The following is a 144,179-nucleotide window of genomic DNA, read 5'->3' as shown; positions in this document are numbered from 1 at the left end:
CAAACAGAAGTCCTTTCCACATATACTTTTAAAGCTCTGACCACATCCAGACTTATTGACAAAGATGGAGAAGAGGACCCAGGAGAGGACTCTTCTTCCTTAAAAGCTGGAACCACTATTTCTTGATTCATATGGAAACTTGAAACCACCTTTGGCAAAAAAGACGTAATTGTCCTGAGGACCGCTCTGTCCACATGAAAAAACTCTACAAGATAAGGCTCCTAATTCAGATACTCTTCTAGCTGAAGCGATGGCTAAGAGAAAAACAACTTTCCATGTCGCAAATCTGATGTCAGCTGATTCCAGTGGCTCGAAATGAGGATGTTGTAGAACATTCAGAACTAAATTTAAATCCCATGGGGCCAACGGAGGAGTATGGGGAGGCTGCACATGCAGAACCCCCTGAAGAAAAGTACGAATATCTGACATGGAGGCCAAGCAGTGTTGAAAGAAAATAGACAGTGCAGAGACCTGAACTTTCAGGGAGCTTAATCTAAGACCCTTCTCTAAACCATCATGGGGAAATGCCAGAAACCGAGTTAAACTAAAAGACACAGGATCATGACTATTACTTTCACACCATTGTATGTAAATCTTCCATATTCTATGGTAAATCTTTGCTGATACTGGTTTTCATCAGGGTATCCACTACGCTAGATGAGAAACCTCTGGAGCTCCAGAGTTTGGCTTCAATAGCCACGCCATTAAAGCCAAACGAGTTAAGTCCAGATAATGAAATGGACCTTGAATTAGCAGATCGGATCTGAGGGGAACAGCCCAACCCTGACCTTCTGCCATCTTCAAGATGTCTAAACCAAACTCGTCTTGGTCAATTTGGTGCTACTAGAATTACTGGATGCACTCCTATTCTTACTCTTCGCAGTACTCATGAAATCATCGGAATTGGGGGAAAAAGATATCCTAGTTTGAAATCCCAATTCATTGACATTACATCTACTGCTACTGCTAAAGGATCTCTGGTTCTTGCGCAAAATCTTGGAACCTGATGGTTGTATCTCGATGCCATCAAATCCAGATCTGGAAGACCCCACCTTTGAACTAGTTGTTGAAACACCTGTTGATGTAGAGACCATTCCCCTGGAAGGATTGCATGCCTGCTCAGATAATCCGCTTCCGAGTTTTCCACTCCTGGAATGAAGACTGCGGATATCGCTGGAACCCAGATCTCTGCCCAAGACAAGATCTGTTCCCCCACATGCATTGCTCCTGCACTTTTTGTTCCTCCCTGACGATTTGCATATGCCACTGCCGTGGCATTGTCCGACTGTAGACGGACCGGTTTTCCTTGAAGGAAGGATTGCACTCCTTGAAGGCCCAGTAACATGGCTCGTAATTTCAGAATGTTGATTGGAAGAAGAGTCTCCCTGCTGGACCAAAGTCCTTGTAGTCGGATATGGAGAACTACTGCTCCCCATCCTTGCAGACTTGCATCTGTAGTCACTATGACCCAGTTTAATAGAACAAAGGATCTGCCTATCCTTAGATGATCCTGAACAAGCCACCAACCCAGAGAATCGTGAATTTTTTTGGAAAGATGAATTCTCTGAGATTCCAGATGTGGGTGTGATCCTGAACACTGACACAAAAGATTCCACTGGAAGGCCAGAGAGTGGAATCGACAGTAGGGAAGAGTTTCGTATGCTGACACCATTAATCCTAGAATCCGCATGCCCAATTTCATTGAATGGCGAGGATGGTTCAGGAGTAGCTGAACAGAGTTCTGAATTGAGCAAATCTTTTGCTCTGGAAGAAAAATCTTTTTGAAGAGACGTGTCCATCAAAAGTCCCAGGAAGACCATTCTCTGAGAGGGCTGTAGATGAGACATTTGATAATTGATTATCCATCCGTGTCGTTGCAGAAAAGTCAGGGACAAGGTAAGATGTTGAGATAGGAGCTGATACGATGGAGCCTTTATTAGCAAATTGGCCAGATATGGGATTACGTTTATTCCTTGAGCACGTAACCCCGCCGCCATTACTGACATAATTTCTTTGAAAACCCTGGGAGCCGTGGAAAGACAGAAGGGAAGAGCTTGAAATTGAAAATGAGAGCTCCCTATCGAAAAATGAAGAAGAGACTGATATCCCTTCCAAATAGGGACATGTAGGTATGCATCTTGAATACCAATCGATGCAAGAAACTCCAGAGGTTCCAAATCGTTTATCACCGAGCCAACTGATTCCATACGGAATTTGGTTACCCGAAGGTGAAGATTTCGATTTTTGAGGTTCGGAATCGGCGAAACAAACCGTCTTGTTTTGGAACCAAGAATATGTTTGAGTAAAACCCCTTGCCTCTTTGACTTTCCGGAACCTTACAAATAACGCTGGTGGAAAGAAGAGAAGCGATCGATTGTAACATCGCATTTCTCTTGATGCAATCTGGAGGCAACTGAGTCTGGAAAAAACATTGTGGGGTAGGGCCAATAATGTCTAGGAAATAACCTCTGGAAATTATTCCCAATATCCAAATATCCTTGGTGGAAGCTGTCCACTGATGTTTGAATAATTGAAGTCGATCCCCCATCCCCGCAGCCGCTAGGAGAGGGGGAATCACTTCATGCGGAAGGCTTATCTGATGTCTTGGATGATGGACGCCTCTTAGAGTAAGAACCCCTTCCTTTCTGAGATTGACCTCTAAGAGCGATTGGCTTACCCCTTATGGAGGACTGTCCTCTTGAAATTGAGCTACCATGAAAGGGCTGCCGAAAGGAACTGAAGCGTGGAATTCTGGGTTTAGAAGAAGTAACTGGTAGGAAAGTACTTTTACCTCCAGTAGTCTGACTGATCATATCATCTAATTCAGAACCGAATAGGATGGACCCTGAAAAAGGTAATGCCTCCAAAGATCTTTTAGATTCCAAGTCCGCATTCCATGAACGAAGCCAAAGCGTTCTTCTAGCTGCCACTGCTGACGCAGAGACCGTGGAAGAAATTGAAGCCGCATTCTGGGCTGCCTCATAGAGATAACCAGAAGCCTCTTTAAAATGAAGGGCTAAAGGAAGGAATTCTGTATCCTGTAAACCTGTTACTAATTGGTCAGCCCCGGACTCCATAGCTCTAGCCACCCACGCGGATGCAAATAAGGGTCTAAAAGAAGAGCCTGCCCCAAGAAAAATATTTTTTAGGAACCCTTCTAATCCTGGAGAACCGCTGCGCCTGGAACTTGCAAGGTGGTATGACGTGCCAGCCTAGCCACCGGAGTATCTACCTTGGGTAGCTGTTCCCAGCAAGATACATCCTGTTCCTCTTGAGGATAAAGCATAGCATATCTACGAGGGACTGAAAACTTCTTATCTGGATGTTTCCAGGCAGATTCAGCAATTTCCGTAAGTTCAGGGGAAGTAAGAAAGCAAATAGTTTTAGGTCTACTGCGCTTAAATAAACCCTGGAAGGGAAGAACTAAATCCTCTTGAATGCGATCAAGGGTCTAACGCACCGCTAACACCAAATCCTGAATCCCCTGGTTTCTGGAATTTTCATCCCAGTCACCTAATTGTACAGAATCTGAATCCACTCCTACCTCGCCTTCCTCTCCAGATAAACCGCCAGAATCGGAAAGTAACAAAGGATGAGAATGGCGAGGGCGCTTTGCTCTGGGAGATAAACGTGTAGAAGAGTCTAAGAAACTATTCAATCGGTCCAAACGCTTAACCAAGGCGGATGACCATGCGGGTTCAGATTGAGATGTAGAGGGCTGTACCTGAGACAAGTCATGCACCAAACCACCTGAGGTCCCAGTCTTAATTATTTCGCTAGAATTTGCAGAAGCAGAGCCAGATTACAGTGGAATTTGTCTCTGCCTGTCTATTGATAAGCTGGGTGAGCATAGAAACAGACTGCGCCAAAGAGGAAACCCATACTGGTTCCTCCACCACGGCGGAATGGCCACCCCGGGTCTGCTCGCCCTGTGCTCCCGAATCACACTTTGCACACACAGCCCCTTTGTCCACTTGTCCTACTGCTAGTTTAGCAGAACATTTAGAACAAGAAAAATATTTAACGCTGACACTCTTTCCTTTGTCAGACATTTTATATATATATAATTCCTCTCACAAATTAAATATAAATTTCCTGTGCTCTCTTTTTTATTTCTTTTTTTTTTTTTAAGAAAAAAATAGCTTTTAGCAAATATATTTAACTTGTGCACGCTAAAAAAAATTTCCCTCCTCGGGATCTTCCACTGAGCAGCCGGCAGTCTTAAACTACCTCCGGCTGTCTTCTTTGTCATAAATAAAACCTCGGACAGCTCAGTCCTGTGAGCATATATTGTGCCTCTCCTATTGCTCACTCTGGACTCCTTCCGTATCCACAACACCTCCTGCGGCTATAGAGAACCAAGCCCCCCCCCCTCCACCTCAGCGGGGGACTTGGTATCTCCCAACCTGTCCGGTCTTCAGACGGAGTGCAACACTCTGCCTTATGGCAGTGTCGGACCCGCCAGGACAGAGTGATGACAGGCGCGTAGCGCTGTCACCGCTCACTAAATACCACACAAATCGTGTAGTTTCTTTTTTTTAAAAAAAAAACCTTCTTTCTTCTTAAAGGAACGGAACTTTGTTCCATTATAAATATCTATGAGGAAAAAAATGTTAATAACATTAAAACCTCACCTACACTCATTTGAAAACTAATAAAAAATAATAAAATCTAACACTAATCAGCAGGTACTGCTAAGCAGTACCAAACGCAGCCCAACTCCTTGGGCACTTAGACATAACTGAGGAGGATGGGATTGCAGAGGGGAGTAGTCAGCAGAAAGTTTAGTTCTTAACTGTTTAAGTGCCAACTCCAATGCCCTCAGATAACCCCAAGGTAGCAGTGTCCCCCAGAATGGATGATGGAGAAAATTCAATAAAGGAGCACAAGGTGTCTAGTTCTGATATAGGGAGGAATAGTCCCAGTGATAGGAGATTAAGTGTCCGGGAAACATTTTGCGCCAAAAGGCACTCCGGTCATGAATAGCAGAGTAAGCCGAGAAATAAGTCTCTTTTTCTTGTAAGCTCACGGACTTCAAGTTGGTTAGTTCTCAAGTCCTTTAGTGGCAGTGCAAGACTGAAAAACTGCCTGGCACCTCGGATAGGAGCAGTTAGAAAATGATGCTGTGCGGAGCACTCAGACAGTGCTTGTGGCCATCTTCACACTTTCTTAATAAACATGTATAGAGTATAGTAGGAGGTAGACTAGCCTCTCGGACTGCATGAAAATGGCAGCCTCTAATAAACAGGGACAGTTGTTATCAATATAATATGGTTTAGTGACCTCCATCACTTAGCGCATCACTGCTATCAAAGTTCTATAGTCAACTTTTAACTTTGCTCAGAGCATCTGCAGTGGCCTGAAAGATGAGTTGTGCTGTAATGTAAAAAGCTGCTGCACGGGGAAGAGAAAAAAAGAGGTATTCTTTACTCAACACTTCTTTCCGCTTTGAGGGATTGTTTCGAGAAATGTAAAAATGTTGACAGGTATGCTTTCTATAGATGACCCTAAGCTGTCTGCTTGCCTGCAAAAGTACAATTAGATACTGAAGCTGGAAAGCTTCTTAACGTGGTATTTTCAGTTGTTCAAGACCAGAAAAGCAGTAGCAATTTGATGGTACTTGAGCAACCATCAACACTTTTACACATAATACTGCTTTGCCCTGATGAAATTTTTACTTCCTTACAGCCATAGGTTTATCCAAGTGCTGATTTATTGTGCAAAACAGGCACAAAATGAACGAAAGTAAGGTGGAAAAGAAATCATCATCTTCATTCATACCTTTGGCCTTTTTTTCTGTACCTGTGGAAGTTGTTGAACCCATGCAGCTAGGGGTTTACCATCTTTCTCCGGAAGAAAAATCTTGAAGACATTCCCTGGGCCTCTGTCTATACTGTGGTAACAAGGGCCAACTTTTGTCGTTCCTGCCCTAACAAGGCGGGAAAAGATCCGGCCTACTGGATGTGGGAGAGGTCCATCTAGGTCTGCAGATCATCTCTTCCAAAAATGTGTTGTTCCCACTCCTTTGGCTCCCTTTCTACTGCCATTTCTATTTTTCTGGATAGCGGTGCTGTAGGCAACTTCCTGGACATTGGATTAGCCAATTCCTTGGTTATCCTATATGTGAAGATCAAGTCAGCAATCAAGTCTGTGGTCTGGATGGATGTCCTTTGCCTTGTGGCAAGATATCTCCCATTACTCCATCTCTCAAACTTATGGTGGGAACCCTCCATTCAGAGTTTCTGTCTTTCTTTCTGATCAGCTGCCCCTTGGGTCATCCCTGTCGTGCCTGAGGATCTGTCTGCCTAACTCCAGAGACACCACCCAAACCCGGTGGTGTCTCTGGAGTTAGGCTGGTGACTAGATACACAAAGCTGGGTGGCCTGATTATGTTCCATTGCATGTAAATGGAAGAACTGGTGCAGGTGGTGATATACTTGCAGAGGAGACCAGGCAGGAACTGGATTACTGAAACCGGAATGGAACCAGAATGCTGGAACTGGAACAGAACCAGCATGGAGGGACCGTAATGCTGGAACCGGAATGCTGGAACTGGAATAGAACCGAAATGCTTGAGCTGGAATGGAACCGGATAGCAGACTGCACAGTCTGAGCTGGAACAATGGAAAGGATTGCAGACTTCTGGAAACCAGGTTGGCATTTCAAATTACAATGTTGCACTGACAACAGGTAAGGGCTCCAGGAAGTCCTTTTATAGTAGTTGTTGATTGCATATTGGAGACTGTGGTCAGCTGGGTAGAGGCAGCACTATGAGTTGCTGAGATGGATCATGTGACTATATCCAAGATGGCAGCTCCCAGGAACTGGTTTTGGATGGAAACCTGGAGTGGAAGCTGCTATCCCGATTGGCTGAGAGGAATTATGTGATCGAATCCAAGATGGCAGCACCCATACCCTGATTCTGGAGGGATCTCTGGAGTGGACACAGACTAGGCAGCATCTTGGAGAGGGATCTGAAACCAGCAGAGCCTAAACACCGCAGGGACAGCTTGGAAAAACAGCGGAGAGGTAACTGACAGGAACTTAGAGCCTGGTGTGTGAAAATCCCTTACTCCAATACTCTCATTGATTGGTAGAAGGGAGAGATCATTCACTGAAGTCCACCCTGCTCATTGGCTTGTCTGACTCTCTGGATCCTGCAGCCTTTGTCTGAACAGCTTCCCTTGCCTTATTGCGAGATTCATGATGTCTTTTCTGAAAAAGCTGCTGACTCCTTACCTCCTCATCAAAACTATGATTGTGCCATAAAACTCATTTCAGGTTCCAAGTTGCCCAAGGGGAGATTGCATTCACTTTCAGTCCCTGAAAATAAGACTATGGTGAAGTATGTGTAGGAAAATCTACAAAGGCCTTCTATGTCCCCAGCCGGAGCCAGATTCTTTTTTGTGTTCAAGAAGGTTGGGAGCCTTCTATCACGCATAGACTTCCGAGGTCTAAATAAGATCACCATTAAAACACTATCCCCTCCCTCTTGGTTCTTTTCGACCAATTCAAGGGAGCTACAATCTACACAATCGTGGGGCTTACAACCTTATCCGCAAAAGAAAGGGCGACGAGTGGAAGACCACCATAAACGCACTCTCTGGCCATTACGAATAACTGGTCATGCACTTCGGCCTCTGTAATGCACCCGCTGTCTTTCAGGATCTGATCAGTGATGTTCTTCGTGACTTTCTGGGCAAGTTCATTGTTGTACACCTGGATGATATTCTGACCTAATTCTAAGTCCCTGGCTCAACACCATCTCCAAGTCAAGGAGGTACCCCTAAGACTTTGTGAACATCACCTCTTTGATTTTAAAAAAGTGAACTTGAGGTCGAGAAGGTCTCCTTTCTGGGTTATGTTTCTTTTGCTGGGTTCTCCATAGATCCTAGACAGGGGTGGGCTAGCAACCTTTAGCCCAGGGAGATAGACTAGACTCAGCAGCCTAATTTAAATAAAATAAATGCAGGTGGCCCAGTGACCCAACCCAAGATAGCCTAGTATGGGACCGTCCTGAGTTGGCAGATGCCCCCCTGCTCCCCAGGCCAGCCTGCCCCTGACGTTAGAAAAGTCCAAGCCATCCTGGACTGGGTGCGCCAAAAAATTTGAATGCCATCCAAAGATGTTTTGGCCTTTTCTAAATAATATAGAACATTTATTCATTCATCTTCTTACTTGGTAGCTCCGATTACGGCCAGAACCCATTAAGGGACTGACACCGCCCATTGGACTCCGGATGCAAAAGCCTCCTTCAAGGCTCTTAAATTAGCTTTAATATCTGCTCTTGCTTGAGACATCATAACCCTGATTTACCTTTTGTGGTCGAAGTGGACACCTCCAATGTTGGTGCGGGTTCCGTATTGTCCCAGAAGAACCCCCCCCCCCCCCCGACCATAGACTGCATCCTTGTGCATATTTGGAGGGTGTTAGTGTCTGGGTTAGATTTCTGTTGCAATTCTAGTATTTCTAGTAGAGATGCTCACTGACCCCCGTGTTTTGGTTTTGGATCTGGATTACTGTCGGGTTTTGGTTTTGGTTTTGCCAAACCGCCCTTGCGTGTTTTGGTTTTGTTTTGCAATTTTGTTTAAAAATCAATGTTTTTGGGCATAAAATAACCTAATTTAGTGCTCCACCTGTTTCTTGGATAAGTAAGGTAATTCTAAAGCTAATAAATTAGGAAGAAAACAGTTTAATCCCTGGTAGGCCGTCCTTAATTCTGCACACAAACCTGGTTGTCTTCCTCTTCATCTTAGCCTATTGGCAATGCAGCCATCGTCTTTGGGTGCAGGGCCAGACTGGCCATCTGGCACTTCTGGCAAATGCCAGAAGGGCCGATGGTCAGATGGGCCGGTCCCGCATGTCCGCACGGAGAGTCAGTGACTGCACCCTATGTGAGTAATCACATGGGATGGCACCACGTGACAGGTGCCGTCCAATGTGTAGTGGAGCAGCGTAGAAGAACATTGCTAAAGGACGTTCATGACACTTAAGAGGAGGAAGAATTTTTCGTAGAAACATGTGAGCATGTTGTGGTGTGAAGGTGATTTGATGCTGCAGAAACAAACACGGTGGCTCTGAGGTATGTGAAGAAAATTCACCTTTCTTACCCTGCTCGCTGGTACGAAATGTGATCCGTTTTAGTTTTTATATATTTTTTATTTATTTTTATCCCGGTCTCTGATGTTCTCCTTTCCCATCCTTTGGGTTTTTTTTTCCCCTCACCCTTGTTCGTTTTTTTACCTGTAAGGACCCCTCCCATACTCAGCCTGCCTGCTCTCCACTGCAGAAAGTAACTCGGGCAGTGAAAGCGTTAATTTCTTCTTTTTTTTTTTGTTCCAGATGACAAGTGTTGGAAAAGTAGTTACGTTTTTTGAATGGCTGTTAATAAAATTAGATTATTATGCAAACTGTCATTTTGAACTGTTGTACAATTATACAGAAAAAACTAGAATTACAAAACACTTTTTAAAAACATTAACAGTCTGGCTGTGTGGCTATAGTGTGTGTGTTTGTGGCTATAGTGTGTGTGTGGCTATATAGTGTGTGTCTGTGTGGCTTGAGTGTGTGGCTGTAGTGTGTGTGTGGCCCAATGTTCATATAGTGTGCATGTGTGTGTGCGTGCAGTATTTTAATATGTGAGGGAAGGTAGGATCTTAATATAGTGTGGGAAGTAGGCTATTTAATGGTGGAGTGTATGTGGGGGCTAATTATTTAAGGTAAGGTGAAGGAACCTTTAATTTAATGCTGGGTGGTTTAGGGCTATCAATTGAATATGGGACTGATTTTGGGGAGGAGGGCTTTTTATTAAATGTGAATATGAATTATTGCCGGGGATGGTTGTGGAAAATGGCTATATCTATTCAACTTTAATGCTGTTTAATTTATTGCTGGGACTGTTTGGAGGGAGGGAAATGTGTTTTAAGTAAATGGATATAGTGTTAATTTAATGTTGAGGCTGGTTGGAGGGAAATAGGTCTACTTATTAAATGTGAATGTTATTCTAGGGACTGGAGGGAGGCCTAATTATAAAATGTGAGTACTATTGTTTTAACACCGGGGCTAGTTGGAGTCTTCTAAATCTCATGCACCCTTTTTTTTTTTTCGAAATAGGACATCCAATATTCCAGGATCAAGACAAGAATGAACTGAGCTAAAGAAACCAGCTGCTACAAGTGGTGACGGTGACAAGAACAGGTAGGAGAGAGCAGGATAGTCTGCCAACTGTCCTAAATCTGGTGGGGCAGTCTTGAATTTAGGTGACTGCAAGGACAGTTGGGAGGTATGTTCCACTTCACAACGTACTGCTTGTGAAGGCAGAGCTGTGTGCTTCTAACAGTAGTGTACACAGTATTGCCTGTGTATTTGTCTTAAATGATAACCATGTTACATAATAGGGGCCATTCTGTCTTAAATACCCTGGGCCCCCTGAGCCTTAATCCAGCTGTGGTTAGGGGAAGGGAACTGATAGCTGCTCCCGGTCCCTGGATAGGACACAGCCTGCAGAGCAAGCCGAGGAGCTCTAAGTCTCACAAGATTTGGTAATCTCGTGAGACAAAGAGCTTCCCTGCTCACTCTACAGCAAGTTCCCACCCTGATTGATGTCAGCAGCATCAGAGCATAGATAAGTACAGTGGGCTGGGGGTGTCATAATGTGCCTGGGAGAATGGCGTGATGTGGCTGGGAGGGCGTGATAAATATAATGTTTTATTATAATGTATGTATCAATGTCCACACCCACAACACAATATGGTCATGCCCTTTTCGGCACCGCCCCTATGCAGCAGCACATAGTTTCTTTCCTACTGGAACCGAGGTGGGCCTGTGTATTTTAAATTCCAGGGCTCTTTTTTAGTCCCAGTCCGGCCCTGTTTGGGTGTATATTATACCCTACACTTATAGTTAAATATATAAAGAAATGGACAAAGGCAGTTTAGTCTCAGTCTCTATAGCCCCCCCCCCTCCACTTGTAGTTAAATAGAAAAAAAGCAGCCTGCATAGACTGAACAATATAAAAAATAAATGGACCAAGGTAGTTTGGTGGCTGTCTATGCCCCCCCCCCCCCCGCACCCCCCACTTGTAGTTGAATAGAAAAAAAGCAGCCCGCATAGACTGTAGAATTAGAATATAAAAATAAATGTACCAAGGTAGTTTGGTGGCTGTCTATGCCCCCTCCCCCCCAGCCCTCCACTTGTAGCTGAATAGAAAAAAAGCAGCCTGCATAGACTGTAGAATTAGAATATAAAAATAAATGGAAAAAGACAGTTTGGTATCTGTCTGCCTACCACCTCTCAACTAGGAGTAAAATAGACGACTATTCAGGTGTTATAGAGTCTAGAATATAAATAGAAATTGAGAAAGGCAGTTCGGTATCTGTCTGCATCATAATCATCAACATCATCATTAGTGCCCTCGTCGCCTACACAAATCTCCCCCTCATCCTCTTCTAATTCCAAAGTGGCATCCTCAATTGGTGTATCACCGGCTACACTCGGGCTGTTAAGGCACAGAACTGCTGAAAGGACCCTTCTTTATGGGTACACTGTCACTAACAGAATGCTCACGATTAGACATACCACTGGTGGATGGACTCTCCACAGGGATTGGTGTCATTTCTGATTCAGAGCATACATTATCCTCTAATGCCTTACAGTTTTCTTGCAGCTCGGCTTTGACGCATAACAGTAGTTGTGCACCACTTTTAGACTCCAAATTACTTGGTCTTGCTTGGTCACGAGTGACCGTGCAAGAAAAAGGCTCAGTAACATTTTTTGATCTGCCACTAATAGAGAAAGGCAAAGGCCTCATTCTTTCTTTGCCACTGCGTGTGTAGAATGGCATGTTGGCAATTTTTTTTTATCGGCACTTAACTTTTCCTCAGTTACACTTCTTTTTCGCTTCAACACAGTAAAAATTTTTGGGGTGTGTGTTTCTTTCCCTGATTGAAAAAGACTATGTACTTTTACATCACCTTTCCCAGATGATGTACTGGGAACACTACCATCAGAACTGGTGACAGAACCGGGTTGCTGATTCTGCTCATATGTGGACTGCTTTGAATCCATTTTAATGAGGCCAAAGCACTTTTAGTGCCAAAATTGTATTAGATAGATACTGCTGAGAAATATGACTTTTGACAGCCAGAAAAATTACAGTAAAACACTGTGGAATATGGGACACCCCAAAAGCACTTGGAGTGATAAAAATTGTTTTTTATACTGCTGACAAATATGACTTTTGACAGCCAGAAAAATTACAGTAAAACACTGGGGAATATGGGACACCCCAAATGCACTTGTAGTGCTAAAAATTGTTTTTTAGACTGCTGACAAATAGGACTTTTGACAGCCAGAACAATTAATGCAAAAGAATGGGGAACACCTCTAAAGCACTTGGAGTGCTAAATATTTTTTTTTTAAACTGCTGACAAATAGGACTTTTGACAGCCAGAAAAATTAATGCAAAAGAATGGGAAACACCCCAAAAGCACTTGGAGTGCTAAATATTTTTTTTTAGACTGCTGACAAATAGGACTTTTGACAGCCAGAAAAATTAATGCAAAAGATCGGGGAACACCCCAAAATCACTTGGAGTGCCAGAAATTGAACAAAAACCCTCCTCTATCCTCCTCTTACTGCTGTAACAACTGGTATTAAGATTAGAATGGTATTGAATAGAAACAATGTCCAATTACTGCTCTTTCCCTATGCTGATATAGCCTGTGTGACCTAACCCTACTTTCTCCCTCTGTCAAATGGAGATGGATTGTTGTGGAGGCTGGTATTTATGCTTTTCAAATCTCGCGAGAACCGAGTTTAGAAATACGAATACGTCACAATGACGTTTTGCGTCGATTTCGATTCCGAACGGGCAGGAGAGTACCGAGCGTGCTCGGCTCGGTACTCGGATAGGCTGAATTCGGATGAATTCGGATCTCGGGGGAACCAAGCCCGCCCATCTCTAATTTCTAGTGAGTTGGTCAACTGCATTGTTTTAGCCAGCAGTGGTAGTCAGCATATCAATGCTGACTACCCCGACAACACTTACCCCGACAACACTTACCTCGACATGTTCACAACGAACATCTCCTTCCCAACGCACTATCAATGACGACTGTTGTCAAATGCGACTTCAACCAATCGCGATATATAGGAAGAAGCCAGCGGCACTTAATGATGTCACTGAAAAATGCAACGGTATAATCGCTGCTAAGGAAGTAATGTAAGTATACGGCAATGTACAATGTAGAAGCCTTTGTAAACTACATTTAACATCGCTGCATACTTACATTACCCCCTTTACAGCAGCGATAATATCACTGCGTTTCTCACTGATGTCATTAAGTTCTGCCGGCTTCTTTCTACATTGCGAATGGTTGAAGTCACATTTCAAAACAGTCGTCATTGATAGTGCATCGGGAAGGAGACGTTCGTTGTGAAGATGTCGGGATAAGTTTTGTTGGGGTAGTCAGCATCAATATGCTGTACCCAACCCTTAGCCAGTCTTTTAGATTTGGATGCTAGGGCGATGAGGTGTCCTCTGCTGTGTGGGTGTCCCAGAGAGTCACTGGAGAAATATCTGACTGTCAATTGTTTCAAAATACTCAGGAGTGATTTTAATTGTGTGACAGTGCTTATGTCATGAAGTATGAAGTAAGGATTCATTGATATTTCAAGTTGCTTTGGAGGGCCTAAGGGCTAAGGATAAAAGGTTCGCTGACATAGGATCGTGGTCTTACTAAGTTATTGGATAGATTTAAATATTGGTAAGTTTTATGGTGAGAGGATCATGTCAATTCTGGAGTAGGTATTATGGATGGAGGAAAAGAAGATGTAAACCCTGACTAGGGAGTCAGAGATTCCTCATCAATCATTTAGGTTATGAAGTATTAGAAACTCCCATCAGGCCTTAGAGCTCAGGGTTTCTTTCAGATTGGATGGTGCATCTGGGTCAGCTAACATGGAATTTAGTTTTTTGAAGAATTTGTGTTGATCAAAATTTGGTGCTTAAATGTTTACAAGGGTGCAGGGAACATTATTTAAATTACCTATTAGAATCAAAAATCTACCATCCTTGTCCTTGTGAGAATCAATGTGGTCAAAGGTGAGGTGGCAGGTAAAGAGAATTGATATTTGCAGTTTCTTCTGTTTGAAATCATAGACATGATAGGTCAACTTTTAAGATCGAAGTTCAGGGTGGAGGTGTTTAATAAAGTGGGTCTCTTGACGGAAAGCCAGGTCACCCTTCAGAGATTTGAGAGAGATCCCTTAGATTGTACGCTCCTTTGAGCAGGGTCTTCTCTCCTCCTGTCTTCACCACTTTTAACTCTGCTCGCCAGCTATCTAGCCTTACTCCTTGAGGACCCTCTTCCCCCATCCCCTCTCGCTTCCTCCTCTTCCCCGGAGGGTCTCCCTCTCATCCGTGCCCACCCTCCTTGGTGCCGTTGTTGGCTGACCTTCCCCCGCCCCTCTAGCTGTGCCTTGAGCTCACTGAGTTACTGTGATTATTGTTTACTGTTTTGTGCCGTCTCTCCTCGTATTGTTATTTCGTTTGTCCCTGTACGGCGCCGCGGACACCTAGTGGCGCCTTATAAATAAAAATTAATAATAATAATAATAATTTAGTATGTTTTTGGGGAAAGTTGAGTCTTTTCTAATTATGTGAAATGATATGTAAAGTCATGAGAAGATCAGTAAAGGGGGATCCACAAATCAAAACTGGATCAAAACTTGAAGGCCATAGAGGCCAGGTAAATGGGAGTTGGGTGATGGCCAGCAGGTAGGAAAGAGAAGGGCGGGGACAAGGGGGAGAGAGGAGAGGATACAAAGTTAAACATTTATCACTTGCGTATAATGCTTGCTGGGAATCTCCAGCAGAAAGCTTGGGGCTCTGTGGGGATGCATGAGTATGTGAGCATCAGAAAGATATGATCAAAGAAGGGGAGGTGGGGGTGGTGGAAAAAAAGTGTGAGAAAATGGCCATATATGTGCATTAGACCTGGGGTGAGGGGTAAAGGCATATTAGCGAACTAACAGTAACAGTGACAAAACACCAGTGAATATGTACTTTTTCTTCTCATGTTCCCTCTAGAGTGCCTGGTCTAGCACAGATTTTGACTATCTGTATTTAGATAGTGTTCTTTTCATTCCACAAAGCATGTCTCTGCTCAGTCCCATACTGTGCATGAATATCAGCCTTAACATCAGTAATATATGTCATTGTGTTATGTTATCTATCACACTGTAAGTGAGGATTTTCATGTTAGCCCTAGAGTTTCCTTTTGTTTAATTATACCAAAGGATTAAGTCTATGTGTATTCTAGCCATATATCAATAAAAGGATTTTTATACTTACATCAAATCCACTTCTCTGGCATGATCTGCATCCTATCTGCCAGAAACTATGTCGGACATGTGTGTGTGTGTGTGTGTGTGTATGTATACGTGTATACGTATATATATATATATATGTATGTATGTATGTATGTACAAGTTAACCCGTGCATGATACTCATGCATTCTAGTCAAATCAAGCTACTTAAGGTGTTAAAAAGGTTCTTGTCATGCATTTGAGGCTAGGCCAGGCCTCCTCAGGGAAAGAGCGTTACTTCGCGACGTAAGCGCCCTTTTTTAACGTGGTTTTGTCCACATGTCACCACCTCATCATTCTTCTCCATCACCTCATCCTTCATCTTCATCGCCACATCCTTAATCTCCATCGTCTTACTGTTCTAAAACCTCTCGATACACAACGTTTCTGCTAAACACCTTATCGCTGTGCTCAATCAGTCTTCCTTGAAGGGCAGTATTCATAACCTGCACTTTCACATAACTGCTTCTCCGTACTCGTGAAAATGCGACATACAATTGTCCATGACCAAACACAGGCTCTGGTAAATAAATACCCACACGGTCAAGAGTTTGAGCCCTCAACTGGTAAATTTAGCCTTTACTACCCCTCCCACGGGGGGAAGGGGGGATGATGGAAGTTAACTGACTTCACTATTATAATTTTTTTGTCAAATAATGCCAGTATACCAAATTTCAGGTCAATTGGATGAGCCCTTTCTGAGAAAATATTTTTTTCCACACACACACACACACACACATACTAACACACGCCGCTAGGCTTATATATATTAGATCCTGTCTGTAGCACTCTCTACCAAAGGGGCCGCTGTGGTACTGAGACTGCTCTCTTACCTGCCAGAGCTAGGCTTGTCACTCCAGGATGATCAGTGTCGGACCGGGGCATGAAGGGCCCACGGGGAGACTGCAACGCTAGGGGCCCGCCAGAGGGGGTGTGGCCAGCCATCTTAGACACAAGACCAGACACTGGAGGGGGAGTGGTCAGCCCACGAAGAACAGCTAGCACCATAGTGTAGTATATAAAGAATGCAGTGTGTATGTAAAGAGTACACAGTCTTGACCTGCCCCTTAGATTGGGCAGAACAGTCACCAAAAATCAGGATTGTTCCACTAGACTCAGAACATTTGACAGACTTTCCTACCTGTTCTTGTCACTTTCACCACTGTGACTGCTGGTTTCTTTAGTTGCGGCTTGTCTGGATCCTGGAATGTTGGGGGTCCTATTTGGATTTTTTTTTTTTTAAATTCCAAACCAGCCCTGGCGTTAAATCAATAGAACCCACAATTAATACTTAGGCCTTTCTCCAGCCCCAACATTAAAGTAATAGTATTCCCATTAATAAATAAACCTATTTCCCTCCCTCCAGACAGCCACAACAATAAATTAATAGTATTTACGTATAATAAATATTCCCACAACTGTCACTACCATTAAATAATTCATAACCACTAAAGTATGACAAGAGCTGGAATAAGGCTCTTGGGGGGGGCCTAGGGCACTTAAAACAGGGGGGTTATCATATTAGATACATTTTAGACAAATACACAAGCAAAGCTGTGTGCACTACTGTTAGTTGCACGCAGCTCTGCTTTCACGAGCAGTACAGTGTGAAGTGGGACATACCTCCTTGTTGTCGGATTAAATCCTGACTAAACAAGACTGTCACCCAAATTCAGGACTGCCCCAACACATTCAGGACAGTTGGCAGACTATCCTGATCTCTCCTACCTGTTCTTGTCACTTTTACCACCAGTGGCTGCTAGTTTGTTTAGATCAGTTGCTGCTTGTCTGGATCCTGGAATGTTGGAGGCCCTATTTGTAAAAAATAATGGGTACATGAAATGTAGAAAACTCCAACCATTACCGGCATTAAATCAATAGCATCCACATTTAATAAGTAGGCCTCCCTCCAGCCCCAACATTAAAATAATAGTATTCACATTTGATAAATATTTCCCTCCCTTCAAGCCCCAGCAATAAATTAATAGCATTTACGTTTAATATATATAACCATTTCTTATAATCATTCCAGCATTAAATAATTCATATTCAAATTTAATAAATAGCCCTCCTTTCCAAACTCATCCACACATTCAATTAATTGCCCCAAACAACCCCAGCATTAAATTATCCATATGCCCCCCCTTGATAAATATTTCCCTCCCTTCAAGCCCCAGCAATAAATTAATAGCATTTACGTTTAATAAATATAACCATTTCTTATAATCATTCCAGCATTAAATAATTCATATTCAAATTTAATAAATAGCCCTCCTTTCCAAACTCATCCACACATTCAATTAATTGCCCCAAACAACCCCAGCATTAAATTATCCATATGCCCCCCCTTGCCATCACACTCACATTACATAGCCACATGCCCCCTGCCATCACATCCACACATTACATAGCCACATGCCCCCCTGCCTTCACATCCACACATTACATAGCCACATGCCCCCCTGCCATCACATCCACACATTACATAGCCATATGCCCCCCTGCCATCACACACACACACACACACACACACACACACACACACACATTACATAGTCACATGCCCCCCTGCCACCCTGCATCACACACACACATTACATAGCCACATATCCCCTGCCATCACATCCACACATTACATAGCCATATGTCCCCCTGCCATCACACACACACACACACACATTATATAGCCATATGTCCCCCTGCCCTCACACATTACATTTAGAGGCCCCTCTACACAAACATTACATTACATTTAGAGGCCCCTATAGACAAATATTACATTACATTTAGAGGCCCCCTACACACAAATATTACATTACATTTACACACACTTACCTTCCAGCCGCACTTCTCAGCACAAATGGGACGGCACCTGTCATGTGGTGCGCGTCCCATGTGACCTGTGCAGCCACACATAGAGGAGGGAGGTATCGCATTCACAGCTACTAGGGGGAAGATGGCTGGTCCCAGGAAAGGGGCCAGCCACCAACTATACTACGCGGCCAGCATTTCGGGCTGGTGCCTATGGACACCTCATTAGGCCATCGTCCTACCAGGAAAACTATGGCCAATCCTCCCCTGCTCCCAACCCAGACAAAGCTGGAAAGAAGTTTGTCAAGTGCTTTAATTTTAAGTAGGCATAAGGCCCAGACATCAGGATACCCATGCTTATCATCCCCTTTACTGACTACCACGTGGATAGAAGGGTTGTCCTTTTAACTGTGACAGAGTCACTGGTTTGAATGGCAGGTATTCATGCCCCAGGCTGTCTGACTTGCATGCTTTTAAACCCAGGGAGATTGCTATGTATAGGAAGCAGCATCCAAAAGGGTGTTTTCGGCTTCAGGAAAAGCTGTTAAAAGGGGTTAAAATCCTGTTAATAAATATGCCCATTTGTCTAATGCAGGATATATGTATGATACCTTCCTGCTTTAGGCTTTTGTTAAATTATCACTTTATGTAAAAATGCCTAAACCATGCGAGGAAAAGCAGTTTCTGCATGATTTAGGGCTTGATAAGTAGGCCCTATGGCCCCATACTGTCCTCATGTGACGGTTTCAATGAGGGAGCTTCACCACACAGCGAGCACTGTCACTTGGACAATTCACAAATTAACAGGCGCAGCTGCTGCAGAGGGAGAAGAACTGTGATTGGTTACAGCATAGTTGCCATTTGTTCTATAGCAGTGGTGACGGAGTGCTGAGGAGGCATCAGAGGTAATTAGTACTGAGGGTATAGTGTGCTGGTGGCAAATGAGCCTTTATGCTGGTGGACATAGTGCAAAGTTCTATTACAACCTCCAACACTTTAATTGCAGATAACACATCCTGCTCCTCTTGCTGAATGGTGCAAAATTGCCAATGACTCCAGCACATTGAAGTCTGCAATAGTACAGAAAACAAACAGCAGACATGATGCGCTCATTGAAATTAAACAAAAAGCTCACATCTGAGCTGCTTATTTTCCTACAAAATGAATAAAATGCATGGTGTAACATACACCACTTCGATAGAAGCTGGTCCCTGAAATGTTACACTATGCACTTTGGAGGATAATACACAAGCTCAAATGTTCACCCCCAGGCACGCAGGAGGGGAGGGGGTTCCAGGCTGCCTAGAACCCCCCTCCCTCAAGGCTGGAGATAGATTAATAGTCTGTTTGACAGACTAATCTCTCCCCTGGGACCAGCCAGTTAATTTAATGCCACCGCGGATCATATAGATCTGCTCCTCCCCTCCCGATCTTTAAATAAAACTACCAACTCAGCCCTCCATTTTGTTAAAATCACCTGCTGAACTCAGCACTCCGTTTTGCTTAAATCAGCTGCTGAACTCAGCCCTCTATTTTGTTAAAATCACCTGATGAACTCCGCCCTCCATTTTACTAAAATCACCTGCTTAAAGGTTTGCCTGGGGTCCAGTTACATTATGCTGTGGCTGCAGATGTCCCCTGCAATAAGGGTTTGCAGCTCCTTATGATACTAATGCTTTGAGATTTGTTAAATCAGTTACCTGGTAATCACAGCATGTTGGATTCACTAAACGAACCTTGACTCCTGTTTGAAAAACTAAGAGATGTCATTGCTTATCCCACTTGGATTCTCCTGCGGATATGTCATTTGTGATAACGCCACCAATATTGTGAGAGCATTACAGCATTACAGCTGGTACAATTCCATCGCATTCCCTGTTTTGCTCACAAAATCAACTTGGTGGTACCAAGCTTTTTAAAAATTACAGTGACATACAGGAGATGCTGTCTGTGTCCCAAAATAATATGGGTCATTTTCGGCATTCTGCAACAGCATGTAGGAGATTGCAGCAGCTGCAAGAAGAATCAAATTTGAGGGGAAATTTACTTTAGTCCAGCACAGTGGAGAATATTATCCCTGTTGCGCAATGTGCTGAAATCATTCTAAGTACTCAAATGTGAAGTGAGTTCAGACACTGTTAGCTTGACTCGTAGATCAAGTACTTTATTTGCTTTGTTAGGATCTGAGAGTTATCAACATCTTGAAATCGGATCACTACATTTTGGCAACTGTGCATGATCCTACATTTAAGAGCTATATCTTCACTTTCTTTCCAACTGACCCAGATCTTAAGAGATGCAATGAGCTCCTGGTCAGCAAGCTAACAGCTCAAGTGGTATATGACACGATGACTCATCCTCCCTCAGTTTCTTTGGTAACTGCTGCTAGGAAAAACATTTAGCTTTCCCAACACACCCAGTGGTGATGCAGATGAGTCAGCACAACATTTTGATATTTGGTCTGGTGTAAAAGAATTGCCCAAAAATCGTGACAGCTCTGTTGAAAAATGAACTACAAATTCCACGGGGAAGGCCATTACCAGCAATTACATCAAAGTACAGAGACTTCTGTAATGGTGGATTCCAACGGGGATAAATTAGTATTGTGTGAGGATGATGACAGTGTAGATTGAAGGTGCTGGGATCTAGCTGAGAGAAGGGAGCTAGCTGATGCTGGTATGCTTGTTAATATTTTGGGTAGAATGGCATTTTGGCAATTTTATGTTTTTTTACAGTAAACTTTCACCTATATTAGAGAGGTGCTTTTTTCTTTACAAAGGTACAAGCTTTTTTACATTTTTGTTTCCCTTACTTAAAATCACTATGCACTTGAACATAGGCTTTAGCACATGATGTAGAGGGATTAGTATCATTATGACTGAGACTGGAGAGTGACAAGAACAATGTGACTAACTGGAGAGTGACAAGAACATGCTACCCCTGTTTCTGCGTGACCAATTTCACTGAGACTGGAGAGTAACAAGAACAATGTTACTGAAGACTGGAGAGTGACAATAACAATGTGACCTGAGACTGGAGAGTGACAAGGACATTGCCACCCCTCCTGTTTCTGTATCAGTTATGGCAGAGCAGAATGTCACTAGAGACTTTTTTTTTTAACTATTTATTTTGAGAAATCGCAATGATATACAGATACGAGTCAACAAATTAGTACATTGCGTAAGTAGAAAAAAAACAAAACAAAACAGGAAGCAAAGCAAGACATGAATAAATAACAATGTAACAGAAAATTAAGTAATGGATATGCAAGACATCCACAGAATGCCATTGAGGAAACAGGTAAGTATACCATTTTTAATCAGGATATTCAAACATCAATAACATTTTAAAATAGTATAGAGGGGGATCAGGGAGGGGGGAGGGAGGGGGGCACTGGTCATCACCTAAAGAAAATAGATAAATAATAAAAATAAAAAGAGAACATTCTTCCCTTTATCTTATTTTTTTTTTCAATAAAAGAAGTTCAGGAGAGAGTATTACCTGGGTATTTGGGACAGGGGTAACCGCTTCAGGAGTCAGGTCCCCTATGCCCATCACTTAACAGGAAGGAGTTGGTGCAGGAGCTAAGGGGTTATAAGTAAAGCCAAGGAGCCCAAATCTGGTGGAATTTATCGTCCTTATTGTGAAGGTGGTATGTAATCTGTTCCATCCGTGCAATGAACCAAATATAGGATCGCAGAGCCCGCCATAGTGGGGGGTTCAACTTGTTTTCATGACTTAGCTACTAGGCATAGCGCAGCTGCAAGGACATGGGATGCCAATTTCGCAGACTGTCTATCATCATCAATCAGAGGGTAACAGAGAAGAAAAGACCATGGGTCTTTCCAGACGGGGCACGGAAGGAGTGAGGAGAGGAGGGCCCTAACTCGGTTCCAAAAGGAGGATATTTTAGGGCAGGACCACCAGATATGTAAGAAAGAACCCATCTGGCCACAACCCCGCCAGCATAATGGAGAACTAGAGGGGAACATTTTAATAAGTTTGTCAGGGGTGTAGTACCATCTATAGTATATTTTATAAGCGTTCTCCTTAACTAAAGTGGAAATAGAACTGGTGAAAACCTGTTCCCTTATGGTTTCCCAGCAATCCTCCTCCGGGGGGGGGGGGCCCAGGTCCCTCTCCCACTCCCTCTCATGCCTACCGCCCGAAGGTAAAAGTACATCAAGAATAAGGCTATAGATATAGGAAATCATGCCCCTACCCGAAGGTGAGGAGAGACATAAAGTTTCAAAGGGGGAAGCACAAGAGGGGGAAGGAGTCCCCCCAAGGAGAGAGCCCACAAAGTGCCGTAACTGGAAATACTCATAGAATTTAGGATAGAGACTTGGGAATTTAGAGCGCAGATCATCCCAGGAGATAAAGGCAACATGAAGTATTAGATCCCCTGCAACTCGAACACCTGCAGAGACCCAGGGACTATAGAAGGCAGAGGAGAGCCCAGGAGGAAAGGCAGGGTTACCCCAAAGAGGTAGGACAGGAAAAGAGGATATCCGGATTTTGAGATGGGGCCGGCAGGTCTCCCAGATCGTAGCTGAAAATAATAGGGTGGGGCATCGGCAAGTAAGGGGAGATCTAGCTTGTTTTGAGAGACCCCAAATACAAGAAAGAACTGGAAATTTAAGATAGGCTGATTCAATGTTGACCCACGACAATTTCGCAGGGGGTGCAAAGGAGGCTAAAAATGGCTCAGGTGAGCCGCCCAGTATTAAATTTTCAAATCCGGGAAACCCCTACCACCACTTCTGGTGGGTCTCTTTAAGACAGCCAGCTTAATCCTGGGAGACCGACCGTTCCAGACAAATCTAGAGAGACATTTTTGGAGAGATGAAAGATCCGAAAGGGGGACTCTAACAGGAAGGGTCTGAAAGAAATAAAGAAGCTTAGGAAGGAGGTTCATCTTGACAGAAATGATCCTGCCCAGCCACGAGATGATCAATGAGCGCCAGGAGAAAAGTTCTGATTTGATTTTAGCAAAGAGGCCCGGGTAGTTCTCCTGATACAGAGAGTCGTAGGAGTCGGTAACAAAAATAGCTAAGTATTTAATTTTCTTTCTTTGCCACCGAAAGTTAAAACGGGAGGTGAGTGCTAATCCCTCCAGGGAGGGGATATTAAGGAGGGCTTCCGATTTTGCAATATTAATTTTGTAACCTGAAAGGTGCCCATAATATTGTAAAATGTTGAAGAGTCCGGGAAGCGACTCCCCTGGCTGCTGGAGAGTCAACAGGACATCATCCGCAAAGAGAGAGAGCTTACTCTCTAAGTCCCCCGTTCGCACACCCCGTATATCTGGACAGGCCCGGATAGAATCAGCAAGAGGTTCTATAACGAGGGCAAAGATGAGAGGGGTCAGAGGACAACCTTGGCAGGTACCGTTGGATATAGTAATAAGGTCTGAGGGAGAGCCGTTGATCATAACTCTTGCAGTGGGTCGAGAATATAAGGCTTGAATACCAGTAAGGAGGCTACCTGAGATGCCAAACGCCGACAAGGCTCGGGACATAAAGCTCCAAGAGATCCTGTCAAAAGCCTTCTCGGCATCTAGAGAGAGAATAATAGCTGGATCCTTCCTGGTATTAATGATATGAATCAGATCAACGACTCTCCTGGTATTGTCTCTGGCCTGACGGCCCGGTATGAAGCCAACCTGATCGTAATGTACAAGGGAGGGGAGGACCGAATTTAATCTATTAGCCAAAATTTTAGCATATAATTTAACATCTGTATTGAGTAGGGAGATAGGGCGATAACTAGCGCAGTCATGAACATCTTTACTAGAGATGGGCGGGTCCGGTTCTCCGAGAACCGAACCCACCCGAACTTTGGGTATCCGAGTACCGAGCTGAGCAGCTCGGTACTCTCCCGCCCATTCCGAATCCAAATCGAGGCCGAACGTCATTGTGACGTCGTCGGATCTCGGGGCTCGGTTCTCGCGATACTTCAACTTTATAAATACACGCCTCCACAGCAATCCATCGCCATTTGACAGAGGGAGAGAGCAGGGTGTAGTCATAGGCTAATTAGAGCAGGGACAGAGAATACAATATTGTTCTTGCAATTGCTCTAACCAAAATCGCTAGTGCAGAGAGGAGGATAGAGGTTTATTATTTTTTCTTCATATTTGGCACTCCCCAGCGCTTTTGGGGTGTCCCCCATAATTGTGCATTAATATTTCTGGCTGTCAAAAGTCATATCTGGCAGCAGTATCTACTAAATAATTTGTGGCACACCTCAGTGCTTTTGGGGTGTCCTCCCTAATTGTGCATTAATATTTCTGGCTGTCAAAAGTCATATCTGTCAGCAGTATCTACTAAATAATTTGTAGCACTCCTCAGTGCTTTTGGGGTGTCCTCCCTAATTGTGCATTAATATTTCTGGCTGTCAAAAGTCATATCTGTCAGCAGTATCTACTAAATAATTTGTAGCACACCTCAGTGCTTTTGGGGTGTCCTCCCTAATTGTGCATTAATATTTCTGGCTGTCAAAAGTCATATCTGTCAGCAGTATCTACTAAATAATTTTTAGCACTCCTCAGTGTTTTTGGGGTGTCCTCCCTAATTGTGCATTAATATTTCTGGCTGTCAAAAGTCATATCTGTCAGCAGTATCTACTAAATAATTTTTAGCACTCCTCAGTGCTTTTGGGGTGTCCTCCCTAATTGTGCATTAATATTTCTGGCTGTCAAAAGTCATAACTGTCAGCAGAATCTACTAAATAATTTTTAGCACTCCTCAGTGCTTTTGGGGTGTCCTCCCTAATTGTGCATTAATATTTCTGGCTGTCAAAAGTCATATCTGTCAGCAGTATCTACTAAATAATTTGTAGCACACCTCAGTGCTTTTGGGGTGTCCTCCCTAATTGTGCATTAATATTTCTGGCTGTCAAAAGTCATATCTGTCAGCAGTATCTACTAAATAATTTTTAGCACTCCTCAGTGTTTTTGGGGTGTCCTCCCTAATTGTGCATTAATATTTCTGGCTGTCAAAAGTCATATCTGTCAGCAGTATCTACTAAATAATTTTTAGCACTCCTCAGTGCTTTTGGGGTGTCCTCCCTAATTGTGCATTAATATTTCTGGCTGTCAAAAGTCATAACTGTCAGCAGAATCTACTAAATAATTTTTAGCACTCCTCAGTGCTTTTGGGGTGTCCTCCCTAATTGTGCATTAATATTTCTGGCTGTCAAAAGTCATATCTGTCAGCAGTATCTACTAAATAATTTGTAGCACACCTCAGTGCTTTTGGGGTGTCCTCCCTAATTGTGCATTAATATTTCTGGCTGTCAAAAGTCATATCTGTCAGCAGTATCTACTAAATAATTTGTAGCACTCCTCAGTGCTTTTGGGGTGTCCTCCCTAATTGTGTATTAATATTTCTGGCTGTCAAAAGTCATATCTGTCAGCAGTATCTACTAAATAATTTGTAGCACACCTCAGTGCTTTTGGGGTGTCCTCCCTAATTGTGCATTAATATTTCTGGCTGTCAAAAGTCATATCTGTCAGCAGTATCTACTAAATAATTTTTAGTACTCCTCAGTGTTTTTGGGGTGTCCTCCCTAATTGTGCATTAATATTTCTGGCTGTCAAAAGTCATATCTGTCAGCAGTATCTACTAAATAATTTTTAGCACTCCTCAGTGCTTTTGGGGTGTCCTCCCTAATTGTGCATTAATATTTCTGGCTGTCAAAAGTCATAACTGTCAGCAGAATCTACTAAATAATTTTTAGCACTCCTCAGTGCTTTTGGGGTGTCCTCCCTAATTGTGCATTAATATTTCTGGCTGTCAAAAGTCATATCTGTCAGCAGTATCTACTAAATAATTTGTAGCACACCTCAGTGCTTTTGGGGTGTCCTCCCTAATTGTGCATTAATATTTCTGGCTGTCAAAAGTCATATCTGTCAGCAGTATCTACTAAATAATTTGTAGCACTCCTCAGTGCTTTTGGGGTGTCCTCCCTAATTGTGCATTAATATTTCTGGCTGTCAAAAGTCATATCTGTCAGCAGTATCTACTAAATAATTTGTAGCACACCTCAGTGCTTTTGGGGTGTCCTCCCTAATTGTGCATTAATATTTCTGGCTGTCAAAAGTCATATCTGTCAGCAGTATCTACTAAATAATTTTTAGCACTCCTCAGTGTTTTTGGGGTGTCCTCCCTAATTGTGCATTAATATTTCTGGCTGTCAAAAGTCATATCTGTCAGCAGTATCTACTAAATAATTTTTAGCACTCCTCAGTGCTTTTGGGGTGTCCTCCCTAATTGTGCATTAATATTTCTGGCTGTCAAAAGTCATAACTGTCAGCAGAATCTACTAAATAATTTTTAGCACTCCTCAGTGCTTTTGGGGTGTCCTCCCTAATTGTGCATTAATATTTCTGGCTGTCAAAAGTCATATCTGTCAGCAGTATCTACTAAATAATTTGTAGCACACCTCAGTGCTTTTGGGGTGTCCTCCCTAATTGTGCATTAATATTTCTGGCTGTCAAAAGTCATATCTGTCAGCAGTATCTACTAAATAATTTTTAGCACTCCTCAGTGTTTTTGGGGTGTCCTCCCTAATTGTGCATTAATATTTCTGGCTGTCAAAAGTCATATCTGTCAGCAGTATCTACTAAATAATTTTTAGCACTCCTCAGTGCTTTTGGGGTGTCCTCCCTAATTGTGCATTAATATTTCTGGCTGTCAAAAGTCATAACTGTCAGCAGAATCTACTAAATAATTTTTAGCACTCCTCAGTGCTTTTGGGGTGTCCTCCCTAATTGTGCATTAATATTTCTGGCTGTCAAAAGTCATATCTGTCAGCAGTATCTACTAAATAATTTGTAGCACACCTCAGTGCTTTTGGGGTGTCCTCCCTAATTGTGCATTAATATTTCTGGCTGTCAAAAGTCATATCTGTCAGCAGTATCTACTAAATAATTTGTAGCACTCCTCAGTGCTTTTGGGGTGTCCTCCCTAATTGTGTATTAATATTTCTGGCTGTCAAAAGTCATATCTGTCAGCAGTATCTACTAAATAATTTGTAGCACACCTCAGTGCTTTTGGGGTGTCCTCCCTAATTGTGCATTAATATTTCTGGCTGTCAAAAGTCATATCTGTCAGCAGTATCTACTAAATAATTTTTAGTACTCCTCAGTGTTTTTGGGGTGTCCTCCCTAATTGTGCATTAATATTTCTGGCTGTCAAAAGTCATATCTGTCAGCAGTATCTACTAAATAATTTTTAGCACTCCTCAGTGCTTTTGGGGTGTCCTCCCTAATTGTGCATTAATATTTCTGGCTGTCAAAAGTCATAACTGTCAGCAGAATCTACTAAATAATTTTTAGCACTCCTCAGTGCTTTTGGGGTGTCCTCCCTAATTGTGCATTAATATTTCTGGCTGTCAAAAGTCATATCTGTCAGCAGTATCTACTAAATAATTTGTAGCACACCTCAGTGCTTTTGGGGTGTCCTCCCTAATTGTGCATTAATATTTCTGGCTGTCAAAAGTCATATCTGTCAGCAGTATCTACTAAATAATTTGTAGCACTCCTCAGTGCTTTTGGGGTGTCCTCCCTAATTGTGCATTAATATTTCTGGCTGTCAAAAGTCATATCTGTCAGCAGTATCTACTAAATAATTTGTAGCACACCTCAGTGCTTTTGGGGTGTCCTCCCTAATTGTGCATTAATATTTCTGGCTGTCAAAAGTCATATCTGTCAGCAGTATCTACTAAATAATTTTTAGCACTCCTCAGTGTTTTTGGGGTGTCCTCCCTAATTGTGCATTAATATTTCTGGCTGTCAAAAGTCATAACTGTCAGCAGAATCTACTAAATAATTTTTAGCACTCCTCAGTGCTTTTGGGGTGTCCTCCCTAATTGTGCATTAATATTTCTGGCTGTCAAAAGTCATATCTGTCAGCAGTATCTACTAAATAATTTGTAGCACACCTCAGTGCTTTTGGGGTGTCCTCCCTAATTGTGCATTAATATTTCTGGCTGTCAAAAGTCATATCTGTCAGCAGTATCTACTAAATAATTTTTAGCACTCCTCAGTGCTTTTGGGGTGTCCTCCCTAATTGTGCATTAATATTTCTGGCTGTCAAAAGTCATAACTGTCAGCAGAATCTACTAAATAATTTTTAGCACTCCTCAGTGCTTTTGGGGTGTCCTCCCTAATTGTGCATTAATATTTCTGGCTGTCAAAAGTCATATCTGTCAGCAGTATCTACTAAATAATTTGTAGCACACCTCAGTGATTTTGGGGTGTCCTCCCTAATTGTGCATTAATATTTCTGGCTGTCAAAATACATATCTGTCAGCAGTATCTACTAAATAATTTGTAGCACTCCTCAGTGCTTTTGGGGTGTCCTCCCTAATTGTGCATTAATATTTCTGGCTGTCAAAAGTCATATCTGTCAGCAGTATCTACTAAATAATTTGTAGCACACCTCAGTGCTTTTGGGGTGTCCTCCCTAATTGTGCATTAATATTTCTGGCTGTCAAAAGTCATATCTGTCAGCAGTATCTACTAAATAATTTTTAGAACTCCTCAGTGTTTTTGGGGTGTCCTCCCCAATTGTGCATTAATATGTCTGGCTGTCAAAAGTCATATCTGTCAGCAGTATCTACTAAATAATTTGTAGCACTCCTCAGTGTTTTTGGGGTGTTCTCCCTAATTGTGCATTAATATTTCTGGCTGTCAAAAGTCATATCTGTCAGCAGTATCTACTAAATAATTTTTAGCACTCCTCAGTGCTTTTGGGGTGTCCTCCCTAATTGTGCATTAATATTTCTGGCTGTCAAAAGTCATAACTGTCAGCAGAATCTACTAAATAATTTTTAGCACTCCCCAGTGGTTTGCGCTCAGAATGGATTCAAAGCAGTCCACATATGATCTGAATGAGCAACCAGGTTCTGTCACCAGTCCTGATGTTAGTGTTCCCAGTACGTCATCTGGCCAAGGCGATGTCAAACAACAGAGTGTTTCCAAATTAGTGCAAAAAACAAAAACCAAAAAAAAATTTACTGTATTGAAGCGAAAAAGAAGTGTAACTGAGCAAAAGTTAAGTGACGATAAAAATAAAATTGCAAGCATGCCATTCTACACACGCAGTGGCAAAGAGAGAATGAGGCCTTCACCTTTGGGTATTAGTGGCAGATCCCAAAAAGTTACCCAGCCTACAATTGGTGCACAACTACTGTTACGCGTCAAAGCCGAGCTGCAAGATAACAGTGAGGCATTACAGGAGAATATTTGCTCTGATTCACAAATGACAACAATCCCTGTGGAGAGTCGATCCAACAGTGGGATGTCTAATCGTGAGCATTCTGCTGATGTGTGCCTTAATAGCCCGAGTGTAGTCGGTGATACCCAAATTGAGGATGCCACTTTGGAATTAGAAGAGGATGAGGGGGAGATTTGTGTAGGCGACGAGGGCGCTAATGATGATGTTAATGATTATGATGCAGACAGATACCAAATTGCCTTTCTCAATTTCTATTTATATTCTAGATTATATAACGGCTGAATAGTTTTCTATTTTACTCCTAGTGGAGAGAGGATCTGATGCAGACAGATACCAAACTGCCTTTGTCCATTTCAATTTATATTGTACAGTATATAACGGCTGAATTTATTAGTATTTTATACAAGTGGAGGGGGGCCTAGAGAGACAGAAACCAAACTGGCTTTCTCCATGTCAATTAATATTGTACAGTCTATAACGGCTGGATTTTTTGGTATTTTATACAAGTGGAGGGGGGCCTAGAGAGACAGAAACCAAACTGGCTTTCTCCATGTCAATTAATATTGTACAGTCTATAATGGCTGAATTTTTTGTTTTTTTAAAAAAGTGGAGGGGGGCCTATAGAGACAGAAAGCAAACTGTCTTTTTCCATTTCTTTACATATTTAACTATAAGTGTAGGGTGTAATATACATCCAAAGACGATGGCTGCATTGCCAATATGCATAGATGGAGAGGAAGACAATCTGTTTTGTGTGTAGAATAAATGAAGGCCTACCAACGAAGAATTAAACAGTTTTTTTGGATGATTTATTACCTCAACAATTAGATTACTTATCTCTAAAACAGTTGGAGCACTAAATTGGGTTATTTTAGGCACAAAAACATGTATTTTCCAACAAAATAGCAAAACAAAACCAAACAAAACCAAAACCAAAACACGCAATGGCGATTTTGCAAAACCAAAACACGACGGTAATCCAGATCCAAAACCGAATCCAAAACCAAAACACGGGGGTCAGTGACCATCTCTAATCTTTACCCTCTTTATGAATGACCGAGATCCAAACCTCCAAAGAATCCCTGGACCAAGAACCCCCAGTCATGATTGAGTTGAAGAGGGTGTGCAAACGAGGGACCAGAAGCCCAGCAAACCACTTATAGTAGACAGCCGTGAAGCCATCAGGCCCCGGAGCCTTTCCAGATTTCTGGGACTTTTTAGTCTGTACAATCTCCTCCTTAGTAATCTCATCCCCCAGTAGAGTACTAGCCTGTGGAGAGAGTTTTGGAAGCTTAGCAGAAGAAAGAAAAGACTCAATCAACTGCGAGTGTTGCTGGGATACCAAGGGGTCAGAGGGTTGGGGAAGGTTGTAAAGTTTGGTGTAGTACGATTGGAAGGCGGCACGTATCCGCTGAGGGTCATAGTGTAAAACCCCGTCTGAGTCCCTGATAGCCAGGAGATTCCGGGCCGCTATCTTAGCTCTGAGTTTGGTGGCCAGTAATCTATTGGCCTTATCGCCCTTTTCATAAAAGCGCTGATTGAGCCACTTCAGTTTATTAGCAACCTGGTGGGATAATAAGAGATTTAATTCACCTCGCACAGAAGCAATTTCCTGGAGAACCAAGGGATCAGGGTTCAATTTGTGACGTTGCTCTAGAGCTCTCAGCGAGTCTGTCAGTTGGATAGTTTTAGCCAGGCGAAGTCGCTTAGTCCGAGATGCCAGAGCAATAAGATGACCCCGTATTACCGCCTTATGGGCGTCCCAAAGAGTCATAGGGGAGATATCAGGGGTGTCGTTCGTCTCAAAGTATTCAGAGAGAAGAGATTGAAGGTGAGTAATAGTATCTTTATCATGTAGGAGTGACTCATTAATTCTCCAGGTTGCTTTAGGAGGACGGTGGGCAAGGCCGGTAAGTACAGCGGAAACAGGGGCATGGTCCGACCAGGTGACAGGAAAGATCTGGGAAGAGCTAAGTTTAAGAGGGAGGTCGTGGCTGAGTAGGATCATATCAATCCTAGAGTAAGTGGTAGGGGGAGAAGAGAAGAAGGTATAGTCCCTGGCCAAGGGGTCTAGTATTCTCCATGAATCATATAAGTTGTGGAGTTTCAGAAAAGCCTGTAAGGCAGCAGTGGTGTGAGCATCTCTCCTCGGGGGAGAAGAGGAGGAGACCGAGGAGCGATCTATAGTCGGAGCTAATACAGCATTGAAGTCACCAGCGACAATAAGTTCACCCTGACGAACACGCGCTAACAGAGAGCCCAATTTCTTGAAGAATTTATGCTGGCCGGTGTTGAGTGCATAGAGATTCACTAGAGTGCAGGGGAGATTATTTAGAGTGCCTATGAGAATAAGGAATCTACCTTCTTTATCCTTATGGCAGTCGTGGAGTTCAAAAATTAAGTGGCGTGCAAACAAAATTGCTACTCCTCGCTTTTTCTGCCTATGGTCACAGGCATGATATGTCAGGGGGAATTTTCGGGAACGAAGCTCGGGGTGGAGGTGGTTGACAAAATGTGTTTCTTGTAGAAATATCAGGTCTCCTTTAAGGGACTTGAGAGACGAATGGAGCTTAGCCTGTTTCTGAGGGGAGTTGAGGCCCTTGACATTATAGGAAATAAGGTTAAGGGTCATAGGTAGGTCAATGGGGAGAGCGCTAAAGACCAGAAGAGGGAAGAAATATCAGGGAGGAGAAGAAAGAAAGAAGTATACACAGGGAATGACTTGGTAGGTGACAACCAGTGAGGAGAAGGGATGGAGGACCAGGGGTTAAGGGTATAAAGGGACCGACATAGCGGACCAAAGTCCACTTGTCGCAAGTGCTGGTGAGGGAAAGGACATGATGGCTCAAGGGGACCAGCATAGAGCCCTAGGCTCTAAGGGGGGTGGTGAGCTAGGAGCAACCAGGAAACGGAGGGCCGGGGGACCAAAGAGGAGATCCCGAGTGACCAACTTAGTGTGTTTGACCTATGGAGAGGAAAGGGAGAGGGGAAAGCAGGAGGGAATTACTGAACCCTAAGGTAAAGAAGGGTAATGGGAAATCAAGGGGAAGACACATCCAAAGAAATATATTCACCAGCAGAAAACATATGATGTGAAATAGCAAGTAATTCAATAACAAGAGCTACATCCTAGTGGCCCCATGAGGAGCCACCGGATGTGGCCCGGTATAAAAGCAATATAGAGAGATTCGAATAGACAACATAACGCCCGTAAATACAGCATAGAAAAAATTAAACAAATTAAAACAAAACATCACAGTTACTTATCGGTGGCAAAGGCAGGAGCTGTAGTCTGCGCATCGTCAGAGCTTCATCACACCTAGAAGAAAAAGTAAAGAGCAACAACCCGCCTTCTCTGGAAGCAGACTAAAACAAGACAGCAGACAGTGGAAGGCATTACAGTATCCGGAGGAAACATTATAGTCTCAGTCCAGTAGAAATGAAGGACGAAGGCGGCTGAAGACGTGACTGCCTTGAAGTCTATGTCCAGTTGTAGGACTATTCCAGGCAGCTGCGAGGACCACATCGGATCCTGTAGAGGAAAGTGTGGCCGCACTTTGAAGAAGGTGCAGGAACCAGAAAATGCTGGTCAGGGGTCCGTGGATTGCGGCTTAGAATGGCGAGGGACAGTTGACCAGTCTCTACGGGGAAGCCGCTGGGCTCTCGGTGTGGAGGGTCCCGCAACATTAGGGACCTGAGAAGCTTCCGGAGGAGCATTTTGGTTTAGGCCAATCTTTCGTAGAAGGTCCCGCGCCTCGCCTAAACTTCTAGCTGATAGTTGTTGGTTCTGGTACCAAAGACAGAGACGAAATGGGAACCCCCAGCGATATCTGATGTTGTTCTCCCTGAGGATTGAAGTAACAGGCTGGAGTTCTCGCCTCCGGGATAAAGTGATGGGAGAGAGGTCTTGAAAAATTTGGAGGGTATGCCCTTCATAAGATGAAGAAGGAAGCTTTCTAGCAGCTTGTGAGACAGCTTCTTTGATCGAAAAGTAGTGAAAGCGGAGGATAACGTCTCTAGGTGCCGATTGGTCAGGTGGATGGGGTTTAAGGGCTCTGTGAGCTCTATCCAGCAAGAGTTGGTCTTCAGAGACTTCCGGAGCAAGCTGGGAGAAAAGTTTCCGTAATAGGGGTCTAGGTGTACAGGTTCAATGGACTCTGGAACGCCTTTAATTCGGAGGTTGTTTCTCCGGGCTCTATTGTCCATATCTTCTTGGCGCTCGTGGATAGTATTGAGCTCCTGGCGGACTTGAGAAAGGTCTTCAGTCGTGGATTCCTGAAATGAGATGACGTCATCCATTTTCCTTTCGATATGGTCCGTACGAGAACCCAGCGAGGACACCTCTGACCTCAGACTATGAAGAGCGTGCTGAACTTCAGCGTGGACTGATGACCGAAGCTCTTTCATTTCCTTTATCAAAGAGAGAAAGCCTTTTTTGGTAACTGGAGCAGACACATGTTCGTCAGAGTCCGAGTCCTCTTGGGAGTGAAGAGAAGCTGTTTGTTCTGTTCCAGAGACTGAGGAGGTCTTATTAGGGTAATATTGGGAGATACTCTTAGAGTGTTTTTTTTTTTATTTTTCGGCATAATTACATACAGTAGGGTCAGAGATGAAGGATTCGGGAAAGGTAGGTCAAATACAGCAATCTTCAGGATAGGAAATTCGATCAGAAAAGGCCACTCGGGAACGAGATAACAGCTACATCACAGAAGCATAACAGTAGAGGACCCCGGCCATCCGCATTAAGCCAGGCTGGAAGCTAAAACATATGTACAAACTCTTGTATGATCCTTGAGGTTTAACCGGTGACACAGGGCCCACTCACTGACCTACTAATCCTGACCAGCAGCGATCACAGCAGGTCGCGGGGGACCACTTCCGGGGGTACAACGTCCAGCAAAAGGTCGTTGCGTGGGGATGGCTGGTATAAAGCTTGAGGGCAATGAAAGCCGTCACAGGCCGGTTGATTGGGCTGCACCCCTGAAGTAATCAGGTCAGAGGAGGCCCTCAGAGAGCTCCGAGGATGGCACGGGCACTACTGACAATCTTGTATGCCCCAGCAGCTTTTGTTCCCATATACAGGGGGATATATCCAATTACCCAATTGAAATGGAACAGTATTGAAAATAACAGCAGATGTATCTTCAGTGCAGAAGAGAAAAAGGAACCAGCAGGATATTCAGTATAAAAAGATTAATATTAACAGGTTACCACTGGGTGGCACTAGAGCACTGCGCTGCTGATACTAGGAACAATCTGGTTGGGCCAATTTGATTGACAGATCCGATTGCGGTAGGACTCGTGGACATTGAGTAGGACAATCAGAAGCCTGCGTGAGAGACAGGGCAGGGTTTTTTAGTGCCCCAAGCTTCGCTGTAATGAACTACAGCGCTTCAGAGCCAATCTCTTTCAGACCCTGTACCAGCGGTGAACCGGAAGCGCGGGACCGAGACTTCCGGTTTTTCCGGCGGCGGTGGAAGAGTCTCCTCCTGAGAGCCTCAGCCAGGCGGGGGAAAGGAGTCAGGCGTAGCGGGGACCAGGTAAGGATCTGGGGGATGCAGGCAGATGCTCCGATGCGCGTGGGGAGTGGGACCTCGGGTCCAGACTCACACGGTTTGCGGCTTCCGGCGCTGCGTGTAGAAGATGAAGGACCTCGGTCAGTCTATGGCTGGTGTTGCTGGGTAGGTAGCCTCCAGGAGTCCAGGCGCGTCTGGACACTCGGCCAAGGGATAGGCCACAGCAAATCGCAGGACCAGAGTACCGCCGGCTTCCAGGGGACACAGGCCTGTCGCAGAGACCGTTCAAACCTCCAGACGTGCAGGAGGTAATAGCGCTGCTATGAACCCAGTTTTTTGGGATGTCGGAGGGTCTATGGGGCACTGGTGACCCAGGTGGGAGCCAAGTAGGGAGAAAATGCCACCAAAAATCAGTTTTTAAGGACTCTGGGACCGGAGCTCTCCTGAAGCACGTCCAAGTAGCATGGAGTCCAAGCCACGCCCCCGTCACTAGAGACTTTTAAGAACACTGTCAGCCCTATTATTTAAATTTCTGTTTCAGCACTAAACACTGCCACTTCTCCTGTTTCTGGATGAGCTATTGCACAGTAGAATGTCCCTGGATACTTGTTTGTTTTTTAACTGAAAGTTTTATTATATAAACATAAGTGACACAAACAAAAGGTAGACACTTGAATGAGACATTCAAAATACAAGTATTAACCAATGTCACTTTCAATAGTAGAAGTCTATATTACAGTAAAACAATGTAGTAATGAGCAAGGGGAGGGTGGGTGGGGCTTTGGATATTGAAGGGGTGTAGGGCAGGGAAAGGGGGAAGGGTATGGTCGTCAAGTGAAAGGAGCTAAAAGGAGCATGAGCTCCCACAGGAGGGGATGTTGTCAAATCTGTGTTATGGTATTCTGGAAAGCAATAGGCTCAATGTTATATAGGGTTGTATGGGGGAAGAGTTATTTAGAGGGAGAAAAATTGCGGGACCCTAGGAATAGAGCCAGGGGGCCCAGATTTTATGGAATTTTTCTTCTTTGCCTTGTAGTAATGAAGTGATTTTTTCCATTTTGGCAATGAACCAGACATAAGATCTTAGAGAAGAGATCTGGGGGGGCTCCGCCGGCTTCCAAAATTTAGCTATCAGGCATCTAGCGGCCGCCAGAACACGTGAAGCCAGATTCGCAGAGTGAGCATCAAGGTCCTATATAGGGTAGCAGAGCAGCAAGGTCCATGGATTCTTCCTAATAGGGTATTGGAGAAGGGAGGAGAGGAGACCCGCAACCCTGTCCCAGAAGGGGGAAATGGCAGGCAACGACCACCAAATATGCACAAGGGTGCCTCAGTGACCACAATTTCTCCAGCAATCAGGAGAAGCAGACTGATACATCTTCGGGTGTAAGATACCACCTGTAGTAAACTTTGTAAGTGTTTTCTTTGATTAATGTGGATATAGAACTAGAGGCCACATTCAATCTGATGGTCTCCCCGCAGTCCCCCTCAGGGGTGGGGGGGGGGGACCAGTCCCTCTCCCACTCCCAGAGGGCAACATTTTCTCCAGTAGGAGGTTATACAAGGAAGAAATCATGCCCCTCCGCAAGGGTGAAGAGAGGAAAAAAGATTCAAATGGGGAGGAGAGGTGAGGTGAGCTGTCCGACAGGAGAGACAGGAGGAAGTGCCGAGCCTGCAAGTATTGGAAGAAAGGCGGATGAAAGTCAGGAATTCTAGAGCAGAGAACTTCATAGGGTGTCGGCCTTCCTCGCTCAAAGAGGTTTCCTGCAAATCAGAAACCTGCTGTGGTCCATAACTGAGAAAAAGTTCAGGACATAGCCGGAGGGAAGGCGGGGTTATGCCACAGGGGTGTGATGGGAAGAGGGCAGGAAGAGACAGAAAGATGACACTTACAGGTCCGAGCAGCAAATTCCAAGGTTGGCAAACGTTTGATCAGAGTCCTCCTAATATCAGGAGGTATTCCCCAAAGACCGGAAAGGTCTGGCAAGGAGAGATAGGCAGCTTCTAAGTCTGCCCATGCATGAGAGGCGGGAGGCGCAAATGAGGAGTCTATTGAGCTAAGCTGTGCCGCCCAGTAATAAGCCTTGAGGTCGGGAAAGCTCCTGCCTCCACGGCTCATGGGTTTTTTAAGTAGAGCCAATTGGAGCCTGGGAGGCCTGCCCCGCCAAACAAATTTAGTTAAATGTCGTTGCATAGAGTATAATTCGGACAGATGTATTTTAATAGGCAATGTGATTTAAGTTTAAGAAAAAGAGCTGGACAGTTCTCCTGATATAGGGACTCGTAAGAGGTGGTAAAGTAAACCCCCAGATACTTTAATTTTTTCTTCTGCAATTTGAAGTAAAAGTGGGAGGTGAGATTGCAGCAGTCCTGGGGAGGCAGATTGAGAAACAGGGCTTCAGATTTTGTTATGTTAATTTTATACCCGGATAGCTTGCCATATCCTGTGAGGAGGCCGAACAAGTTGGGCAGAGATGTTCTTGGTTGCTGGAGCGTGAGGAGTATATCATCGGCAAAAAGAGAGAGAGCTTACTCTCTAGAGACCCCGTCTCCACCCCCCTTATATCTGGGGAGGCTTGGATAGTAGCTGCTAGTGTTTCGATGACAAGAGCGAAAATTAAAGGGGAGAGAGGGCATCCCTGGCGGGTACCATTACTAATTGGGACAGGATCGGAAGGAGAGCCATTAATCATAACCTTAGTGGAGGGGTGGGAGTATAAGGCCTGTACCCCTGAAAGGAAGTCCCCAGACAGACCAAAATGCCTGAGAGTATGGGTCATAAACTGCCAGGAGATCCTGTCAAAGGCCTTTTCGTCATCCAAGGATAAAATAATACAGGGAGTTTTACTAGTGTTGAGTATGTGAATAAGGTCAATGGTTCTCCTCGTGTTATCCCTGGCCTGTCTACCAAGGACAAAACCTACCTGATCATAATGAACTAAGCCAGGGAGTACCGAGATTAAGCGATTGGCAAGAATCTTGGCATATAGTTTCAGGTCAATGTTGAGCAGAGAAATTGGACGGCAACTAGCACAATTATGGGCATCTTTTCCCTCTTTGTGGATCAGGACTATCTGAGCCTCCAGAGATTCTTTGGGCCAAGGGCTGCCCTTCAGGATAGAGTTAAAGAGAGTGGAGAGGCGAGGGGCCAGGGGAGCTGCAAATTTTTTATAGTAAGCTGCCGAAAACCCGTCAGGGCCAAGTGCCTTACCAGCTTTCTGAGCCTTAATAACCTGCTCCACCTCATCCAAGGAAATAGGTTCACTAAGATGGTCAGCGGCCTGGGGGGGATCAGCTTCGGAAGACGTGCGTCCTCCAGGAATTTCTCAATACATTCCACCTGTTTGTGATGGCCCAAGGCGTTGGGGGGCTGAGGGAGGTTGTACGCAGAGACCTGGCGCTCCTGATGCCAGAGAAAGAGACGGAACTGGAAACCCCACAGATATCGCACATTATGATCTCGTAGAACTTGTGATACTGGGGCAAACTCCCGACGTCTAGCTAGGGTGGTTGGTGATAGGTCCTCGAAAGATCTGTATGTTGTGACCTTCATATGAACAAAAAAATGATGAACAGGGGTTCATATTAGAAGGACAAATTAGCACTCCTTATGTTGATTAAAATATAACTTTTAATGATTATTGTTTAATAATGACATCCTCCCGGAAGACAAGGTGAAATATATTAAAAATTACTATCAAATACACACATACACACGTGTAATAAAAACAAAGACACCAACTGATAGGGATCTATTATATAAAGGAATAGTCTAGTGGATACAGAGAATTATCTGTATAAATCCTTGGTAGCAAACCATTTACTGGTAAGTAGTGGTTAGTATGAAGACAGGATGATTTAAAGAGTAAGTGAGAACCGTGTCTCTTGTGGTATTGGTATTGTAAGCCTTCTAGTCACCACTGTAACAAATGTAGCAGGCAGATAACGGAGTGAGATACTTAATCTCCGTGGATTTAATGAGGGGAAACCCCTAGCTCAAGATAGTGTTAGCTTGCATGGTGATATTTGTAAACTTTGAATACAAGGCTTGTTCTGGGTTAATAACAGTATAAAGCACTACACAATAGTGCATCTATACTAAGGCTGGTGTACTTCCTGCAATGTGTGACATTGTCAGTTATAATAAATGCAGTTGACTCATTGCCAGTAACAGCTCTGTGGTACTGAAAGTTGTCCCTGGTAAGGGCTAATTTATATATAGTCTCCGTGGTGGACAATATTCACAGCAGCTATACACATTAGTGCATCTATGATGAGGCTGATGTAATTCCTGCGATATGTGACCTTGTCAGTTATAATAAATGCAGTTGACTCATTGCCAGTAACAGCTCTGTGGTACTAAAAGAGGTCCCTGATAGGAGTAAACTTATGTATAGTCTCCGTGGAGGACAATAATCTCAGCAGCTAAGCTCGTTTTATCTGGCTGATAGAATCCCATAATATTGTATAAACTCCATTTGTATCTATGCCTGCTACTAAATAGAAGCTATCGCTACATCCCTATTTGCAATTGGTGTTGGCGCCAAATAACGCTGGCCCCAACGTACGTTTCACCCTCAGGCTTTGTCAAGGGGAATCACCGTTAACGCCGATGTGAGAAACTTTTATGTTCAACAAGCGGGATCAGATGTTGTGATTGACATACTGTCCAGCCAATGGTGAGTGGGATTGCCGTGACATCACACGCTGGAAAGGCCACTCATAGGCTGATAGAGACAACTGGTCTCTCCACAGGGGAATCCCTTGTGGGTATCGAATCAGGAGAGGAGAAATAATGATAGACAGATGAGCCAGCCAATGGCTATTCTTAGAGCATTTTGGATTGAAACAGGATCCTACAGACCGAGGATTAATATAACAGCGATAGTAATGATGTTAATCATGGTAAGTAATCCATTTTCCCATATTGAATTTCAGCACAGGCCATGAATAAAGATGACAAGTAACATACAGGCCATATTAAATAGCGGGAGTGCGGCAAGCTAGATCAAACCTGCTGCTATAATATAAGCAGGAAATAGTTGATAAGGTATGCCTCCCGTATTATTAAGCTGTCATAGTAATGTCACTTGGCAAGTCAATCCATTATAGGTTGGGGAAGAGAAAAAAAAAAGGGGGGGGAAAAATATCTATATAGGGAAATCCCTTCTAAGTGTTGTATCAGAGAAAGAGGACAATAAACTGGAGGAGTGAGAAATGCACATTCTTTGTGCACTTGGATTGATATCAAATCAATTAGAACAGGCATGCATATGACAGCTGGGGGCTGTGCTGACGGAAGATAGTGCTTGTGACAGTTCATAAAGTCACAAAACTGTCAGAAAAAAGTTGAGATATCAGAATACTCATGGCAAACTACGGAGATGCCACCAGGTAAGTTGGAACTGTTGCTGTGTTACCCAAAAAATGCATGATAAGATGTTTCTCCTATTCTTTGGCCATGTTGGCCAGTAATTAGAACGGTAATCATCAGAAGCAGCAAATCTGAGGAATCTCACAGAAAGCAGGCATAGCTGTTGTTTTCATTGAGGCCGAGAGGTTGTACAGAATTAAGTAAAAATATCCATTTGTTTTCTGTCTGCAGGAGTATTCTATCTTGGTCTCCGCCTCTAATGCTCATTTTTAAGCTTTCATTTCCTGTGACAGTGAGTAAACGAAAGTCACCGTTATGTGTCAGATGAAAATGTTTGGCAATTGGTGTTATGTTTCTCATACGTTTCTTATCACGTGTGAAGTTCCGAATGCAGCCAACATGTTCTAAAATACGCCGCTTCAATGGGCGATTGGTCTTCCCCACATACAGTTTATTGCACGGACAGAAGAGCAGGTACACCACTCCCTGAGTATCACATGTTATGAAGTCATCTATCATATGTGTAAATCCATACCTATCTGTGACTGCATAGGTTTTTTTCATATAAGGACAAGCTTTACACCTACCACATTTATGTGAACCTTTAAATTTGTTTTCAGGTTTTTTGTTGGTGAAGTGGCTGTGTACTAATCTGTCCTTTAGGTTCTGTGCGCGTCGCCAACTAAAATTAGGTCTGTTACTGAGAGCTTTGCACAACACTTCATCTGTCCTGAGGATGTGCCAATGTTGCTGTATTATGCTCTGTATGGAGCGCCATTCTTGGCACAAATCCCCCACAAATCTGATAGTGGTGGGATTAGCCTCTTTCTTCTTTTTATATATGATCTCACTACGGGATTTTCCCTTGCTCTCTGCCCAAGCCTTGGAGACCACTTTGTTACTGTATCCTCGGTCTCGTAAACGTTGGCCAAGTTCTCTTGCGCGAATATTGAAGTCCATAGCATCTGAACAATTCCTACGCATTCTCAAGAACTCTCCTTTGGGGATATTCCTTAAAGTGGGTGGAAAATGGAAACTGGAATTGTGTAAAATACTGTTGGTCGCAGTGGATTTCCTGTAAACATCGGTTGATAACCTTCCACAGAAATCTTTCTTGATAATAAGATCAAGAAAACAGATTTCATTTCTGTCAATGGAGTGTGTAAGTTTAAGATTCATGTCATTATTATTAAAGCAATTGATGAATTGTACAAAGTTATCGCCGGTACCGCTCCATATAATCAAAATGTCGTCTATATACCTAATCCACAAGGTAATAGACTCAGTATAATGATTATAACTTTCCTGGAAAACGGTTTCCCGTTCCCATTGACCTAAGTAAAGGTTTGCAAACGTCGGAGCACAAGCCGCTCCCATGGCTGTGCCCCACGTTTGCAAATAAAATCTGTCCCCAAAAACAAAGAAGTTGTGATTCAAAACGAAGTCCAGGAGTGATAGTAGAAAGATATTGAACTGTGTGTTATCTTCTAATCGCAGAAAATACTCAACTGCATTCAGGCCGTTTTGATGTATAATGCTCGTATATAATGATTCTACATCGCATGTAGCTAGGAATGTCTCATCGTCTAATACTATGCCATCAAGGATCTTGAGGACATCCGTTGTGTCTTGAACATAGGAAGGAAGAGTCATCACATGTTTACGCAAGTGTTTATCAAGGAAAATACTCGCTTGTTCTGTAAGGGAACCGTTCCCAGAAACAATAGGTCGACCTGGGGGATTCTCCTTATTTTTGTGTACCTTAGGAAGGAGGTAGAAGGTTGGGGTGCGTGGATATTCAACAGTTAGAAACGCATGTTCTGTTTTGAGTATAGTTCCTTCATCTAGTGCTCTTCTAATTAGGGTGTCATATTGTTTCTTGAAATCGTGAGTGGGGTTGTTAAAAAGGAGTTGATAGCAGGACTGATCATTCAGTTGTCTCATGGACTCCTTCTTATACATCTCCACAGGCCAGATAACAATATTGCCCCCTTTATCAGAGGGTTTGATAATTACATCAGACCATTTCTCTATTTCTGCAAGAGAGGATCTCTCTTGCTTAGTAAGATTATCCATGTTGATTTTGGATTTTCTACGGGCGAGTTGGTCCAAGTCTCGTGACACTAAATTTTCGAAGACAGTTATTTGCGGACTAATTTGCTCCTGGGGCCAAAATTTAGATTTGGGCTTACAAATATATCTAGATGAAGGGAGATGTTGACTTAAATCTGTATCTTGTTCTGATGATAGATGTGCTAGATTATCCAAAGCATCCATTTCTTCTGCTGTAGTTAGCAACATGTTAGAATCAACAGGTTCGCCTTCATCTTCTTTATCAAAGAACCTCCTCAGTCTAAGTTTCCTTGTGAATAGATTAAGATCTTTCTCCCAATTATGTCTATTGAATCGTTTGGATGGAGAGAAGGATAGACCCTTAGAAAGTAATTTGATATGTGTTTCGTCTAGGGTTCTATTTGATAAATTAATAATTTGGAGGGATCCAGTGGTAGTTATCGCCTCCTTCCCGAGCGCTTGTTCGGTGGGCGATGTGTCTGCCATCCCCATTGTTCCCGATCCCGCAGGCTTCTTCCGCCCCCTGCGGGTGGGTTTGGTCCGCCTGTTCCTCCTGGATCTTGTGTAGATTGAATATTCTCTAAAAAATTCCCTGTAGTTGATGGTAAGTGTTTATACGACCTACCCTTTGACCGCGAGCTGTTGTGTTTTTCGGCATCAGATAAATCAGTATCTGAAGAATCACAGCTGGTGGAGACTTGAAATCTATTATAATTTCGTTTAAATTGTCTCGGATTTTTGATCCACTTAAATACTGTACCATCCATGAAATCTTTTGAGTCTCTAGTGAACTTACTTCTCTTTTTAGAGATAATAAATTGTTCAAAATCATCTAGTTCTTTCTTATCATTTTCATATGCTGAGAGAAAAATATCATCCTTTTCAAACTCTTTTAATCTTGACTAACCGATTCAATTTCCTTAGTGAGAGAATCATACACTTAGGTGTTGTGTTTCATAGTCAGTTCTAAAAGATCTTTGGAGCATTTTAAGAGAATATTATCCCATTGAATTTTTAAGTCTTCGGTTGCCAACTCATATGTAGGAAACAATTTAGGACAGAGTCCCCTAGGGGTGATGGCTTTTTTAATATAACTCTGGGTAGTTGTCATTTCCCACCATACTTTCATTTGTTTTTGCATCAATTTCTTAAGATCCAGTAAATCATTTTTCCAAATGTCTCGTTGGGATGTTCCCAGACCTGACCCATCACTGGAAAAAATATCATCTAAATCATTTCGTCTTCTCTCCTGCCTCTTAGTGATATCTGCAGTGAGGCTGAAACCTGCCATATTAGACTGCGGAGTTTGAGGTTTACACAGTTCTACAAATTACAGGATTCAGATTTGTACCTGAATTACTTTTGTTGTCTCTCTAATTCTCAAAGGGCAAAACGGGATTGACGTCTAGCTAGGGTGGTTGGTGACAAGTCCTCGAAGATCTGTATGTTGTGACCTTCATATGAACTATGCAGTTTCTGGCCCCACGTAAGATCATCTCCTTGGCAGTATAGAAATGAAGAAATGTCTCAAAAATGTAGGCCTCATCAAGCCCGCAAGCCTCATTCTGTTATAGTCAAGGGACACCAGGAATTCATAATCTAAAAAATTCTGCCCAGTGGAACGTTCTTGGGTGCTACAAAGACATTCACATGCTGACGAATTGCTCAAGCATGTTTTCAAACAGTTCCCTGGGAAACCAGGTTGTCGAGGTTCCTTGACCCCTCCTCAAGAGGGAGGTACTGTTATGAGCAGCGGTGGTACGCCACATCCTGACGTGAGGTAGCAGCCGAGCACGTGCATTAGTTTCAATGCACTGTTATCTTTGTGGCATAGAGTAGGAGGGTGCAGGGTCGGACTGGCCCGCCGGGGGACCGATCTATCCACCGGTAGGCCCCGACCCTGATCGATCCCCTTTTCGTTGGTGGGGGGAGCGAGTAACCGAAGGAAAAAAAACAACAACAAAAACCCCCAAACCTCGCATGACTGCGGCGCCGGCTCCATACGCAGTGAATGCCGGGCGTGACGTCATCCCGCCCAACATTCAGTGAGCAGCGCCACAGACAGAAGACAGAAGAGAAGAAAGTAGCAGATAGAAAAGGTAAGTGAGGGAATGGAAGAAAGAAGAGAGCATGAAGACAGAGTGAAGGGGGACATGATGGCAGAGTGAAGGGGGACATGAAGGAAGAGTGAAGGGGGACATGATGGCAGAGTGAAGGGGGACATGAAGGCAGAGTGAAGGGGGACATGAAGGCAGAGTGAAGGCGGACATGAAGGCAGAGTGAAGGGGGACATGAAGGCAGAGTGAAGGGGGACATGATGGCAGAGTGAAGGGGGACATGATGGCAGAGTGAAGGGGGACATGATGGCAGAGTGAAGGGGGAGCATGAAGGCAGAGTCAAGGGGGAGCATGAAGGCAGAGTCAAGGGGGAGCATGAAGGCAGAGTCAAGGGGGAGCATGATGGCAGGGTGAAGGGCTAAGCATGTTGGGGCTGGAGGAAGGCCTAAGTATTAATTGTTGGTCCTATTGATTTAATGACAGGGCTGGTTGGAATCTTCTAAATGTACTCATTATTTTTTCCAAATAGGGCCCTCAACATTCCAGGATCCAGACAAGCCGCAACTAAAGAAACCTGCAGCTACAGGTGGTAAAAGTGACAACAGGTATGACAGTCTGTCAAATATTCTGAGTCTAGTGCAGGCTTAGCTAACCTGTGGCACTCCAGGTGTTGTGAAACTACAAGTCTCAGCACACCCTTCCAGCAATAATCTGCTATATATTGGCAAAGCATGCTGGGGCTTGTAGTTTCACAACACCTGGAGTGCCACAGGTTAGCCAAGCCTGGTCTAGTGGGACAATCCCGATTTATGGTGACTGTTCTGCCCAATCTAAGGGGCTGGTCAGACTGTGTACTCTTTATACACACACTGCATTCTTTATATACTACACTATGATGCTAGCTGTCCTTTGTGGGCTGACCACTCCCCCTCTAGCATCTAGTCTTGCCTCTATGATGGCTGGCCACACCCCCTCTGGTGGGCCCCTAGCATTTCAGTCCCCCGGTGGGCCCTTCATGCCCCAGTCCGACACTGGGAGGGTGTAGGGACATCCTCCAACTCCAGGGGGAGCTCTCACATGATTCTATTTGTCATCTATACATGTTCCTGGTTGTGATATGACCTATTTCTAAGCTAGTAATTAATTAATTAGCAGCCTCCTGAGGCTGATTGTCAGCCCTGTCCACCTCCTTTCTGATTTGTCTATCATAGTATTTAAGGCAGTGAGGACTGGTTCCTGCTCTGTGCATACTTACCTGCTACCTGCTCTATTCCTCTTCTCTGCCTGTGGATTGATCTTGCTGTGTATGACCTTGGACCGTGTACTGGACTCTGCTATATTGCCTGTGACCTTGATCTCTGCCTGTTACCTGGATTTGTTGCTGCCAGTCCTGTCCTTTTGCCTGGACTACACCACTGCTGCCCACTGTACCCTTTGACCTCGGCCCGTTTGGACTTTGCTATTCTTTCACCTGGCCCTCGCCTGCGCTGCGGTAGGGTTATAAACTTGTACTACTTTGAGCCTAAGACCTGGGGGCATCTGAGTACCTGTGAGCACATTCAGCTCTACGGGAAAGGCGGCTGCTATAGGCGAAGACCTCTGTGACCTGTTCTACAAGTTTATGACACTTGCCGTCAGCCATAACACCTTAGGCTGTGGAAGAACACAGAGAGCTAGAGATTTAAGCAGGAATCATTGAAGGAGCAGAATACCCAAACAGGTTAATAGTGTAAAATACAAAGAACGGGCCCACGTAGGTAGAAGGACTCACATGAATGTGGAATTGTAAAGCGGTGTAGAAAAGTCTCCCCTGTCTCCCCCCCTGCCAGCATGTGGAGGGTTATTAAATCATTGAACGTCCCAGGAGATCCGAGTTGGGATGAGACAAGGCTACGTCCGTCCTGGAAACCGGTAACAGGTAAAATACAGGATAGGTGGAATAGTAACCCAAAATAGCCTTTGGAAGGAAGGACTGAAAACCTGGTCCTGTTAACAGTGTGAACCTTGTATGCTTAGGAACACAGGTATGGTAATGTAGGCAACTGACCACTAGAGGGTAGCAGGTTGTGTGGAGCCTGTGGAAGCTGTAACGTGCAGTGCAGGCAGCCAATATACAGGAGAGGGACTCTAGTGCCAGGAATTGTCAGGAATTATCCAGACACCAGTTGCTCCAGGAAGAACCCGCAGAAGTCTCAGGCCAGACAGGTAAGTGGTGTGGATTTGGCAGCATGAGACCCGGGGTAAATCAGATGCAGATGTGATGGGTTCCTGCCAGGCCCTGTGGGCACAGTGCTGTGAGTTGGGCTTAGAGGGGAGGAGGGACAGAGCTCTTTTCTAAACTGCCGTGGTGGTTGTAGCGTGTGCAGCCGCGGGTATAGGAGGGAGATCGGGGTAAAGAACTCTGCTACTCACAGTTTCCCTCGGAGGTGGGCTCCCCTCAGATGCATGGCGGTCCTCTTCTGCAATGTCGCAAGAAGCTCGCCAGGCGCCCGCAGCTCCAGTGGGTCCGCCACCAGTACAGAAGTCCACAGGTGCTGGAGGGGATGATCCAGCCGTGGGGGTCAGCAGGCGGGGAAGGCCGCGGTATTGTTACCGACCTGTATTCCCGCAGTCCGGAGCTCCGCAGTCGAGGAAAGCCTCCAGGCCGTGTCTGCTACACCAGAGGAGGGCAGATAACTTTTTCAGGTTGTAGTATAGCCCTAAGAAGAGAGAAAACAGGGGGATCTTGCACCCTCTTGGAATGGCTGCCAGACCACACCCCAGTGGAGATTTTTAATAACACTGCCAGCCTTATTTGAATTTCTGTTTCAGCACTGAACAATGTCACGTCTCCTATTTCTGAGTGAGCTATATCTCTGTAGAATATCACTGGAGCCTTTGAAGAACACTGCTAGCCCTATAATTTGTCTTTCAGCACTGAAAACTGCCACCTTTCCTGTTTCTGTGTGAACTATAACTCTGTAGAATGTCACTGTAGACTTTGAAGAACACGGCCACCCCCTCTTCTTTCTGTTTAAGCTATGACTCTGTCCAACTACACTGGAGAATGCCAACAACCCTGCTACCCTTTCTGTGTCTCTCAATGAAATGGCGCAGGATCTCCGTGGAGGGCGGTACATATAGAATCCAAAACTCAAGAGATCTGAAGACGCGACAATAATGTTTTGCCTCATTTTCAGTTCTGAGGGTGTGCGAAAGTACAGAGCCAACTCGGCTCGGTACTCAGATCAGCTAAGTTCGGGTGAGCTCGGTTTTCTGACAACCGAGCATCTCTAGTAAAAATAAGTCTTTAAAATGCTCACCATATTATACTGTTTTACAAGCATACAAATGAATAAAGTGTGGATAGCCTTACATTGTTTAATGTGTTTTATATTATATTTATATTGTGTTAAAAAGCATCTCAAATACATAAATCCATAGAACTTCTGGGTGCCTGGGCAAGCCCTAGGTCTCCTGCAATTAATTTACATTTTCCATTTTGACACTTCTAAATTCCTACTTCAACCACTGCATATTATTAAGTTTATTTATCGCTTACCAATAAAAATTGTCCAATGCTATTATTGTGGTTCCAACGCACAAAGATATTTAATTGCAAAATATAGTAGGATTTACAGCAAGCCATCGCATGAAAGATATTACAATAAAGCAGGAAAGTATAAAAACACTAAACACATTACATTTTTCGCTAGCATTTCACCTGGGCCCAAGGTAAGATACAGTCATGTTGTCAGGAAAAAGACATAGATGGCTCAGAGAAGCAAGCTTATATGCAGTTTCAGTTTACAAAAAACACTGATGATGTCACTATGTACACAGACAAAACGTAGAGAGGTCTTCATTGGCTCAGGGTTCAAGTCAGTCCAGTATAATGCAAATCATAGGTCAGTTCAAAGGATTCCTCTGATAAGGTGTGGCCAGCTCACTCCAACAGCTGAGCACATGCTGTCCCAAAGGAAAACTGACCTAAATCACTTTTTACCAACCTATTTGCATTCTAAACACAATGTCATTTTGAGCACTAATCCTTTATCTTCCATAACTATCGATTGCAGGAAGCGATTTCTTTGTCGATAGTAGCGGATTCCAGATGGTAGTGTGCAGATTAAAATGACACTAAACATGATACATTTCCTATATCTTGAGCTTTAGATACCTTTAATATCTAAAGCTGTAGGAAGGCAGGAACAAGTAACAACAGGATGTGACAACAATAACCAGCAATGAATGCTGGGAGAGACAAGTAAAGGAAGGACACACCCATGTGCAACGAATAATCAGTGAACAGGAAGGTTAACTCCTAAAGCACAAGAAGCAGGCACAATTGTAGCACCTCTGGTTATCAGAGGTACTGCTGCTAACACATAAAATGAAACACAAATAATAAAGTCCAAAACTCCAGGAGACAGGAACTGCTAATACAAAGCAGCAATCTGTAAGCAGATCGTTACAGTACCCCCACCTTAAGGGCGGATTCCAGACGCCCAAATTACCAAAAATGTCTAAATTCATCGGAATCATAGTTCACAATGGGGAAACCGGCAGAAAAGTCCTCGTCCATGGGCGGAGAGGCAAAGGAGACCATGCCAGATGGAAGTTGAAGCACTGCAGAACCTCCTTTCTTTTTACGTCCTCCCCTTTTACGGGACTTCCTCGGGATTGGGACCTGAGCCAACTGGGAGGAGCACAATGGTATCTCTTGGCCAGGTGAGATAGGTGGTATTACTGACAATGCAGAGGCCCCGCAAGATGGCATAGCGGGAGGTGTTACAAACTTGCTGATTACTGCCTCAGTAAAGGATTGTAAGTCCAATAAGATGGTATGATCCATCAATAAATGGGTTTGCCCATTCCAAAGCCTCTCCCCTAAAATGGGATATTAGGAATAGTACCTGTTTCTTAGCGCAACTAACAAGGGCATTAAATTGGGAAGGATGCCCCTCAAAGAAAGGTGACGGTTCAGACTTGGCACCCTCGGTAACAGATGGTTCGGACTTGGCAGACGACCTGGACTGGGCGGCAGACTTGGCAGCAGGCCGGACTGGGTGGCAGACTTGGCAGCAGGCCCAAACTGGGCGGCAGACTTGGCAGCAGGCCCAAACTGGGCGGCAGACTTGGCAGCAGGCCCGAACTGGGCGGCAGACTTGGAGAGGACAGTACTGTGAGAAGCCTCAGAGCAGACAGCGCTGTGAGAAGCCTCAGAGCAGACAGCGCCAATTGGTAACTCGGGCTGAACCGCATAGAGTGGCGACTCGGGCTGAACCGCATAGAGTGGCGACTCGGGCTGAACCGCATAGAGTGGCGACTCGGGCTGAACCGCATAGAGTGGCGACTCGGGCTGAACCGCATGGACTGGCAACTCGGGCTGAACCGCATGGTCTGGCAACTCGGGCTGAACCGCATGGTCTGGCAACTCGGGCTGAACCCCATGGACTGGCAACTCGGACTGAACCCCATGGACTGGCAACTCTTCTGGAGCAGACTGGAGGGACAGGACCCCCTCTGGAGCAGGCTTTAAGGGCAGCGCCCCCTCTGGAGCAAGCTTTAAGGGCAGCGCCCCCTCTGGAGCAGGCTTTAAGGGCAGCGCCCCCTCTGGAGCAGGCTGTAGCTCAGGAAGAGAGACAGCAGCTGAAGACTCGGAACTGGAGACAGCGGCCGAAGACCTGGAACTGGAGACAGCGGCTGAAGACTCGGAACTGGAGACAGCGGCTGAAGACTCGGAACTGGAGACAGCGGCTGAAGACTCGGAACTGGAGACAGCGGCTGAAGACTCGGAACTGGAGACAGCGGCTGAAGACTCGGAACTGGAGACAGCGGCTGAAGACTCGGAACTGGAGACAGCGGCTGAAGACTCGGAACTGGAGACAGCGGCTGAAGACCCGGGAACTGGAGACAGCGGCTGAAGACCCGGGAACTGAATACAGCGGCTGAAGGCTCAGGAAGAGAGACAGCGGCTGAAGGCTCAGGAAGAGAGACAGCGGCTGAAGACTCGGAACTGGAGACAGCGGCTGAAGACCCGGAACTGGAGACAGTGGCTGAAGACCCGGAACTGGAGACAGCGGCTGAAGACCCGGTCCTGGAGACAGCGGCTGAAGACCCGATCCTGGAGACAGCGGCTGAAGACCCGGAACTGGAGACAGTGGCTGAAGACCCGGAACTGGAGACAGCGGCTGAAGACCCGGAACTGGAGACAGCGGCTGAAGACTCAAAACAGGAGACAGAGGCTGGGACCTCGGAACAGGAGACAGAGGCTGGGACCTCGGGACAGGAGACAGAGGCTGGGACCTCGGGACAGGCGGCTGGAGCTGGCGCCTCGGGACAGGCGGCTGGAGCTGGCGCCTCGGGACAGGCGGCTGGAGCTGGCGCCTCGGGACAGGCGGCTGGAGCTGGCGCCTCGGGACAGGCGGCTGGAGCTGGCGCCTCGGGACAGGCGGCTGGAGCTGGCGCCTCGGGACAGGCGGCTGGAGCTGGCGCCTCGGGACAGGCGGCTGAAGCTGGTGCTTCAGGACAGGTGGCTAAGGTTAGCAGATTAGGTCTCATCCCAGAGAACAGAAATGGTGAAGCGTAAACAAATCCGGAATGCGGAGAGAAAACAACAGAGGATGGATCAGTAGGCTGTCGTGGTCTGCGGAGAGGACAGTCCTGTAAGAAGTGTTTATTACTGGCACAGTAGAGACACAGTTTGTTAGCAGCTCCTCTTCGGTCAGATGGGGGCGTGGACCAGCTGTGAACCGGGAATTTGTTACACCATAGTTCTTAATAAACAGCAAATTTGTAGAAGCACATTTAAGAGGTGCTGTTTGTACAGGTTCAGCAGCAGAGAAGGTGGATTGAGACAGATCAGCAGCTTCTGAATTAGGAGAGACAGAATCTGACAGTCTCCTGAGTGGGTCCATAAGCAAAGTAGAAAATTTAGCCAGTTGGGAGCGTAGCAGGATTATGTCCATTTGTAGAGCCTGTGTCACGGCTCTGAGAGTGTTTTGCAGATCCCTTGCCTCTACTATAGAGGATGGTGGAGGCAGAACACAATAATATTCTTAGGATAAGTTCAGGGCTTACAAGCATCAATAATAACACAGGAGAAAGTAGTAGTGCTGCAACTTATTATATTGAATGTTGGTACAACAGGAATGGAAGGAATTATATATATATATATATATATATATATATATATATATATATATATATATATTGGCAAAGGTGAATACATGGCAATTCGTTGTAATGCAGACATTAATCACATATGCTACTTCATAGTTGGTAACCCTTGGCAACAGCATTAGATGAGATGATATACAGTTCAATGCAGTGATGATAAACAAGAACACTAGGATCCAATAGAGAACCACACAGCAGATGACTGTGAATCACTGATACAGCTTACAGTCCAAACAGAGTAGTATATAGAACTTAGCTGATCCGAGAGTAGAGATGACTCAACATAGCAGGTGGTACTGGAAACACTGTGATTCTTATTAAGTAGAACAGCAAGCGTTAAACATCACCCAAGGACTTGGATGAACACTAACACGTGCAGTAGAATGTTGCCTAGAAGTAGCAGAAACGTGAGTAGTATCTAAACCATGCGTGGAACTACAGGTAGCAGGATTCGTTGTAACTGTAATGGTAAGTTCGCTGTAGTATGAAGCAAATGAACAGAGACACGTAACTTGAGCCCAAGTACTAGCCACCGGCACAACAAGTAGTTCACAATAACAGTCCAGTAAACAGGTAACAGCAGAGTAAGGATAACCCGTGTCAGACGTGGAACTACAGGTGACAAGTAACTTGATAGTAGCTCTTACAGCGAGATGCAGCGATCTTAGCCAGCCAGACGTAAAGGTGAACCAATAGATAAGGCACAAGTTTAGCAACAACTCACGATACTCGTTCAGCGTGCAGATGAATAGCAGAGAGGAGTTCCAGCTTGCAGGTGAACAGCAGTGAGGAGTTTGCAGCTTGCAGGTGAACAGCAGTGAGGAGTTTGCAGCTTGCAGGTGAACAGCAGTGAGGAGCTTGCAGCTTGCAGGTGAACAGCAGTGAGGAGCTTGCAGGTGAACAGCAGTGAGGAGCTTGCAGCTTGCAGGTGAACAGCAGTGAGGAGTTTGCCGCTTGCAGGTGAACAGCAGTAAGGAGTTTAGTCCAGCGAGCAGGTAACGGACACACGGAAGGAGAGGTATACAGCCAGATCCAAATACAACCAGAGTAACACGAAGAACAGGCAATGAGCCCATAACCTTGGGAGGTTAATATAGTGATCCAGGACCAATGAAGCTCAGGAGGAGGTCCAGATCACAGGAGCCAGGAACACCTGTAAAAGTAATGTCTTTGAGGCAGAAGCAAGCAGAATCATGGTTCTTAAAGGGAAAGTCACAGCGCCGGCACCTAACTATGGGACCGGCGTGTGACAGCCTGTAGCTGTGGCAATTCAAAAGCTGGTAAAGCAGACATGTTCCAAAAATAAATGTAAATGAATTGCAGAAAAAGGTCCCAGAATAAAAAACTTGCACCTGACTCCTAAGCTGTTTTTTGGACTGGTTATACTGTCACGGTTAAATACAGGAATACAGCTAGGAGTCACGAATATGGTGAAAACACTCTATGTTTATTTGCAGAAATGTACAAATACCAGGTAATCATGAGTTTGTAGTAAATACCAGGTGCAAAGCTGATGCAGGAAGCAGGAGGTAATATGAATTTGCAGAAACCACCAGGTACACAGCTAATTACACTCCTCAGACAATAGCCCTTCACACTGTCTCCGAGCTGTAAGGTTAGCAAAACTTTTCTTTACCCCTGAATTGAATAGTGTAAGTGGCTGGACCAATTGTGCTACCGACTTCTCCAACTCCTCAGTATCACTACCCGATCCAGCCTCTATCACCTGTTCACTAATGAAAGAATTGACTGTCCTGTCAGGTGTTATTAACTGCGATCTTGGGTCTCCCAGCACAGATTCACGAGTGTCATTCTCGGCTTTAATTTGAACATTCTCTGGGTGTTGACTCCTCTGCAGTGGGTAGAATGGTTCCACGTGACTCTCTGCTACTTCTTGGCATGTGATGCTGGTCGTCAACACTTGGTACCTGTCTGTCAAACATCTTGAGCATGTAGAACAAAGAGACAAAAAGAAGGAAAAACATGTTTGGTAGGGGCACTCTTTGATTTATATTTTATATAAAACATACATTTTATTAGTATCTTTAAAATATTGGTAAAGTCCCTAAATTTAAACCTGAATGCCGCTAGTGGCAAAATAACAACTTAAATTGAACAAAATGTTATTAATGTGGTGTAAAATATTAAATAAAATAAAACAAAATACAGTTAAAATTGGCAGTAAAACCGCCAATCCTCGCTGTGTTTTTTAGTTATATCTTTACATTATCCTTATTATGATTCTTATATAGGAAGTTAATAATAATCCTCACGCTACAAAGACATCTGTTAATATATGCAGATTGTCAGGGATCATTCAAATAGGAGGATTGTGGATTTATTTAAAAAGAAAAACGGATTTTATATAATCCTTAGGGGAAAACACCTGTTTATATATGCAGGTTATTTAGGATCATTTCAAAATCGCTATACATAGCCATATAGAACTGTGGATATTTTTGATTTTGTGTCTCAATTTTTGTTTATCAGGCAGACATTACTGGTGAAATATATGCCAAGTTCACTCCCACCAAACATATTTTTCCTTCTGTTTGTCTCTTTGTTCTACATAAATTAGTTTCACATATGTAGGGAGCACCATCCCAGTCATAAAATAATTATAAGCGTGACATATTGACGGGGTGTTTGATTACCTGGTGCGTTGGTAATTATAAATCTTTCAACAAACAACTTGAGCGTAGGAGATTACAATCCATAACATACTCTCCCAGTCCAACGTCATAACAGTTCGTTTAACATATCAGAAGACAATGTTTTGAACGTCCTTTGTTGCTGTATCACTATTTGCTTTTCTTTACAAGATCTTGAACAGTCTCTCCATTATAAACTCATCTCAGGAAAAGTAAATAGTAATTCAAAACGTGACAGGTTTTAGAGGCGGCTTAGGAGTGATTCTGATAGTGGGGAAGACTAGTGGCCAAAGCTTCCAGCCACTCCAATCTAGTTTCAACAATTCATTCTATTCAATTAGTTCTAGATAGTAACGTTCATTCTATTTTCCCACTGGCTTGTAGTTGATAAAGAATATGTAACTTACTATCAATGCTCATAGGTTGTACTCATTATCTAAGAGTTATTTCCAGTAAGATGAATAGCCCTATCACTCTCTATATAACTCTAGGGATACCATATCTATTAACACAAAACTTAAATATGACATAGCAATATTAGAAACATTTGAGTAAACCTTTACCCAGATATATATTTCATCAGTACACCAGTATATACTTGAGAATCCTGCAAGGAGGCAATTGGATGAAGTTGAATTGTTTTACCTGGAAAAAGTCCATCTGTAGGAGGGGTATGGGATGGCTCTACTGGTATAGTCTTCCTGACATTTTTCCCTCACTCAAGTAAGACAGCACATTGCCTTCCTACTTGCCTAAGAAGAAAAGTCTAATACACACAGTACACTCTTAGCAGCTTGCACATACCTTCTTTACCCAGATGAGTCAGACCATGAGCTGCCTCAGCTAGGCCTGGAAGATACACCCTGGGAACAACAGGCCTACCTCGTCCATCCCTCCAGAGTCCAGAGGACTCCTGACCACATCCCTTCACATTCTAGACCGCTTTTTCCTGCAGGGACCACAAACATTATATTTTAACTACCTGGCTAAGTGAAGAGGGCAAAGGGGGTCAATTTTTATAGCACCTTTGTCAATTCTAACAATATCCAGTACATGTCTGTCTGACTATGAAAAATCTAAAAACATGAACATTTTACAATTTCTAAAGAGTTTCACTTATGTCCAGGCTTGTGGCAAAAATCTTAATCAAATGTTCCGCACAGAGATGCATATCTGTATGTTTGCCTAATTCACCTTCAGCTAGTCTCCTGTCTTCTTCTACTTTTTGTGCATCTAGAGGCACACTTTGTACACTTTGCTCAGGAGAGAAAAGGGCAGATACCACATGCAATCTATAAAACTTGAATCATATTTCCACAACAAAACTCCTGCTTAAAATTAGGGATGTGCACTGGCCACTTTTGGTGTCTCGTGTTTTGGATTCGGATTTGCTTGAGGTTTTGGGTTCGGATTTGTTTCGCAAAACACTTGACGAAAGGTTTTGGTTCGGATTTAAGGTTTTGGATTCGGATTTTTTTTGAAAAAAAAAGTGTTAAAAAACAAGTTTTTGGGTTTATTTTCACTCCTACGCTATTATTAACCTCAATAACATTCAATAACAATCATTTCCACTAATTCCCAGTCTATTCTGAACACCTCACACCTCACAATATTGTTTTTAGTCCAAAACGTTTCACCGAGGTAGCTTTCTGGACTGCATAGTGCAGTGGTCTCGGTACACAATTTGGTACCGGGGCCACAATACCTCCGCCTTCAAATGGTCTGAATTCCACTGCACAGCTGCCTGCTCCTACATCCTCTGCAGCATATACAGGGTGTAGTTCGAGCGTGTCAATACCTCTTGTTTTTGACGATGACAGGTCATTTTCATTAATTTATGATTTGGCAGCAACAGTCAACGTTGTTTAATATCTGATACGCCTCTATCTGGACTGCATAGTGGAGTGGCCCCGGTACCCAATTTGGTACCGGGGCCACAATACCTGCTCCAAATTTCAAGTGTAGTGTTTATAATTTATAAAAACTACAGTAGTTATAGCACGTCAATAACTCTTGTTTTAGACGCCCATGGTACAGAGCATTCATCATTGAGATCCCATCAAGTATGTGAAAGACAGACAGGGTCGAAGTGTTATTTGTTGACTTTGTTAACCCCAAAATTGTTGCTGTTGCAAATATTCGTGCAATGAAGAGTGACTTTTTCTATTGAAGGCTCAAGCTTTCAAGTGTAGTGTTTCTAACTTATAAACACTACAGTAGTTCAAGCACGTCAATACCTCTTGTTTTTGATTATGACAGGGCATTTTACTTTTGGTTTAATTTGTTGAATTTGTTTTAATTTTGTTTTACTTTGTGCTCATGGCAAACGACTGTTGAATGGTCACATAATGGCAATAAAAGAGTTGCAAGATGGAATTGTCCTTGGGCCCTCCCACCCACCCTTATGTTGTTGAAATAGGACATGCACACTTTAACAAACCAATCATTTCAGCGAGAGGGCCTACCAAACAACTGTGCCTGAAATGATTGGTTTGTTTGGACCCCCACAAAAAGAGCTGGCAAAGAAAAAAAAGAGTTGCAAGATGGAATTGTCCTTGGGCCCTCCCACCCACCCTTATGTTGTTGAAATCGGACATGCACACTTTAACAAACCAATCATTTCAGCGACAGGGCCTACCAAACAACTGTGCCTGAAATGATTGGTTTGTTTGGGCCCCCACAACAAAAAAGCTATTCATCTCTCCCTGTACAAAATAAACAGGCTCTACTGAGGCAAGATGTCATCCTCATCCTCAACCTCTGATTCCTCTCCCTCTACAGTGTGTACTTCCTCCTCCTCACACATTATCAATTCGTCCCCGCTGGACTCCACAATCACAGGTCCCTCTGTACTATCTGGAGGGCAGTGCTGTACTTGATTGAGGAATTGATAATTCATTTTTATGAACATCATTTTTTCATTGTTCTGAGGAAGCAACCTCCTTCACCGCTCACTGACCAGGTTCCCCGCTGCACTAAAAACTCTTTCCGTGTACACACCGGAGGGTGGACAACTCAGGTAAAATAGAGTCAGTTTGTACAGGGGCTTCCAAACTGCCTTTTTTTCCTGCCAGTAACAATATGGACTGTCTGAGATGTCTATTTGGATGGTGTCAGCAAAATAATCCTCCACCAATTTTTCTATTGTGACAGCATCCAATGCAGCAACAGTAGACATGTCTGCAATGGTTGGCAGGTCCTTCAGTCCGGCCCAGATGTTATCAGCATCCCCGCCAGCGGCTCTTTTAGGAAAACTGAGCTTTTTCCTCGCAGCCACAGACGTGGAAGAAAATGAGGGTGGAGCTGTTGGCATGTCACGGTCCTCTTCAGAGGACAATCTCCTGACCAGCAGGTCTTTGCACCGCTGCAGGCTTGTGTCCGCCGGAAACAGAGACAAAACATACGCTTTAAACCGACGATCGAGAACGGTGGCCAGAATGTATTCCTCTGCCTTTAAAATAGTGACCACCCGCGGATCCTGGCAAAGCGTACGAAGGGCTTCATCCACAAGAGCTACATGCTTGGTGGAATCGCAATGGTTTACCAGCTCCTCCCTCACTTTCTCCAGCTGCTTCTGCAACAGCCTGATCAGGAGAATCAGCTGACTCAAGCTGGCAGTGTCAGAACTGACTTCTCGTGTGGCAAGTTCAAACGGCTGGAGAACCTTGAACAACACGGAAAACAGTCTCCACTGCGCTTGACTCAGGCGCATCCCCACTCCTTTGCCTATGTCGTAGGTGGCGGTGTAGGCCTGAATGGCCTTTTGCTGCTCCTCCATCCTCTGCAGCATATAGAGGGTGGAGTTCCAGCGCGTCACAACCTCTTGTTTGAGGTGATGGCAGGGCAGGTTCATGCTTTTTTGATGTGCATCGAGCCTGCGGTAGGCACTGGCAGAATGCCGAAAGTGTCCAGCAATTTTGCGGGCCACCGCAAGCATCTCCTGCACACCCCTGTCACTCTTGAGGTAATGCTGCACCACCAAATTAACGGTGTGGGCAAAACATGGGACGTGCTGGAAATTGTCCATATGCAATGCCCGCACAATGTTACTGGCGTTGTCTGACACCACAAATCCCCAGGACAGTCTAAGTGGGGTAAGCCACTGCGAAATAATTTCCCTCATTTTCTCTAATAGGTTGTCAGCGTTGTGCCTCTTATTAAAGCCTTTAATACACAATGTTGCCTGCCTTGGCACGAGCAGACGTTGTGTAGATGCTGCTACTGATGCAGCTGCTGCTGTTGCTGCGGAAGGGGATGCATCTACCCAGTGGGCTGTCACAGTCATATAGTCCTTCGTTTGCCCAGAACCACTTGTCCACATGTCCGTGGTTAAGTGGACAGTGGGTACAACTGCATTTTTAAGAGCACTGAGGACACTTGCTCGTACTTTTCTGTACATCTTTGGTATCGCCTGCCTAGTGAAGTGGAATCTCGATGGGATTTGGTATCGGGGACACAATACCTCCATCAACCCTCTAAATCCCACTCCACTGATGGCGGACACCGGGCGCACGTCTAACACCAACATAGCAGTTACAGCCGCAGTTATACGCTTTGCAATAGGGTGACTACTATCGTATTTTGTGGTCATGGCAAATGACTGTTGGACGGTCAATTGTTTTTTGAAAGACGTAGCGGTCTTACGACTTCCCCTCTGGGAAGATGACCGACTAACAGCAGCAACAGCAGCAGTGGCATTAGTAGGCGTACCGCTGCAGGATTCCTCGGATGAATCCCGTATAGAAGAGGACTCAGTCTGGCTGGTGACATGGCCTGCAGTTCTAAATCTGATGGAGATCGTGGAGGAAGTTGACGAGGAGGGTGTTGGTGGTGTGTATCCAACAGGACCAAGGGATGTAGGTGTCCCTGTATTGATGACAGTCCTAGGCCCAGTTCCTGAACTAACCACTGAACTATGAAGGTTATTCAGGTTAGGTATAAGGGAGGATGTCCCTAGGTGGGCAAGATCCTTACCCATGCTTATTTGAGCTTTACATAAGCTACATATGGCCATACATTGGTTGTCCGGATTTGGATAAAAATAACTCCAGACCGAAGAGGTGCATTTTTTGGTCTTCTGACCAGGCATGACGATGGGCTTTCTCATCCCATGGACATCAGCTGTTTCCCCCCCTGGTGCCTCATTTACAATAACCACATCACCATCCTCATCATCAAGTTCCTCCACAGCGCCAGCTACATCAATAGCCTCCTCCCAGTGTACAACATTGACACCTTGATTATCTAAATCTGGATATACACTGTGGGTGATCCTTCCAACATCTGCAGAGGGTGTGCTGCAAATGGTGGATGGAGTCACCTCTTCCCGTACAGTGATGGGAAGGTCAGGCTTCACAACCACCAACACCCTTGGACTCGCCTTGGGGATTTGTGATGTCATCTGTGTAGAAGGCAGAGTTCTTTGCTGTTTTGTTGTTGCTGACAGCATAACTCTCTTAATTTTTTTGTAGGGGGGGAGGAGGAGGGCTTAGATCCTTGGGTGAAGCTGGACCACTAGTCATGAACACGGGCCAGGGCCTAAGCCGTTCCTTGCCACTACGTGTCGTAAATGGCATATTGCCAACTTTACGTTTCTCCTCAGATGATTTTAAGTTTCTCTTTTTGCTACTTTTTGAGAACTTGGGCTTTTTGGATTTTACATGCCCTGTACTAGGAGATTGGGCATCGGGCTTGCCAGACGACGTTGATGGCATTTCATCGTCTATGTCATGACTAGTGGCAGCAGCTTCAGCATTAGGAGAAAGTGGGTCTTGATCTTTCCCTACTTTATCCTCCAAATTTTTGTTTTCCATTATATGTAGCACAAGAGAGCGTACCCCTAAGCCACACACACTCGGCAAAGCCTTTAAAAATTATATGCGGCACAGGAGAGTACCACTGGACTTATACTGCAGAATCAGTGAACTTTGTAATATATCAGTACCACTTGACTTATACTGCAGAATCAGTGAACTTTGTAATATAGCAGTACCACTGGACTTATATTGCTGAATCAGTGAACTTTGTTTGTAATATAGCAGTACCACTTGACTTATACTGCAGAATCAGTGAACTTTGTAATAGCAGTACCACTGGACTTATACTGCAGAATCAGTGAACTTTGTAATATAGCAGTACCACTTGACTTATACTGCTGAATCAGTGAACTTTGTAATATAGCAGTCCCACTGGACTTATACTGCAAAATCAGTGGACTTTGTAATAGCAGTACCACTGGACTTATACTGCAGAATCAGTGAACTTTGTAATATATCAGTACCACTTGACTTATACTGCAGAATCAGTGAACTTTGTAATATAGCAGTACCAATGGACTTATACTGCAGAATCAGTGAACTTTGTAATATAGCAGTACCAATGGACTTATACTGCAGGATTGTTTTGGGATATTTTTATTTATTTTTTTTATAATCACTTTTTTTGTAATTTTTTTTTACAACTTTTTTTGAAATTTTTTATAATTTGGGAATAATGGGGAAATAACAATGCCATTAGAAGGACAGAGCACAGGACAAAGCACCATTGGACTGAACAGGACACAGCACAGGACCCAGCAGCACCACTGAACTCAGAAGGACAGAGCACAGGACACAGCACCACTGGACTGAACAGGACACAGCACAGCACAGCACAGAACTGAACAGCACAGCACGAGATATAGCAGGACAGAGGACCACCTAACACAACCTCCCTCTACCCTGATCAATGCCCGAGTGAAGATGGCGGCGACTAGCAGGGAATTTATAGGATCCGAGTAACGCGAGATCCAACAGCGGGATTATGACTCAGAGCCTCGGTTTCAGTTTAGCAATTAATCGGATCGGCAACGTTCGGGTGGGCTCGGATTTCAGATATCCGAGCCCGCTCATCTCTACTTAAAATCAGAAGCTTCTATAAGCATAAAAACAAAACTTCGTGACTATGTCAGTGTAGTGTGTGTATCCATAATTCTGTCCGTTGTCAAAATGTCTTAGCCCCATTGGTGAGACAGTATCCCAAGTATTGGACCTTTGTCTGGCATGGCTGTGAACCAGCCTTTTGCAACCTCATGTTCTGTTACAGAGAAATGAATGAACAAGTCTTTAATTTCAAGCACTGATAATATAAACAAATCAGGCCACAGCAAAACTATTTTTTATACCGCACCCCTTATTTGGTTGAAAATTTAAAGACAGTCATGCCAGACCAGTGTCCTGATATTGAGGTTGCGTATAACCCTTTGGGACAGTGTGCACATATTTTGTACCTCTTTATAATTGAAGAATGAGATACTGACAGAGATGTAAAGAATGGGAAATAAGACAGCAAAGAATAATAATAACAAAATGATTTGCAGAAAAACAGAAAACCGTAAAGCAGAAAAGGAGATTTACAGCAAGCTAACAGCTGGATTGGGCACTACGGGGAATTGGCTCTCAACTATTCCACTAATCCCCTTGACTGTTATCTAATCTATGACCCCTCCCCCATTCTTATTAAATTTAACAGGGAGTTACACCATCCATCCAATCCAGTGTCATCCATCGTCAGCTCGTATGGAACCCGGTATCTCTGATCACAATAATCATACAACCTGCGATGGACTTGTGACCATAATAGAGAAGTGCAAAATGAACCCTTATGATGCATACTCTGTATCTCCCATATGTGTCAACCTGGAATACATAAAACAACATTAAAAGCAAGAGTATATACACACTTCATTTTAAATAATAAATCTTAGCCAAATAAGTTATTTTCAAATTACCACCGTAATAAGAAGAAAGAGTGTTACAATGACCCATTGTTAACTTGTCTTTTAAGGGGAAATTTTGTATTTCTTCTGCATTCACAATAATTACTAAATATATTACTCTGGCTGTCCTTATCTACAGAAGAGAAAAACAAAACATTTTTATTTCTTTACTTTAAATCCTTATCATCAACCAAGAACAGGAAAACAAACATGAAACAACAGCCCAAAAAAAAACACCTCAGACTGTATCCATTCCTTGGCAACTGTTTCTTATGCAGAATAACTCCCTAGCAACTGTAATTTCCAGTATTTTTGTATTGTTCTAACTCTATGCAGTCAAGGTCAATTAGCTAAAACCATTTATCTTGACATAATGTATTTCTCTCACCTACTAATAGCACATACATGTGAAACCTTATTTTTTTTTTTTTATGATTTCTGAAAATAAGCTATTACAGGGACACAACAAATTTATTTTTCTAATACATTATACACTTCTTTTCCCTGGCTGCATTTTAGTAATTATCCACATAAGGTGAGGAATGTCTCACGTCAATTCCATTCATTGACGTAAAGACGTCAATGAATGGAATAGAAGCCTATATCCAGACTGTTTGAAAAACTGGTCTCACAACTGCTCCTTTTTTTTTTAGATTCAATCACACAAACATAAACAAAAAAAAATACATATAAGTTACTTGTATTTAAACCTGACCAGTTACACACTTAATACAGAATTTTAGTTACATTTGCTATTTTTATAAGTTGTTTTTTTTAATTCAGTTATACTTTCCCCACTTGCACTCGCTTCTCTTCGCTTAGCAACGATACTTTCCGCTGTGCACTCGCTATCCTGCTACATGTTCCCTTACTTTTGCCACAGTTTTAAACAGTCACTTTAATTCTCAGTTTTCACAAATATTTTTTTTATCTCTAACCGTACTCACTACCTCTTGATCAACATTACCAACCATGGGAAATGGTTTCACACATTCATCGGTCATCTTGACCCACTGATCACAGTATGCCGTTGCATACCTAACTTTACCGTATGGAACTGCATACTTACCTTACAGTCTCTACTCACAAATGCAGACCCTATCGGGCCTACTTTGATCTGTACGTCGGTCATATCGGCCATCTTACACATTTGTTTAAGACCCATGTAAAAACGGAATCCTCAGTGCTTCGCGGTGCAAAACTCCCGTGTGGGATTTGTGGTGACCATTTCCGTAAATTCCGAATTCCGTAAGCTGCGGCCACTCACTTCTTCTCCACTGTGTACCACAAAACAATACACGCGATTGTCAGCGTACACAGCGAGGTCCCTAACACAGAAACTTTCTACTGGACTGATGGAAATATCAACACTTTACAGCATAAAACAATATCCCGCCTTTCCAGAAGAAAGGTTCATGCTGAGTACTTTACCACTGGGAGCACTAAATATTTACTAATATTAGCCTTTCCAGGGCATTTCACCGACTACCACCAACCCGATAGTACATACCCCGACATGGATTATCCGAACGTCACTTTTCCTACATACATCTGAAGCCGAATATTTATTACACTGATTTCAAAGAATTTCGATGACATAAAAGGGCGGCAGCTGTGAAGGACGTAAGTTTGAAACCCGACAGTATTATTTATGCTCTTAAAGGGATATTTTAAGGAGGCGCTGGGTCCACATTGTCTTTTACTAAGGCTGTTAAATTATAGAGCCAGCGCCTTCTTAAATTATCCCTTTAACACCATAAATAATATTGTCGCCTTTCAAACTTACGTCCTTCACATCTGATCTCTGTTATATCATCGCAATTCTTACAAATTGATGGAATAAACATTTGCGTTCACAAGTATATAGAAAAAGTCACGCTCGGATAATCCATGTCGGGGTAAGCACTATCGGGTTGCTCAGACTCGATATAACGTACCCCAATCATTTCCTCCCACAACTCCCAAGTCACAATCACAGTTGCGTATGCAACCATGTGGTCCGATCGCACCGCTTACAGATACTGACTATCATCCTCATCATCACCATTTATTTATATAGCACCACTGATTCCACAGCGCTGTACAGAGAGCTCATTAACATCAGTTCCTTTCCGAATAAACTTTACTATTACTATTGGGATTGCGGCGAAAATCCCTTGTTTTTGTTTCACCGTATACCACGTATACTACAGCGTCCTTTATACCCTGTTTTCTTTCAAACAGAACGCCACAAAAAGGTCTCTTTATGCCCTGTTTCCTCAACAGAACCTTTGTCTCTCAGGTTATCTTTATACCCTGTTTCTTTCAACAGTAACCTGGATCCTCAACTTTACAATAACACAATTTACAAAGGTATAAAATACGGCACAAAATCTGAGAATGTAAGGGGAATTACTCTTTACTACAGTATTAATTGCACCCTTTCTTTCCTTTATTACCCTAGATTCTCTTTTGTTGTTTTTTATATTTCTTTTATTTAAAAAGGAAGGGAGGGGAGAGGAGAGGGAAAAGGAATGAAAAAGAGGGGGGGAAGGAAAGAAAATAGGAAGGATTCAACGTATTCTCCTAAGGGGGAGCGACCTGCGCAACCCGCCTTCAGAGGGTGGCATATCACAGGGGAGTAGCTAGTGAGTAGATTGAGATAAAGAATTGGAGTTTACCTTTGTGATGGATTAGGGGTACATCAATAACAGAGAACGATCATATCTAAAAGGAGTGATGGCACAGGGGGTTAGAAGACCACGGCGTAGAGGTGAAACAATTTACTGGGTGGCAGGCATAGGGGACTGATGGAAGGTGTACCAGGAATCCCAGATCTTATGAAAATTGCTGACTTTGTCATGAAGAAGGCTTGTGATGTATTCCATTGAGGCTATGTACCAAACCCGGGAGGTTATACTTTGGATGTTCCGTGGGTGAGATGTTTTCCAATTCTTAGCTATTTGGAGACGTGTCGCAGCATATATATTTTGTGCTAACTTGTTACTGAACTTATTGAGTGATTTGTCGCGAGAGCATAATAACATAACCAGAGGGTCCGGAGAAACCACGACCTTCAAAATTTTAGAGATTAAATCGGAAACCTGGGTCCATAGATCGGATATGAAGGGGCATGTCCACCATATGTGATAAAAAGATCCCACTCCACCACAGGACCTCCAGCAGAGGTCTGACGTACCTGGATACATTTTATGAAGTCTTGTGGGAACCAGGTACCATCTTGTGTAGACCTTAAATGTGTTTTCTTTAATCGATGTGTTGATGGATATCTTAGAGATCCTGGTTCTAAGCCGGGACCATCCCTCCTGATCCAGAGTTTTGCCAATATCACGTTCCCAAGCTGACTCAAACAGTTCGATGGGACTACTTTCTGGTTTTAGATATACATGATAGATCAAGGATATCAGTCCCTGTGTCACGGGCACTAGGAGTCTTTGCCCAGGATATCACCAGATGATGGACTTACCAGAGTAATATAGTTGGTAATATGGTTCTCTGGTAGCAGAGTGACAACGGAACAGGAGAAACAGCAGATGGTGAGAGAATGCTCGAGGAAAGTCTATGACTAGCAGCAACTGGTAATGAGTAGATGAATGTACACGAGGAACCAGATGGACAAGGGAACGTGAGGAAAGTCAGTGGTCTGCGTATAGCAAGTTGTACCACTGCTATAGTGAGGTGGAATGTCCAGGAGTAGCGAGGAGGTAGTGAGAGTCAGCGGTCTGCGTATAGCAAGTTGTACCTCTGTCTAGGTGAAGGAATGGAATCCAGGTGAAGGTAGGTAACAGGGAAGTCAGTGGTCTGCGTATAGCAAGTTGTACCACTGCTATGTGAGAGGATACTTGAAACTGGTGTCACAGGGAACAGGAGTCAGAGGTCTGCGTCAGCAAGTTGTACCACTGCTATATATATATATGTGAGGAGGGGCACGAGGAGATGAATGTAAAGCAGAGTATACACGGGGTACACAGAACTTGATCCCACGATGATATCCACAATACAACGATAACTGACAAGCACTGCTTAAGTATACAAAGTCATAATAACTATCCAAGCAATAGGAAACAAAGTCAATGGTAACAATAGCTTCAGTGGATAGGAGGCTCCGGAGGAGAACACAACTCAGTCCAGATAGATATGCAATACACAAGCAAAGTCAATGGAAAGTATGCATACCGCGGTTCAGGAGAGCAGGCTGTCAGAGAGACGTGCAGGGATACCTGAACGGCTGAAGGCCGGCAGGAGGAGAGACCACTGGAGGGTGGAAGCGGTAATCAGGTTGGTGCAGCGCACGGCAGGTAATCCAGAATGAACGAAGCAATACTCAGGAAGCAGTAGTAAGTGGAACTGGAAACATGAAGAACACGGGAGAGTTGAGGCTGTCTGGTATCCAGTAGTAGAGGTGGAGGCAGCGGAGCGCTGACACGATAAACCCAGGAGAGTAGAGACGATCAGGAACTCAGCAGTAGTAACGGAGGCAGCGGATAGGAATCAGCTGAGTGCAGGTACGATGAACACAGGAGAGTTGAAGTGAACAGGAACTCTGTAGAAGTAACGGAGGCAGCGGATAGGAATCAGCTGAGTGCAGACACGATGAACACAGGAACACCTTCAGAGGCTAATGGGGAATGAGACTCCAAGATCAGGCAACCAGGAAATGATCACAGGTGGTTTAAATAGGGAGGGTTGCCTGATCATCCAATCAATTAAAAGCAACAGGTTCTGAAGGTTTGATAAGGGCTGCACATGCGCAGACCCTCAGGATGACGGCCACGGTTCCTGAATACACGGGAAGAGGCACTCACAGTCCGGTGAGTGACACCCTGGGCTCCAACTCGGTTGGTACAACATCTCTCAAAGGGCGTAGGGCTACGTAGTTTAGTCGTTTTACAGTTTGATTGTATAAAGCTTCTAATTTGGAGTTTAAACTTTTCTCTTAGATCCAGGAAGGATTGGGGGGCGTATATCCCTAAAATATGGGCGAATTGAGTAATCCCCGCTTTTTGCCAAGGTGCTGCGTAAGATTTGGTGTTACCAGGGGGGAAGTCTGGATTATGCCAGAGTGGCGTGAGAGGGGAGGGATACGAAGTTAGTTTCCATCTTTTGTGTAGTTTGTCCCATAGGTCAAGTGTAAGCTGTATAGTGGGGTGAGAGTAGACCGAGGCAGGCCTCTGGCTGCGGGGAAGCCAGGGTAAGAAGTTAAGAATGTGTTCTGGTGTGAGTGCATTTTCGAGGTCAACCTACCTCTTGGTACCCGGGGGTGTCTGCCAAGAGATAATATGGCTTAGATTGACCGCGTGGTAATATTGGTCAAAAAGTGGTAATCCACATCCTCCCGATTGTGAATGTTTGGCTAGACAGGACCTTTTGAGTCCCGATTTTTTCCCCTGCCAAATAAATCTACTACATATTAGTTGAAGATTCGCTAAATATGCCCCTGGGACTGGTATAGGTGGTGTTTGGAACAAATATAAAATTCGGGGAAGAACATTCATTTTTATTACATTTATTCTACCAAACCAGGAGATGAACAACGGATCCCATCTCATGGAATCACTCTTAATGGAATTTAGAAGGGGGGTGTAGTTAGCGCTAAACAGTTGGCTGTATTCTTTGGTGATCTAAACCCCTAGATAACGGACCGCTTTCGGGCACCATTGGAATTTAAATGACGACTCTAAGATACTTTTTACCGTGTCGGATGTTTGAAGCGAAAGAGCCTCTGATTTGGAATTATTTATTTTATAATCTGACAGGGAGCCGTATACTTTTAGTTCCTCAAGTAAATTTGGGAGCGAAATAAGGGGGTTGGAGAGTGTCAGAAGGACATCATCGGCTGTCACGAACAGCACTCACCTGAGTCTGCGTGACGCATATGTGACACAGGGTCAACCACAAAGACAACCACCTGGTCTGTCTAAAATGATTAAATCCTTCCCTATCTATGCCACACCCTAGCTTTGCGATACTAATTACCACCACCAAGGTTGTTTCGGATAAGAGCTGACACTCTTATTTAGGAAGCCTTCGGTTCTCCCTAGCATTAATCCAACACAATTTACTTTAATCAGAGTTCACTTAAACCACAAGGTTTGCACAGTTTCAATTAGGTAGCGTCTGGACCAAACTGTCGCGTGAATTCATAAGAACACAGAGACTAGAACTTATTAAGTGTAATTTAATATGGAAAATACATCCACAATGCTTAAGATAAAAAGATAATAAAATGACATACAAATAGAGTGCAATTGTTTCTTATAAAATAAAAAGGATAAAACACAGAATTGATACCTCACTTAGAATCAAGTTTGTGGTGCCGGGAGGAGCAGGAAAAAATGGAACCTCTTCAATTAAACTCCCTCAGAAGAAAAAGAACCAGGAGTTACATTTTCAGTACAGTTTTAAAACCCAGCTACAGGGCCCACAGCCCCCCCTCTTTCCTGTGACCTTATTCAGCTTGAATCTGTCATTTACATACAACCCAGTCTCTGCAGTCGGCATGTCTGGGGCCTCCCAAACATGTGTGAGATTTCATTGTCTTGCAAGAGATTTCTTCAAAGGCTTTCCCGTTTGCGTCCTGCCATAAATGACATAAGGTGCTACCCTTATCTACCAGCCCCCCTGGGTGGTTTAACATACACAAAACCACTTGATCTAACAGCTCCTAAGAGAACCATGTCTCACTATTTCTAGGAAGTAATTCACAGACATATATTTGCAGATTTATGCCTAAAAATTAGCTTGCACATGACACCTCCCCGTTCTAGAGGGTGGCAGGGAAATTGTTACCTACAAGACGATTTTCCCTGCTCACCTGACACAAGGCTTTCGTTCTGACGGGATAATCCATCTGCATTACCATGGTGGCTCCCTTTTCGGTGCTGAACAGTGAAAGTGTATTGCTGGAGGGTCAAACTCCACCGGAGCAACTTCCCATTGTCCCCAGCCACCCTGTGCAACCAGCTGAGAGGGTTGTGATCTGTGATTACCGTAAAGTCCCGTCCGTACAGGTAGGACTGCAACTTTTGCAAGGCCCACACTATAGCTAAACACTCTTTTTCCACAACTGCGTAGGCCACCTCCCTGGGAAGCAGCTTCCGACTTAGGTACAGTATGGGGTGCTCTTCCCCTTGTTGATTCACTTGGCTGAGTACAGCTCCCAGCCCATAGTTGGAGGCATCCGTTTGCACTGTAAACCTCCGGTCAAAATCAGGAGCCTGCAATACTGGGGATTGGGTAAGTGCAGACTTCAATGCGGTGAATGCCTCTTCACAGTCTGGGGTCCAAGTCACCACTTGGGGCAACCTCTTTTTTGTAAGGTCAGTTAGGGGCTTAGCTAAGGAGCTATATTGGGGCACGAATTTTCGGTAATATCCAGCGGTCCCCAAAAAGGACATAACCTGTTTCTTGGTCTTAGGGGTGGGCCATGCAGCAATAGCATCTACCTTAGTTGGCTCAGGACGCAGGGTACCTCCTCCTACTCGGTGCCCCAAGTACTGCACCTCATTCATACCAATCTGACATTTCTCAGGTTTTATTGTTAAACCCGCCCCCGCTATTTTAGCTAGCACACTGCTCAAGTGGATCAAATGTTCTTCCCAGGTCTGGCTAAACACAGCAATGTCATCTAGGTAGGCTACCGCATACCTCTCTTGGCCCTCTAGCAGGCTATCAACAAGTCGCTGGAAGGAGGCAGGGGCATTTTTCATCCCAAAGGGCATGACCAGGAACTCATACAGACCAAACGGGGTGATAAATGCGGACCGCTCCTGAGCCTCAGGCGTCAGAGGGATCTGCCAATAACCCCTACTCAGATCCATAATGGTTATATAGCGAGCATGGGCTAACCGTTCTAGCAATTCATCTATCCTGGGCATGGGATAGGCATCAAACACAGTAGCCTCATTTAACCTTCTATAATCCACACATAACCGGGTTCCACCACATTTTTTGGGGATCAGCACTACTGGTGCAGCCCAGGAGCTGTGGGACTTTCTAATTACCCCTAACTCCAACATTTCTTCAATCTCCCTTTTCATATCTGTCTGCACTTCCAGGGAAACTCGATAAGCTGTCTGTCTGAGGGGAGGCTGATCGCCTGTGTTTACATGATGAACAACTAGATGTGTTTGTCCTGGCTTCCCTGTAAAATGATTCTGATAGGGCTTCAATGTCACAAACAGCTGATCTATCTGTACTTCTGTCAAGCTAGGAACATACACACAACATTTTTTCCCCCAGCACACTGCTATAGCCAGCAACAGATCTGCCATTTCTACTGTAGATAAAAATGCAAAAGTCTTTGTTGCACACATTTGCAAATGTATGTTTAAGCCATCCTGCCACGCCAAGGCGCTTTTGCATATAGGATGGTCCTACTCTAAACAATGAGAGTCCCTATATTTGGGCCATACATATGTGTTTTTAAATTGAGAGCCAACTTACCAAAGAGGCACCCCAGAAGCCTCCAAATAGCAATCCAATGTCAGCACTCCCCCTCAGCTACTGACACCAACATGCCTCTCAGACAAATACAAAAGTGGAAGCTGCTCAAATCAATTTATAGGCCATAACAGGTGCTGAAAGGGTGGGGTTATCCTGCAAGGAACATACACACAACATTTTTTCCCCCAGCACACTGCTATAGCCAGCAACAGATCTGCCATTTCTACTGTAGATAAAAATGCAAAAGTCTTTGTTGCACACATTTGCAAATGTATGTTTAAGCCATCCTGCCACGCCAAGGCGCTTTTGCATATAGGATGGTCCTACTCTAAACAATGAGAGTCCCTATATTTGGGCCATACATATGTGTTTTTAAATTGAGAGCCAACTTACCAAAGAGGCACCCCAGAAGCCTCCAAATAGCAATCCAATGTCAGCACTCCCCCTCAGCTACTGACACCAACATGCCTCTCAGACAAATACAAAAGTGGAAGCTGCTCAAATCAATTTATAGGCCATAACAGGTGCTGAAAGGGTGGGGTTATCCTGCAAGGAACATACACACAACATTTTTTCCCCCAGCACACTGCTATAGCCAGCAACAGATCTGCCATTTCTACTGTAGATAAAAATGCAAAAGTCTTTGTTGCACACATTTGCAAATGTATGTTTAAGCCATCCTGCCACGCCAAGGCGCTTTTGCATATAGGATGGTCCTACTCTAAACAATGAGAGTCCCTATATTTGGGCCATACATATGTGTTTTTAAATTGAGTCAAGCTCTCACTACGCTGGGTGGTCTCTAATGATCTCCCACTCTTGGCAGAGGCTACTAAGTCTAACAAGGGGTCTGGCTCCTGGTCCTCTTCAGGTAAGCTACATACAGCTAATACAGAGACCCCCCTTTCGTGGTAGGCCTTGATCATGTTCACATGATATACCTTGTGCCTCTTCCGTCCCTCATCCCTGGCTACCACATAATTGACATCATTGATGCGTTGAACTATCAAGTAGGGGCCCTCCCAAGCAGCCTGTAACTTATTCTGCCGCATAGGAACCAATACCAGAACTTTCTGACCCACTTCAAAGATACGCTCCCTAGCACTGCGGTCATACCATTGCTTCTGCTTAGTCTGGGCAGCCTTCAGATTGCTATGCACCATCCCCATTAGGGATTGCATCCTCTCCCTGAACTGCACCACATAGTGGACCACGGAGGTTTCGGGGGTGATTAATTTCCCTTCCCAATCCTCTTTGATCAGATCTAAGGGACCGCGCACCCTGCGCCCATACAGGAGTTCAAAGGGGGAGAAGCCAGTGGATTCCTGCGGCACCTCCCTGTACGCAAACAGGAGGTGCGGCAGAAACCTCTCCCAGTCTCTCCCCTGGGACTCCACAAAGGTTCTGAGCATCTGTTTGAGAGTACCATTAAAACGCTCACACAGGCCATTAGTCTGTGGGTGGTAGGGGCTGGCTATGAGGTGTTCCACGTGCATCTTTTTGCAAAGGCTTTGCATTAAATTAGACATAAACTGTGTGCCCTGATCAGTTAACATTTCCTTGGGGAATCCTACCCTGGAGAAAATGGATATGAGGGCATCGGCCACCTTGTCAGCCCGTATGGAGGAGAGGGCCACCGCTTCGGGGTACCGTGTGGCATAGTCCACCACAGTGAGAATAAATTGTTTTCCAGAGCTGCTGGGAATGGCAAGGGGTCCTATAATGTCCACAGCTACCCGCTCAAAGGGTTCTGCTATTATTGGCAGGGGCACTAGAGGGGCGTGTCCCACATCACCAGGCTTCCCCACCATCTGACAGGCATGACAAGATCGACAATAATTGGCAATATCTTTGCCCATTTCTGGCCAGTAAAACTTTTGCTTTAAGCGAGACTTAGTTTTCTTTATGCCTAAATGCCCTGCCAGCGGGACCTCATGAGCTACCCTGAGTAACCCTTCCCGATACATAAGGGGTACCCCTAGCCGTTTCTCCATCACCCCCGCCTCAGGTACATCTCTGGCTACACTTTCCTTATACAACCTTCCCTGTTCCCAAAACACTCTTTCTTTATCAGACTCAGTGGGAGGACTGCCTGCTAGGCACCTCAGGGTTTCCAGTGTAGTGTCAGTCTGCTGTGCTTGTTGAAAAGCCTGGCTTCTCACTTGCTGCTCAGTGTCTGGTGATAAAGGTAAGGCGTCTGTAACTGCAGGTGCTGGAGGGAGGGGGGTTAGAGGGGGAGCTTCTGGGTCAGAGGGACTTTCTACCTCTCTCTCAGGAGTTAATTGTGAGGACCTATCCTTCTCTGCTTGCCTACGTGTGACCACTGACACTGAGGAAATAGTTACATCCCCTAACTCCTTGGATACAGACAGTTGACCTAGGTCGGATACAATTGAGCAATCATTTTCCTTCTCACATCCTAGTTTACAGACTTCAGATACAACTGAACAAACATTTTCCCTGTCACATCCTGATACCTGGGAAAAAACATGGTTAAGTTCAGAGTCCACAACATCACTACTAGCAACATAACGAGATAACATCCTGCCTAAATCAGTTCCAAGCAAAACATTTGTAGGAATATTGTCCGATACCCCGACTTCCCTTAGACCTCTTCCAGCACCCCAGTCCAGATAGACCCGGGCCATAGGCACAGCAGGGTGTATCCCTCCCACCCCGCGCACAGCAATAGTTTTCCCTGGAATTATATCCGATGACCCCACCAACTCTGAACGCACCAGGGTAACATCAGCACCCGTGTCTCTTAACCCCACAGTTACCTTGTCACCGACAGTGACCGTTTGCAGATTGTCATTCCGGCTCACTTGGGATCCCGCAACACACAGGACAGCTGGAGCAGACCGGGGAGGAGGTGGCCCCACAGTGGAGGCTGTAGATGTCTTTCGGTCTGGACAGGCGGCACTGAGGTGCCCTGTCCTGTTGCAAATAAAACAACGGCGGGTATCTCCCTGAACAGGCTTGGCCCCCACCCTCCCAAAAGATGAAGAAACAACAGCAGGTGAAGGTGCTCCTCCTGGCCGCTCCCCTTTCCAGGCAGACTGTCCTGGCACAAAAGTTCCTCTTTTAGCTGCAGGTGCCCGGGTGACAGTATACTTGTCAGCCAGTCTAGCTGCTTCCGCAGATGATGCAGGGTCCCGATCCACTACCCATTCCTTCACATCAGCTGGGCACAAAGTCAGAAACTGCTCCTGGATCATCAAATCTTGCAGAGCATCAAAGGTGGTGATCTGTAGCCCTCCAACCCACTGTTTGAAGGAAGCACACAGCTGGGCCACAAGTCCTGAATATGTGTCAGAGGCACTGCGTTTTAAATCTCTGAATTTCTGCCTATGCGCCTCTGGGGTGATGTTAAAACGTTGCAACAGGGCACTTTTGATTGCCTCATAATTTCCGTCCATCTCAGGTGGAAGATCTGCAAAGGCCTCTAATGCTTTACCTCGCAAACCAGGGGTTAAATATTGTGCCCACTGATCTTTGGCCAGTCCATACTGTCGGCAAGTCTTTTCAAATCCTCGCAAAAAAGCATCTACATCCCCGTCTTTTTCCAATACAGGGAAATTCTCAGGACGGGGTCTGCTAATACCAGTGTCTTTGGCTTCTGACTGGCGTTTGAGCTTGGAAAGCTCCAGCTCATATCTCCTATCTGCCTCTCGCTCGGCAGATTCTCTTTCTGCTTGGCGCTCCGCTGCCTCCATAGCAGCGCGCCTCTCTGCTGCCTCCATAGCAGCGTGTCTCTCTCTCTCCTGACGGTCAGCAGCTTCCTTCTCCTGGAACTGCTGTATGAGTTGCATTTTAGTTGTAATGTCCGCTGGGCCCAAATATTTCAGGGCGGTTTGCATATAAACGTCCATAGCAGTGTCCACACATGCACCATTAGAATCATCCGAAATTAACCGTCCCTGGTTTTGAGGAATATCCACAGTCAGGTCCGCTCCTGAGTCCTGGCTATGCTCTTCCTCGGACACAACTGTGAGTTGATGTTCATCCCTCTGTACAAGAGCTTCAATCAATTGCTCCTTACTTTTGCCACTGGTGGGAATTCCTGCAGCCTCACAATCTGAAATCAGCGCCTCCTTTGTCAAACGTTTATATGCAGCAGCCATTTCCTCAGTTTAATGCCAAATAAAAAAAGATAAGAAAAAAAAGAGAAGGGGAGGGAAAGAAACAATTGCTGTATGTCTTATAATGTTTTAAGCATTGAGTTCAGTCTCTGGTGAATTAGTCTGTATTTCCTCTCTCAGGGATCACACAACCCTAATTCACTTAAGTTCTTAAAAATATATCCCACTGCTGCCACCAATTTGTCACGAACAGCACTCACCTGAGTCTGCGTGACGCATATGTGACACAGGGTCAACCACAAAGACAACCACCTGGTCTGTCTAAAATGATTAAATCCTTCCCTATCTATGCCACACCCTAGCTTTGCGATACTAATTACCACCACCAAGGTTGTTTCGGATAAGAGCTGACACTCTTATTTAGGAAGCCTTCGGTTCTCCCTAGCATTAATCCAACACAATTTACTTTAATCAGAGTTCACTTAAACCACAAGGTTTGCACAGTTTCAATTAGGTAGCGTCTGGACCAAACTGTCGCGTGAATTCATAAGAACACAGAGACTAGAACTTATTAAGTGTAATTTAATATGGAAAATACATCCACAATGCTTAAGATAAAAAGATAATAAAATGACATACAAATAGAGTGCAATTGTTTCTTATAAAATAAAAAGGATAAAACACAGAATTGATACCTCACTTAGAATCAAGTTTGTGGTGCCGGGAGGAGCAGGAAAAAATGGAACCTCTTCAATTAAACTCCCTCAGAAGAAAAAGAACCAGGAGTTACATTTTCAGTACAGTTTTAAAACCCAGCTACAGGGCCCACAGCCCCCCCCCCTTTCCTGTGACCTTATTCAACTTGAATCTGTCATTTACATACAACCCAGTCTCTGCAGTCGGCATGTCTGGGGCCTCCCAAACATGTGTGAGATTTCATTGTCTTGCAAGAGATTTCTTCAAAGGCTTTCCCGTTTGCGTCCTGCCATAAATGACATAAGGTGCTACCCTTATCTACCAGCCCCCCTGGGTGGTTTAACATACACAAAACCACTTGATCTAACAGCTCCTAAGAGAACCATGTCTCACTATTTCTAGGAAGTAATTCACAGACATATATTTGCAGATTTATGCCTAAAAATTAGCTTGCACATGACATCGGCGAATAGCGAAATCTTGAAGTGTCGGGGACCAATCCGGATCCCAGAGATGTCTGGGTTCCGCCTTATGGTGGCAGCTAAGGGTTCGATGCATAATGCATACAGTAGGGGTGATAAAGGACACCCTTGTCTTGTGCCGTTACCCAAAGAAAAGGTGGGGGACAGTAAACCATTTGTCAAGACTGACGAGGAGGGGCGGTGATATAGGGCTCGGATAGCCGACATGAATTCCCCTTTCAGACCAAAATGATTGAGTGTGCTGAACATGAAGGGCCAGGAAAGCCTTTCGAATGCCTTTTCGGCATCGAGGGCTAGGACGACTGTGGGTATTTTATGTTGGTTAACATGGGTCATGATGTCTATGGTGCGCCTCGTGTTGTCCAGGGCCTGTCTAGAGGGGATGAAACCAACTTGGTCAGGGAACACCAAGGTCGACATGTAGTTGTTTAATCTATTTGCCAGTACTTTAGCGAATAGTTTTACATCCGCATTAATTAATGAGATGGGGCGATAATTAGAGCAAAGAGACGTGTCCTTATTTGGTTTGGGGATGACCACTATGGTAGAGCGGGTAGATTCTTTGTGAAATTTACCGCCATGTAATATATTGTTGAATAAGTGGGTCAATTGGGGGACAAGCTCTTTAGAGAATGTTTTATAATAAAACATCATGAAACCGTCAGGGCCGGGGGCTTTAGATTTTTTTTGTGATTTCAGGGCCGAGGTAATTTCCTCACCAGTGATTTCCTGGTTCAAGGATGTGGTCTGGTGGGGGGACAGAGTGGGCAGCGAGCATTTGTCTAAGTATGATTTGATGACCTGGGAGGGGGTATCTGGGGTGTGCTGGTCTTTGTGCAAATTATAAAGGTTTTTGTAATATTCATGAAAGGTGCTATTGATAATCCTGGGATCATAAGATATGTTTCCCTTCTTGTTCCTAATTGAAGTGATTGTTTGGGATGCTCTTTTAGCTCTAATTCTGTTGGCCAGAAGTGTGTCAGCTTTATTCCCCTTCTCGTAAAAGGACTGATTGAGCCACCGGAGTTGACGTTCAGTCTTTTCCGCCAATATAGCCTAGTTTTTTGAATCTGCTGCCCAAGTGAGCGGGAGTTCGATTGTTTATGTTGTAATTCTAGGATTTTAAGTTGGGAGGATAATTTATTGTATGTCTCATTGCGCTCTTTCTTCCTGCGTGAAGCAAACTGTATAATGTTGCCTCGGATTACTGCGTTGTGGGCTTCCCAGACTGTAGGAAACGAGACTTCTTGGTTATTATTAATGTCAAAATATCCTGTTATTGCTTCTGCTATTTGCTCTTTAAAGTGCGGAAGCTTGAGTAAGGTCTCATTTAACCGCCAAGATGTTCTGCCCCGGGGGTTCTGAAAGAGGTCAACTGAGAGGGAGAGTATAGAGTGGTCAGACCAGGTGTTAGGGATTATGTCTGCTTTCTTTATGTGGTGGAAAAGGTTAGAACAACACATGAACATGTCTATTCGAGAATAGGATTGGTGGGGAAATGAATAGAATGTGTAGTCCCTGGAAGAGGGGTAAAGTGCTCGCCAAATGTCAAAAAGGCCGGCCTCGGTTGATTGCTTTAGTAAATTTTTGGTTTGCGAAGCTAATGAGAAGGGGCGTTTAGATGTTGATCTATCCATTGCGGGGGACATGACTGTATTGAAGTCACCCCCCAAGAGGACCATACCTTTGCGTGAGCGGTGTAATTCTGAAAAGAAGTGTGTAAAAAAAGTTGCCTGACCTGTGTTAGGAGCATAGATGTTAGCAAGGGTGATGTCTAGATGCCCAATCCTTCCCGTTAAGATCAGAAATCGTCCCTCAGGGTCGTCCTTGATCTCTGACATGGTGAAGGGAACAGAGTTACGGAGTAAAATGGCCACTCCATTTTTCTTTGTAGTATGAGATGAGTAGTAAACCGTGGGTTGTCTTCTAGAGGACAAGGAGGGGTGGCCGCCGGCTTTGAAATGAGTCTCCTGTAGCAAAATAATATCACCTTTTAGATTATGCATATTGTGGTGAAGCATAGAGCGTTTTTGTGGAGTATTCAGTCCCTTTACGTTGAAAGAAAGGGTAGTAAAAGACATAGCTGTTATGTATGGGGTAAGAATGTTTTGAGAGAGATAAACTCGACAGGTGGAGGGAAAAGGTGGAGTACCAAGGGGAAGGGAGGAAAGAGTATGTGAAAGGAAAGCAAAGCGCAGGAAGGAAAGAAGAATAAATGGAGAAGATAGGGTTTTAAAGCGGGGGGGAAAGGGGAGTGGACTCAGGCCTCACAGGCAGAGGAGGAGCCCACAGGAGAAGTGCCTGAATACCAAAATAAACTAAAGATAGGTATAACAAACCTGCTGAAAGTTGTAAATTAAGGCACTAGGTGCGGGAGTGCACTAGGTTCCGTATATCCGGAAGTAAAAAAAAATTTTAGAACTAGAAATGTATAACTCCCAATATATGTGGGTGCGTGGCCAGGGGAGTAAGAGGAGTGTCCCCCGTCTGTCTTGCGGATTATCTAGGCATAGTAAATTACTGGTGGAACGGCCAAACCAGAAACGATTATAGCTACAGTGCAGCATAAATTTTCTTAACAAAAAAAAACCTGAGTGAACAAATGTGAACAATGCACAAGGAAAAAAACATGAAAGACAAAACAAACCATAATGTTATATGAATTAGAAATGAGATTAAGCATTAACATCCTCCCTAGCGAGGGAGTCAGAGAGTTAAATCAAGGAGGTTGTTGGCTAGATGAGGTTTGTGGGTCCCCTCCAGAGGGTCGGTCAGAGCGAGAAAGATTAAGTCTGTGAATCAGGTCCTTCCCTTCGTTGGGTGTGCGGATCGTTTCTTGATGACCTTCCACTTCAACTATCAGGCGAAAAGGGAATCCCCACCGATACTTGTAGCCATTCTCTCTGAGGGTACGTGTCACATCCCTAAGGTCGCGGCGTTTAGCAATTGTTGATGGGGCAAGATCCTGGAACACTTGTATGCGGATACCGTCAAAGAGCATGTATGGAGTGTTCCTCACTGCGCTGGAAATAATGTCCTTGGTCTTGTATGAAAGGAGGCGTAGGATCACATCCCGCGGGGGGTCAGTATACTTCGGTCATGGTCTAAGGGCTCTGTGGACCCTTTCAATCTGTATTGATTGGTTAGATAATGTGGGGTCTAGAGTGGAAAAAAATTTGCACACGTAATCCTCAAGGTCCTTGGATTCGATTTTTTCAGGGATGTTACGCAGCCGTAAATTGTTACGGCGTTCCCTGTTTTCCATGTCCTCCATTTTGTCTCTAAAGAAATCGTTTTCTTTCAATAGGAAGTCCAAGTCCAGTGAAGCATCTTTCTGGAATTTGAGTGAGGACTCCATTTTGTTTTCTAGAGCTGATGTTCTTTTAGCAATTATGACTATTTCTGTTTTGAGGTCCCCTATTGCTTTTTGCAGGTCCACCGAAAAGGCATTGGTACGTTCAACAATTAGGTTCCTCAGCTCAGCAAAGTCGGCCTTAGTGGATGGTTTTGACGTGCTTGATGAGTCTCCATCGATGTGGGACTCTTGCAGGGAGGGGGGGAAGAGGAGGATGAACCCGGTTTGTCTTGACGAGAAAAATGCTGCGTGATTTCGCCGGCCGTACCCCGGCGGCCTCTGCCCGCGGGTTTATTCATGTTAGTCTCCGACCGTCCCAATAGTGAGAGTATGACAGACAGATGGAGGACAAGTCCAACTAAGTTAGGTAGACATTAGCTGTGTTGAGCTATCAGAATAATAGGAGAGAGAGTTCCCCTGAGGATGTCTTCTGATATCGGCCCTTACAATGAACTGGAGCCAGAATGTAATGCAGTATAATTGTGATTAATGTGGGGGAGAAGCGAGCCGCGTGAGGGTTGCTGGCCTCTGCTTAATTGGGAGCAATTTTCTTTTTGATGTTATGCAGTTTTAAGTGAGCCCAGAGTGAGGCTTTATGATAATAGGCAGCCAGTGGGGTTGCTGTGGCTGTAAGAGATTTCAGGTCTCAAGAGACTCGCTGTGTCAGAGGGGTCTTTACAAGAACTGCGCTGGCTACCCCAGAACTAGTGGTGGAAAAGGGGATTGCCTCAGTGGGGCAGATTTAGGTCCTGCTTGGTGTGGGCTGTTGGCTTCTCAAAGTTTCACTGTGCAGGGATGCAAAAACAGCCACTCTGATCCTGAGATGTGGGGGGTATGAATTGTATTATCCCCTTGCCCGCTATTACCGGATGTTACCTCAGAGCGGTGGTTTCCGGGATCCTCAGTCCTCCCAGCAGGCACTGCGAGTGATATCCTGCCGGAAGAGAAGGGGTTGATGGCGGCCGCCACTTCCGGTCCGGGGGCAGAGATTTTCGTAGGGTCCCTGCGCAGCGAGGAGGGTCTCCAATCGGGTCGGAACCTCCTGGGTCCGCTCAGGTAAGAGGTGAGAAGGATGGTAAAGTGGCGCCCGCTTCTTACGCCCCGATTAATACCACGTGTGCTGTCTCTCCCCCACAGGGTCCGGGCTCTGATTTCTCCACCTATGCTCCCTCCGGGTAGACTGCGGCAGACAGGGGGGTGCTCGATCCGGGCCGGCAAACCCCCGGCTTCAGTGTGGGTGGAAGGGACTTGATGCCTTTTAGTCTTGGAGTTCCAATAGTCCCAAATCTTATTCCCCACGGCTCCACAAGGGTGTTAGGCGTGTTTTGTGGGAATATCTCCGGGAAAAGAACAAGATAGGGAACCTTTTTCAAATCTTTTGTGAGGAGCTCGGGTTCAATGCGACTACTCCTGATGGCTACCAGGCCACGCCCCCCAATGGACAGCTATTTATTAAATGTGAATACTAATGATTTAATGTCAGGGCTCTTTGGGGCAGTGTGAATATAGGTGTGTTTATTAAATGTGAATATTATTTTAATGTTAAATAGCAATGCTGTTTGAAAGTGTGTAGGTTTTTATTTATTAAATGTGAAAATTATTAAATGTTGGGGCTGGTTGGATGGGTGGAGAATATGTCTATTTATTAAATATGAATGCTATTAACTTAACGTTAGGGCGATTTGCAATTATGGAGGCCTAATTATTAAAAGTGGGTGCTATTAATTTAACATTGTGACTGGTTAAGAGGAGGGAGGTGTAGAGTGCTCGCCCGTTGCTAGGCTTTCTGTATTTTATGCACCTATCCCTTTTTCCAAGCAGGACCCCAATAATCCAGGATCCAGACAAGCAGCAACTGTGCTTAAGAGACCAGCAGCAAGTAGTGAAAGCTGCAAGAACAGGTAGGAGAGAGCAGGACAATCTGTCAACTGTCCTGATTCTGGTGGGGCAGTCCTAATTTAGGGTGACCGCCCCGCTTAGTCAGGACTTTGTCTCCAATGCATGGACAATTTGGATGTATGTCCTGGTTCATTCTGCTCAGGAAAGGGGATCTGCCTGCACCTAACAGTAGTGAACACAGCATTGCCTGTGTATTTAAATTGGAAGGGAAGTGTTGGAAAGTGGCTTAGCATTAGGGAGGGCTGGCAAATTTTAGCCCGGGGGCAAGACTCAACTCAGCAGCCTATTAGGGACATTTTAAAAGAAAAAAATGCAGGTGGCCCAGTGACCCAGCCCAAGGTAGTCCACTATGGGACCGGCACGGGGGACAAATGCCAGCCTGTCCCTGCTTTAGCATTTGCTAAAATTATAGTCAAACCCCCTTCCATGCTGGCCATGCTTACTTTGGTGGCATGGCATGGAACCCCCTCTCTAGGAATCCTGCATTTGCCCCTGGCGCTCTGTATATATGGTTGGGCATGTATATATTTTTACTGCACCATGAATGATGCTATGCACTGATCACTAAATATGGTATGAAATATCTGTCACAATAACATAGTCCCCACACTGGGTGATATCAATTACTTTCATATGGAACACTACCTCTATTCCACAAGTTCAATACACTGTCAAATTCTCCAGATAAGAAGTACCCACCTATGAGGGCAGCATAAAACACTCTCATAGATATTGATAAATAGCAACTTTTCCTAGGACAAAATTTACCAGGGAAGAATCTTTAAAGTCTGTAAGTTAGAAAGAGTAGACAACTATGTGCGGGCTGATCAATATAAGAGTTACTTTACTTTATTAAATATGTCAAAATAACCTTAAATGATAATACAATACATATATAATACTAATGAAGGGGTGTTTTTAAACATATAAATGCATATGAATAAAGTTACACATACATTAGTGATTTTAAACGAACACACTTAAGAGTTATCTTGATGACAGCCAAGAAAGCCCTGATACATCCCATTATTTTGCACACATGGTTTAAAATGACTTGAGTCCTCTTGTACAGAGGTGGCGCTATCACTAACCAGCCAATTCTGCTAGGGGTGCAATCTCTTCCTAAAGTATTTGGCACTCTATGACATGTAGGATTGGCAGCTTGCTCATGCTCAGGTTAGTACTATCACTGAGGGGTTTACATATTGGGTCGAGACCTCTTTACACCCCAGAACTGTGAGCAGTACAGCGGCCAACACAAATAACCGGCAGCGTCTGCCATGTACAGAGCAATACTTGTAATGTTTCTAATTAGCTTTGTTGTCAACTAATCACGCAGCACACAGGTGAAGGCATTATGTAATCACACGCAGCGTACAGTGTATTATACAGATTAATGTCTTATACTTCCCCATGCAGTATTTATATTCATATGGCTGCTCAATGTATTATCCTTTCCCATGCAGTATGCAGTTCCGTTCAGTGTGCATTATACAATAAAATTAATTATGGTATTCAGGGGTGCATGTCTGATATTAATTCGTTGTAAAATATAGTTTTTTAAATAAAAAAATAAATAAAATCTTATTAAAAGTATTTTTTATTTATGGGGTACAACAGAATCATCTTGTGAGGCAAAAATCTATGCACTTTCGAGTAGCCGTTCAAAGTTGAAAATTTCTGAAGTGCAAATATGCTTTGGAAGCAAGCTGTATAGTTTTGAATCTGTTAAAGTATACATCTGAATTGCCATGGGACTGTATCTACTAAACAACGTTTTCCATTACAATCTGGCTGGACAAAATGCAACTTGTGTCACTTAACCTCATGTGTCAAACTCCTATAAAACTAAGCTTGTGATCTGGACACTCTCACTTATTTATCCATCTGTTAAACCTCTTATTTTATTGCGTTACTGAGTTTCTTACTAATTGTAAAGCGGTGCGAAATATGCTGGTGCTCAGGGAAGGAACAGTGCATTGCTGGGCCCCATAGCAACATTTTGCCTCTCTAGCCTCCAAGTCCTCTTAAAATGTACAAGAGTAGAGCGAGGGTCTCGTAGTGAGGGTATACAACCCAGCATTACCTGGCCTCCTTCCACTCCGGAGAGCGTTGCCCCTGTACCACCTATACTTCCTCAGTTAGTATTATAATATGAAAAAAGTAAGTGATTCAAGTACAGCTTGTGTATTTAATTTGTGTCTAATTTTAAATGGCTGCCCTGGAAACATTTTAGGGGCCTGTTTACATGAAGTACAGTTGACAGGTCAGCTATATCAAGTAGGTCATCTACAAAATACAAATGCTGCATGTAGCTATTTGAATTGTACTAAACCTAGGATTTTTCTCTATTTTAATCAATATTATAGAATATTTTTTTAAAAAAATCACTTTTATAGATCTTTTTCTTCAACAGAACTACTTATCATCCACCATGGCAACACATTTTTTTTTTATTATTTTAAACTCCATGAAAACTTAGTTTGTGTCAGTGTTTCATAATTTAAGTATTAGCTTTGTAACTGGAGGTGGATTTTGCTGATTCATCTCTGTGTGTTATACATTTTACTGTTGCTGTCATCCAGGTGCTTTGTGCACCTGCGTATTTTATGCTTAAGAACTAATTACTCATCTCTTATTCATCTGAATATAATAGACAGTATTGCACAGAGTTCCTGCCACACAAGCATTGTTGTAGGCAATGTAGTCTAACTTGTTTTTCTTCCTAAATTCATCTGGATCTTATGACTGTATACAATGGGTTGTTTGCTCTGCCAGAGTAATGTATTTGACAGTTATTAGCAGATGGAAGCATTCTAACAGTGGGTGTTCTTTGCCAGGAGGTTATGTCTGCGGACATGAACTGGTCAATCAACATTTGATTGTTGAGCTTTGTCAAGTTACCTGCTACTTTCTCTATTCCAAAACTCTCCCACGTTTCAGATTTTCTTTAGGGACAGTCACTGTCAATATATGCTGCCTGGAATAAATAACCTCTGGGTTTTGTTGATTCTTGGGCTGTGATCAAATGAAATGCCTAGAAGCCAATGGAACAGTGTGCCCACCGACAGCTTATATTATTACTGGAAATGGAATGGTAGCTTATGGGCTCGGCTTTACCAAGCAATAACTTTTGGGGAGAAAACATTTTAATAATGAGATTGCACTTGCATTAGTTAGCTTGTGGACCAATTAGTAGACACAGTAGCTGCCAGTAAGGAGGGATCACCTCTGGCTTTTTCATTGCAAGTGTTGCAAGTTGCCATATTGTTTGACTTGGCAATCCTAGAAATGGTAGACCTAGTACTTATACCCAAGAAGAACAACTTCTAAAAATATGTTTATTTATCTCTTATTAATGTTAGAAACTTTTTTTGCTCAGAAAGCCCCAAAGTTTATATGTTTTGTTTATATAACACATTGTGGGCAGCGAGGTGGCTTAGTGGTTATTGTGGGCAGCACGGTGGCTTAGTGGTTATTACTTCTGCTTCACAGCACTGGGGTCATGAGTTCAATTCCAGACCATGGCCTTATCTGTTTGGAGTTTGTATGTTCTCCCTGTCATTGCGTGGTTTTCTCTGGATGCTCCGGTTTCCTCCCACACTCCAGAAACATACTGGTAAGTTAATTGGCTGCTATTAAATTGCCTTTAGTCTCTCTCGGTCTGTGTGTGTGTATGTTGGGGGATTTAGATTGTAAGCACCAATGGGGCAGGGACTGATGTGAGTTCTCTGTACAGCGCTGCGGAATTAGTGGCGTTATATAAATAAATAGATGATTATATAATACATGCTGACAGTTATAATTTTATAAGCATAAATGTGTATCTTCATCTCATCACTAGGTTGACAATGGCTGTGTGTTTACTCCAATTGGATCAGCAATTGATTTAGTGAGGCCAGCCACTATTTACAATCATACAATCGATATTACTAATATAACCTATTTAATATTGGGTTGTAGCTATTTTTATGGTGGGTACTATTTTCTAGAATTGTAGAGGATTGTGTGTATTTTTATACATTGGGCTTGAGCAGGCAGCTTATCTTTGAGAACAAATTAGGAAAGTAAGTACGTTATTACAAGCCAATACAAGCACTAGCTCTCTCCTGATTTGTGTTTCCCATCCAATCAGCAGCCATCTTTCTCTTGACTGTATCTGATCTTTCCTGCTCTGTAGAGAGTTGAGTATCACTGAAGATGAGTGTCAGAGGTCCTATTTATATACAGGGCTGCCAAGAGAAATTCAGGGCCCCGGTACAACAACTTCATGGGGCCCCCCTTAAAGCTGAGAATGAAAGGCGGCACCAACATATTTTGGTGCGCCTAAAAAAACAAACAAACACAGAAATTTTTTTTTGCGCCACTAAAAATTTGTACGGCCACAACCACAATTGTACGACCACACATGTGGGTGTGGTCGTACAATTGGGGGCATGGCTATGAATCACTTGGCGTGCCCAGGAAACCCTCTTACAGAAAAAAAACTTGCATTGCTGTGTCACCAAAAATTGGGATTGTCCCACTAAAATCACAACATTTCTCACACTCTCCTGCTCTCTCCTACCTGTTCTTCTCACTTTCACCAACTGTGGCTGCAGGTTTCCTTAGCTGGAATGTTGGGGGTCCTATTTGGAAAAAAAATGGGTACTTTTAGAAAATTACAGCCAGCACCAGCGTTAAATCAATAGCACCCACGATTAACAATTAGGCCTTCCTCCAGCCCCAATATTAAAATAATAGGTTTATTTATTAAATGTGAATACTATTTCCCTCCCTACAAACAGCCCCAGCAATAAATTAATAGTATTTACATTTCAGAAATATACCTATTTACCGCAACCATCACTGACATTAAATAATTCATAGGCACATTTAATAAAGAGACCTCATTGTCCCCCACATTCAGTAGCCCCCAAACCACCCCATCTTAAACTCTCATCACTGTGCCATGCTGCCCCCGTTCTCCATCACTGTGCCCTCCTACCCTCTCCCACTCCATCACTGTTCCATCCTGCCTCCCCACTCCATCACTGTGCCATCCTGCCCCCCCCACTCCATCACTGTGGCATGCTGCCCCCGCACTCCATCACTGTGCCATCTTGTTCCCCCTCTCCATCACTCTGTGCCTTTCTGCTGCCCCCTCCTTTTTTCCCTCATACTGCGCCTCCCCCCCCCCTTTTTCCTCATACTGTGCCTCTCCCCCCCTTTTTCCTCATGCTGTGCCTCTCTCTCCCCCTTTTTCCTCATGCTGCGCCTCTCTCTACCCCCTTTTTCTTAATACTGTGCCTCTCTGTACCCCTCTTTTTCTCAATACTGTGCCTCTCTGTACCTCTCTTTTTCTCAATACTGTGCCTCTCTGTACCCCTCTTTTTCTCAATACTGTGCCTCTCTGTACCCCTCTTTTTCTCAATACTGTGCCTCTCTGTACCCCTCTTTTTCTCAATACTGTGCCTCTCTGTACCCCTCTTTTTCTCAATACTGTGCCTCTCTCACCCCACCGCTGTTCCTCACACTGCCTTTTTTTTTACTTACATTAGTATTAGCTGTTTTCTTCTTTCTTCTGTTTTGGTCCTGTCTGCCCTGCTCCTCACTGACTGCCGGGCGTGACTTGATGACGTCACGCCCGGCAGTCAGTGTAAACAAAGCAGAGAGGAAGGAGGAGGGGCCGCCGGCGCCGCTATTTTGTAAGTATGTTTCTTTTTTTTTTCTTTTTACTTCTTTACAACGCTGCTCCCCCCCCCCCCACCAACAAGGGGGCGGAGCCCCGAACCGCCCCCCCCCCCCTCCCCGCGCGCAAAAAAAAGGAAAAAAGTAAGTTTAAGAAAAACAAAACCCGAACAGTGAGGGCCCTGGCATGCCCGTGCCCGGGTAATTAGTACCCACTCCCCCCCCTCTCGGCGGCCCTGTTTATATATGTAAGTGTTGGGACCCAGCTCAGGAGACCTAATTGTGGGGGTCCTAGAGGAAGACACCCTGGTCAAATTACTATTCTAATGAAATGTTAAACCATCTTGGCTGTTGTCACTTTAAAATATACAATGTTTTAAACTGCAGGCAGTGCCAAAGGGATGTTCATGGCACCTATAGGTGCTATGATCTATTTATATATGAATTTGTTGTGAAGAAGTCACGATCAACAGTGGAAAAGACAGGATTAGCTCAGAAAGCTTATAAATCTGCACTTGCATCTTAGTAATATCCAACAGTCCATCAATGGGTGATGTAAGCACGCCTTTCAAAGTGATAAGCAAAAAGTCCCTATATTGCACAAATGCATATATTCCCACTGACTTTTTATCTAAAGACCATAAAAGGTTGAATAACTTGAAGTACATTTACAACTAGAAGCACACGCTGTGTTTTTCTATCTGCACAAATTGAGCACCATTGAACATATGAAGAGTATCTGTATTGTGTATTCAATTCTATTTCTTCACGACAGATAACCAATGTCACGTGAAAACCAGGAAGCCCAGGAGGATGAACTGCTAGCACTTACCAGTATATACTCTGAAGATGAATTTAAAAGGGCAGACTCAGCTCCAGGAGGGGAAATTCAAGTGTGTTTGGAATTACCTCCACTTTTTAAAATATCTATAAAGAGTGAGTAATGTCTTAAAGACCACTGTTTTCTTGTCCTGTTTTTTTTTTATGCATATGTGTAGAAATTCCTGGGTAAACATGCCACGGTGGAAATTACCATGTTATGCTGATGGCTGGCTTGTACAGTGCAAACAAAGGTTTATTCATAGACATCAACAGTCACCATATAACAAAACATAATAGTATTGCTACTATGAAGCTATTTTAACACCTCAACTAATTCCTTTAAATATTGAACAATGCAATACTATGCTTATTTTATAATCGGTCTTCCGTAATCATATGGGTGACTTTTCTCCTATCCACATTTCAAGATCTGACAAGCTTAGAAAACAATTCTAGTAATCTGAGATTGTGCAGCTGCTTAAATATCCTATGTGTGGTTTTAGAGCCGTGCTTAAGCTGTAAAGGCTTGGTGGGATTTGTAGTTCAGCAGTTGAAACCTCCTTACCCCCAGATTACCCAGTTTTCATAAAGTTCGTTTTAAATTAAGACTATGGGGTATCTTTACTAAACTGCGCATTTGAAAAAGTGGAGATGTTGCCTATAGCAACCAATGAGATTCCAGCTGTCATTTGGTAGACTGCACTAAATAAATGAAAACTAGAATCTGATTGGTTGCTATAGGAAACATCTCCACATTTTCAAACCTGCAGTTTAGTAAATATACTCCTAAATTGCTTGAAATGTTACTGAGACCCTTCTGAAAGCGAATGCACATTTTATCGCTCTTTCGTGTGTTTTTAGTTAACTTTTTTATTCTTGTTAAATAGTTTTTTCTTGAAAATGTTACAACGATTTAAGATCACCAAAACACGCCTACAACATTAGAGCTAATATAAAACTGACAATTTCAGGGAACAGGGTGATTCATTAAACTGCTGTGCAGTAACAGATCTGTACTAGTTAAGGTATACTGTGCCCTTTTTATTTAACAATATCTAAATGATTCTGTTTTAACCTCTGCAAAATGTAATGTGTTATTGTTATCATTTATTTATATAGCACCACCATATTATGCAGTGCTTTCCAGATACCATTGGATCATTTCCATCAGTCCCTGCCCCAGTGGAGCTCACTGTCTAAATTCCCTACTACACAAACACACACTAGAGTCACATTTTTCCCAAAAGCCAATTAACCTACTGACACATTTTTCGACTGTGGGAGGAAACCGGAGCACTTTGATGACATCCGACAACAATAGTCTGCCTTCTGTTTTTAAATATAAAATTATAAGTTTGTGATTCAATTCTGTTTTCTGTCTATTTTTTTTCTTAATCTAGTAATCCCTGCCATGTTTGGGCAGCACAGTGGCTAAGTGGTTAGCACTTCTGCCTTACAGCACTGGGGTCATGAGTTCAATTCCCGACCATGGCCTCAACTGTGAGGAGTTTGTATGTTCTCCCCGTGTTTGCGTAGGTTTCCTCTAGGTGCTCCGGTTTCCTCCCACACTCCAAAAACATACTGGTAGGTTAATTGGCTGCTAACAAAAATTGACCCTAGTCTGCATCTGTGTGTTTGTGTGTGTGTTAGGGAATTTAGCTGTAAGCCCCAATGGGGCAGGGACTGATGTGAGTGAGCTCTCTGTACAGCGCTGCAGAATTAGTGGCGCTATATAAATAATTGGTAATAATAATAAATAATGTTTGTTTTTCTGATGCTGATTTAGGCCCATTTAAGCCATATCATAGACTACAGTGTGCTTTTTCTATTATTATTATTATTATTATGTAGAAGTAGTAGTAGTGAAGTTTAATGCATGAATAACACATCTGAATTCATGTGCTTGTCATACATTACAGACGTAAACCAAAAAAAGAATGTGGTGCTTTCTAAAATCTTACACGGTTAATTTATATGACTGCATTGGCATGAGCAACATCACTGAAAGCAATTTGTTTTGTTTTAATTACCTTTTTCGTTGTTAAATAACACCTGAAACGTACTTGCTTCAGAAAGAGTGTGAATTTCGATCTTTATTGGCACGTTTACAGAAAAAGAACCAAAAAGCCGCAACTCAGTCAGATGAAGGAACAGAATCTCCCATAGGAGTAGTTTGATTCCAGGACAGCCGAAACGTATAATATTTCAGGGATACCCGAGGAAAGGGCGGAGCTCCCAAATATTGTACACACAGAGGGAGATTCAGCTGGTCACAAGGTGCTATATAAATAGCTGATGATGATTTGAGTAGAAACATTGACGTAATGTGTCTTCATACATTGTTCTGGAGACACATCATGGCACTTTGCGCCAATTTGAATCTGCCCCATACAATTTTTTACTTTATCGAATTGTTTTCTGTATACGTGGTAATATTGGAATCATGGGAGGAGGTTCTGCAATGAAGCTGATTGAATAAGTAATCAGCACTTTGGTCCTCCTTGCCAGTTTGTGATATTTACTGACGCAAACACAAAAACATGCAGGCTTTCCGCAACAGATCAGGTTACAAGACAACAATCCTACTTGTTATAAGACAACAGTCTCTTCCTCTCCCTTTTCTTGTGTCCTGTTTTGTATTTTTCATCTTAACAAAGTCCTAGAAAAATAGATGCCATTTTTTGTATTGTTATAAAGGTCAAACATAGCTCATATATAGAATAGAACATGCAACTGCTGATTTATTTTGGGAGCTGTATATATACCATTAGGTTTATAAATTTAATAGGTCACTGGGTAACATTCTCATTATGTATATGTATGTTCCTCAGTGGTTGTGCAAATTTCAGTTTGCCATGTACAAGGATTCCCTTTCTTGAGACTGCAAATAGCATTCAGCAAACGGCAGCATTTTGATTGAGTTTTATCAGCTGCATCCGTAGTCACTGGATTGCAGTACATCCTGTCTTTCCTGAATGGCTCAGCTGAACTATTGACAGGTAGCAAACATGAATGAATTTCAACATGGATATTGACATGATTGCTACAGGCCAGTTTGTAAATTAATTCTGAAATAATTTTACACACATAATGCATTTACATATTAAAATCAAGTAGACCATCACCAATTAGTAATAAAGTGGTTATTTTACACCGCACCAGGTAGACCATTAATACTCCTATATAATATATAGTGGATAAATTTCATATCACCTATGTTGGAGGGTGCACTCACACACTGTATTGGAATCAATGTTAAGGTCAAAGTGAGAAGGAAGAGGTGTGTCTATACATAGAGGCACTCAAATGGTCACAATTAAAACTTAAATTTTATTGATATATCTTAAAAATTCTCATTTTATTAAGTCCAAAAAGGACCTATTGCGAAAATGTTAAAGATAGGAAAATGGATTTATTGACTGAGGAAATTACAGTTAAGAAGGTAGTAACAAGATACTACCTAGCCGCGCCGCTGCTAAGATAACTCATTGTATATTCTAATTGTTTATAAATGTATGTGGAAATATTGCTGATATTAGCATATCTGACCATATATAAAGAGTCAATAATATGAGTCATGCAAAAGTCCCCCAATATATATAAGGAGAAAAGTCCCTTTATAGTTTTAGGGATTTTATATTTGCTATATAGCCCTTTTTATTTCCCCAACTTCGTCTTAATTAAGTTATCGTGTATCAAAGGGAATATGCTGACTCATAATGTACGTGGTCATATACACATAGGACTTGTAACATCATAACACAATCATATTTTGAAGGTCACACAATAAAAACTCTAAATGAGACCATAATTCAATTGGCTCATTAAGTTTGCTACTAATGTATATATTAAGCCAATATAATAAGGCTGAGGTTTTCCTAAATAGCGGGACCTTAGATCGAGTCAGAGATAGATTAGCTTATACCCTATATTTAATTATATAGAGACTGAAATAATATACAAGAGCTAAAGTTAATATGAGAGATTCCCTGCTACGTGCAGTGTTTTTGAACAGGGAGGAGTTGTATCCCTAAGTTTCGCTCTGTTCTAGGTATAGGTATAGACCTCAAAGTCTGAGACCTTATCTGATGTATAGCGATTAATTCAATTATGGAATCTAGCCATAAATAGAGTACAATGCTGTCTGCCTATGTGTGTACTGCAGTTTTAATTGTGACCATTTGAGTGCCTCTATGTATAGACACACCTCTTCCTTCTCACTTTGACCTTAACATCACCAATTAGTGTCTCCTAGAGAATTGGCTATATAAATTCTGTTTCATATTGTTATGTAGATAGCACATACATACTCCATGCATTACATTCAGGGGTATAAAACCACTACAAATCTGCTGGTAGTCTGCTCTTATGAGCTTACAATGAGAATATTTTACTCTTTTTGTGTTTTGAAGGTAACTCTGAAACAAACACCATCACAGAAAGCTTTGATAACACAATTTCCTTCTTTCCACCAATTGTGCTGAACTTTGAACTTCCTCCGTGTTACCCATCAACCAAACCCCCGATCTTCACACTCAGCTGCAAGTGGCTTTCACCAAAACAGGTTTGTGTTACTGAAGCTATAGTAATAATATGTGTGATGGTTTTGTTTTTTTTCTAACTACAGTATCAGAGAATAGAAACCTTGTGGTTTCAAATGACATAATAATAGAAGCAAACTTTTGGTGAGCCCGTCTGTTCATGTCTTTGTAAATATCTATATCCAGCTTATGTGACCAAAATAGTAAACAAGTTGATTTCTCTGTTGTGTCTTAAGTTACCGCAGTCCCCTTCTTAAATATTTTTAAAAATCAATATTGGTCTCCGAGCAAGTGTGTTGTTTGGTTGTTTGTTCAAGGGTTTCCCAACTTTGGGAACATGTACCCTCAGGGCATTATAACAGTTTATTGTACTAATAATGAATAGAATATCCAAAACAAATTAGAAGAAGTGATTTTTAAGCATTAGACATAAGATGTTGTTGGGTAAGAATGCCCACAACACAGGGGGCACAATTAATCATTCAATCATACAGAATACACCAAATTATTGTGTTGGAACCCAAGCACTCTGGAGATAGATAGATATATATATATATATATATATATATATATATATATATATATATATATATATACATATACATATATACACATATACATTGGCTAATCTAAGCAGAATCTCCATCTGTATTCAACTTGTTTAATCATTGTCCTTGATGAAGTTATTTTAATTTATTTCATAAACTTTCTCTGTTTAATATTTCAGCTTACTCTATTGTGCCAGCATTTAGATGACCTATGGGAGGAGAATAGAGGATATGTTGTACTGTTTGCCTGGATGCAGTTTCTTAAGGAGGAGACACTTGAGTACTTAAATATAAATTCCCCCTATGAAATTCAAGTGTGTAGTAATGGTTCACAAAGCTGGATGCAAGTTCCTGAAAAGCCATATGCCTGCAGTTCCTCGGTCACACCAGAGAAAGAATCATTTGATAAAAGGGCCATACAGGATGTACAGTCAGTGTCTGCCCTGGTCAGATATATCTTGGATTTCAGTGAAGCCCAGCAGAAGAAGTGTTTTAATAGCAAACTATTTTTGTGCAATATCTGTTTCTCAGAGAAGCTGGGCAGTGAGTGCTCGCACTTTAAGGACTGCCACCATGTCTATTGTAACAGCTGCCTCAAAGAATACTTTGAAATCCAGATAAGGGATGGACAAGTCCATGCACTGAACTGCCCTGAGCCAAAGTGCACATCTGTTGCAACACCAGCTCAGGTAACCCTTAGTTTACTGAAACTTTTTTTTGTAATATCAATAGTTTTATTAGATTTTGGTGTTTTAGGGGGTAAAGGTGGGGGGTACAAAAATAAAAAAGGGGGAAGGGGGGTACAGAATGGGGAGCAGACATAACATTATATATATCTAACCACCTAGTTCAACAAAGTGCATATCTTTCAAATCTAGCTAGTCATGGGCTCAGGAGTTATTACAGCAGGGAGGTGTTTACTGCCGTAATAACTGCCTACAAGTCTTTCAGTGATCTTTTTTTCTTCTTTACTGACAGGACAACAAATCTGACACTGCCATTTATGGAAAGTAAACCTCTGTCACTAAAGTGTAGAGGAAAGTAAACCTCTGTCGCTACGGTATAGAGGAAATTAAACCTCTGTCGCTACGGTGCAGAGGAAATTAAACCTCTGTCGCTACGGTGCAGAGGAAAGTGAACCTCTGTCGTTACGGTGCAGAGGAAAGTGAACCTCTGTCGCTACGGTGCAGAGGAAAGTGAACCTCTGTCGCTACGGTGCAGAGGAAAGTGAACCTCTGTCGCTACGGTGCAGGGGAAAGTGAACCTCTGTCGCTACGGTGCAGAGGAAAGTGAACCTCTGTCGCTACGGTGCAGGGGAAAGTGAACCTCTGTCGCTACGGTGCAGGGGAAAGTGAACCTCTGTCGCTACGGTGCAGGGGAAAGTGAACCTCTGTCGCTACGGTGCAGGGGAAAGTGAACCTCTGTCGCTACGGTGCAGGGGAAAGTGAACCTCTGTCGCTACGGTGCAGGGGAAAGTGAACCTCTGTCGCTACGGTGCAGGGGAAAGTGAACCTCTGTCGCTACGGTGCAGGGGAAAGTGAACCTCTGTCGCTACGGTGCAGGGGAAAGTGAACCTCTGTCGCTACGGTGCAGGGGAAAGTGAACCTCTGTCGCTACGGTGCAGGGGAAAGTGAACCTCAGTCGCTACGGTGCAGGGGAAAGTGAACCTCTGTCGCTACGGTGCAGGGGAAAGTGAACCTCAGTCGCTACGGTGCAGGGGAAAGTGAACCTCTGTCGCTACGGTGCAGGGGAAAGTGAACCTCTGTCGCTACGGTGCAGGGGAAAGTGAACCTCTGTCGCTACGGTGCAGGGGAAAGTGAACCTCTGTCGCTACGGTGCAGGGGAAAGTGAACCTCTGTCGCTACGGTGCAGGGGAAAGTGAACCTCTGTCGCTACGGTGCAGGGGAAAGTGAACCTCTGTCGCTACGGTGCAGGGGAAAGTGAACCTCTGTCGCTACGGTGCAGGGGAAAGTGAACCTCTGTCGCTACGGTGCAGGGGAAAGTGAACCTCTGTCGCTACGGTGCAGGGGAAAGTGAACCTCTGTTGCTACGGTGCAGGGGAAAGTGAACCTCTGTCGCTACGGTGCAGGGGAAAGTGAACCTCTGTCGCTACGGTGCAGGGGAAAGTGAACCTCTGTCGCTACGGTGTAGAGGAAAATAAAGAATTATATACAGATAAACTTCTATCATTACTGTATGCCAAAAAAATTAACTTCTGCCACTACTGTATGCAAGAAAAACTACTTAACAGACATTGATAACGGAGAGTGCTGTCGTTATGTACAAAAAGTAGTTGTCTTCAAAATACTGCTTTTCTAGGGTATAGATCTGTTAAGGGGAATCCAACACCCTTAAGACATATTCAAAATGGATAGACCCTTTTGTAATAAAGATGTTAGCATGTGTTAGCATAGCTCAATAAAAATATCACCAGAATATACATATGAGATCACATTTTATATTAAAAACAATTGGTGAAACACTGTGTAACTTTATAATCAGTGACTGCATACTCTTATGTTTCAAGGTAAATCATTATATTATAGTATATACTGGTATGCTATGATATTACACTTTGTATAGATATAACCTAGTCTCTGGATTGCAGGTGTGTGAAGTCTTATCCTGAATCCTAGGTCAGCTTTTTGTTCCTCCTAAAACAACAAAGAAAATTGTAAAAATTGCTAATGGCGCAAAAGTATGATAAATGTTTAAATAATAATCACAGATGTACTGGGAAGACCTCAAATTCCCAAAAGTGGTAAGAATTAAAACAAGGAAACAGCTTTGGGACAAGAGTTCACCAATGCTCCTTGAAAGAAGATAAAAAGATATATAATGACATATATCTTGTTATTCATTATGTTATCAGTATGGAATAATGGTGAACTCTTGTCCCAACACTGTGTACTGGGTTCCTTGTTTCTTCTGTCTGCTCTCCACAAGGGGAGGTCCTCTCTCTGGATAGCAGAGTAGTGCCGCCTCTTCTGGAAACCTCGAGGAACATAGCTCATACTTGCCTACTTTGGGCAACCTCTTTCCGGGAGAGGGGCGTGACTGGAGGGGGCAGGGCGTGACAGAAAGCGTCATTTTGGCCCCGCCCCCTCAACGGAAATTCTGTTTTGTCGCTGGGCCAAAATGACGCGATTCACCGCGAATCGCGTCATTTTGAGACGCCAGTAGCGGGATGTGGGATATTTGCTGACCCGAATTTCGGGAGTCTCCTGGACATTCCGGGAGAGTTGGCAAGTATGACATAGCTGTGCAGCCCTTTCCTGCTGTATTAGTATTTTGTGATCCTGTGATCTCCTGCTCACTTTGAAGGAGGCTGGTTGTTGTGGAAAACATGTCCACTGATCTTAAATGTGTATTTAAAGTACTTCTAAATGGAGTGCTCAGCAGCTGCACACCTGTGTTCCATACAGCCAATATTAGTGTGAAAACTACAAACTTTATTGTATTTCTAGTTGTAGTTTCTTGTGTTCTGTATAAATCCTTATCAGACATTACTTGCATTTCCTGGTTGAATACTGATACTGCAATGTGTATTGCCAAAATTAAGTCATAAACCTATATTTTTTATCAGATCTCTCAATGAGCAATTATTAAGACCAACACTTTTTACACTTCTTCACTTACATTTCACTAGCTTTGCATTGGTTAAACCAACAAAAGAAAAAAACATTATAACCTATAATTATTTCATCATCATTTATTTATATAGCGCCAGCAAATTCCGTAGCGCTTTAATTATTTCTCTGTGACACATTTACACTCCAATTATACTCAAAACTTGGTAATATACAGCATATCTTCTTTATAATTACTGATTATAGAGTGAAAAATACTAATGATATGTATTGGAATGTCCAATAGTGTGGTGGGCTCAGCAGCAGATGTAGAGGAAAAATCATATTCTATAGCCATAGTATCATGCAAGGATGTAATAATCAGTAAAGACTTTTATTTGCTGTATTATACATGGCACTTTGTTAGTTTGCTTTTTCTGTATCTAAGTTTATAGCATGAGCAAAAAACATTTGGAACGTTAGTAAATTATCATGTATAGCTAGGCAACAGTTGAAATGTATTGTCTTTATAAAAATGAAAAGTGTAATTTGTGTCCTTGTGTACTTGCAGGTAAAGGACCTGGTAGCAGAGCACCTATTTAGCCGTTATGACCGTCTCCTCTTGCAGTCTAGTTTGGATATGATGGCCGATGTTGTCTACTGCCCACGTCCAAGCTGTCAGACGCCAGTGATGCAGGAGCCAGGGGGAACAATGGGTATTTGCTCGAGTTGCCAATACGCATTTTGCACCCTTTGCAAAATGACTTACCATGGAGTCTCCCCTTGCAAAGTTACAGGAGGTAGGTTCATTACCTGCTGTCTCTTAGCAACTAGCACAAATAATAATGTCCTGGTTGGCTGATTGTGGTGGGGGTGTTTCTCTGATTGTCTGCACTGTATGTCAAAAGAAATATATAAAAGTATCTAGAAATTGTGATTCATGTATTTTGCCAGTGCAAAAGCAAAATTAACATAAAAAGCTACAATGTAAGATGATTTAATGCTGAAGAATAACTGGCGGTCCCTGACATAAACTTCCAATGCTGTACATTTGTCAGTAAGCTGAGTGCAATATTTCTTTCTGTGATTCATTAGAGTAATGATAGGACTTCCTGCTCTTCCTACAGAATCCAACCAACTTCACAAGAAATTATGGTGTTGTAGGTGGAGATGTCCAGTGCTGGGACCTTTGCAAATATTGATATATGTGCTTCAAATACCCCTGATACATTATGTTATTCAGGTTGCAGAAACTGGATAAAATTGAAAATAAGAAGGGCTGTGTCAGGAAAGCACTTCACTAAATGATGCCTATGATATTGTGTCACAGTGATGCTTACTTTCGAGCTTCTCCAGGCTTTCTCCATTCATTTACAGTTAATTTAAATAGACTGTGGTATATGTATTATTATGTTTACTTGAAAAAAGTCTGAATTACAAATAAGTCTTGTTTTCTTGACATCTTCCAGAAAAGCTTGTCTTGCTGCGTGCTGAATATTTGAATGCAGACGATGATGGCAAGAAATTCATGGAGAAAAGGTATAGTAAAAGGGTCATCCAAAAGGCAATGGAAGAAATGGAGAGTGAGGAGTGGTTGGAGCAGAACTCCAAGTGCTGTCCTCGCTGTGGAACTCATATTCAGGTATGGTTACCTACTCTGAGGCCTATAAAATATGTTTACCACTGCTAATTAATGTAAGACCATAACCGTAGGGTCACACAAAAGTTATGAACCCTTCGTAAAAAGTCCATAATTACAGTGTTCACAGTGAGTGTTACATTGGGGAATAGCCATCGGTGCAGATATCCTCAGCACTCAGTGACAGCAGTCTAATGTAAGAAACCCCAGAAAGTGTCTAAATGGGCTGAGTAGCTCCAATGGTTACGACCGTAAATTATAAAAAACGTTTCTCATTCATCCACTCTGGGGGATACTGCTACAATGCGTTGTATGAGGGCGCAGAGGAGTTGGCATTTAAATAGTTAAACTAAACTTGCTGCTGACTCCTCCCCTCTGCAACCCCTACTAGCTTTCTGAGTACTGTTTCAGTACTTGCTGTTTAGATTAGGTTAGTTTTATTCTTTATATAATAGAAATGTAGGGATAAACCCCACTTTCTAAATATTAGTGTGTGAAATGCTGCCTCTTGTGGTAATACTTTGTCAAAGGGGGAGGGGGGGGTCCTTCCCCTAGAGAATATTTTTTAAAAAAGTAAAAGAGCAGTATTACCTGGCGCACTGGGAGATGGATAAGATCAGCAGTCTCATACAAAGGAAGTGTGTGATATTCAAATATATAATGTGTAATACAATATTTATTAGTCAGGGAGATAGAGATAAAAATTAAAATAAATAGTTTATATGGTACGGACCAGCATTACTCTGGTATATACATTCAAGTGTTAAAGGCACAATATACCATATATACCCAGTTATTAAAAGTATTCCTCCATATAAATTCAGCACAGTGGCCTAGTGGTTAGCACTTCTGCCTCACAGCACTGGGGTCATGAGTTCGATTCCCAACCATGGCTTTACCTGTGTGGAGTTTGTATGTTCTCCCTCTTTGTGTGGGTTTCTTCCGGGTGCTCCGGTTTCCTCCCACACTCCAAAAACATACTGGTAGGTTAATTGGCTGCTATCAAAATTGATCCTAGTCTCTCCCTCTCTATATGTCTGTGTGTGAGTGTGTATCTATATTAGGGAATTTAGACTGTAAGCTCCAATGGGGCAGGGACTGATGTGAATGAGTTCTCTGTACAGCGCTGCGGAATCAGTGGCGCTATATAAATAAATGATGATGATGATAGATATAGCTTCTATAAGAATGGAGGAAATAGGTAGAACTCAAACATCATATATTAAGGAGAGAATCAAGTTCCATAACAGTTCTGAACAATAGCAAAAAAACGCAGACACATAAATGTGCTTCAGTAGAGTGGCATATAGAAAGTCACTCACTGTTCAGTAGTTTTGTGGGATACTCGTGGAAGGCTGCGGCGGAGTAAACTCTCAGTACCGTTGTGCCAAGGTAGGGGGATATAGATGCCCCGTCTGGAAATTCCCGGGTTGAGGTTCAAAATTGGTCCGGTTAACAGAGGCATGCTCTGGAGTCCTCCCTCCGTTTAGGCGATTATGCACAGAGGAGCTGCTCTAATCGGAGGCTGTGTGGTTCATACTTCTCCGTCTCCTGTCCGATTTCCGCGCATGCGCACAAGCTTCCTAGTTTTATTCTTATTTTTCCTATTTTATTTCTTTAGAGTGAGGAGATGTAAGTGCTGCCGGCAGCGCTTACATCTGTAGTGGGAACGCTATAGCGTTCCGTTTTGATGAGTGAGGCTGTAAGTCCTCTGAGGTTGGGTTAGATGCCCAGTCCTTAGCGCCGTGATAGCCCCACGATTGCAGGCTGTCACAGTTCCTCCCATCAGGTCTACGCTGCCGCTGGCAAAGAGCGCTAAACCCTGTCAGGTGAGGTGTGCCAGCGAGGATCACTGCTCACTCCACTCATTCTGTGGGGGCGTCTAGGGCCGCGCACCATGGGGCTTCTGCAGATCAACTGTGTCGGGCTGCCACCTGGTACTCTGTGCATACCTTCACGAAGTTCTATCAGTTTAATGAGTTTGCATCAGCTGACACAGGATTTGACCACAATATTTTGCGGACCGGGCTTTTAGAGCATTCCCTCCCTTTGGTATGCCCCCATTGTAGCAGTGTCCCCCAGAGTGGATGAATGAGAAAAGAGGATTTATGTACTTTTGTTAAATCTCTTTCTCTAAATCCATCTGGGGGACTCTGCGTTCCCTCCCTTTTGCTTTTCTGCGTTATGGTCTTGGTTGGTTGCTCTCTTCCTTGGGGCTTTTTTATTACGCTGAGGCTAGTAGGGGTTGCAGAGGGGAGGAAAAGGCAGCAAGTTTATTTTAACTATTTAAGTGCCAACTTCTCTGCGCCCTCATACAACCCATTGTAGCAATGTCCCCGAGATGGATTCAGTGAAAGAGATTTAACTGGATTCAGTGAAAGAGTTAGTTAATAAATCCTCTTTTTTTAATTTAATGCTAAATTAATTTATTTCTTTATTAAAAAATTTCGGTGAGCTTCTAACGTGTCTGTCCAATATAACGGTCTGTAAAGTAGGTGTTGTGTAGTCACCTACATGATGGTGGGGATTCACCTTTTCTGTCTGTGAATTCCACACTGTGACTGTCTAAAAAGTGATTTGGAGTCTTTAGCACAGAGCAAGACAGGTGTATTTAAAAACAAGAGCACACCACCACCGAGGTAGATATACATTTTTTATTTCCTTTTTTATAAATTGAAAAAAAATAAAAATTTAAGTATAAATGTTTATGAGCATTGTGATGTAAATGTTTGGTCTATTAGCATGCTTAAGAAGTGCAGTGCCTCCCAACATAAACATGAATGAAGGGTGGATAGCTAAGTACATTATTTTGTCTGTCCCACAGTGAGGAAACGTCAGAAACCACCACACTTGGAAATAATGGAAAGAATTGCTCATTATTACATGCACAATTTGCTCACTCTATACAGGCAGTGTCAGACTGGGGCATGCAGGGCCCAGCGGGGGAATGCAGTGGTAGGGGCCCATGAAATTAAGTGCATGCACCGATGCGTAGCATTGTCGTTCTGCTGAAGGAACATGACAAATCACTACACATCGTACTTGTTAATTATACGACCACAACTGTAGCTCCTCACCACTACGCCGCTTCTTCCACTTGAACTGCTTTTTTGAAATTCCCCGCTACTGGTCTCAAGCCAGTAAAAAAGTCTTCACGTCAACCAGGCAGTGGAAGGTTGGAACACAGCAGCTCAAGTGTAAGCAGCAGCACAGTGCTTGCAAGCTACAGTGGTATCTGTACTAATTAACTTTAGTAAATTAAATAAGTAAAAAAAAAAATTTATATATGTTTTATAGTATCAATATTTAAATTATTTTCATGTGAAAGGCTATAATGTGTGTGTGTGTATGTATATATATATATGTATATATATAGATATATATATATATAGATATATATATATATATATATATATATATATATATATATATATATATATATATATATAAATAGATATATATATAGATATATAGATATATATATATAGATATATATATTACATACACACACACACACCTAGTTCTGCCTCACAGCACTGGGGTCATGAGTTTGATTCCCGACCATGGCCTTATCTGTGTGGAGTTTGTATGTTCTCCCTGTGTTTGCGTGGGTTTCCTCCGGGTGCTCCGGTTTCCTCCCACACTCCAAAAACATACTGGTAGGTTAATTGGCTGCTATCAAAATTGACTCTAGTCTCTCCCTCTCTGTCTGTCTGTGTGTGTGTCTTTGTGTGTGTCTATAGTAGGGAATTTAGACTGTAAGCTCCAATGGGGCAGGGACTGATGTGAATGAGTTCTCTGTACAGCGCTGCGGAATTAGTGGCGCTATATAAATAAATGATGATGATGATGAGGAGGTGAGTGGGAACAGGAAAGGGGGGATGCCTGGAAGCAGAGAAGGTGGCGTGTGACAGATGCGGTTGGTGTTTGGAAGCAGGGTAGGGGGAGTGTGGCAGATGTGTCCCCTCCTGGCTTCCAGGCACCCCATTAGTCCCCACAGTATATTAACCCTTTACATATACACATACACCAGTCCACAAAGTATGTTAAAGCTTTCCATACATACAGTCCCCTGAGTTTAGTAACCCTTTACATAAACACACCAGTTCCTACACTGTTATCCCTTTACATATACACAATAGACCACACAGTATGTTAACCCTTTATACAAACACACACACTAGTCCCCACAGTATGTATAGTAACGCACACTATATTAATAATAACACTTACCTTATTTGTAGAATGGTGTGGGATGCTCTTCTGTCTTGTCCCTGGAAATCTCCACGGGTTCTGAGGAGGGGGACGTAAGGGAGAAGAGACAGATGAGAGAGGGAGGGTAGAGGGGGACACCTATAATAAGGTGGCAGGTCACAGGAGAGGGGCCAGCCAGCAGTAGGCGCTACAGTGTATGGGTCAGTAAGCTCCGCACCCTCCTGCAGAAACAAAGAAGAGGGGGAAGTTCTTCTTTCCTTCAGACCTGCCCATGCAGACCATTAACGGACCAGCCAGGGAAGGCATACACAAGGCTGCTCTCAGTGTTCCTGCTACACGATCTTGGTCACGCCTCCTCTACATAAAGGGGGCAGAGCAACAAGGCAGTACCCAGGTGGGCTATTCTGATGTTGTATCGGTATTAGACTCAATTGATTTTCTGTCCGCCGGTTAGATGAAAACAGCAGGATTTTGAATGCAAGTGTGAATAATGAATGAATGATGATAGTATCCGTAACCAATGCGTTTCGCCAGTGACTGGCTTCCTCAGGGATAGTTGAGTTGTGAGAGCAGCACCTCCGCTATATAGTCAGGTAAAACTCCTAGCTACTTGCTGATTGGTTGTGTTACAAATGCATTCCATCATTCATACTTGCATTCAAAATCCTGCTCTTTCCATCTAACCGGCGAGGACAGAAAAGCAACTGAGTCCGATACCGCCAATGCGCATGCGCAGAAGGAAGGAGATGCGGCCACGAACAGGAACACATCTGGAGGCAGACTCGGAGTGCATTGACACCTGCTCTTTTCATACCCAATTCATAGTGTTTTTAGACAGTGTGCACGAACTTGATAAAAGTGTTATTTGACTCCATCTTAGACATTTTGGAAACCTCACTTGTCAGCATCTCCACAACAAATTGGGATTATTTTGGGATTGCAGTAGATCCAAAATAGGTTGAACTTGATGGACTGCTGTCTTTTTTCCAACTCGTCAACTATGAAGTTATTGCTCCCAGCAGATCCTGCCTTATACCAACTGTGGTTGTACAGGATTGGGATTATTAAGACAGTACACATTGTGAAATTTATGGTGACCTAAGATTGTTCTATTATCATTGCTGTGTCTCTCAGCTTCTATCAATTATTAAGACTGAATTTAACCTGTTGTTTGAGCTTGTTGCCAAACATTCACTTGTTTGCAGTTTGACCAATCGGGTAAATATTATATTCGTCTTTCTGCATCTACCTATTTTATCAGTGCACTGATGTTGTGATATGTTTTGCCATATCTGGGAGGGTTGGAGCCCACCCCTCCTCCACCTATTCCCTGTTGGCAGCCGACAACACATTTACAAAGGAAGCGCAGATACCCAATTCTCTGTATTTGATGTTGTATATAGACTCACAACAGCTTCATGACATCAAAATGGCACTTCTGAAATGTGCTGCTCTGCTGGATCATAAATGCCATTTGTCCTCTGACAGTTTTAGTGTTTATACTGTGGTGCACATTCATTTAGTGGATGGGTAGCACAATCAACACTGGTTCCTATTGAATAGATGTGCAGGCAAAAAATGTCAAAATGTCTGCCTGCTGTGTGTTTACACAACAGGTGCACATTAATTCACTGACTATTAGTGGGAGATGTAATTCGGCGTATGATGCTTCAGGTAAGAATCTTCGCTCATGTTTCCTCGCACTTCTATGTTTTTTGTGCCATAATTGCAAATTGAATCTGCCCTTTAAAGTGGACTTGTCAAGCTTACATTAAACTATATTGGTTTTTGCAAATCATTAAATAATCATTTCTCCTCATGATTGTGTATTGAAAACAGAAAATAACTATTGTAACAAACAATCATCTCATTTCAGGTATGGCAAATGCCATCTTTCTTATTAAAGTTTTAAAAAGCTAATGAGTTCCTTCTTTATCCACTTTGCATATGATGCGGTTAGCATTAGACAAGAATTGTCAGCAGGGAAGGGATGGACAGATTTATTAAACAAATAATGTGATATATATGTAATTCTTGACTCTAATCCAGGATGAGAGGTTAAATATCTGTTTTCTGTTACAGAAAATTGATGGGTGCAACAAAATGACTTGCACTGGGTGCAAGCAATACTTCTGCTGGCTGTGTATGAACACACTGTCTAGAGGGAACCCCTACCACCATTTCAGTGATCCTTCTTCAGAATGCTTCAACCAGTAAGTTATCATTCATGGTTTTATGCAAGTTATGGTAAACTGATGCTTTAAAGGTACAATGGCAAGAAGAGGGAGTCATCCACATTTATAAAAATGTAGATTTCTTCACAAAAGTCCTATAATGTGACCTATTTGAATGACAAAGCCAGTATAGTGTTTCAGTTCAGGAACAGTAGATTTTGGTAAGAGTGCTTAGATATCTGCTGTTATATAATTCTTATGGAATTAAATATATTCTAGCAGAGAGATTATTAAATGTTGTAAGTGTGGAGTATACATTATTTGAAAACTGTTTTTTTGTTTTGTTTTTCATATATTGAGATGGTGCTTCCCAGGGGACTGATAAAACATCAAATGTGATTTATAGGACCGATGTATCACAAAAGAACTCAGCACCTCCCTTTGTTTAAGAACACAGTTCAGTGAAAATGGGGTCCTTACACAAGAGGGCACAGTAAAACTGAGATATTCCGAGTTGGGAAGAAGTGCCTAGTATGGTCTAGAGACGATAGGCAGCAGATGTAAAATTAGGCCCTAAGCATTGGAATACCATAGAGCAAATATATGTAGGTAATGTCCTTCTCCAGCCCTAATTTTGCATCACACATTAAGATATGGTAAAGTTTGAGATGACAGAAGTAGTAAGTGTTGTTCTGTAGATATATATCAGATCTGCAACAGACTATTCTATATTTGGACTCGGATATTGTAGCACCAGTCCTATTTGACACTTATTTTCTATTGCTTAGTATAGCTAATCTGAATGTCCCACAATTGGACATTAACATGCGTCTGCCATCATATATTATAGTTGTTTTGGGGGGTTTTCTTACGCAAATAAAAGGGAGTTTTTAAATTTAGCAACTTTCCAGTACCGTAAAAAGGAATATGGGCTATGTGTTTTGGGAAGGGATACAGACATGTATTACAAAACTCATGTTTTGTTTTTACTACATGGTTAGCTACAACACAATGGTTTTAATGTGGTAAAATGGTTTCTATTTAGTATAGACTGGTATGGGGCCTTTTAACCACAAAGCATGGGACTGACTGGCTATTATTAGCTAACTAAGCCACTAGCACTATTGACTCAAAGGGGATAACATTTCAACTTCCACCAACCTACTGCATACTTACTAATATATAAGTTTGCAAAATAGGGTGGAGGTAAGCCACTCCCAAGTTGATGTACTACAACACATTTAAATTACTTATGTCTTTTCCCACACTGTCCTCAGCTTTCACTTTGTGCAGCACTGCTCTTCATCATGATTGTAGGACCTACCTGTTGTTATCATCATAGTTTATAACCAAGGTGCTACAGAATCTGCAGCAGTCATATCTTGGTCTATGAAATTCAACTTTATTTATTTTTATCAGAACTTTCTTAATATTAGGACTCCAAATAAAATATACTTATGTATAGTATTGAACTAATGTTTTTAGAAGCTTTTTATACTAAATATTTTCAGCATTGTGATGTGCAGATTGAAGGTTAATTGCTTACAAGTTCTATATTACTATTATTTAACCCATATCTGCAGCCTTTTAGCCATTAGATTTGGATGTGTCATTTGCTGTTTTTTATGCATGGGGGTAGAAATTCCATTACACTCTACTTTTTAACAATACTGCAGTGGAGTGTCTGGGTAATACTGAATAGTAAAGCATCCTACATTCATGTTTTATATATAAAAATATAACATGTATCTGCATCTCAGAATTAAAATAAGTGGGAGTAGGCATACTGCTTATTTTGGACTATAAATATAATTCAGCCTCCGGTAAATTCTAAAATGCACTGCAAAATGTACTTTATTTTAATAATGTTGCTGTATAGAATATCCTATGAGCCAAACTGACGGCTAGAAAGCTGGTACCATACTTAACTAGGATTTGTATATGTTTTCCTACAGGTTGTTCTATGGGGATCCTTTAGAACCATTTGCATTTGGCGAGAATGAAGAAGACTGATTCAAAGCATGGTGACTGGAGCGCCTGCCTAAAGCTCCTTCATATGCAACTGATTAGAATGATGAAGATCCTTTTGATTTCTTTCACATCAATGTGAACTTCACTACAGTTATCAGAATGATGTTGTCTGCACTATCTTATATTTGTAGAAGATTTATAGGGGGGGAAAACACATAATGTTAATTACAAATGCCTGTCCCTCTCCTCACTCCTCAAAATAAGTGATAGTGATTTTAGTTCCAGACATTAAGTAGTTGTTGCACTTCTCTTAAACATTTTGCTTCCCTATAAAAAGTGAATTTATTATGTTAGTAAACTATGAAACATTGTTATAAGTACAAAAAATATTCACACACAATTGTCCAAATTTGGACAAAAGAAATTTGACAGTAAAGTTGGTTGCCTTTGCATATAAAGTGCCTTGTTTAAGTGATTTGAGATTGTTAAGTGAAATTGACACACTAATTCTTTTTGTTATTTATACGCTTTCTTCTCGTTACAAATTTTACCCGCAGTGCAGCCAATCAGATGGAAACTGCCTACAACACACTGCATCTGCTGCATCACATAAAATTTTGGAAATGGGAGGGATTCCACCAATTTGCTACACAGAGGTGGCACTGATGAATAAGTAGGATTGACCTAAGGCAGAGGTGTCCAAACCAGTTCTCAATAGCTACCAACAGCTCATGTTTTCAGGATTTCTTTAATCGTACACAGGTGAGTTTATCTATCTGGTTGGGTCAGGAATTATCCCACTTGTTTCTACATACATAAATCCTAAAAACATGAACTGTTGGTAGCTCTTGAGAACTAAGTTTGTGCACCTATGTCCTAAGGTGTACTGCTCTATTAAAGATTATTTTCTGTTTTGGCAGGAAATATTCAGCACTTGCAGTAAAAAAATAAAAAATAAAAAGCATGACAGCATACAGAATACAGTTTAAAGTGAAAAGCCATATTTTTTGTTTTGCATACCTGAAATATGTGGCCTATTTCCTGGCACTATCTTGTTTGGCATTATTTATCCGTTACTGGTGTTTGAACCAGAATTTTGCTTCTGACTCTGACATCTGCATGTGATTTGTTAGTAGGAAATACTTGACCTTTTAGAAAAAAGCATATCTTTTTAGTTTTAGGAACTGTTCTTAAGTTAAAGCAGTAAACAAAAAAAAAAGTTCCAGAAAATTCCAGTTTAGCAATATAAAGTAGATACAGGTTTTTGTTTTGTTTTTTAAATGCTTAAGCCTCACCAAAAAGAAATAAAACTACCTTGAGATATGAACCATTGATCTCTGGTCATAGTTTTTTTGCACCAACTGTAGATTAGTGGACACATTCAAATTTGTCCATTTGAGGGAATTTAGCATCAGTGTGTCAGTATAATGTAACCACCAAGTATCAAACTCTTTATTTGCTAACTCCCCCTAAGTCTTAAACCATGATATCCAGTTACTGGGCTACAGAATACTTTTCACGCTCCTTAGATTCTTTAGAAAGTTGCTTGTGTGAAGTAACCATGTATTATTACCTTTCATTTATTTTTTTTACTTGTCTTGATGACTTCTGCATCACTTTATGGTTTGTGTTATAGCGATCAATACTGTGTGTTTCACACAGTTGTTACAGAGAGCTATCCAGCCAACTTGTAGTTTGTCTAAATGATTACATTTACATAAAGTGTCTAAATACTTTTTAATGAAACATTGTTGTAACGGTTCTCTTAGTAGAATGACCGTTTCCAGCAGCCAGTATATCCCGTTCTCACCTTCAACACTTCACCATGAAACACTTTATAAAATGCTCTGATTAGTGACATCATGCATGGGCTGCGTGATCATAAACATACAAGTGCTTTGAATTTGTATAGATGATGTTTGTCATCACAGGTCTATTCTCTCTGGTGACATCAGTCTAAGGGAAGTCACACTTACTTGGGAGAACATTTGAGCAGAAACATCTGAAGGAAGCCATTAAGTGTCCACTATGCACAAAAGTTACTTGGCAAGAGTAAAAAAGAAAGAAACTATGTCAAATATAATACTGAAAAAAAAAGAAGACTTACAATTTACTTATTCATTGATAAACTGCTCAAAGCTGAATCATAACCTCATGTAAGTCCCACTTGATCGTTAAAACTTTATTTACCCATTACAGATGGTAGTAAATTTCACAAGTTAATGGCAGTTTCATGTTAATTGATCTTTTATTTTATCTGCTCTATTTTAACACCCTTATTTTTTCATAACAAAGGGCAAACACTATAGGGACATACGTATTTGGCCACACCTGTTAATTATTGAATTGAGGTGTTTCAATCAGACCCATTGCCAAAGGTGTATAGAATTAAAATTATAATGCAGTGTTCATTTGCAAACATTTGTGATAGAAAATGGGTCGTTCCAAAGAGCTCAGTGACTTCAAGCGTATTTTTGGATATTCTACGGTCACCTGTAAGTGATATTATTAGAAAGTGGAAGCGTTTATGAGCAACAGCAACTCAACCACGAAGTGGAAGGCAACATAAAATTACAGAGCAGGGTAAACGACTGCTAATGAACATAGTGCGTAAAAGTTGCCGATGCTCTGCTAATTCCATAGTTGAAGAGTTCCAAACTTCCACTGGCATTAATGTAAGCACAAAAACTGTGGGGCGGGAGCTTAATGGAATGGGTTTCCATGGCAGAGCAGCTCCATGCAAGCCTCACATCTGATGGACTGGTGTAAAACACATTGACACTGGACTGTGGAGCAGTGGAAACGTGTTCTGTGGAGTGACGAATCACGCTTCTCTGGCAGTTAGGTGGGCAAGTCTGGGTTCAGTGATGCCGGGGGAACATTACCTGCCTGATTGTATTATGCCAACTGTGAAGATTGGTGGAGGAGGGATAATGGTATGGGGCTGTTTTTTAGGCTTTGGGCTAGGCCCCTTATCTCCAGTGATGGACAATCTTAATGCTTCAGCATACCAAGTCATTTTGGACAATGCTTATGCTTCCAACTTTGTGGCAACAGTTTGGGAAAGGACATTTTCTATTCCAACAAGACTGCCCAGTGCAGAAAGCAAGGATTACAAAGATATTGTTTGATGAGTTTGGTGTGGAAGAACTTGACTGGCCCCTACAGAGCCCTGACCTCAACCCCATCGATCGCCTTTGGGATGAACTGGAACGGAGATTGCGAGCCAGTCCTTCTCGTCTATCATCAGTGCCTGACCTCATAAATGCTCTACAGAATGAATGAACACAAATTCTCACAGAAGCACTCCAACATCTTATGGAAAGCATTCCAAAAAGAGTGGAAGCTGTTAATCGCTGCAAAAGGGGGACCAACTCCATATCAAAGTCATTACAGTCACTGTTGGTGTAATTGTCGCGCGTCTGAATACATTTGTCCATATAGTGTATATTATTCTGTAACATTACTACATTATTCCAAGTCTCAATTGATTGTTGGAGGATTCAGCTCTAATATAGAGTGATTATTAATCATGAAAAGAAAATGTAATCCCTTAATACTTTTTTCAAAAGTGCTTTCACTCCTCTATAGATATTGTTTAGTGTTTTAGAGCATGGACAGATATATAAGCCTTACTGCCAAAACTGACAATTACTGCTCAATATTTGTGTTGCACAAACTTCCCTTATTGATCAGTACACCCATAAAAGCAAGAATTCATTTTGGAGAAGTCACACTTTACTTGCATGACCAAACAAAATAAAAACTCATTTTCTGTCAGAGTACTTTATATGAGATGGGGCCTTGGCCTATACACCTGAATGATACCTTTGTTTGTAGAAAATTGTAGGCTGCTTCTTCAATTATTTTGGCATTAAACATGGAATATGGCACTTTCCTCAACTCTCCGTCATAACAGGACAATTCACAGCCTTTTCTGCCACAATGGAGCTTAGCTAATAATGTCGTGCAAAGCAACACTGTGCAGTGCCCTATAGAAACCAATCAGATATTGGCCTTTAACATCTCTCCCAACTCGAACTCTCCACATTGCCCAATATCTTCACCTCTCATACTCGTCCATTACTCCCATTCCCAGGTACAGGGCTTTTTTAGTGTAGTACCTACTTTTGTGAAATTTCTTCACTTGTACAACAAAACTTTTTCCTAGTCCCCAAATCTTCAAATGTTGCCTCAAAAGTGACCTCTTCGGGCAAGATTATCAAATTCCTGAACCATGTTCTTCACCTTCCTAAATATTCCATCCGGCGAACATCTCTATAAATTTCATATAAATTTATTCTCTATATTCCAGACAATTTACTGACCCCCTAATCAATATGGCTGAATGATCAGATCCTAAAGCCTGACTAGGCACTTTTTCCCCCTGGCAATCTGTGGCACTTAAACTTTTATATCAAACTCTTATTTAGATTGTAAGATGTCAAGCCTTTTTACCTCTTTGTTAATATCCTTATTTTGTTCCCAACTGAAAAGTGCTGCAGAGTCTGCTGGCACTACATAAATAAATGTTAATACTACTACTGAAAGCTGACATCTAGTTGGGTGCTACAGGTTTTAGCACATGACTGTTCTTTGCACCATGCTAAAACACAACATGTAAAGAGAAATTGTGAGTTGTAGTTCTTTTCAATTAATCCTTTTAGGAAGGAAATTATAAGGCGCCACAGATTCCCAAGCACCGAACAATCATCTTATAGATATAACAAATGAATATTATAACAGATAGAGATAATAGTAGTGTCATGAGTAAAATTAAGTATGACAGAGCATTCAGCTGAAGATATCGTAACAAGGTCATACAAGGGTATTAGACAGAGATAAGTAGAGCACCCTGCAGTGAAAGCCTACATTTTAAAGGTAGGTGCTAATGAGAGACAATAGGCGCAAATGGGACAAGAGTAAATGTGGTGAACGGTTGATGAAGCTGGAGTTTACGTGAGTGTTTAGGGATAGGGTAAGCATGAAGAGGTGAGTTTTTTACGTACGTATGCCCTTTGTATTAGGGTTGTTGCTCTGAAGGTACTGTGCTCCACAGTTTGTAATCATGCCCAGGGCCCACAAATGTTTAAGAAGAGGCCATGTATCCAGACCAGGGGTGGGCTGGCAAATTTCAGCCCGGGGGGGGCGCACAGGCGGCCGCATCACATGACACGCGATGCATCGAGTGTCATGTGATGCGGCCGCCTGTGCACCGCAGATAATCAGTTTATTTGGACGGCACCGCTTGCATCCATGGGGGGAGCGGCCCGGGGGGTAAGATGCCCCCCGGCCCAGCCTGCCCCTAACCCAGACCGTCTGGACATATTACACACATAGGATGCTCTTTTGTTATTGAAAATCTGAGAGATGAGTCAACTGCATATAACTTTGCATATGTCTCATTTCCACTGCTATTCTTTCATTTCATTTGATAACCAAGAGATTTATTGAAAGAAAAAAAAAATTGCCCCTCATTTTGCAGCTTTCTAGGTATTGTAGTTCTGTACTTTTAGAACTTCTTGGATTAATTTAGTCAGATACCTTTATTAAACATTAAGGTGCATGACTGCTAACCAAATAGTGCAGATCACATTTTTCGTTACATTACTTTTGACGTTTTTATGGGGTTGCAAAATGACTACCAGCTTGTTCTGGGCTGATCCCCAACACCATCCCTGGTCTGAGTGCATAAACACAAATATTTTTACTGGAGTGTAATTTCCTGCATAGCTGGTTGCTGAATTGCAAAGTAAATGTTTATCTTTGTGCTGCTGACTTCCTGTTTATCTATACAGTATGAAGGCATGAAATGGACGAAGTACTGTTTTTTTTTATTATATTGGTGAGCAATGGTTTTCATGTCTCCCATAAAATATAAAGCAGAGAACATACTTGTTATATTAGTATTACATGCGAACAACAGAAAACATGTATTTTTTAACAATAATCAGACTGGGGTTACTTATTTGATTACTAGTAATGGATATTTGAATTTCACTGACGTGGAACATTTATAAACCTATATCATACTTGCCTACTTTCAGTAAGCGATGTCCGGAAGATGGGCGTGACTAGAGGGTGGGAGGGGGCGGGGCACATTCATTGAATCGTGTCATTTTGTCCCCACCCCCACGAGTAAAATGATAGTTTGTCGCAGGGGGCGGGGCCAAAATGACGCAAATTCACCGAGAATCATGTCATTTTGCCAAGGGAATTGCGGGATGTGGGAGAAATGCCAGCTCTCCCAGGAGACCGACCCGAATTTCAAGAGTCTCCCGGACTTTCTGGGAGAGTTGGCAAGTATGACCTATATAACAGGTTTAAATGAGGAACTATAGTGAAGTAAAGAATAACAGCTTAGAGATATAGTAAATGTATGACCGATATTAATGCATGCATACAATTTTAGAATACTCATTACATTTTAATAATTTTCTGGGAAATGTCAACGCCATGATGTTGACAGTCATAATGTCTACACAGTTAGAATATTGGCATGTAAAATGTACAGGGTTGTAATGTCGACGTAAATAAACAGATGTAAACAATAAAAGCAGCAATACATGTAAAAAACCATCTAGGCCCTGTAGTCCACCAAGATAAATTTTAAATAAAACAAAAGTGTAAAAATGATTTTAATTGATATAAAAGCACTCCAAAACATCCCTCATTCACACTCTTTATTTCTCACTCAGATCCAGGTTCTTCATAAGTCATAAATCCAGGGATCTTTCATCATCATCATCATCATCATCCACATTTAATTATATAGTGCTAGCAAATTCCGTAGTGCTTTTCAATTGGGAATAAACATTAATAAAACAATACTGGGTAAGACAGACAGAGAGGTTTGGCAAAATAAAAAAACCTACATATGCAAATCAATACTAGCTCCTAAGAGCTCCTGGTGCAATTAGCAATGAGCTCTTAGCATCAGTAGTCATATATATAACATGGGGATTTCCAACAGGTTAAACTCAAGCTATAGAGACACCAGCTCAAGCAGACCAAGTCTAGTGCTGGTAATAGCCTAGGCTGGCTGCTCTAGGGCTGGTTAAGCTGTTTGGGGGTGGCATGCTGTTTTTTGACTGACAACTGCTGTCACTTTTTTTGCTCCACTTTGTTTCTTTTGCGCTGGCCTGGCTGTGCAGGGAAATGTTTTTATAATTCCAGCTGAAGGAGAGTTGTTTATCACCGCACTCATTTTCTCTAATATTTGTGTCAGTGTCTGTGGTGTTTTTTTCCACTGGATTTACTGGTGCTGTTCACCTTTATGGACTCCGTTCAACAGATCTATGGGAGCTGGTATGCTAGTGAGAATCCATGCCCTCTTGGATGGTCCCACATGGGAGGCATTAACCTTTTAGTACTCCTGGGTGCAGCATTAATTTGGAATAATGGGTAACTTAATAATGGGTAACTTAATTTTTGGGAGAGATCCTGAAAGGACTGTACCCTTGACCATCTTTATTTTGTCGTTTTTCACTTTTTGGGTACTTTAGTTAAACCACATTATTTATGCAAGATGCTAATTTTATGTTTTTTACAAAAACTGCCATAACAAGTTTACATTAATACAACTGTGCCTTATATAGGTTACATTTCTTGGCGAAGAATTGGCAATGAAAGAAAACATTGAAATGACACATCCCAAAACCCAGAACGTTACAATGTTGTCCTGGAAAGCTCTCAGATGCAGAGTATAATCCAGCTGACTCAGCTGCCAGCCCCCTCCAACCACGTGACTTGCAGTCATATGACTTTCAGCACACAGCGTCTCTCTGCACTACAGAGAACAAGGGCACTTACTGCACAGATCGGGTGAGTGCTGAATAACTAGTGATTACCTCAATGGGTCTTGCGGGGACTGTAATTCTAGAACGTTTTATCTATATATATATATATATATATATATATATATATATATATATATATATATATGTATATGTATATGTATAAAATATGTGTATCCTTGTCTGTCTAGTGATGTCATTCTTACATGTCTATTTGTTGAGCCCGAAGGGACAGGTATTAGACAACTGTAACACGTGATTATGTTGTTCCTATTATTACATTTCAAGATGTATATATTCCAAGAAAGTTGTTAGGATCTATGTATTCCCTGTAAACAGATTTACTTCACACACAATACAGGTTTTGGGGGTCAAAGTGACATACTGCCAACTAGTCACAAAATTATTATTATATCGCAAACTTACCTACTTTTTTGTTTTGAGTTCCGGGAGGTCCAAGGACAGGTGGGCCTGTGGGGGCGGGGCTCGGAAAAAATCGTGTCGCTAAGCCCCGCCCCCATATGTAATTTTACCAATCTGTCAGGGAGTGTAGGCAACTATGCAGTATATCATTATAAAATGTACTCTGCAGAGTGTATGCTAGACATTGGAGCTGTCTATCATCAAGGGGTCAAAATATTTATTAATAATACTATTTTTATTAAGAGGATTTTTCATTAAACCATATATTTTAGTATGAATTTTAAACTATCCAACTGTTTTCAACCTCTTGTGAAACTTTTTGTAAATTTCAGGACATTTTAAGATGGAAACTTCCTATCAATTGGGACCAGGGTTTATGATCATGGTATATGATCTGCATTGTTATTTCCCTACACCTCTAACAGCAAGTTGTCCCATCCCCTAAAATTATACAAAGTGTGGTGTCGCACTACCACAAAGCACTACCTTTTATTGCTTAGCTGTAGTGATAGGTTGGAGTGAAGGGAATGTTCCCCTGCAGTCACATGGGAGTGTTTAAGCTCAGAAAACTCTGCCTCTGCATGGTTTAGTCCAGGGCTGGCCAACCTGTGGCTCTCCAGGTGTTTTAAAACTAAAAGTCCCAGCATACCCTGTCAGCAATAGGTTGGCTATTTACTGGCACTTGGAGAGCCACAAGTTGGCCATGCATGGTTTAGTTGCTCCTGTGTGAATGAGGAGCATTCCCCTTCACTTCAACCTGTGTGACTCTACCTTAAGTCTCATTACCCACTGGCATTTGTAAAATACCAGGGACTAAGCATGTTTCATGTTTGACAGTATAATCAGTACTTGCAATTGCAGTTGTGTGTGGGAGCTAATGGAAAAGACACCAAAGACTCCATTGTGTATAAAAAAAAAAACTCCAATGCAAACGCTCCTGACTGCAAGTGCAGTGGTATGGGGTTATTGGAATCAATATATTCCATTCCTGTATTCCATTTACAAGCATTTACTAGTGTCAAAATGACTCTACTAAAAGCATGTTTACTTGATTTTTACACCTGCAGATAAGGGGCTTTAGAAACAATGCAGTGGGAATAATGATTATTGTATTTTTGCCTACAGCTATGAAATGTTATTAAAAAAAAATAATAGTCATTTAATGTAATTTAATGGTGAATAATTGCGGTGCTGAGATATTACAGGGAATGGGGAATATTCACTAACAAATGTGCATTTACAAAAATATAGTGATTTTTATTTGAAGAAAATTCACAATGAACTATCATAAAATGTACTTGACTGAATGACCAATAGGGAGAAGTACACGTGGGGCTGATGTGGATTTTGAACACATTTGCATTGAAAAACACTGACGTAAAATGTGTTCACAAAAAATGCAATTGCGCAAATATGCAAAGTTGGATGAATTGAAAGATGCATGCAGCTCTGCACCAGTAGCATTGGTGACAGATTTATGTCTGGGTAACACCAGATACACATATACCCAATTATTTATATTTTGGTTTTGATAGTGAATTACGTATTCGCTATTAGGTTGTAATAATATTTTTTAAAAAAACCTCTCAGATATTGCAGGTATAACTCTCCTCATGTACAAATAAAATCTTGATAAAATACACTCCCAAAATCACACAATCTCAATGAAAAACAACTCAAAATCAATCTATATAGAGAATATATATTATAATGTAAATTGGATTTGTGAGCACAAAAAGCTTCTGACCAAAGGGAGATATTGCAAGCTCTCAATATTATCAATAGCAGGAAAAGTAGAAAACCATCCGCGCTACATGTATTACACTAGATCCAGTAACAATTTAATGATCATCTGGCTTATTACTGATTATTGTGGATATGGGAATAATGGAATTAATATGTCCTACACCTACTGATTATTATGAAGAGAGCACCTATCGGCTTCACAGGTGAATCCACAAGCAGCCAATCTGAGGCAGCTAGCTAGAGCTGATAGCCATCATCAGTGTGTATTTGTACTTGCTCTCATGCAAACAATACAGCTACTGACAAGCATATATGTGTCTCTGTGCAGGTCTAAATCTGGTTGCAATTATGCGAATATGCCCTTATTGTACTTGGCCTATGTTACATCTTCCCATCCCCTCCCCTGTCCTGCCTCTCCAGCCCCAAGCAGGCACATGTGTCAGATGTGAGCAAATCTCATATGCGGCTTATTTGTGGGCACGTTTAGTACAGATTTAACTCTACGTAAACAGGCATAAGTCCAACTCTCCATTGGGTCCTTGGTGTTCACAAGGATTGCTGGATGATCCAAGGTTCTGTGTATCTTCTTGGCCTTTGGCTCTTTCAGTGTCTTTTCTGAATATGGAATTATATATCTCTAGGGATCAACAATCTCTTCCATGTTCGGAAGGGTATTGCTTTGATCTGTTATGTTTCCCCATGAGGAATACATATTAAACTTGACAGCAAGCAGGCCTCTAAAATATAGGTTTCCTTCATCAAGCTATATAAATCACTGGTTTCCTTCATCATCATCATCGTCATCATCATTGAAACATAAAATAGATGACGTAAAGATTGCTATAATTTCAAGTAGGCTCACTTCATCTCCCTGTGACTGGGATCATAAATTATATTTGAAGCTCAGTGTGGCAGCATAATTGTAACAGGATTTGCACCGTGTTCTATGTATATGGTAGTATGACATCCATATTTATTTATTTTGCACAGAAAACTTTATTTATATAAATTTATTTAGAGAACAGGTGAATTTCTAATGTGACAGCTTCTGCGCTACTTCCTAAATAATAAATCCTGAACACTCGAAATGTTCTTTTAGGCACTATTATCCGGAAAACACATTGATTAAAACTATTATCTGAAGGTGATCTTGGCAACAACAACAAAAAAAACAGCTTCTAATGTTGTTTTCTTAAATATTTTTTTTATGAATTAACTGTTTTACTTAAATCCCCAGCTCTAATTTGCCTTTAATGAGCAAGACAGTTTTTGAGGTTCACATGTTTCATCATAAATAACTTTATTTGTGCATTTATTAAAATTAATTTTATATTGTTTTCTTCAAGACCGATAAGGATTTATTTGTGTAGCATGTGATATATAAATACTTATTATATAATTATGCAAGGAATCCCCATTTTTAGAGGCAGCACCAGGGCATTTTTTTTTTATATCTAATTTTATATTTATAGAGATGATGTGCTTTGTTACCCCAATTTTCATGTCTGCTGTATTCATAATAAAAATGATTATTATTTTAGATAAAAATGAAGCTTATCATACTGGATGATTATGACCAGACTAGCGAGTGGGCCGCAAAGTATATTCGAAATCGCATCATCCATTTTAAACCAAGTGCTGAAAAATACTTTACGTTGGGACTTCCGACAGGTAAGCTGTATGCAGCACGCTGACCGTTGTTTTCTTAAGAGCGCATTAGGTCAATTCTGCTTTATGGATTTGTGCACTTGTCAACAGCTGAAAGTGTGACTTGCTTCTAGTGGGTGGGACAGAAGAGGGAGGCGGAACATACAGAGGAGAGGAGAGGAAAGGGAGCAAGTGGACTGGATGGGAGGATTGCTTCCGGCTGATCCAATTAAACATACAGTATGGTGAGTGGTCCCAGGGGCAAGTCCACCCACCAGGAACCCCAACATTGCCAAGGTCGGCCAATTCCTAGTAAAAGGGAGAAAGAAATCTTACTGCCTAGTGACTTCAAGGGGGTGAGATCTATATGCCTCTATTTTGAGACCTAAAAATGTAAGAAATCATTTGGCCAAGAGTTAATTTAAAGTTCCTAATGGTCAAATATGGTTGTCCTCAAATAAACACAGTTATAAATGTAGGGATTATGACTTGCCACAAGTTGCACTGATTGAACATTTCACAAAAAAATACAAAATATATGAGAAGGAACTCAAAAGGGACTGTCAAGGGTGTCCCTGAACTGATTGATCAAATAAAAAATTATCATAAAATGTATACGAATTACGTTACCTTTGAAGTTTTGGAATGATTGTGACCCCCCCCCCTCCATGCACAGTGGAGACTGTTGTGTCTATTTTTCACCAAATGAGGCTAAATGCATCTCCTGAACAGGGCCAACAGGACGGTTTGATGTGTATGATATATATTTTTTTTTGTATTGGATATATCCTATTGTTATATTATTGTTATCAGTTTCATTGGCTACTTTTGACCTGAAATATTTCCTTTGAATTGTTGCTGACATGTTTTGCAAGTGCAAAGCTGAAACAGTGCTAATGTTTAGATAAGGTTATCATAAAAAAAGAATTATTACAATGGAAATCACAAACTACTAGCTATGAAATTGATATTGGAAGATTGGGCACTTTGTCCTATCACCTTCTATATGGATCATAAACACATCAGGCCTGATTCATTAAGGAAAGCAAAAAAAATAAGTAAGTTCACTTTGGCAAAACCATGTTGCATTGGAGGGGGAGCTAAATTTAAAATGTGGGGACAGATTTATATTTGTGGTAGGACATGTCCTAGATCATCTTTACATTTCAGTGTACAAATAAAGCTATCAAGTATTTGTGTGCTATATGAAAAAACAGCTAGTATTTCGCTTATGTGCAAATTAATAAACTAATTTGTACCCCTTACATTGTGACATAGCTTGTCCAGGAGAAAGCTTACTAATTTTATTGCCTTACTTCCCTTAATGAATCAGGCCCATCAAGTACTTATTGACCAGGATCAAAAATGTGAAAGATGATGTTCCTTTCATCCGTTATATACCTGGAGGGCTCATTAGGACCTTTGCATTTTAAAGCTAATTTTTGCATTCTGGTAATGGCCTCTTGTCTGCCCATAGGTAAATATTTGTAGTTATTGGCCTGCACCCCAAACTCTAATCCTCTAAAGTTATGCCTAGCTTCCAAGTTTACAGATCATCATGGTATTCTGAAAATCATGTAATTGTTTGTCGGAACATACAAGTAGCCTCTTCTGTTACTGATCTGCAGGCTTCTAATGATTTTAGTTCTTTCGGTGGTAGAAGACTAATTCTCTAATATGTTTAATTCTATTCCTTTTAAGGCATGCCATTTGCCTCTTACCTTGATAAATGATTTAGGAAAGAGCTCTTTCGACTTCATCTCCTGCCTTCCTCACAGTTTGCTGTAGGATAATTGTGCAGGTCCTGTAAAAATTGTGAGCAAGTCCAGGTGAAGGTGAGAAATAAGCAACCAGTATGTGCAGGTAGAAGACTGGTGCTAGTGCCCTGTCGTCACATGATACCTGGCCTCATGGATCTTCTAATGTATCTGTTTATAATGTAGAAGGGATTTCTGGTGACCTAACACACTGATGTCGTTATATTTATTGACGGAAAATAAGAAGCCACTTTTAACCTGTCAGTAAGAATGGTCAGTCATTAACAATTCCCTCTCTCCTGATGCTACAATAATACAAAAGTGACACCAAAGAGTTTGAGATTGTGTAGCACTGTGAACCATGTAATTGCCAACCCTAAAGCCATTTTTGTTGCTAACAAGGTTTCATATTTTCAGTTTTAAGCAAATTTAGATATAGCTTGTAAATGAGTATTAGAAATGTATGGACAGCCAGTGAAATTTAGTAAAATTTTCAGTCATAGTTTACAAAAATAAATAGAAGGAAGTGAAATTATTAAAACATTTACTTTCAGTGAAAACTGATTAGCGTAACTATAGTTCCTGGTCTCATTACCATATTGTAATTGTAATATTTGTTTATTTTGTTCAAACCATACAGGAAGCACGCCATTAGGATGCTACAAGAAGCTAATACAATACCATAAAAATGGAGACCTTTCCTTTAAGTATGTGAAAACCTTCAATATGGATGAGTATGTGGGTGAGTTCTCAAGCGAGAGGTCGCTGTGTGTTTCACAGCCAGAATTTAGACCCCTAAATGTCAGTTCGTTATTTTCATGTGATTCATTGCCCTATAAGGTTAAAGTTAAGGGTGCTTTTATATGTTTTTGATTTTGAACACCTACTTTTTTGCAGACTAAAAAAGAAAATTCCTATATTTTTGAGATGGATTCTTCACAAGTGAATGCTCAAGTAAAGCTAACAAACATGCTATCACTTTCGTATAGCTGTGAACGCTGAAAGCGCTGTTTCATTGTAGTCTATGAATCAATAACGTGAAAAGTTGGCAGCTTCTCTTGATATTAATCAATACATAAATGCAAATAAATCCAGTTCTATAGTCATGGTCAAAAATATTTGCACCTTTGCCGTTTTTTCTAATCACTATTTATTCCAGAAAATAATTGATATTAAAATGATAGTTTGGTATCCATATATTTATTTTTCGGTTTGTAGTGGAATAAAACAAAAAACCCCATAAAAGTGGTATATTATTACACACAGAAATCCTCAAATGGGCCAGACAAAATTATTGGCACCTTTTAGGAAAGAAAAAGAGCTTGTTATCTTCCTTCCTGCCAGAATCGCCACATCCCCTCAAACCTTACTCACTGTCCCAAAATGTCCTTAGTCTCCGAAGCCCGCTGCCTTGGTGTCACACTTGACTCCGCCCCTGCTTTATTCCTCACATCCAGACTCTCTCCCAATTCTATTGATTCCACCTTAAAAACATAGCCAGAATGCACCCTTTTCTTACTCAACATGTTACTAAAACTTTTATACATTCTCTCATCATCTCCCGTCTTGACCACTACAACCTCCTGCTATCTGGCATTTCCGACACCCATTTATCCACACTTCAATCCATCCTAAATGCTGCTGCAAGACTGATCTTCCTCTCTAACAGCTCCACATCTGCTGCACCACTTTGCAAATCCCTACACTGGATCCCTGTGTCCGCCAGAATCCAATTAAAATTACTCGCCTTTATCTACAAAGCCCTCAACACCACCACCCCATGATGCATCTGAAATCTCATATCAAAATACTCTTCCTCCTGCCCTCTTAGATCTACCTCTGACCTGTACCATGTCTTGTCTCTGGTAACCACCTCTCATTAATGCCTACAAGACTTCTCCCGTGCTGCTCCCCACTTATGGAATTCCCTACCACGCAACACCCAATCAGGCTTACCCACAGCCTTCAAATCTTTAGACGTTCTCTAAAAACCCATCTCTTTTATAAAGGTTACCTTTTCCCTGATGATACTATTTACACTAATATACACTCGCAGCTGTATCCACTCTAAGCCACATTCGCTCCTCTTGTTTCAGCTGTGCCCTCTTCCACTTATAATGTAAGCTCTCTAATGAGCAGGGTCCTTCATACCCTTTGTTTTCATGACTGCATTTCTTTAATCTGCTTTGTATGTCTTTGTTTCATGTATGTCCTGTTTTCCCTACTGTACAGCGCTGTGGAGCATTGTGGCGCATTACAAATCTACGATAAGAATAGGGATGTGCACCGGCCACTTTTCGTATTTTGGGTTCTGATTACCTTCAGGTTTTGGGTTCTAATGGGTTTTGCCAAAACACCCCCCTCAAGGTTTTGGGTTTTGGGCTCGGTTTTTTTTTTTTTTTTTAAAAAGCATAAAAACTGCTAAAATCCAGTTTTTGTTTTTTTTTCACTACTACGCTATTATTAACCTCAATAACATTCATTTCCACTCATTTCCAGTCTATTCTGAACACCTCACACCTTACAATATTGTTTTTAGGCCAAAAGGTTGCACCGAGGTAGCTGGATGACTAAGCTAAGCGACACAAGTGGGCGGCACAAACACGTGGCCCATCTTAGCAGTGGCACTGCAGTGGCAGACAGGATGGCAGTTTGAAAAGCTAGGCCCCAAAGAGGTGCAAGATGGAATTGTCCTTGAGCCCTCCCACCCACCCTTATGTTGGTGAAATAGGACATGCGCACTTTAACAAACCAATCATTTCAGCGACAGGGCCTACCAAACTACTGTGGCTGAAATTATTGATTTGTTTGGGCCCCCACACAAAAAAAGCTATTCATCTCTCCCTGTACAAAGTAAACTGGCTCTACTGAGGCAAGATGTCGTCCTCATCCTCTGATTCCTCGACCCCTTCAGTGTGTACTTCCTCATCCTCACACATTATCAATACGTCCCCGCTGGACTCCACAATCACAGGTCCCTCTGTAATCTCTGGAGGCCATTGCTGGTATTCATTGAAGAATTGATAATTCATTTTGATGAACATCATCTTCTCCACATTTTGCGGAAGCAACCTCCTTCGCCGCTCACTGACCAGGTTCCCCGCTGCCCTAAAAACTCTTTCCGAGTACACACTGGAGGGGGGACAACTCAGGTAAAATAGAGCCAGTTTGTACAGGGGCTTCCAAACTGCCTTATTTTCCTGCCAGTACAAGTAAGGACTGTCTGACATGTCTACTTGGATGCTGTCAGCAAAGTAATCCTCCACCATTTTTTCAATGGTGACAGCATCCAATGCAGCGACAGTAGACATGTCAGCAATCGTTGGCAGGTCCTTCAGTCCCGACCAGATGTTCTCTGCATCCCCGCCAGCGGGTCGTTTAGGAAATCTCAGCTGTTTCCTCGCAGCCACAGGTGTGGAAGAAAATGAAGGAGGAGCTGTTGCCATGTCACGGTCCTCTTCAGATGACAATCTCCTGATCAGCAGGTCTTTGCACCGCTGTAGACTTGTGTCCGCCGGAAACAGAGACACAACATACGCTTTAAACCGATGATCGAGCATGGTGGCCAGAATGTATTCCTCTGACTTTAAAAGAGTGACCACCCTCGGATCCTGGCAAAGCGTACGAAGGGCTTCATCCACAAGAGCTACATGCTTTGTGAAATCGCAATGGTTTACCAGCTCCTCCCTCACTTTCTCCAGCTGCTTCTGCAACAGCCTGATCAGGGGAATCACCTGACTCAAGCTGGCAGTGTCGGAACTGACTTCTCGTGTGGCAAGTTCAAACGGCTAGAGAACCTTGCACAACACGGAAATCAGTCTCCACTGCGCTTGACTCAGGCGCATCCCCACTCCTTTGCCTATGTCGTAGGTGGCTGTGTAGGCTTGAATGGCCTTTTGCTGCTCCTCCATCCTCTGCAGCATATAGAGGGTGGAGTTCCAGCGCATCACAACCTCTTGTTTGAGGTGATGGCAGGGCAGGTTCAGGCTTTTTTGATGGTGCTCCAGTCTTCGGTAGGCAGTGGCAGAATGGCGAAAGTGTCCCGCAATTGTGCGGGCCACCGCAAGCATATCCTGCACACCCCTGTCACTTTTAAGATAATGCTGCACCACCAAATTTATTGTGTGGGCATAACATGGCACGTGCTAGAAATTGCCCATATGTAATGCCCGCACAATGTTACTGGTGTTGTCCGACACCACAAATCCCCAGGAGAGTGTAAGTGGGGTAAGCCACTGCGAGATGATTTCCCTCAGTTTCTCTAAGAGGTTGTCGGCGTTGTGCCTCTTACTGAAACCGGTGATGCACAACGTTGCCTGCCTTGGAACGAGCAGGCATTTCGGAGATGCTGCTACTGATGCTGCTGCTGCTGTTGCTGCGGAAGGCGATGCATCTACCCAGTGGGCTGTCACAGTCATATAGTCCTTAGTTTGCCCTGAACCACTTGTCCACATGTCCGTGGTTAAGTGGACAGTGGGTACAACCGCATTTTTCAGAGCACTGAGGACACTTTTTCGTACTTCTCTGTACATCCCGGGTATCGCCTGCCTAGTGAAGTGGAATCTAGACGGGATTTGGTACCGGGGACACAATACCTCCATCAACCGTCTAAATCCCACTCCACTGATGTCGGACACCAGACGCACGTCTAACACCAACATAGCTGTCAAGGCCGCAGTTATCCGCTTTGCGATAGGATGACTGCTGTCGTACTTCATGCTCATGGCAAACGACTGTTGTACGGTCAATTGCTTAGTGAAAGACGTAGCGGTCTTACGACTTCCCCTCTGGGAAGATGACCGACTCCCAGCAGCGGCAGTAGTAGGCGTAGCGCTGCAGGATCCTCCGGAAGAATCCCGGATTGAAGAGGACTCAGTCATGCCAGTGACATAGCCTGCAGGTCTATCTCTGATCCAGATCGAGGAGGAAATTGATGAGGAGGGTGTTGCTGGTGTGGATACAATGGCACCAAGGGATTTAGGTGTCCCTGGACTGCTGACGGTCCTAGCCACAGTTCCTGAACTAAACACATAATTATGAAGGTTCTTCAGGTGACGTATAAGGGAGGATGTCCCTAGGTGGCCAAGATCCTTACCCCTGCTTATTGCAGCTTTACATAAGGTACATATGGCAATACATTTGTTGTCCGGATTGGGATAGAAATAATTCCAGACCGAAGAGGTGGATTTATTGGTCTTCTGGCCAGGAATGACGATGGGCTTTTTCATCCCATGGACAACAACTGTTTCCCCCCCCTGGTGCCTCATTTAAGAAAACCACATCGTCAAGTTCTTCAGCGCCAGCTACATCAATATCCTCCTCCTGGTGTACAACATTGACACCTTCATTATCCAAATCTGGATCTGCACTGTGGGTGATCCATCCAGCATATGCATAGGGCATGCTGCAAATGGTGGAAGGAGCCACCTCTTCCCGTACAGTGATGGGAAGGTCAGGCATCGCAGCCACCTTGGACTCTCCTTGGGGATTTGTGATGCCATGTCTTTAGAAGGCAGAGTTGTTTGCTGTGTTTTTGATGACGGCTTAACTCTCTTAAATTTTTTTTGATCATTTGAGTGACCTTTGGCTTTTTGGATTTTACATGCCCTCTACTATGACATTGGGCATCGGCCTTGGCAGACGACGTTGATGGAATTTCATCGTCTATGTCATGACTAGTGGCAGCAGCTTCAGCATTAGGAGGAAGTGGTTCTTGATCTTTCCCTACTTTATCCTCCAAATTTTTGTTATCCATTATATGCAGCACAAGAGAGCGTGTACCCCTAAACCACACACACTCGGCGAAGGCTTTAAAAAATGATATGCGGCACAGGAGAGTACCACTGGACTGGAGTTATACAGCAGTACCACTGGACTTATACGGCAGGATCAGTGGACTTATACAGCAGCACAGCACAGGACAGCACCACTGGATTTAAATAGCTGTACTACTGGACTGGACACAGGACAGCACCACTGGAATTATGGCAGCACCACCACTGGACTGAGCAGGACAGAGCACAGGACACCACCACTGGAATGACCAGGACACCACCACTGGACTGAGCAGGACAGAGCACAGGACACCACCACTGGACTGAGCAGGACAGAGCACAGGACAGCACCACTGGACTGAGCAGGACACCACCACTGGACTGAGCAGGACAGCGCACAGGACACCACCACTGGACTGAGCAGGACAGAGCACAGGACAGCACCACTAATGAGCAGGACAGAGGACACCACTAACACACCCTCCCTCTTCCCTCTCCAATGCTCGAGTGAAGATGGCGGCGGAAAGCGGGGGAATAATATGAATCCGGATCTCGCGAGATCCGACGGCGGTATGATGAGGTTTTGCCTCGTTCTAAGTTTTGCGATCGGCGGGAATACCCGAACAGTGCTCGGATCAGGCTCGGATCTTCACTGTTCGGGGATGTTATGATTTGACAAATCCGGACCCGCTCATCTCTAGATAAGAATAATAATTAGATTACAAGCAGGTGATTCTCCTTTACCTTGCATTTGGTCACCTGCTGGTGCCTGTAATATAAAACTCACTGATTTAAAAAAGCTTGAATAGAGAAAAGGATTCATTCTATTGTTTTGTGTCACTGTGTGTACTGTATTGAGCATAGAGAAAATAAAGAAAGACTGAGATTTGTAGCCAAGCATGGACAAAGTTAATCGAGCTCTAGAGAACTAGATGTTCCCATTTCAACCTGGCTTAATGTTCATAGTACTTTAAGATCCATTGCACTGTAGCCAACCTCCGTGCATGTGACCGCAATAGAAAAACTTGATTTAATATTGTAGTGCATGATTGTTAGAAAGGTGGAGAAAGCACCTCGATCAACTGGCAAAACAAATTCAAGTTGACCTTTGGACAAAAGGTACGGTAGTTTCAACATGCACCATCAGTTGTCAATTCAGTGAAATTGTGTTATATGGTAGGAAGACCAGGAGGGTCCCCCTGTTGATAGAGGGACATAAGAAAATCCAAATGGAGATCGCCAAATCACCTGAGCAAACTATATTTCTGGGAATATGTCCTGTGGACAGATGAGACTAAATTAGAAGTTTTTGGTAAAGCACATCATCCTTATCTTTACAGAAAGTAAAATGAAGCTTGCAAAGAAATAAAACACTTCCTATAATGAAACATGGAGGATGTTTGTGTTGTTTTGGGGTTGCTGGGCTGTATTTGGTCTGGGTGTCTTGGGCATCATGAAATCTGGAGATTACCAGGCCGTTTTGGTTCACAATGTTGAATGAGTCAAAAAGGTGGATCTCCGTTGAAGATCATGGTTATTCATTGACCCTTAGGATGTAAGCAGGGCACGTCTTCCCTCGTGTCTCCACACCTGTTCTTCTGCTCCATCCTTACTCCATTTGTCTGTCCCGGAGTTTCTGAAGAACTGGTATTTTGTGTTTACTGTTCTGTACTGTTTAATCCTGTATGGTTTACTGTTTGTACTATGTACGGCGCTGCGGACACCTTGTGGCGCCTAACAAATAAATGATGATAATAATAATAATAATTGATCCCTAAATACACTTCAAAAGCACCCAGGAATGGATCGGAACAAGATGCTGTTGTGTTCTCAAGTGGCTGGCAATGAGTCCAAATCTAAATCCCATAGAACACTTGTGGAGAGGTCTTAAAATAGCAGTTGGGAGAAGGCACCTTCAAGTCTGGGAAAACTGGAGCACTTTGCACAGGAAGTGTAGACCAAACTGCCAGCAGAGAGGAGCAGGAGGTGTATCCATGGCTATAGGAATTGGTTGATTGCAATTATATTGGCCAAATATTGTTGTTAGTTTGAACTTCTGTTTAGAGGATTTTTGAAAATGGGTGACAATAGTTTTGTTCACGACTATAGTTGGAAACCATTGCACATACATATATAAACCGAAACAATGGGTTAAGAGACCTCTGCTTAAGAATGTTTCCAATCTAAAGGGGAATATGGAGACACCAGCAGAATGCGGAGCAGGGTGTAGAGGTTGTGTTATTGTGGGCTTTGTTGTCTGTTTTAATTTCTGAATAATAGAGCAAGGTGTTTTTCTTCAACTTATTGTCTATGATTAACCATGGTTCACTGCCAAATCAACTGCTCTTAATAGCCTTCCAACAAATATTACACCACAAAGAAGCCATAATTCATAGCAATAACACTTCATTAATTGGTATTAAGGTTCGCCTACATGATTAGTGTATTTTGATTTAATTTATAAAAATATATCTGATATACACAGGCTGTCGCAGACGGTTTCATAACGCATTGCCCATGTTGGCGATAAACAGTAACAATAACTGTACATTCTCTTACAGAAGTAAGGAAACATTTTTTTTTTAAAAAAAGTTTATTTCAATTAGTTTTACTTTATTCAGATTTCTTGAGATGTATAAAATATTGAAAAAAAATACTCATAAAGCTCATACTATTGTTATTGACAACTGGAGTGTCGACTGATGTAGGGATCAATGATCACAGTCAAAGACCCCTGTTTTCTGACGTGTAGGAGGGTCGCTACTTTCTCTTAATGACAATGGATTATTAAGTCTAGGATGTACAGTCATTGAGCATCATTCTGGTGGTAGTGAAGCTCGTGTGAAAGGTAGCTTTGAGACCCTATGAGAATTGGTGATTACTGAAAGTGTCTCTATTAGAGTGAGCAAAGATATCTCTTTAAGTATTCCCACACCTGTTATAAAATGAAAAGGTTCCACATATTTATAATGAGAAAATCCACAAGCACAGACCTATTATATTGAATAATTTTCTGACTCGCAGGCCTGCCTAGAGATCACCCGGAAAGCTATCACTCATTTATGTGGAATAACTTTTTCAAGCACACTGATATCTGTGCAGAGAATGCGCACATCTTGGATGGAAACGCTCCAGATCTACAAGCAGAGTGTGACTTATTTGAAGAAAAAATTAAGGCTGCTGGTGGGATCGAACTGTTTGTTGGAGGTGAGAAAATTCAATTAAATTACAGTATTGTATTATCTATTTGTATCCCAACATGAGTCATAAAGTCGTTGAATGGAGAAGTAGTTTACTATAATTCAGAATAAAGGAAACCCTAACATCAAGTATCATTATGCCACCAGATGAGCATGACCAAGGCATATTGAATATAATGGTTTCATGCTCCTCAAAACCACAATAAGCACTTGTGCTCTGTGAATTCTTTGTTAAAGAGAAAGGTGATATATCACAATGGCTTTGTTTATCTTGGCATTTACGTTGCCCTCTATGGCATAATTAAACCTAAACCATGCACAGGAGATGCACCCCTCACCATAATAGAGCCACCAGAGCCTGTAGGAAGCAAGCCTACTACAGGCTTTTTTGGTGTACACTATAAATGTACTCTTCTCCTGGTTGATAACCGGGTGAGTCAGAGTCTGAATGATATCCACTGGTAAGTAGACCAGTGCCTGATTTGCACTAATTCACACGCAAAAATGCATTATGAGTTGTAGTAGCAGGGTTATAGGTTTATGCACTTCAGTCCAAGCATAGATCTCAATGGACTGTACTTGATGACACTGCCTCCTCATGTATTTATCCATATCTGCAGACATATGAGTCAGTTACTCATCTGTGTTACGTTACATTTTAAACCTTTGTCCAGAGTTACCCCTGGTTGATGATACTTTGATGCCAACATTCCGTACGTGGTAAAATATTGAGTTAAGCAGTATTTGTTTCTGTAGCTTCTGTATTCTTTCTTCAGGGTTTTCAAAGTACTGTGCCTGCCCAATATTTTTTTTTTTATTTTTTTTATACACAATCATGGTAAGATCTTAAATGCTTAATTAACTTGTGACTCTTTAAGTTGAAGCATCTTTGCATGAGTGTGAAAGATACCGGGGATACAACACTGTAACCTATAGATCTCTAAATGTTGTGGATTTATAAGTCCAGTATTATCCTAGTTCTAGTTTCACAGAAACTGCAGAGCCACAGGTTAACTGCAGCAGTTGTGGCGCTAGAATTCCCAGTATTCTGAGACGTCTAGTGGAGAGCCACTGGTTACCTAAGCAGCATTGTATACAGTATGTTTAGGCATCCGTTGTCTCCCCCATTGTTCGACAAGTACAAGTTCCAGGATGTAGGTATTTCCTCAAAAGCAAGAGAGCTAAAAGTTGCCTTTTACCCTATGTTTCCTGTTCACAGTATTCTTTCTTTTTTTTTTCTTTTTCTTTTTTTTCTTGATTCATGTTTTAGTTTTTGTAAATCCTGCAGTTGGGTGAGTTTAAAGCACAGTTGGCGCTGGAATATTCATATCAAGAACAGAAGCCCAGAAGATTTGTATTTTATGGCTTTTTTTCTTTTTTTAAAAGAGTATATATATTATTTTTTTTACATTACAGTGCTCATATTCTGTTCCACCGTCATTTTGCTGCCAAATATATTATTAATACAAGTATGCTTTTAAAAATGCCATTTCACTTCTATTTCACCTTTTTTTTTTAAAAAAAACCCATCATGTATAATCCTAGCAGATTCAAATTGGAGCACTGTATGTATTAGTAAATATACAAATACAAACTTTCTTCAATATTTTGAAACCAGAATACTCCAGTAAGGTATGGGTGACGTGGTCTATCTTTTACGGTATGTACCAAACATGGGCGCCATCTTGAAATCGGCCAATCGGCCCAATTCCTGTAGAGTTTTTGAAATAAAAGGGTGTACTGCGACTTTTGAATCACCCTGTATTACATATTTTAATATTTAATTGAATTATTTACATATTGCATAAACTGATATTTATTTCTTCAGTAAAATATACCATTTTGCAAAACTGTATGGCCAATATAATTCACATTCACTGATATTTGCACATGAACAAGAGCTTTGTACAAACCATGCTCCTCTCTCCTTTCAATGGTAGGGATTGGACCTGATGGTCACATAGCCTTTAATGAACCAGGGTCCAGTCTGGTGTCCAGAACCAGAGTGAAGACATTGGCTATGGACACTATTTTGGCAAATGCACGCTTTTTCGACGGAAATCTCTCGAAAGTACCCACAATGGCTCTAACAGTTGGCGTGGGAACTGTGATGGACTCAAAAGAGGTAATGATAAAACGTTCTGCAGCTTTTGAACTGCTAATAGGTGCGAATGGTTTGTTATTTATGGAATGCATCATTCTGATATCAACAAGTGTCTCTTGCAGGCTACACAATTATACGTTAATTTATAGTATTGGAGGAGAGAGGTGTCATAACCAAAACTATAATTTAAAAAAAACCTTAAACTTTTTAGTTGAATTTTTATATTGACTATTTATGTTTTCTTATGTGTTGTGTTAATTTTATAATTCTATTTCAGTATTAAATCTTCACATATTAGATGACTTGACCTACATAGAATGAATAAATGTATCGTACAGGATACTATGTTGGTAGTCGGTATACTCAATGCCATCCAACTATTCTTCTGACTTCCGTAGGTAATGATACTTATTACTGGGGCCCATAAAGCTTTTGCCCTGTACAAGGCCATTGAGGAGGGTGTAAACCACATGTGGACTGTGTCTGCCTTCCAGCAACACCCGAGTACTGTGTTTGTCTGTGATGAGGATGCAACTCTAGAGCTCCGTGTGAAGACTGTCAAATATTTTAAAGGTATATCTTTGGCATATTCTGAAATTACTGACTTTAGTCAAAGATAATGATCACTGATAGGTAAGCAGTCATTATAACATTTATTTTATGTTTCAAAACATTGAACTTCTCACAAGGTTGAGGTGTGGGTGACCTATGAAGCAAAAACATCAGGACAGTTCAGTTGGCAGATTGCTAGATGGATAATTTTGGCTAAATGTGTCTTTTTGACTTGTAAAAAGCACATAGAGGAGGTTGCTGCCCACTGGGGGACAAGTAGTGGCTGCACTGTGTCACAATCATGCTCTTTGATTTCTCAGGTGTCCAGATGTCAGACAACAAGTAGAGATTGGTATGATTAAAAAAAAAAAAAAAAAAGATTAAAAAAAATTTCTGACGTTTAAAAATTCAATTTCTGAGCTTCCCTTTTCAAACTGAAGCACTCAGTTATCTAATATTAACTGAGAGGGGCTTCAAACTGGATGAGAATGTATACAAAATGTTGCAGTAATGTACACATGTTTATTTCTTATAATTTTATTGCCAGTCTTGAAATATGCAGTCCTCAGCCTAAAAATCATTAGACAGAACTGTTTACAGTGGACATTTTAATCTTGCTGTATACTGCCATCTTGTTAGTTTTTATAGTAGACATAATGGGCTTGATTCATTGAGGACAGTTAAGCAAGTAAGGCAAAACCATGTTGCATTGGAGGGGGAGGTAAATTTAAAATGTGATGCCAGATTTATAGTTTGGGTAGTACATGTACTAGATCAACTTTAAATTTCAGTGTACAGATAAGCTATCAAATATTTGCTACATGAAAAAGCAGCCAGTACTTTCCTTATGTGCAAAATAATAAATTAATTTGCACCCCTTGCATTGTAACATGGTTTTGTTCAGAAAACTTGAGTAAGAAAACTTTCTCAATTTTTTTTTTTGCTTAACTTTCCTTAATGAATTAGGCCTAATGGGCTACAGGACAAACCATGTTACAATGCAAGGGGTGCAAATGAGTTTATTATTTTGCACATACATTAAATATATAGCTTTATTTTTTCACTGACATTTAAAGTTGATCTAGGACATGTCCTACTCCAACTATAAATCTGTTCCCACATTTTAAATTTACATCCCCCTCCAATGCAACAATGGTTTTGCACAGGTGCAAACATCCTCCTTTTTTATGCTATGTTCTCCTTAATGACTCAGGCCCAAATACTCTATGTAAAAGGCATAATGCAGGTGACATATGTAAGGCATTATGCAAGTGATACATGTAAGTCAACAAAATACATCCACAGACTCCCCCCTCCCCCCATTGTCAGCCATAAGCTGCGCAGTCACCCACCCCAAATGCCAGCCATTGGCTGCACAGGCACTTTTCCAATGCCAGCCTTTTATTGCACAGAAAAATTCTCATCTGCAATCCACTTCTTGACCACACACAAACACACACTTACACTCCAGCAATTTACCAGGCAATAGTTCTCCTGGTGTCTCCACATCTTTTGTTGCTTACTGGGTCAGATAGGCCTATGACCACTTAGCGCTCGTAGATCTAAATCACTGTGATGCAGTGACTGCGGGGTTGATGGCAAGTGTGGCTGTCATCAGATAGTAAACAGTGCACAGGGGCACATGTCGTCTGTAAAATTTGGTTATAGGAAGTGTTGGAGGCAGCCATTTGTGGAATGACAATTCATAACAATGCAGTTTACCATTTCACTGGAAACCAGTGAAGGGGCCCTTAAAGTTGCTTGTTTCACTGTACGTAGGTGCTGTTTGCACGTAAACATACATATTTAATTCTCCTGGTACTGTTTCAGTTTGCCGAAAGTTGCAGTTATGTGAAAAGCTCATGAATAATGCATACTTGCCAACATTTCATATTTTTGTTCCGGGAGCTGCCAGTAGGGGGCGGGGCCCCGAAAAATCGCATCATTTTGCAGTGGGGGCGGGGCCAAACGCTGTGAATCGCTGTGAAGCGTATTCTGCCCACTCGTGGGCAGATCAGGGACATTGCCACACTCTCTCGGGAGTCCGGGAGACTCACGCGAAATGCGGGAGTCTCCCGGACGTTCCGGGAGAGTTGGCAAGTATGGAATAATGATAGATAAAACATTGTCCTTGTCCAATCTCAGGTTCTTTCTTGACTCTATGTATATGTATATGTGTGTGTATATATATATATATATATATGTATATGTGTGTGTATATATATATATATATATATATATATATATATATATATATATATATATATGTATATTATATTACTTTTATGCTGGAGTAATTATTGTACTCTACTGTTCACAGGTTTAATGCACGTTCACAACAGACTGGTCGATCCTCTGTACAGCATGAAGGAGAAAGGAACTGAAGTTGGACAGACCCCAAAGAAACTCTACAGTGACTGAATGAGTTAAAATGACTCCCACAATCCAAGACTTGAGGCAGGAGCAGATTTAACAGCTCTGTTGCTAAACAGATCTGATCATTATGCCACCCCCATGATAAGACATATACAGGTGTGGGGACAGGTTCTCTGTGCTGTGTGGGCTAGTGTGAAAACACCATGCTGTTCCTCAAACTAACTCAAGGAATATTTGCTCCTTAATCCCAGCCTTATCATTTTTGTTTACAGTTGTCTTTATACATGCAAGAAATAACTTGTTTTTTCAACTATTGTTTTTCTATTAGAAATAAAAATAAGTTTGCATTTCATTATATTTGTATTTGCAATATTTTGCATTGAAAGGGTTGTTTGCTTTTGGACAACCTACACCTTTCAATAATGTCTCCTTTGCTCTCCGGTCTACTGCATCTGACAGTGGGGCACTTTTATTTAAGTAAATTAAATTTTCACATGCGCTCATGCTTTACAATACCAGAATAGCAGGCAGTTTGATTTCTTCAGATCTGCGTGAACTGATGAAATATCACAAACATATAGTCAAAATTGTATGTCACAGGCAACTGTTGAGAACTTATTAGATCATATTAGTATGAGACAAGGGAAGCCCTGGCAACAGAACCACTTTTGGCATGGCATACTGCTGTTTCTACTTGGGCTCTGCTTTTGAAGATGCGTTTGTATAATAGTGTTGACGTCTTCTTTGCATGTGGTGCAGTTTTACTGCACTGGTCCCAAGCAAAATTCACTACCTCTGCAGCAGACCCCTTTGACCCTGTGACAGCACCATTGTTCACACATGCATTGTGTGGTGCCACGCTCTACCATATATATATATATGTGTGTGCGTGTGTGTGTGTGTATGTATATATTAGAGATGTTCACTGACCCCCGTGTTCTGGTTTTGGTTTTGGATCTGGATTAACTTCGTGTTTTTAGTTTTGGCAAAACCGCCCTTGCGTGTTTTGGTTTTGGATCCCGTTTTTTTTTTAATCCCTATTGTTTTTTTGCTAAAATCACATATTTGTACTTTTTTTTTCCACCTACATTATTATTATTATTATTATTATTATTATTAACCTCAATAACACTAATTTCAAGTCATTTGCAGTCAATTTTGACCACCTCACAGATCAGAATATTATTTACATACACTTTCAAACAAAACTTGCAGCAGTTCTTGCCAGTGATAAGAAGAAGGCCATTGTCATGCCTGGGCATAAGACCAAAAAATCCAGCTCTTATGTGTGGAATTATTTTTACCCAAATCCTAACAACAGTTGTCTAGCCATTTGTAGCGTTTGTAAAGCCACAGTCAGTAGAGCTAGGGACCTTAACCATCTAGGAACCTCATCCATGTTATGCCATTTGAAGCAATTTCATGGTAAGCTGTAGGGAAAATAAGAAACTTATGCTAAAATAATAACAACAAGTAGTCCAGCATCAGCTAGGTCTCTTCTCTCAGCTAGATCCCGACGCCTGCAATCTACACCCACAACACCGTCCTCATCAATATCCTCAGTAGCGATCGAAGTTAGTCCTGCACCAAGTTGCTAAGGCTAGATGACTCCTCCACTATCCTGGATTCCTCTGAAGAATTCTTGAGGGTTAGTCCCACTGCTGTTGCTGTTGCTGCTGCTGGGGGTGAATCTTCATCCCAGAAGCAGACCAAGAAGAAAACTACTCGTAGTTTACAACAATTGACTGTTAAACAATCCTTTGCAAGAGGAAGCAAGTATGAAAGCTGTCACCCAGTGGCAAAGCGGATCACAGACGCCATGGTGACTAAGCTAGTATTCGATCTGTGTTCAATATCCACTATTAATGCAGTTGGTGTTAGACAATTACTTGAGGTCTTGTGTCCTCGTTACCAAATTCCATCACAACACCATTTTATAGAAAAGCTATTCCTCACCTCTACCAGAAGGTTCGTAAAAATGGGGGCTACAAAATGCCATTCTACCCACTGTACAGTTAACCACACATATGTGGACAAGCGGAACTGGGCAAACTAAAGATTATATGATTGTGACAGCCCACTGGGTTGGTGATTCGCCTTCACCAGAAGGAACAGCAGCAGCATGTACCCAAGAACATCTCATTTTTCAGAGGCAGACTACTCTGTGTATCATCTGCTTCACTAAGAGGCATATTATATTATTATTATCATAGATTTGTAAGGCACCACAGTGCTCCACAGCCAGGGCCGGTGCTAGGGTCCACGGCGCCCTAGGCATTTTTAAAAAAGCGGCCACCCCCGCGCAAAAATCGCCGCCCTCCTCCCCCCTCACCCCGTCTCTCTTTACCTTGTCTCACCACCGCCGCCTCTCTGCTCCGTCTCCTCCCCTCCACTCACTGACACTAGTAAGTGGAGGGGAGGAGACGGAGCAGAGAGGCGGCGGTGGTGACAAAATAGCCTCTTCCCCCCCCCCCCCCTCCCCGTGCATCTGAATGCTGTGCGGCGGCTGTGACAGGTATGGTCAGCGGTCGCCGCACAGTTTTAAAGTAATTTAGTATTCTGTGGCGCCCTCCAGAGCCCGGCGCCCTAGGCAAGTGCCTAACCTTGCCTAATGGGAGCGCCGGGCCTGTCCACAGCGCTGTACAGTAGGGAAGACAAGGACATACATAAAACAAGACATATGTAAAACAAGAATAGACAAGGCAGACAAAATAAATGGAGACATGAAAACAAAGAGTATGGAGAACCCTGCTCATTAGAGAGCTTACATTCTAAAGGGAAGCAGGCACAGTTGAAACAAGAGGAGCGAGTGTGACTCCGAGTGGAGATTGGAATAGTTGTGAGGGTGCATTAGTGTGAATAGTGTTATCTATGATAAGGTCACCATCTAAAGATCTGAAGGCTGTGGGAAAGTCTGATTGAGCGTGGTAGGGAATTCCATAAGTGGGGAGCACCATGGGAGAAGTGTTGAAGGCAAGAGTGAGAGGTGGTTATCAGAGACAAGACGCAGGTCAGAGGTAATACAGCTGACAAAATGTTTGAAAAACTAAGGTATGTCATTGCAACATGGCTTATCCTGCTTGGACTCTCCTGAGGATATGTGATTTCTGATAACGCCACCAATATTGTTAGAGCATTGCAGCGGGGAGAATTCCATCACATTTCCTGTTTTGCTCACCACAATCAACTTGGTGGTACAGAACTTTTTAAAAAAACGACAATGACATGCAGGAGATGCTGTCTGTGGCCCTGAAATATTTAGGGTCATTTTCGGGATTGTGCAACAGCATGTAGGAGAATGCAGCAGCTGCAAGAAGAATATAATTTGACGGGGAATGTACTTTAGTCCAGCGAAGTAGTCACCTGTGAAGAGAGTGCAGAAACTGTTAGCTTGAGTCAAGTGATTCCCCTAATTAGACTTTTTGAGAAACAGCTATATAAATTGAAGGCGGAAATGAAACAAACCAAATCCCCTAACTATATTGGAATTGTAAATTAAGTACTTGCTTCGCTAGGATCCAAGAGAGGATCCAACATCTTGAAATCGGATCACTACATTTTGCCAACTGTGCTTGATCCTAGGTTTAAGAGCTATGTCTTCTCTTTCTTTCCAACTGACCGAAATCTCAAGAGATGCAATGAGCTCCTGGTCAGCAGGCTGACAGCTTAAGTGATACATGACTCAACGACGTCTCCTCTTTCAGTTTCTCTGGCAACTGCTTCTAGGAAAAAACTAAGCTTTCCCAAGACACCCAGTGGTGATGCAGATGAGGCAGCACAACATTTTGACATTTGGTGTGTTCTAAAAGAATTGCCCAAAAATCATGACAGCTCTGCCATAAAAATGAACTACAAATTCCATGAGGAAGACCATTACCGGCAATTACATCAAAGTGCACCGACTTTTGTGATGGTGGATTCCAGCAGGGATGAATTACTATTGTTTGAGGATGATGCACATACTGATGAGGGTGAATATGATGACAGTGTAGATTGCAGGTGCTAAAATCCAGCAGAGAGAAGGGAGCTACCTGATGCTGGTATGCTTGGTTATATTTTGGGTAGAATGGCATCTTGGCAATTTTATGTTTTTCTACAGTAAACTTTCACATTTATTAGAGAGGTTTTTTTTTTCTTTAAAAAAAAGATACAAGTTTTTTTATTTACATTTTTGTTTCCCTGACTTATAAACCCCTATGCACTTGAACATAGGCTTTAGCACATGAGGTAGAGGGATTAGTATCATCATGACTGAGACTGGAGAGTGACAAGAACAATGCCACCACTCCTGTTTCTGTATGAGCTATGGCATAGTAGAATGTCAAGGAGACTTTTAAGAACACTGACACCCCTATTATTGCAATTTCTGTTTCAGCACTACACCCTGCCACCTCTCCTGTTTCTGAGTGAGCTATGGCACAGTAAAATGTAAGTGCAGATTTTGAAGAACAGAGCCAGCCCTATTTAAGCAATGACAATTAGCAATGGAGCTTTCCTCTACGTGTGTCACCTATATAACACAGTACAATGTGACTGCAGATTTAGAAGACCAAGACTGCCAGCCCTATCATTTCCATTTCAGCAATGACAATTCGCAATGGAGCTCTCCTGAATGTCACTGGAGACTTTGAGAACATTGCTACCCCTCCTCTTTCTTTTCTACCTATTACGCTGCCCAACTGCACTAGAGACTGCCAAGAACCGTGCTACCCTTTTCTGTGTCCCTCTGTGAAATGGCGGTGGATGGCCGTGGAGGGCAGTACTTATAGCATCCAAAACTTGCGAGATCCGATGACGGCTCGGCTCGGTACTCGGATCTGCTAAGTTTGGGTGTGTTTGGTTCTCGGGGAACTTAGCCTGAGCATCTCTATAAAATACTGGTATGATGACCTTAATAGCTGTCTGTATAATCTTAGCTTAAAGAACACATTGCCTAATCACAGCAGTCAGCCATTTTATGCAATGAACTAGTAACGATTAGAATGCAGTATGTCAATTTACTAGAAAATAGTGACATAACTATGCTGCTTAATGACTAATATTCACTGATCCCTAGTGACTTGCTATACTACATTTCCATTCATTTCGGTTGAGCGTGAATAAAATATCTGCTTTGATTGTGTGAAGACAATATGTGAAACTTTTTGTATGGAGTCACATAGAGAGAAGTTGTTATATGCATAGAAATGCTTTATCTGAGCTTTCTGTACTGCCAAAATGGCCACATCGTAGAAGATCAGTAACAGTATGGTATCTTTAACTTAACTTTTTTGAGTTTCGTATGGTTGACATGGTACAATGCCGCCCAAATAAAATCTCTCACATAGTCTGGGTAGCCAAGATTGTGGAGTAACACTGCATGTAGCACAAGACCTAAGCTCGCCAGTGTCACAAACTGTTTCAGAATCGAGATGATGAAATGATTCCAACCAGTTCAAAATTCAACCAGGTTTGGCTGGTGTCTGTTACGAGCCGCAGCGGTGCCCAGCCGCCGCGACTCTCCTACCTCCATCCCAGCCGTCGCTATGACGACCGGGACGTCACTTCCGGGGACACTTTTCAGTTCAGTGCCGCGTCCCGGCATTACAGGGCAGCCGGGTGCGTGCGCAACAGTGCGTCAAGCCTGCGGGCTAATTAATTCAATTAGGGGACAGCCTGTGTGCAATTTGAGAGCTGAGCTCTCATTGGTCCATTTCAGTATTTAAGGCAGGGAAGGCTTAGCCTCCCTGCTGGTTATAGCTTCCAGATTCCTGTGTTGCTGCCTGCTGCTGTACTCCTGAGGGTAAATGTATGAATCTCCGGATTCTTCATCTCCGGCGTGTTCAGCCTCTTCTGCGCTTAAATTTAAAGCGGCGCTGCATTGTAAAGGGAAACTGAAGAGGCTGAACATGCCGGAAATGAAGAATCCGGAGATTCATACATTTACCCCCTGGTGTTAAGCCTTTGGATTGTTGCCTGCAGTGTATGACCCCTGCCTGTCCTCTGGATTTGTCTTTTGCCTGTGCCCTTGACCTTTTGGCTTATATCTCCGTTTCTGCTGATTTGCTCGTGACCTCGACCCCTGGCGTATTTCCTGACGATTCTTCCTAGCAAGTGACCCCTGACCTCGGCCTGTTCTTTGGATTTGCTGTCTGCATTACCCTCTGCTTCTGGGTTCCCCGCAGCTGGTACACATCACACGACCCTCTGTAGTCTGCAGCCAAGTCTGTCCCCACCACTAGGGGCTCCAGTGAACACCAGACTGTCAGAGTAGACTCCGGGTGGTGTTGTACTGGTTGGAGGGATTCCTGACAGTGTCTCAAGCTTGTCCTGGATGTTTTCATAATTTTTGGTCGGGTTTGATTTTGGTTTGAGTGCTGCAGTAAAATTCAAAGTTCGAGTTAACAGGTCCCAATTAAAGCAAAAGATGTTAAACTATAAAATATAATAAAGCAAAGTACTAACAAACAAACTTAGACAACATAGGGCCAAAGTGATTATTCAACTTGCATAAGTTGGGCAACAACTCTAAATCCATTGCTGACACTTTTGCTGAATACTATTCTTGGTTATATAGCCACAAAACAATAAATGCACCAACATAGGAGTATATGGATCATTCTTCAATAACTGTAGACCACCTCTGTACCAACAAAACATGGGGGTTTTAAGAACACCTTGTTGTTTATAGAAAATCAACTGTGTCATAACACCATAGGGCTCCTTGGCTGTATGGTTTCTTAAACTTGTATTATAGAACATTCAAAAAGATTGTAGCTAATAAGCTCTTACTGCTTTCTAGTGGAGACACATTCTCTTGTCTTTCTTGAAGAACATGTTAGGAGATAGAATAATTATGACCCTTAAAGCAGGTAAAGGCCTCAATCATTGTTTAAACTCTTTTATCCTAATTAATAAATTTGTGTCAGTCAGGTTTTATTCCAGGGACACATTCTGGATAACACAGTTTGAATCTTCAACATCCATGTTCATCAGCCTACGACCCCAATTTTAATACTAGTGTTAGATAGTACAATTGCATTTGATCAATTAAATTGGTAATGTATATAAGTGCTTCAATAGTTCAGCTAGTTTATGAATTATAATAGCTCTGCATACATAATAACTGTTTGAGGATATCGTCTTAACCATAATAGAGCTGCTGATCTTCCCCACTATACTACTGACTATATCAGTGGATCCCAAACTTTCTCAGTTCGAGGCACCACTAGGGTCTCAATAATTTTTTCAAGGCACCCCTAAGCCAAAATAATTACAAAGTAGTCCCCCAACTTGCTTACCACCGGCCCTGGCAGCAGCTCGCCTGTGAGATCGTCGTAGCACACAGTTTGGGAACCACTGGACTATATTATAATGTTATAGTAATGGTTTATTTTCTAAACTAAAAACCACCAAATTAGTGCAGCTTCCTATATAGGTTACACAAGAACCCATAGTGGAGTTGCAATCACATTACCACTTCTCCTGGCAAGTGTTATGGCCACCAATGCGACATAAACTTGTAGAACTATGCGGTAGAGGTAAATGTATCAAGGTTCAATTTTTTTCAGCAATTTAAAATCGCGGAAAATCGCAAGAGATATCCGGCAATTTGATTCCTCAAGTCGCTATATGTATTAACTAGTGATTTTTTGTCTGAACTTCAAAATTGCTGTTCATCTCTCGAGATTTGCTGAAAATTGCATTTGCAAGCAAATAATCATTTGTGATTGGTTGAATGTTTAATTTGAAAAATTGCGCGATTTTGGCCTCTAAAATATGAACGTTGGAAAAAAAAGTGCGTGGTTCCCTCCTCTAAGCACTATTTACCCTAGCACTGCCAGCCTACTGCTGGTTGCACAAAAACCAGGAAAATTTCCGTGGGTCCCCCCGATTTTCATGCAACCAGCATTAGGCCAACCAGCTGGGGTGAGTGGCATTAAAGCAGGGGGACACTCTGCAGAGGGTACCCCTGACATAATGACAAACCAATCCCAGGCAGTTCAGCGCTGGGCTGGATTCCCTAGGTAGTGCGGTTGGCAAAAGAAATGTTCAAGCTCCCGCTCTAGGAACACCCAGCCCAGTGCTGAAAGCACTAGGCCTCTTCCTACACCCCTGGGCAGTACCAGCCAGGCCGGGCTGCCATAAAGAGTCTGGGCATGTTGGTGCTTGTAGAACTAGCATACCCATGGCAGCCATGCCATGCTGGCACTTGGAGAATGACAAATGCCAACATGCTGTGACACCCATGCCTTGCTGTGACCTGTAGTTCCACCCAAAAATGTTTTAAAATCCACACTACCCTCGTAAAACTACTACATTTTAATAAAAATAGTAAAACCCCAATAAATACACAAAACACCCTCTTTAATACCACATATATTTATTTAAAAAAAATCCCCATATCCTTACCAATGTGATGTCTTCATTTTGTCGGAGTCAAATATTTGGATGAAGAAAACCAAATTGATTTATATTGTTTTACCGTGCGATTGCGATTAATACGCCACGTGTTATGATGCAATCGCACGGGTTCATAACACACATTTACATTCACACTTATACTTGTAAATAATACACATTTATTAAGGTTCCAATACACATTTATTTATTAGCAAAATGTATTTGATTATTTATGCATAGATAATACTATAGTAAAGGTATTTATGGTTCAGGTCTTGTAAAAGGTAAAGAGTTTGGTCTCATAGTAAAGCTTATTTCACCAGCATTAACCTGGTTTGGACAGAGTAGCGATCACATCTAGCGGTCGCAAGATATAAGCAATATGAGATTAATACTCAAAATTGCTTTGTGTGGATCAGTTTGAACTGGTTATTCAGAGGGAAAACGTAGACAACAGTTGGGGGAAGTTGCCCCCCACCCTTTGAAAGGATCAAATGAACTTACCTATCTCCAGCGGGCAACTGCAATATCATTAACCCTGGACCAATAAAGATCTCAGTCAGTGTTATCTGTATACATAGTGACATCATCAGTGTTTTTTCAATACTGAAGCTACATATAAGCATGCTGGCCCATTGTTCGGTCTCTTTTGATCCAGACTACATGTCATCATGTCTGTACCCCTGGGCCTTCGTGAAGCACTATAAGGAAAATGTAATGTATTTGGTGTTTTTATACTTTTCTACTTTAGTGTAACATCTTTAATGGGTAATCATGGCTTGCTGTAAATCTTTATATATCTTTTGTGCTTTGGAACCACAACAATTGCATGTTGTATTGGTAAGCGATAAAATGACTTTAATAATTTTTTGGCAGAAGCTTTTAACCCAAAATGGCTTGAAATCCATGTCCAAAAATATTAGTAATTTCAATAAAGGTCCATGAAGATATCCCAAATTATTTGCAATTTCATGAAGATGTCCATGCTTGAAAATATCTTCTGTTCTTCGGGTCAGGAGGACCCCCAATTTTTAAATCCAGCTGGAACATGCTTCACAATGCTTACTTTGCTTGAATCTAATACAAGCAACCCGTCGCAGTTTAACAGAGGTACAAGCTCTATTTATAGTCTAAGGGGAATTCCCACACTGTCATGGGAAACCCCTTAGACCGGCGGCTCCCAAAGTGTGCGCCGCGGCTCCCTGAGGTGTCGCGGCGCTATCACAGGGGGCCGCGATCGCCATGGCAAAAAAAAGAAAAAAGATTTAAAAAAAACTTAACCATCATCCAGCGCCGGATCCTCCTCCTCACTGACTGCCGGGCCCTCACTGCTAATTTTAAAATTAGGGGGGGGGCGCAGGTGCGGGGTGTCCCTCTCGTTCGTTGGTGGGGGGAGCTGTAAGAAAAAACAAATACATACTAACATGATAGCGGCGCTGGCGTCCCTCCTCTCCTCTCTTCTCCATTCACACTGACTGTCAGGCGTGATGTCATCAAGTCACGCCCGTCAGTCAGTGAGGAGCGCCAGACAAGATCAAGACAGAAGAAAGAAGAGAAGACAGAAGAGAAGAAGAGAAAAGAAACTAACAAAAGGTAAGCAAAGAAACGGAGAGGCAAAGGGGGTAAACAGAAAGGGCCAGTGCTATAAAGAAGGGGAAGAGAGGCACAGAGGGAAAAAAAGGGGAGAGAGGCACAGAGGAGAAAAAAAAGGGGGAGAGAGGCACAGAGGAGAAAAAAAAGGGGGCGAGAGGCACAGAGGAGGAAAAAAAAGGGGGAGAGGGGGACAGAGGAGGAAAAAAAATGGGGAGAGAGGCACAGAGGGAAAAAAATGGGGAGAGAGGCACAGAGGGAAAAAAGAGGGGGAGAGAGGCACAGAGGGGAAAAAAAGAGAGGCACAGAGGAGGAAAAAAAGGGGAGAGAGGCACAGAGGAGGAAAAAAAATGGGGAGAGAGGCACAGAGGGAAAAAAAAGGGGGAGAGAGGCACAGAGGGGAAAAAAAGGAGAGAGGCACAGAGGAAGAAAAAAAAGGGGGAGAGCGGCACAGAGGAGGAAAAAAAATGGGGATAGAGGCACAGAGGGGAAAAAATGGGGAGAGAGGCACAGAGGGGAAAAAAGGAGGGAAAGCAGCATGGAGGGCACAGTGTGAGCATAAGGGGGCACATTGTAGTTGTGAAGAAGGGGCACAGTAATGTGTGTGTGGTGGCACAGGGGGCTTGTTGCAATGAAGTGAGTGTGAGGTAGGTGGTGGCTAATTAATGGGTGCTATTTTGTTTGTAGGGTGATGGTGAGGCAATTTAAT

General features: G+C 42.5%; 3 protein-coding genes across 4 annotated transcripts; 2 read left to right on the top strand and 1 right to left on the bottom strand.

Annotated features, from left to right (window-relative positions):
* Positions 1 to 33,186: 33,186 nt before the first annotated feature.
* LOC142150817 (uncharacterized) lies at positions 33,187 to 74,518 on the bottom strand. Its single transcript, XM_075206002.1, has 7 exons — positions 72,437 to 74,518; positions 68,830 to 69,232; positions 47,045 to 47,146; positions 46,860 to 46,981; positions 38,155 to 38,346; positions 37,868 to 38,053; positions 33,187 to 33,954 (listed from the first exon to the last, which is right to left on the bottom strand). Exons 1-7 carry the CDS (start codon positions 74,330 to 74,332, stop codon positions 33,187 to 33,189), a joined length of 3,669 nt encoding a protein of 1,222 aa, XP_075062103.1. The 5' UTR covers positions 74,333 to 74,518.
* A 7,583-nt stretch (positions 74,519 to 82,101) lies between these two features.
* RNF14 (ring finger protein 14) lies at positions 82,102 to 107,450 on the top strand. 2 transcript variants are annotated; one of them, XM_075209702.1, is made up of 8 exons: positions 82,102 to 82,150; positions 87,420 to 87,580; positions 91,879 to 92,030; positions 92,735 to 93,244; positions 96,696 to 96,924; positions 97,594 to 97,766; positions 104,061 to 104,191; positions 106,108 to 107,450. In XM_075209702.1, the coding sequence occupies exons 2-8, from the start codon at positions 87,427 to 87,429 to the stop codon at positions 106,163 to 106,165; spliced, it is 1,407 nt and encodes a 468-aa protein (XP_075065803.1). In that variant the 5' UTR covers positions 82,102 to 82,150; positions 87,420 to 87,426; the 3' UTR covers positions 106,166 to 107,450. The 2 variants fall into 2 exon arrangements, with proteins under 2 accessions (XP_075065803.1, XP_075065804.1); XM_075209703.1 differs by lacking the exon at positions 82,102 to 82,150 and adding an exon at positions 82,195 to 82,320.
* Positions 107,451 to 113,676: 6,226 nt separating this feature from the next.
* On the top strand, positions 113,677 to 133,850 carry GNPDA1 (glucosamine-6-phosphate deaminase 1). Its single transcript, XM_075209704.1, has 7 exons — positions 113,677 to 113,947; positions 117,630 to 117,759; positions 120,133 to 120,234; positions 128,291 to 128,473; positions 130,407 to 130,591; positions 130,969 to 131,143; positions 133,443 to 133,850. The coding sequence occupies exons 2-7, from the start codon at positions 117,636 to 117,638 to the stop codon at positions 133,541 to 133,543; spliced, it is 870 nt and encodes a 289-aa protein (XP_075065805.1). The 5' UTR covers positions 113,677 to 113,947; positions 117,630 to 117,635; the 3' UTR covers positions 133,544 to 133,850.
* The last annotated feature ends 10,329 nt before the right edge of the window (positions 133,851 to 144,179 follow it).

The sequence above is a fragment of the Mixophyes fleayi genome, chromosome 4, assembly GCF_038048845.1.
Source record: "Mixophyes fleayi isolate aMixFle1 chromosome 4, aMixFle1.hap1, whole genome shotgun sequence".
NCBI lineage: Eukaryota > Metazoa > Chordata > Amphibia > Anura > Limnodynastidae > Mixophyes > Mixophyes fleayi.
This window is presented reverse-complemented; position numbering and strand designations above follow the sequence as displayed.

Coding starts and splice junctions, on each gene's coding strand:
- LOC142150817 (XM_075206002.1), bottom strand. CDS start 74,332: ATGGACGTTTATATGCAAACCGCCCTGAAATATTTGGGCCCAGCGGAC. Junction 46,982..47,044: donor TCCGGACTGCGGGAATACAG/GTCGGTAACAAT, acceptor CATCCCCTCCAG/CACCTGTGGACTTCTGTACT. Junction 38,054..38,154: donor TATTAAGGCTCAGAAAGCTG/GTAAGGCACTTG, acceptor TCTATCCTGAAG/GGCAGCCCTTGGCCCAAAGA.
- RNF14 (XM_075209702.1), top strand. CDS start 87,427: ATGTCACGTGAAAACCAGGAAGCCCAGGAGGATGAACTGCTAGCACTT. Junction 92,031..92,734: donor AGTGGCTTTCACCAAAACAG/GTTTGTGTTACT, acceptor TTAATATTTCAG/CTTACTCTATTGTGCCAGCA. Junction 104,192..106,107: donor TCTTCAGAATGCTTCAACCA/GTAAGTTATCAT, acceptor GTTTTCCTACAG/GTTGTTCTATGGGGATCCTT.
- GNPDA1 (XM_075209704.1), top strand. CDS start 117,636: ATGAAGCTTATCATACTGGATGATTATGACCAGACTAGCGAGTGGGCC. Junction 120,235..128,290: donor CAATATGGATGAGTATGTGG/GTGAGTTCTCAA, acceptor TCTGACTCGCAG/GCCTGCCTAGAGATCACCCG. Junction 128,474..130,406: donor GATCGAACTGTTTGTTGGAG/GTGAGAAAATTC, acceptor TTTCAATGGTAG/GGATTGGACCTGATGGTCAC.